The sequence below is a fragment of the Labeo rohita genome, chromosome 18 (genome assembly GCF_022985175.1).
Source record: "Labeo rohita strain BAU-BD-2019 chromosome 18, IGBB_LRoh.1.0, whole genome shotgun sequence".
Taxonomy (NCBI): domain Eukaryota; kingdom Metazoa; phylum Chordata; class Actinopteri; order Cypriniformes; family Cyprinidae; genus Labeo; species Labeo rohita.
In genome coordinates, this window is record NC_066886.1 from 26,520,051 (window position 1) to 26,652,127 (window position 132,077).

Consider the following 132,077-nt stretch of genomic DNA (forward strand, 5'->3'; position numbering starts at 1 on the left):
TCACGCAGAGCTAGACAAGAGGTGCATTTGAGTTTAAAAAGTATATTGTCAGTTTTTTAGAAAATAACCAATCGTTTCGCTAGATAAGACCCTTCTTCCTCGGCTGAGATCATTTAGAGCCCTCTAAAGATGCATTCAACCTGCATTTTGGAAGTTCAAACTCACAGGCACCATAGAAGTCCACTATATGGAGAAAAATCCTGAAATGTACTTCTTAAAAAACAGTTTCTTTATGACTGAAGAAAGAAAGACATGAACATCTTGGATGACAAGGGGGTGAGTAAATTATCTGTGAATTTTTGTTCTGTCCTAAATGCAATTAGGAAAGTCGTTTTATAAAAACCACACATGCTATTTTTGTCATTACATGCATTTATTTGAGAGGGAAAAGCCATACACATCTCTTTGTACTCATGTTTACCAGTACAGTTCGATTAATTTAACAGGTAATTTTAAAAATTACTAAAAATAAAGCATTACAAACATCAGGTTGGGGGCAGCACAGAAGTGTTGATTTTAAGGTCAAAGACAATCTGGATGTAGAGGCAAAGCTTCTCTGAAGCCTGGCAGACAGACGTCCGCCTTCAAAGTCAGAGTCGACATCAACCAGATGTTAAAGTGAGAAAGAGAGAGAAACTGAAAAGCACCAACCACAGAGCTTGGAATGGTGGCAAGTACTACATTTATCAGGTCAAGCCTCGCTTCGATGTCACAAGCTTCGCATTTGTCCCAAAATCACACGTTCTTCTGACGATGGTGACTTCTCTCGAGGTAAAGTGTAGTCTCTAGTGTCTCCAGCGGCAGTAGCTTCACACAAGCGTAGTGTTTTCTTCATGAAGTCTTGTGTCTGGCACTCCAACTGCCTCATAGCGGCCTTCACACCCCAAAACACGCTCGATTTACATAATATACTCTCCCAGAGCTCCAGCCCTATTTATATAAATCAATCAGCAAGCCCCGCCCCTTTCCCAAACCCCCACCAATCAAAATAGGAAAACTTTAAACTTAATATTTGCTCTTTATAGAATCTGAAAATATACACCAAAGAGGGGAAATCCCACAACAACAGCTTAAAAAAAAGATGGGGAACACGAGGAGGAGAAGAAAATAAAAAAAAAAAATAAATCACACAACAGACTCGGGTTGTTTAAAATAAATACAAACTGATTCAGCCAAGCAGCCAGAACAAAGAGCTGAAAAAAGGTTTAAAGGCAAATGTGTCTTGTCCTGTCTTCAAACGGGTACGTATGGTGACACAGAGGGTTTAACCAGTGGAAGACAGAATGAGCTAATGTGTGTTTGAGACAGTGAGAGAGAGTGAACATTGTACTCATTCATTCGCCGAGAACGGAGATGTCCGAATCATTCAAATGACTCGCTAAACGATCCAGCCGATTGCTTCACATATCACGCATGTTTAAAATGCTTTCAGAAGTGCTGGTTGATGAAGGGAACCTGGTGAGATCAGAGATCAGAAGTGGGTGTTTTGACCTATTCCTGAGCAGCAGGAATGAACAGAAAGCAGATCTCAGTCTTTTTTTGCGTTAATGAGACACTAATAATGACAAACGCACACGTAGACTCGCACTTGCGAAACAACGTCCGTCTTCTGATCGAGATCTGAAAGCCAAAACCTATGAAATGTCTGTGCATGTTCCAGCTGGTCAGTCTTTGTACTGCATTATGACCTCTAGTCCACCAGTGGGCGGCGGTGAGCAGCGATGCACCACGGTCAACAGTGTAACGGCTAGGAACAGAGGAAGGTCGCTGGTTTTAGCGAGATTCTGTGTGTGTTTCTCTGCATGTGCGTCTTTGGTAACTGTGCCAAACATACTGAATAACTTTACGGCAACTGTGTTTGAATCACAAATGAGATTTTGCTAATTTCAGTAAAGGCTGAAGATTTGAGGGAAGGTGAGTTCTCTGTATTGTTGATGCAACGTTTGGAAAATTTGTGGAAGAGAGACAAGAAAGACGGAAGAGGAGTAAGGGCGAATGCCATGTGGCGAGAACAAACCGGCCCCTTCTGATTCTCTCTGCATGTGTGGATCCTGAGAAGAGTAAAAAAAAGATGAGTTAACTTAACAGACTAGACGTATTTTAAAAGCACATCGGTAAGTTTTTATTCCAGGAATTCCTTCATAAACATGGGAATTTCCTTGCATTACCTTGGTTACAGCATTACGGTGCATCTCTGCTGGTGTCCAGACTGGCATCGAGGAGAAGCTCCTCTAAATCCTGCCCGCAGCTCAGCTCTGCTGTCACGCTCACTAGCACACACAGAAACATCAAATCATTCTCTGCATGCTCAAAATCACTATTAAAGGAACACTCCACTTTTTTTTTGAAAATAGGCTCATTTTCCAACTCCCCTAGAATTCAACAGTTGAGTTTTACCATTTTCGAATCCATTCAGACAATCTCCGGGTCTGGCGGTAGCACTTTTAGCATAGCTAAGCATTGATCATTGAATCCGATTAGACCGTTAAAGGGGTCATCGGATGCTAAGTTTACTTTTACATGTTGTTTGAACATTAATGTGTGTTGGTAGATGTACAAATCTACCCTATAATGATACAAATCCATGCAGTGGTTTTTAATTAATCAGTAAAAATAACATCCCCTTTTTCAAATCGAGCCATTCCAGATGCCTGTCGTTGTGCCGTTTTGTGTTGCTGGATGTAATAATGAACATAGTGGTCGTCATTTACTCCCGACATCTGAGCCGCTGAAGATGCAGTGGATTACGTTTGTTTGTGAAGGGAATGCGCCTCCCGATCTACATATATATTCGTCTATGTTCGCACAAATCCTTTATGATCCAGCATCACTTACAGCAGAAGTGAGTATAAGGGTTTTTTTATGAATATTTGTGATCGCCTTTCCTAATAATGTGCTAGTTAGCAAGTTTAGTGGCTAAACGTGGCTAAAGTAAACAGACTTGTCTCTCCACAGAGAGAAGAGAGGGGCGGGGCAAGCAGAGCTCATTTGCATTTAAAGCAGCCTCGACCAGAATGAGATGATTTTTGCAGAGCTGATTTTGGCAAGGTAAAAAGGGTGTTGTTTTACACAACCATTACGAATTTTTAACCAAAGTATATTACAGACTTTTCATTAAGACCCTTAAGAATCATATCAACTTGTGGAAAATGGCCATCGGATGACGCCTTTAATGTCTTGCTCAAAAATGACCAAAGAGTTTCGATATTTTTCCTATATAAAACTTGACTCTTCTGTAATGTTGACGGAAGTTAGCCTATTTTCAGGCGCTGCGTAATATCATTGTGCCTGCTGCACCCATGGTACGGCAACAAAGTTCCTTGATTATTATGCCGGAATGAGAGTATAGTTCCTAGCCATATCAGCCTAGAAAATTGCAAATTTTCATTTTCCGTCAGTCTTAGTACACGATGTAACTACAGAAGAGTCAAGTTTTAAATAGGAAAAACACTGAAACTCTTTGATCATTTTTGAGTGAGATGCTAATTGTCTAATCAGATTCAATGATCTATGCTAAGCTATGCTAAAAGTGCTACCGCCAGACCCGGAGATCAGCTGAATGGATTCGAAAACAATAAAACTCAATTGTTTAACTCTAGGGGAGTTGAAAAATGAGCCTATTTTCAAAAAAAGTGGAGTGTTCCTTTAAGAGGACATATTATCTTTGTACTTTCACTAAATTCATAAAGACCTATTCACAGCTCAGACCAATATGACTAAATGATGCAAAAACATTAATATTTTACCACAGGTGTGAGCTTAGAGTACGAGTTGGATGTAATGAATGAAACAAACAGAAGATGAAACAAACAAATACTACAAATGCCTGTTCAAACCAACATAAAAATGTAAAAGAGACCTATTATGCCCCCTTTTATAAGATGTAATATACGTTTCAGGAGTCCCCTGTATGTCTGTAAAGTTTCAGCTTAAAATACCCCACAAATTATTTATTGTACAGGGCTCGAAATTAACTTTTTTACTTGGTAGCACTGGTGCTCCCACATTCAAAAAGTTAGGAGCACCCAATGAATATTAAGAAGCACCACAACTGGCAATTGAGAGGAACGCCCAGCAGCATCCTGATGATTAATAGCTTCACCAGTCGAACCTGATCCTGAATTCTTTACCACACACTTATTTTTAGTAATGCACTTATCTTGATTTTTCATGGCCGATTCTTTACAAACAAATGGGCTATTTTAATAATTAATTATTGCCTTAAGAAAGGGACAAGAAAGAATGAAAATATGAGTACATGAACAAAATGTTTATTTTCTCTATTACAGGTCAAACTGTCTGTAGCCATTTAAATTAGAGGCAACCACTGCATTTTTAAACTTAATCCACACAAAGATGCTGCATGCATGAGCCATTTCTGATTTAAATTAGATTACATTTCAATATCTGAAGCAAAAACAGAATGGTCTGACAGACTTTAACTGTGTGAAATTATGCTACATAAAACACCTGGGCCAAACCACACATGAAAGATAACTTACTCCAGTAATCAGGCGCTGTTTGACGGGCTTTTTATTTATTTTTTTTTTTTTGAGTGCGCACGCTTCAAATGTAAGCACATGTCAGAACAGCACGCGAATGAAATGTTTAAGTTGCAAGGTTTAAAGCACACGCAAATAATGTACTTGTGTGATTGCAAATAAGTGCAGTGTTTAGTGAGTGGAATTCTGCTGCTGAGTAAACATTTGGTGTGAATGTATGTTGTGTGAGACGGAGGCGCCAGAACTGCACTGATAGAATGTACACTGAAGCACGATAGGATTACTTTATTTCTTCAATAATAGCAGATCGTAGGGATATTTTAATCGTCAAGAATCAACAATGTTCATATCGCACACCCCAAATTGCAATGCAGTGCAAATATATATTGGTTGAAAGAAAACATTTGGAGCAAAAACCGGCCGGTTCCGAGTTCCAACGGAGCACAATCTGAGTGATTGACGGCTAATATCTAAAATCTGAATTAAATCTTAGAATGTAAAGATGAAGTTTAAATGGTTATGTAAGCTAATGGTGGATAGAACGGCACACTGTATCAGCTCACAGCAGTCATATACTGTGTAGTACTTAGCAAAAGTTATGTAAAGAAATGAAAAGTTGCACCACAACAACTACTGGCAAATGATCCCAAATATATTTTGAGGTTGTGCAGATTAAATTCCAGGAGCATATGTGACCAAAACAGTTGCAGTTTCAAGCCCTGTTGTATCATTTTAAAAATGCTTATTCTGAGCAGAAGCAGAAACACACCGTTTTCGTGCATGTCTCTTTAAATGCAAATGAGCTGCTGCTCCCCACCCCTTTTCCAGAATAGGGCTGTGCCTTTACAACTCATTCCTCATATATTCTGTCAAAAAACATCTGTTTGGTTTTGATCATCATGTCGATTGTGCTGAAATCATGTGTTTTAAAGCCATATTAGCTTAAACGTCTGATATGGGGTTTTCTCTGAGCGCACACATCTGAAGCACGTGCACTATGGTGACCTTTATAGGGTTTTTTGGTTTTTTTTTTGGAAATTATAACCTCTCACCCCCTCATTTGTTTCTCCACTAGAAGTTAGTAATGTATGCAAAATTTCATCCAGATAATTTGTCATTTAGGGTGTGCTCAAAGTATGTGTCTTTTTATCAACAGGTACTTTAAGAGCTGATTGGTGATATTAGCAAAGTTTTTGTTCACTAATACAATTTTGACTGTTTGCTGCATTAGGGTGCCCCTTTTAGTTTGCTACGTTAGTGTGCGCCTTTATTTGATAGCATCACGTCATTGTTCTGTATAATTTATTGTTATGTTCGCCGAATAATTTCGGTTGCCAAACATTAGTGCATCACTAGTAAGGCATTCATGTCACAACATGGCACAACATGTTTTGTGTGTGTAATATTGTCTGGGAATATTTTATTATTTCATCTAGTCACTTCAGAATTTGTATGAATCACATAAATATCATTTACGTGCTTTAATATAATGGAATTATGCAGTGGAATATGAGTTGATCCAGTGTAACTCACCATGCTCCATAATGCAGCTGGCTGGTTTGGGTCCCTCAGGCTCGAGCAGGTGAAAGGCAAATTCTGGCTTCAGCCCATTGGGTAGCACTGCTCCCGTACACAAAGCAGGATGACCTTCGGCTTCTTCAGTGCAGCTCTCGTCAGGCGATCCCGCTTGAGCACTGCAGACTTTCTCATCGAGAGGTTCGTGACCTCTTGTGACCTCCGGTGAGGGCTGCATCTGCGCAGCCTGTTGCTGATCACTGGACTGCTCTTGTTGCTCTCCATTACTACCTGGCTGAACGTCCTGCAGTTGTTCTGGACTTAGTTCAGCTTCTGGGTTTAGTGTCTCATCCTGGGATTGTACTGAAACAGATGGCTCTGTTTGGATGGGATTCGATTCTTGTTTCTGCTCAGAGTCCTTCTCGTCCTTCTTGCTTACATTTTGTGTCTCTTGCAACATTTCTGTCTTTGTATTTACAGTCAACTGCTGCTCTATGTGAGTCTGATGGACAGAGTCCTTTTGGCTTTCAAATGGCGTAGCAGGATCCTGTGTGCTTTCTGATCGCGATGTTTGAGACTCCTTCACGTTCTCCTGCTTATCCGCAAGTGAAGGCGTTGATGTGTTGAGCGGTTCAGGCGCTGGTGTTTTTCCTGCATGTGATGTTGACGTGCTGAGCTCAGGCGCTGTTGATTTCTGCTCAGGCAGTTTTGAAAATGCATCTAAAGGTGCTCTTATATCAGTTTGTGTAGGTGCTGCAGATGTTTGGCTCTTTGTTGCCCTCTCGCTGAAGACTTTTGCAAATGCAGTCGTTTGTTGCTGCTCCGGAGGGCTTTCCACACGCGTTACCATAAAGATTTTGTGTCCTCTGCCGGGACTAGAGACCGAAAAGCAGCGGCCAGGAGATGGCGGGGCTCCGGGGACAGCACTGGCTTCGGTCACTTTGATTCCCGCTGGAGATTCTGGTGGAGGAGGCGTCGAGGGCACGGCCTTAGAGGTGTTTATTGCAGGAATCGGTATGGGAGATGTGGTTTTCGCAGAAGCATTCGACTCCTCCGCTACATCCTCATCCTCAGTATCTGAATCAGAATCGTCTTGTAGTGTCGGTTTTTGATCGTTGACCTCTTTGGTCTCAGACACACTGCCCTCATCGGTTACATCTCCCTGACTGGTGGTCTTTTCTTCCTCGCTTTTTTCAACAGACACATCTTCATCCTCCTGCGTTTGATCCTCCGTGGCGATTTCGGCCATTGAAGCCGACTGCCTCATCTTCTGTTCCGTCTCTTCCTTCTCTTTGGCCAGGATGAAGTTCCTCTTGCAGCCATTCTGAATGTCTGCCAACAGGGCGCGCTGTGTCTCAATGAAACTCTTCACCTGTGAGACAAAACAGATGCAGTGCAGTTATGCAATGAAAAGGTCAATGACACAGATGCATTTGCTGAACACTGTGGCTTATAATTAAGTGTAGTTAATGAAAAAATACATTTGTACATCTATACACAGTACCGGTTAAAAATCTGGGGTCTGTAAGATTTTTAAATGCTTTTGAAAGAAGTCTCTTCTGCTCACCAAGTCTGCATTTATTTGATTTAGTATTCGGTAAAAACAGCATAAAATAATATTACAATTACATTTTTTTTTTTATGTGAATATATTTTAAAATGTAATTTTATTTCAGTAATCCAAGCTGAATTTTCAGCAGCCATTACTCAAGTCGCATGATTCTTCAGAAATCATTCTAATATGCTGATCTGCTTCTCAAGAAACATTTCTATTTTACTTTCTATAAAAAAATTCTACTGACCCCAAACTTTCGAATGGAAGTATATGTATAACTTCCACAGTTTTTTCACCAGAACAAAAATTTTCTTGGATGACAAGTAGGTAAGTACATTATCTGTAAATTTTTGTTCTGGAAGTGAGCTGAACTACTCCTGTAAGATAAATCTTTGTCCCTTCCCATTTAACCAACACTCACCGTCTCTTTCTTGGGCTCTCGGTCCAGGTCGAGTCGAAGCAGAGATGTGTTGACTTTAAAGGCGAGGGAAAGAGCCATGAGGCCTCCGGTCTTGATTTCATTCTCCCGCATATCCAGCCGTAGGAGCCTTGGACTCTCTGCAATGAATTCTGCAATAGCGACCGCTCCTACCATATGAAAAAAACACACCAATCATATACACACTCACACGCTCAAAAAGCCACGCTCCAAAATTCAACATTCTGCATTTGAAGAAAAAAAATCATTGTTTATATATATATATATATATATATATATATATATATTAGTAACAGATCTCACCTTCACAGGAGAGTTTGGTGGAGGCCAGACCCAGTCTGAGGATGGACCGGTTTGCTATGAGTCCGTCTTTGAGTTTGTGCACTCCTTCGTTCCCCACTGCGTTATGTCCAAGGTTCAGTGTTTCCAAGCTTTGAGTGAATGGCTACAGCAAGAGAGAGCAAAAGAGATGGATTAGTACAAGTAGAGGAGGAAAAAAATAAAAGAGGATTAACTATGCAGTGTAAACACCTTCAAAAGGCAAGAACTTCACCATGAATGTTATTCTGCAAAAGGATCTAATAGTCTTTTGCTGTGAAGTGTGTGAATACACACTCAGATAGTGCTGTAAAACCACATAGCCTGTTCTGAAGACCTGCACAGACTGCAGTGTATTACACACAAGGCTGTGCAAATGTGTGTGTGTGTCTGTGTTTTGTCCTTAATTAACAAAAAGACGACAGGATACACGTAAACACGAGCGGTGCATGGTCAGCAGCTGGCAGACACACGCAGCAATCTTTCAATCTCCATAATGACCATCTGACTGAATGGGAACATGCTCTCATCTTCATCTCATTCTAGTGTGCTTGGGGTGGATGTGCAGTATTATGGGTCATTTAAAAAGGAAGAATAATGGGCTTTTGTTTTGTATGTACACCATCATTCACTACGGTCATTTGAAAGACGTCTCAAGGCTGCATTTATTTAATCATAAATACAGTAAAAATAGTAATATCATTTAAAATAGCTGTTGTTATGAGTATATTGCTAAAAGTAATTCATTTCTGTGATGGTAAAGCTAAATTTTCAGCATCATTACTCCTGTTACTTCTATATCATTACTTCAGTATCACATGATCCTTCAGAAATCATTGCTAAATCAACATGCTGATTTGCTGCTCAAGAAACATTTCTGATTATTATCAATCTTCAAAACAGTTGTGATGGGTTTTATAAATATATACATCTATATATATAAAAATATAAGAAACTAAGACTATTCCGTTTCATTTTGAGTTTAAACACCTATCCAAGTGTGAATTTTCACAAAAAAGATATCAAGTCAAAATAATGGTTAATATGGACCAAACATTACATTTTGTTCTGTCCTTGGAATGCTGATATTGTAGGTATATAACTTGCAGCACCATTTACTACAGTTCTAATAAAACAGTAAAAACATTGCAATTGCAAGAAACCATTACTAAACTAGGACTGAAAGGATTAATCAACATTATCCAAAAAAAAGAAAAAAACTTTTTGAGTTTATCTGCAAAAACAGATAACTGTTCATTTTCAAAAATCATGTTTTGTTTTATGTTATCATGTTTTTATTATGTTAGTTAGCTGTATTTATTAGTTATTTTTACTTTATATCAAAATAACCCAACTGCAGTTTAATTGAGATTAATTGGAATGCTTCATGAAAAAACATGATTTTTGAAAGTTATTAAAAAAATGGACTTATCGGTTTTTGCAAATGAACTTTTCATTTTCTGTGTCAACATTTTTTTGTAAATGGACAATTTGGAAAAATAACCAGAATAGCTGGTTAATCGTCCAAATAATCATCAGATTAGCCTTTTCTTAAAAACGTTTGTTAGAAACTGCCCTGTTATGAATTAGATTTCTAAATAGTTAATTCATCATCAATTAACTGATTACAACATCAATACAACATACAGTTAACACAACATTACTATTTTTGTCTTACTAAATGATCAGTTTATTTTCTAGCATTTAAGCAATTCTACATATGTAGTACACAATAGTGTTTTTGTAATATTTTATTTTACATTTCCCTTGTAACATGTACTTATTTTGGTAATACCAGTACATTATGCGTAATTCTGTGTAACTAACCCTAAAACAAACCCTAATCCTAACCCTAATACAGTTAATTAATATTATATAGTGCTTAATCATATAATTGCACTAACAAAAACACCTTAAAATGCAGTGTAACCCCTATTTATTTGAGGTTTACACACTTGTTAACAAAATTGTGTTTAATTGTTGGTGTGAATAGTTTAGGGACAAAATCCGTTGGATATTCACTTATTTTTAGTTTGTTGCTCTTGGTTTAATTTAGCTCTAAAAATGGGAATTTGCTCATGGAAACTTTTGTGACATCATTGTGAGTGTGCATTTACCAAAGCGGCGGCCAGGTATCCCATGCCATTGTGTGTGAGCTGGTTGTTCCAGAGCACAAGTGTGACCAAACCCTTCCTCTGTTCTTTCAGACCCTCACATATATACGCCAACCCTGAGGAAATGAGCAAAAGCAAATACAACTGGTTGAACGACAAGTTCAAACATTACTAAAGTAGCAGAACAATAAAGCAAGACACGGCGATAGGGAGAGGGGAAGATGTTAGACCTGAGTCCAGTATGTGATTGTTTCTGAGGTCCAGAATCTGGATGTTGTAGTTGAACTTCAGCAGATTCCCCAACTGAGCCGAATCCTGCAGGCCGTTCAATTTGTTTTCAGCCAAATACAGCTCTCTGAGGTTCATATTCATCTTCAGTGCTGTAGCTGAACACACATATGACACAAGTTGCCTTTTAATTGCTTCATTCACATTTCATTTTGTGAAAATGTTTACCAAAGTCTACACTGTAATTGATAAATGCATTTTTAAGGTCTCTAAATGATCATTATTGTATTGCATTGCATTGTTTTGGTCATAAAACTAAGCATTAAAATATCATCTTACTAAGACATTATTGGGAGACAACCAATATTTACATAATTTATATAATTAGTCATAAACAGTTACACTGTTATAAAGATCTTATTGATTTACTTAAGCATCAGAGTTTCATCACTTCTTGTCCATTTAAATATTAGCACCTGCACAAAATTCTATATACACTGACCAAAATTCTAAACGCAACACTTTTGTTTTTGCCCCCATTTTTCATGAGCTGAACTCAAAGATCTAAGACTTCTTCTATGTACACAAAAGGCCTATTTCTCTCAAATATTGTTCACAAATCTGTTTAAATCTGTGTTAATGAGCACTTCCCTTTTGATAATCCATCCACCTCACAGGTGTGGCATATCAAGATGCTGATTAGACAGCATGATTATTGCACAGGTGTGCCTTAGGCTGGCCACAATAAAAGGCCACTCTAAAATGTGCAGTTTTACTGTATTTTCAGTATCTGGTGTGACCACCATTTGCCTCATGGAGTGCAACACATCTCCTTTGCATAGAGTTGATCAGGATGTTGATTGTGGCTTGTGGAATGTTGGTCCACTGCTCTTCAATGGCTGTGCGAAGTTGCTGGATATTGGCAGGAACTGGAACATGCCGATCCAGAGCATCCCAAACATGCTCAATGGGTGACATGTCCAGTGAGTATGCTGGCCATGCAAGAACTGGGATGTTTTCAGCTTCCAGGAATTGTGTATAGATCCTTGCAACATGGGGCCGTGCATTATCATGCTGCAACATGAGGTGATGGTCGTGGATGAATGGCACAACAATGGGCCTCAGGATCTTGTCACAGTATCTCTGTGCATTCAAAATGGCATCCATAAAATGAACCTGTGTTCCTTGTCCATAACATATGCCTGCCCATACCATAACCCCACCGCCACCATGGGCCACTCCATCCACAACGCTGACATCGGCAAACCGCTCACCCACACAACGCTATACACGATGTTTGCCATCTGCCCTGTACAGTGAAAACAGGGATTCATCCGCGAAGAGAACACCAAAGTGCCAGACGCCATCGAATGTGAGCATCTGCCCACTTAAGTCGGTTACGACGACGACCTGCAGTCAGGTCAAGACCCCAATGAGGATGACGAGCATGCAAATGAGCTTCCCTGAGATGGTTTCTGACAGTTTGTGCAGAAATTCTTTGGTTATGCAAACTGATTGTTGCAGCAGCTGTCCGGGTGGCTGGTCTCAGACGATCTTGGAGGTGAAGATGCTGGATGTGGAGGTCCTGGGCTGGTGCGGTTACACGTGGTCTGTGAGACTGGCTGGATGTACTGCCAAATTCTCTGAAATGCCTTTGGAGACGGCTTATGGTAGAGAAATGAACATTCAATTCAAGGGCAACAGCTGTGGTGGACATTCCTGCAGTCAGCATGCCAACTGCATGCTCCCTTGCAACATCTGTGGCATTGTGCTGTGTGATAAAACTGCACATTTTAGAGTGGCCTTTTATTGTGGCCAGCCTAAGGCACACCTGTGCAATAATCATGCTGTCTAATCAGCATCTTGATATGCAACACCTGTGAGGTGGATGGATTATCTTGGCAAAGAAGAAGGGCTCACTAACACAGATTTAGACAGATTTGTGAACAATATTTGAGAGAAATAGGCCTTTTATGTACATAGAAAAAGTCTTAGATCTTTGAGTTCAGCTCATGAAAAATGGGGGCAAAAAGTGTTGCATTTATAATTTTGGTCAGTGTATTTGCATCTCTGAATCAAATTCATACTTCCATACTCTCATACTCTGAACCTCCATACTCTCAATACATCAGACAACATGAGCCATCAAAGCTGGATGCATGCAAATACGATTTTCAAACAAATACACCAAATTAATATGGTTTTCAAAAAAAAAACAAAAAAACGCATGGATAAACAAAGTTGCTTCAGTACAGTGTTCATATTGAATTACTACAAACAACATGAACAATATAAGTTACTCTTACTTTAAAAGTATAAAAATCATAGCAAAAAATAAAAAAAAATAAACACAAAGCACAAGTTGAAGATGGACGTTTGTACAATTATACTAAAGGCATGTGTTTTACCAAAAGTTTTTACCAGAGTTTTGATTATGTTGATCATTTAAAGCACTTAGAAATCTGCATAACAAATATGATACAGTAGGTTTATTGAGTTTAATGTCCACCATGTTTCTGATTTCCACTGTTTTTTCCATTCATTACCCAGCAGCATCAGCGGTCGTCCTGAGATGCCAGCGTTCTCCAGGTGCAGGACGGTCAGGCTCCCGCTGATCCGCAGAGCTCTGGCCACGAATGGAGCCGAATGGTCCAGCAGCGGGGTGTTACGCGCATCCAGGTACTGCAGAGAGCTTGTCTGGATGAACACAGGCAATTGAGGAGTGTTAAGATGAGGAAATCAACACTTCATAAATGCATGAAATGAGTGTAACTAAAGCCTCACCTTCCTCATCATGTGAGCGGCGGCCTGCCAGCCGCGTGTGCCGATGTGCTTGTTGCTGGAGATGTTGAGATGAGTGGCAGATTCATAGTACTCAATCATATCGAACAAAGCTGATGCTCCCTGAGAGGCAGAAAGAGACACGCTCTTTATTCTCTACAGCATTTTAGTGAACAGCAGTCTGTTTTGTGTTTATTCTGGAGAAGGAGATTACGAAAGAGATGCAAACACAAACATGTGACAACCTGAGTTACTATGACAACAACTTCCTGCACCTGTTCAGAAACTGATAAGGAAAACACACACACACGCGCATTCGCATACATATATATATATATATATATATATATATATATATATATATATATATATATATATATATATATATATATATATATAATTCATTATAATATAAATAAAAAATTTTTCAAGGTAACATGTCCAATTGTAGTTTTACTATATGGTAATATTTCTATATGTGACCCTGGACCACAAAACCAGTCATAAGGGTCAATTTTTCAAAATTGAGATTAATACATCATCTGAAAGCTGAATTAATATGCTTTCCATTGACGTATGGTTTGTTATGATAGGAAAATATTCGGCCAAGATACAACTATTTGAATATATGGAATCTGATTGTGCAAAAAAATCTAAATATTGAGAAAATCACCTTTAAAGTTGTCCAAATGAAGTTTTAGCAAAGCATATTACTAATCAAAAATGAAGTTTTGATAGATTTACAGTAGGAAATTTACAAAATATCTTAATGGAACATGATCTTTACTTAATTTCCTAATGATTCTTGGCATAAAACAAAAATCAATAATTTTGATCCATATAATGTATTTTGGCTATTGCTACAAATATACCCCAGCGACTTAAGACTGGTTTTGTGGTCCAGGGTCACATATAAATGTGTGTGGATGATTAGTTGTGGGTTTTTAATTTCAACCTGGACAAAGCCTTTTGACTGTGCCATATGATGTTGCAAGTGCTGAGAATTACATTGCATGCCTATACATGTGCACACATGTGCACATGCCTATGTATATATACGTCTCTCAAGAGAAAACATGGTTTTGTTTCTAGCATCTAGAGATTTACACTATCCTCTAAGCAGCATGAGTCACATAGTGACCCCAGACAAGCCAAGACAAAACATCCTAAAGAGAGAAAGAGAGCGAGAGAGAGGGAGAGAGAACATGCACATCCAATGCCAGTGGTGGGACAGAAAAAGGACTGCAAAAAAGGTAAAAAAGGTGAGAACACTCCGGGACATGCTCTGCACAGCATGTTTTTAAAATATATTTGCTTTACATGCAGGGCTGGATTGAGACAAAAAAAACAGCAATCAGAACTAGCGGCCCACTACTACAATCAGAATCAGTCCAGTTGGACTGGTCAAAGTTATGACTGTTTGAGGAAACCCGTATAGACTAAGTACAAAAACTAGAGATGCACAGATCATTATTAATCTTGGCAAATTCAGATTTTTTTTTTTTAAACAAATGGACCAATTCTGATGCTGAATGTTTTTTTTTTTGTTTTTTTTTTTAAAGCAAGAGACAAGAAAGAATGAAAGACCACAGGAACAAGATGTTTAGGCTGAAATGGCCTTAAAATATTTATAGGCATTTGAAATGAGAGGCATCCACTTTTTAAAAAAAAAACATTCCAAAAAAAAATGCTACATACATGTAGCATGAGGTTTTTTATTTAACTGCATAATTCAGGATTTAAGGAAAACAAAATGGTCTGACTTTAGCTTTGTGAAAGTATTCTAAAAACGCAAATCCACTCTCGGACAGCAGGTGGCGCTTATGGAACAGCCGCAATATTAAGTAAACAGTAAACACAGTACACAGCAAAATATTACTCTTTATTGAGAGTTTTAAAGAGTAAAGAAAATGTTGTACACAACCATTCTTTATTTACTCTTGTAAGATCACCGATTATGTTTAGCAATAAAACCCCACTAAAATATTTTATATTTTACATGAAAAACAGCAACTCCTAACAATAATCAATTACAAATTAACAAACTTCAGTAACATACAGTGCATACGTTTGTGAACCCTTTAGAATTTCTATATTTCTGTATAAATACAACGCAAAACATCATCAGATTTTCACACAAGTCCTTAAAGTTCACAAAGAGAATCCAATCAAACAAGACAAAAATATATGTCATTTAGTTATTGAGAAAAATGATCCAGTGTTATATATTTGCGAAGTGCAAAAGTATGTGAATCTTTGCTTTCAGCATCTGTTGTGACCCTTTTTGAAGCAATAACTGCAGGTAACGTTTAGGGCTGTGCAAATAATTGCATGCGATTATGATGCGCATCTCTTCAGTAATGCCGGTTCCCTGATTAGTCGTAAATTTCCATCACGTGCAGTCAGACGCATTCATTATGGAGCGGCACAAAGAGCCGAAAGAGCCGAAATTCACTGACAAGCCGCGCAATATCGCATTCATTATCGCAGGCGATAATGAACGCGATATTGCGCAGCTTGTCAGTGAATTTCGGCTCTTTGTAGTGAGTGCCGCTCCATAATGAATGCGTCTGACTGCACGTGATGGAAATTTACGACTAATCACGGAACCGGCATTACTGAAGAGATGCGCATCATAATCGCATGCGATTATTTGCACAGCCCTAGTAACGTTTTTTGTAACTGCTGATCAGTCCTGCACAATGATTTGTATGAATTGTAGCCCATTCTTTAGTACAGAAACACTTGAACCCTGTGATGTTGGTGAGTTTCCTCCTAAGAATTGTTTGCTTCAAATCCTTCCACAACATTTTAATTGGATTAAGGTCCAGACTTTGACTCGGTCATTCCAAAACATTACCTTTGTTCTTGTTTAACCATTTTTTTGGTAGAATGACTTGTGCGCTTGGGGTTGTTGTCTTGCTCCACTTTCTCTTTAGATTTTAGTTCATGGACAGATGTCCTGACATTTCCATTTAGAATTTGCTTGTATAATTAAGGATTTATTGTTCCATCAATGATGGCAAGTCATCCTGGCCCAGATGCAGCAAAACAGGCCCAAACCATGATACTACCACCACCACGTTTCACAGATGGGATAAGGTTCTTCTTATGCTGGAATGCAGTGTTTTTCTTTCCCCAAACATAACACTTTTTATTTAAACCAAAAATTATATTTTGGTCTCATCCGTCCACAAAACATTTCTCCAATAGCCTTCTGAGTTGTCCACATGATCTTTATCAAACTACAGACAGGCAGCAGTGTTTTTTGGAGAGTTGTGGCTTTCTCCTTGCAACCCTGCCATGCACACCATGGTTGTTCTTAGTTCTCCTGATGATGGACTCATGAACTTCAACATTAACCAGTGTGAGAAAGGCCTTTAGCTGCTTAGAAGTTATCCTAAGGTTCTTTGCAACCTCGGAAACTATTATACACCTTGCTTTGGAGCGATCTTTGTTGGTCGACCACTTCTGGGGAGGGTGGCTGTGGTCTAGAATTTCCTCCATTTGTACACAATCTGTCTGACTGTGGATTTGTGAAGTCCAAACTCTTTAGAGATGGCTTTGTAACCTTTTCCAGCCTGATGAGCAACAACAACTCTTTTTCTGAGGTCCTCAGAGATCTACTTTGTGCCATGATTCACTTTTACAAACATGATCAGACTTAGTAGACTTAATAGATCTCTGTTCTTTAAATAAAACAGGGCATAAACTGACACCTAATTGTCATCCTATTGACCGAAAACACTTCTGAACAGACAGACTCTAATTTCACCTTCAAATTAACTGCTAATCCTAGAGATTCACATACTTCTACAACTCACAAATATTTAACGCTGGATAATTTTTCATAATAAATGACAAAGTATATATTATCTATCTGTCAATTTTCAAAACTTGTGTGAAAATCTGATGAACTTTTTGGTCATATTTTTGCATAAATATAGAAAATTCTAAAGGATTCACAAACTTTCAAGCAGCATTGTAAATGTTTTTTTATTATTATTATTATTATTTTTTTACCAAAAAAATATTATTCTTCATTATTTTATAATTAAAAAATATATAGCACAGAAGCTATATGTTGGCGTGCTACCCACAAGGCACCAACCAAAAAAAAATCAAAAATAAATTCTGAAGAATGTGGGTAACTGAATGGTTTCTGGTTCCCACTGATGTCCACAGTATGTAGATAGAAGAAAGAACTAAAAAAAAAGTTTATCACTCATATTTCTTGCTGCACATTTGCACTGTTCTGTGCGGACAGAAGTGAAACACAGTGGTGTTAAATTGGTCTGAGCTCTGCTGACGAGCAGTGCATGGTGTTGAGCTCCACCCTGAACACTCACTCACTCACAAACACACACACACACACCACCTATAAACACAATGTCTGCATGTGAGAGTTCTCACTAAGGAGGTGTGACAGCCTCAACATTTCTGGAAGAGCCAACAAAACAACAAGTAGAGAGCAGCTCATAAACAGAGTTTAAAGGTAAAGAAGATTAGGAGCAGCCGGGGGACAGCAAATAGTACAAAGACACATAAAAACAACAAACATGCTAATTAAAGCACAGAGTTTAAAGAAGTGCAGTGGGGGACAAAAACTTACCACGACCAGACAAACATCCAACAACACTTAAAAAAACAGATGGAATTGGGCAGGAGAAACCAATTATAGACCAGCAGTTATGGGCAATACAATATAATTAAATAAAAAAAAAAAAAAAAAAAAAAAAAAGAATTTACATTAAAATAAATTTAAGTAAGTGAAAAAAAATTCCTAAATAAATACACAAAATAAGTGATGGCTAGAATGTGTACATAGTACATCTTTTATTTCAAAAAAAAAAGAAAAAATCCAGTTTTCCATGACACTCCCTTAAGTTGTGGGGTTAAGGAGTGAGTGTGTTTGTGTTTAAAAGAAAGATGCTGAGATCCACCCAACTTACGACTTGATGATGGCAAAATTATTGCGTTAAGTCAAGCTCAGTAAGCAGAGGCCAGGAGCGACCTTAAGTTACCTATTAGAAACAGGCTGAATTAATGTCTCCAGAGCTCCTGATATCTGTGTTTACGTTGGGCAAACACAAACCGTATCAGAACAGCAAACTTGTATTTCACACACAGAAACACACGCCTCAAATAAATTTAGCCACTGATCAGATACTAATATAGGGCTGACGAGCGTTTTCATTGAACGGCACTAAATGAAATCAGAGCGCGACACTTGCCGTAACAGAAGATCAGACAGTTTTACAGGCGGAAAGAGAAAGAATAAGAATGACCCTGCGGTTATAAAGCTGCTCAGGAAATGAGAAACTCAATGGGGTAAAAAAAGAGCATCACTCACATCCTCGTCTAAGTTTGTCTGTTCCAGATCCACCACTTTAAACTGCACCCTCTTAAAGATCTCCTCCAGAGATTCACATGATTTATAGTCCAGCTTCTCTCCTATGAGGAAAACACATAGGAAGAAAAAGACAAAGAAAGAGATATTACAAAAAAAAAAACAGGAGAGAGGAAAAGAGATACTACATTCAACTTTTGCACTGATACGGCTCTTTATATTCTTTTATGTGGTAAAAACACAGATCAAAGTCAAACACAGCGATGATTTTTCTGTTACTTTGTTATTTACAGCAAACTTGAATCATCTGATGGTGAGATCAGCTTGTCTACAGACACACACCCATTAACTACACAAACGGAACAAGGACACAAACCAGTCTCAACAGGTTGAACTCAATGGAGAACCTGCGTGTGGGTGTGTGTGCATAAGAGTGAATGAAATGGTTCTCAATGCATTTCCATGACATATCCACAACTTAACTGTTCAAAATTTTGTGGTTGGTAAAAAAAAAAAAAAAAAAGTAAAATATTATTACAAATGTTTTGTAAAATTTAATGTATTCCTGTGATCAAAGCTGAATTTTCAGCATCATTACTCCAGTCTTCAGTGTTGCATGATCCTTCAGAAATCATTCTAATATGATGTTTTGCTGCTCAAAAGTAGGGCATTTGCTGCTCAAAAGTTCAAAAGTAGGGCATTTGCTAGAAATCTTTTGTAACATTATTAATAGCTTTCTTGTTGCTTTTGATTAATGTGTTCTTAATAAATAAGTATTAATTTTAAAAATGGAGTTTAGGACTTTTTTTGAAAGCTGGCTGAAATATTTAAAACAATTTATGGAACATTTTAAAAAGGAGTCTAGCAAGAAAAACTCACATTCGCTATACATACTTCCAAGACTTCTCATTATTTGATTACATTTCCATACAATTTCTATACAAAAATATGCAATTTCCTGAACTTTCAATGATCGTGCAAACACTGAACATTGTTATAAGGAGGATTTTCAGCTTACCTTTGAGTTCTAGGCACTCGTTTCGCTGTGTCAGGTCTTTTAAGTCCTATGGAAAAAAAAAATAAAAAATCAAGACAGAGCGAGTTTACTATCAAGAGATGAATATTACTAGACAGATAGATTAGAAATATAACTCTAGCTTTAAAAATGTGTGTGCAATGACAAGTGGTTTAAAAAATGCCAAACTCACAAAATTGTAAATCTACACCCACAGACACAAGAATCAATAAATGCACTAATACAGTGTGTGTGATAAAACATGTCTCAGGGTAACTCTACACGCTGAAACGAATGGAATAAGAGCTGAAAGTACACCATTACAAATGCTGAATTCATATGTTCGAAGACTGTGTAAACACTATGATGTCTGTGCTGTGAAACACCAGGGGGCAGCTGCCCTAAACCTGTTCTCTGATCAGCAAATAGTCCAAAGCATTCAGAGTCAGCACCTGACATTTAACGCTGCCATGCAGACAGCATCTGACCCTTAGCGTTTTAATGTGACTTCAATGAGCCTTGTGTTTCTGCTGTTACACAAGCCAAATGTGGTCATCTTTATTCACGAATCAGAGACTTACATCCACAGTGGGTGGTGTCCACTCATACTGGGGAGGAGGGAAGCTGTATTAAATTTACTTTTATTATTTATCCCTCATGTTGTGTTCCTCTCATCTGACGCAGAGAGGATCTTCTTTCCCTTTTTTTTGTTTGAAATACTAGTTAGTGTTATCATATTGAACTAAAACCCACTGACCTTACTCACACAGGGTGTAACTTCCCTAAAATGTTGTACTGCTATCTTTTTTAGTTGTGTTTATTTTTGGAACTGACTGGTCGCAGGCCTCGTTAATCTGAATTTAGGGACCTCTTATGCAGTTGTTTTGGCAATCATCGACAAAAACCTCCACAAATAATGCTTTTTTTTTTTTCCCCACACTCAAGAACTGAAGTGCATACGCTCAGATCATTAAAGTCTAAATATATATATATATATATATATATATATATATATATATATATATATATGTTTTTTTTGGAACTGATTGGTCATAGGCTTTAATGATCTGAGCGTATGCACTTCAGTTGTACTGCAACTGATATATATATATTTAATGGGAAGTTTTGCTCAGCTCAAGAGCGTTAAGACTAAGCGTGAAATACATGTCCATTGAAGAATTTTCACCTTGGGAGAATGAATATCTTTATTGTCATGTTGAAAAAAAGCCCAACAATGCAGGGAATGAGGGGAGGGTAGCATCTTCTGTTTCAAGTTTTTGTATTACATCACAGAGTGGTGTGTGAATTCATGACAGCTTTGATAAAGTACAACTCACTCACACCTTTAGTACTCATAAATCCCTATATAAGAGCTTTACTACCACTGAACATAACGGTGGGTACCAGGCATATCTCACTGTACTCCTCCTCTAGCAACACCAGAACATTTTGGATGCTTTATGGATTCCCGGAAGTCTATATTTTGTAAATATGGGCCTTGGAATGGGTTAGATGAGTTTATTGTGCTTTGGCTACAGTAGGTAATTCTAGTGGTGACAACAACCATACATGTCACTTCTGCAGGCTGCGTCGTACTCTGTGAGATAAAGTGTCACTATTTTCATAGATTTTGCTGGCTCTGAGACACTTGCATAGTATTTCTCCCGCTCTTTTTCTCATCACATAATCAGCGTTTGCTCGAACTGATTTGCTAAAATCAAAACGTGGACGATGATAGGCGAGCGTTAGCCAATGAGATCTGCGCATTAGTTCTGCTTGTTCTTAAAAACAGAAGAATTCCAAATGAGCTACATTATTTTCACAGAAAAATACAAGCGTTTCAATTCTGCATGGTATGCAAGACTCTCGCTCTCTCTTTCTTTGCATGTGTGTGAGAAACTGTGCTCTCAGCAAAGCAACGCAAGTCGTGCGCCTTCACACTAGTGTTTATGGTACGTCAAATACAGGTACGCTGCACTGAAGCGCTCAGTCAGAGAGAAAATATATCTGTGCTAAACTTATCCTCCAACTCCAACTCACACACCAGCGAGTAAAATCAAAGAATTTATTAGCCAACAGCTAATCATTTAGTCACCCAGAGTGAAGTTTTAGTCATATAGTCATATATGCGAGTGATTTACTTGCACTGCAGAGGGTTGACTCACATTACATCCATTGCATATTCATAATATATAACATTATCATATATAAAAGCTTTGCAGAGTAAATAGATATACAAGGAAAATTAATCTTCTTAGTAGCTCTCGCTCTCTCTCTCTCTCTCTCTCTCTCTCTCTCTCTCTCGCGGCGCATTTCTTTTATAGGCCTGTTTGAGAAGTCATTTTTCCAAGGGTGACTAAGCAATTAGGAGAGAGGAACACAAGCGCAGATTGAGGTGGTGGAAAAACACATACGTACACACACACACACACACACACACACACACACACACACACACACGGTAATGACTGGCTATTTTCTGCCCTGGGGACTCCCAGTGGAAATTTACCATCATGACCTTGGCAGGATTTAACAGATGTATGCCTTTCTGTACAACTTTAGGTTAAGTATATATCACGCAAAAACACATTACATGAGCAGAGCACAAAAAACTACACTTGTGAAAAATTAAACATGGATTCAAACTCATACTGGGTAAAAAAAAGGTGACAAAGATGCACCCCACCCCTGTAAATTATGAAGTATAGCAAATGCAGAAAGTCACAAAGCCTTTTGTCAATAAATAAACAGATGTTAATAATTTAAACACTTTACTAGTGAACTACAAATTAAGTTAATTATTAATGGTATAATAAATAGAAATGCATTAAATAGTGCTGTAGTTTTGTTACTATGAATTTATGGTACTCTGCATCTCTTAAAAGCTCCGTTTTGACATTGGCATATCAGATGTTTGTTCCGTCTATTGCTACAGTTCATTGTTAATCATAGCGGTTGTGATTCCTGAAACAGTAGAAGATCGGTGAGCGTGTAGAATGCCATAAACGTGAAAACAAAAATTAGTTCAGAGCAGATTCTGACTAACCCACAGTAAACAACTCTGATTGGCCATTGCTTTCAACAGAAATGTATGTGATTGGCTATAATACTCAATGCTGCAAAAACACGTTGTAAACAGAAACTTGGTTTTGTTATTTTGTTTTGTAATTGCATCTATGATTGCACAGAAGTGGAAAAGTAACAGATGGGAAACACAGAAGAGCAGGACTTGTGAACGGAGGAAAAGAGGGGAGGAGAGCGGCAGCATGTGCTGGTTGGTGAGTGATTGTGGGTGTTAGCTGGCATCTCTGTGCAAACATCAGGCCGCGATAACATGATCTCTCTCTGTCTGTTTTCAGTGACTCAGCAAGGAGCAGACGGGAGAAAATTCTCTCTCCGTCGATCTGCTAAAGCAGGCATGTGAGTGTCCTCCTGTCTCATTATAACACCTGCCGAGTCTCACCAAAAAACTCTTTGGCATGAAATGAAAATTCATCTTGTCTATTATCTAACCCTCATAATGCATTTAGGTCCATTTGACCTGGACGGATAAGCAAAATAACTGCAACAAAAAGTGAAGATAGGTTAGAAAGCATCCAGCCAGATTGCCAGTCTGTCAATCAAGTCTGAATCGAGAAGCAACCCATAACAACACGTTATAACAATGACGTCTGAGATTGATTGTTACAAAAGTGTGCATCAAATACGTTAAACGCAGAAGCTGAAATGAGTGTGAGGTGCCAGTACAGACCCTTACTGTTTCTCGCGTCACACACATTTTTATTTTTTAGTTATTTTTTGAGGGCTTTTTATGCCTTTTTTTATTGCGATAGGACAGTAGAGAGATGACAGGAAAGAACTGGGAGGAGAGAGGGGAGTGGGATCGCAAAGGACCTCGAGACGGGAATCGAACTCGGGTCGCTGTGTGCGCTATATGTTGACTAACCATGAGGCTATTGGCGCCAACTTGTCACACATTTGAGCTGCTTCTTTTCCTTTTATTAGCGGGTGCAAACCCATTTAAAGGCCCAAACTGTCACCTACCACTGTTGTTATTTTTTTTGTTTTCTATGCACATAAAACATATTTTCTAAGCTTTATAAAATTACAGTTGAACCACCGATGTCACATGGACTATTTTAACAATGTCCTTATAATGTTTCTGGACCTTTTGCTGTCTATAGAGGGTCAGAAAGCTCTTGGATTCCATCAAAAATATCTTAATTTGTGTTTGGAAGATGAACGAAGGTCTTTCTACAGATTTCTGAGGCATTACAATGATCTTTCACTCCACATTAATCAGTGCCAAAATGGCATTTATTGTTTGAATACTGTAATAAAAGACTTTGAATTTGAAATATGAGACTTTGTTTTATACCAAAAGTAACAAAGCCCAAAGCCTAAAGCCTATTGCAATTTATTGGATGAGATGCTACAATGCTCCATTCGTTGGGCCTCATTCATGAAACTTGAGGAAAATTATGAGTAAATTTGGAGCAATTTGCATGTAAAGCAGACCTTCCCGTAAACTCTCCTCCAGATTTACAAGCACTTCGTAGACGTCCGATTTGATAGTTAAACATGTTTGTTAATGAATTCCAATCATTCGTAAATAGAGTTCCTATAAAAGTATTCGAAAATGGAAGTGCATTTAACTGCAGCCACAATCGATCTTCAGGACAATAAACACAAAGCGCACGTCAAAGTCCGTCAGTGCACGAGTTTCATGCATCTAACGGCATTAATGAAAGCATAACTAAAGTAAAACACGGCGGGTGGAAGCACACACTGTCAAGCAATGCGCATGTGTTTTGCGGATTTCACACCGAACGTGGAAAGCGCCATGCGAGGACGGCTTGTTTCTGCGTTGACCAAAGTGCACGTGCCACAGAGCACACCACTGGCGTGCAAGCCGCTTCTCACAGTGCAAATTCTGTGCAATAAAGCCCGACACTTCTCTAGAACTCATGCGGGGGAAAAAAAAAAAAAAAAAAAAAAAAGAAAAAAAAAACAAGCTCAGAATCGTTGAAGAGAGAATCGCGATGCATCTAGGAATCGTTTTTTCTCCCACCCCTAGTAAGCAAGCAGCGTAATGCAATCTTCGACCTTTCTCTCCCTCTGTGTTGTGTGTGCGCGTTTGTGCGAATTAATTAAAGCAGCGCATTAATATACAATGGTGATTGAACTGACTTGGAACTACCTGTGCATACCTGCCAGCCAATCAGAATTCAATTCTGACAGACCATGGAATAATCAAACATAATAAATCAATAATCTGGTTCAATTAGATCAGGGGTAGGCAAGTTTGGTCCTAGAGAGTCGCTGTCCTGTAGAGTTTAGCTCCAACCCTGAAAACAAAAACCTCAAGTAAGCCTATGGGCATCACTTCCGGTTCAAGAATAACAGCATATGGTAAATGGTAGGGGTGGGAGAAAAAAAAAAAAAAAAATTCTATGATGACGATTCTCTCTTCAATGATTCTGAATCGATTCTGAATACTTTGGAATTGATTCTGAGCTTGTTTTTTTCCCACATATGGCAAGTGTGCTAGCTAAAGATGTGGCGGGCTTCATTGCACAGAATTTGCGCTGTGAGATATGTGCGCATTGCTTGAAAGTGTGTGCTTCCACCTACCATTTTACTTTAGATATGCTTTCATTAATTTTGTTTGGAATGCTGTAGGCTACTATTAGATGCACGAAACTCGCGCACCGACAGACTTTTATGTGCGCTTTGTGTTTGTTGTCCTGAAGATTGATTGCGGCTGAAGTTAATGCACTTGCATTTGCAGACAAAAAATCTGATATATCGAAACTGTGCAAGGCCAAAGTATACTTCACTTTTTACACGTACACGAGGCACAGTGTACAGTGCGCGTGACGCAAATTTCGTCATCAGAACAGTACGTGCACCACTCGTTTTTTGTATGTGCAGGTCACACATGCGCATTTAAGTTATTTTGCAGTAATCAGTCGTTCCACCAAGAGGCAACACTGTCCGGGCCAATTGTTTCACAACTGGAAGTAAAGAGACGCAACAGCAACAACAAAATAGAGAGGACTGCAACAAAAACAAACACTCACACTGACAAGCACTTGTGAGCGAGAGGATATGAGACAGCCCAGCTTTGGTTTAAAAGAGTTCAAAAATATCAGATATCAGTCATAATGTGGAAAAATATTGGATGAAGTTTACTATAGCGCATGTGTCGACCGTCCGCGTTCGTGCACAACATCAAATGGAGTTTACTTTGAAAGGCTACGCGTTCGACTGTGCGCGTACACGTACAAAAAATGAATGCAGTCTGTTAACTGCCACTGTCTATGATCTTATAAGTAATAATCAAACGGCAATAATGCTGAGAAAAAAAGAAAAACCCATAACTATTGTCTGTAAACTTTAGGATACTTAAAAAAGACATATATTAAATAGGTAATGGTGAGACACACCAATATGCAATATCAAGTAGCAAAATTAGCTGTTTTGTAGCTGGACACAAATGAGACAGAAGCCAGACCCATAAAATGTACAAATGGGCGTGCAAAAATAAGGTGCATAGCCTAAGTAATCCTGAAGACATTGATTAGCTTGTTCAGGTGTGTTTGATTAGGGTTGGAGCTAAGCTCTGCAGGACAGTGGCTCTCTAGGACTGAACTTGCCATTCCCTTACTTAGATATATGTCACAATACAGAGTAAAAGCTGTCAATACTTTTGTTTTATTGCAACTTTAAAGCATTTTAAAGTTATATCATAGATATTCACCATTTAGGTTTTTGCCTATTGTTCATTAAAAATACTAGTTTAAAGGTTTTTTTTTCAGTTGTAATTCAGTTATTCATGACCATTTTTCTCCCTCATTCTGATACTTTGCAAGCAGATTTTTGGTGCTGAGCCATTAAGACTCTTATGTAACCGTGCTTTGTGCTGTTGTGTGTGTGTGTGACAAATTTCGTCCTTTCAAAATCATAACATCATTAATTAGAACACATAATTGCTTTGTTATAGTAAGTCTTGTAGTTAAATATTAACTCACAGAAAACAGGCACGTTCTTGAGGAGCTTTACCCAAAACAATAAAATGCTATATGCAAATCCCTGATGTTTGGGAATTTGACTCTGGATGTGTGTGTGTGTGTGTGTGTGTGTGTGTGTTATCAGGACAGGAAGCCGTGACCATTTGTTGACTCATTATGGTATGTTTACAGCGCTGTGTCTATAAGAGGCTTTCAGTAAGCGTGCTGTAGCTAGAGCGAGCCAGGAGGCATGTGACTGTATGGAAAGGTTGATGAGGTTATACATTTGTGATCAGAGTACAGATGTAATCCAACTCAACAGGCCAAGTGAGGATACAACAGAGGTTACTAATGTGCACGATCAAGCTTTGCTTTTCTTTTGTGAGTGTGAATTTAACATCTTATGACTAAACATCTTGAATATGATGCATTGATTTTTTAATTTTTTTGACTGAAACACCAAAATGGTAATTAAATGAAAACTGGGTTGTATATAAACATTTAAATTGCACGTTTATTTCTCATATTTAATAACATAATTATATTTCCACTCCAATTTGTTGTTGAAATATAAACATTGAAACAGTGGCTGAAATAAAGACTAGTTTTTGTGAGAGATTTATTCTATCAAACAAGTAAAAAAAAAAAAAAAAAAAAAAAGAACGAAATATAGTGCATATATTTATCAAAATGCTCCTCTAAAGTTAATTTCTTCTAGCTGACTAATGAGTTTATGGTCACTGAATGGCCTTCCTGAAGTAAATGTGTTTTACTCAAAGTGATGCGGCTTCACTTCACATTGATTGTAAAAAATTACATCTATTTCATTATAATACTGGCAGCGATTTGCCGACGTCATCGATTACGTTGATTATGAAAAACCCCGCCCCTCCAACGGCACCCCCCGCCCCCCCCTTGAAGGTCAAGTTAATTTTATTTTCAATATAGTGCCAGATTACAACAGAAGTCATTTAAGGTTACCTTTCCTATAGAACAGGTCTATACAGGTCCATAATCTTTTATTAAACAAACTAAATAACCCTATGGTATTTTTCTTATTTACATGACGGCATGTCATCTCTGTCTCTACATGGATGCCCGTCTATAATTTCTACTCTGCAAAAACACAGACATTCATAAAAACGGAATTTTCTCTATAGCGCGGAATGCCAAGGAATTTGTCGGTTTTTGGATAAATAAATCAAAAGTTGGTCTGTCACTTAATTCGGACTGCAATATGCACTAGTGTCTGTGAGTGTTAAAACACAAAAAGACTGTTTAAATATGAATCCTCCATGTTCCGTTTGCCTCTGTATTTATGAATGGCAGAGACACGGTTTTGTTTACTACATAAAAACTGAAGCAAGCTTGACCCTCGCAGTGATTTTCGGCCTCACTATAACGTAACATAAATATGTAAGTCTTGTATAACTTCTGTACAGTAAAATGTAGGTCTTTATATATTCCTATTTCTGCCAAATTTAAATGAAACAATTAAATGATAAAAAGAAATATTACTACAAGATTAACCACTTAATTGTAGAAAAAATACAATTATTATTAACACTTTTTAAAATGAATATTCACACAATTTTTCTTCCATGTTTTAACAGAGTTTTAACACTCTGTTTGTTTGGCAAAAAAAAAGGGTTTAATTTTCATTTGATTAAAAAAAAAAATGTTTAATGCCCTCACTTGATTCATTGAAATTGAGAATTTTGGGACTTCTTTTTTTCACTGAAAAAAATGTTTTCGTTATTATACAGACAGTACAGTACAGAATAAAAAGAACAGTGGGGTCCCCCCCTACAAAAGCTGTAAACCTAGGGGAAACACTGTTAAGACTGCCATGTTTAACACAAAACAAGACTCAGAGCAGAAGGTAAAAGCTAGTATGGCAACATCACATCGAGTTGCTTATATAATCATGACGGGTTTAATTTACCCACATAGATGGAGGAGGAGAAATGATTTGCGCTGATCTTAAGATCCGCGGAGCTGCCTTCAGTGTTGTGGACGTGATCATGCAAGCTCGAAGTGCGCTCCAAACACTAACAAAGCATTTAAAGTCATTTTTAGTTGTTTAACTGTGTGACGGACTGGACAAACCTTGACTGGGCTCATTTATTTAAAAACGGGCTGTCAACTGTGATAAATCTTCCGTGTTATGACGCCATTTTTGATTCTGTCGCTCTAGCGTCCTCAATGCAGTTGTGACTGCAGCTGTTCATTCGAGCCCAGTCTCATGAAAATGCGTATAAATAGTATGCTAAATAAAAACAAAAACTCCCTAATCCTACCCATCGTGTAGCATATACACACCAGTCAATTATTGCATATTAGTACCATGCTTTTTTTGTTTTTATTTGGCGTACAATTTATACGCACTTTCATGAGATTGGGTTGGTTCATTCATACAGATATGCATTCAAGCAGATGTTTTAATTCTTTCTTTTTTATTAATTATTTATTGTTATTATTTTTCTTTTTCTCTCTTCTTATTTTTTATTGTTATTTTATTTCTTTAATTTTTTAATTTTTTTATTAATTCATTATTGTTATTATTATTCTTTCTTTTTCTCTTATCTTATTATTTTTCTTTATTTATTATTATTATTTTCTTTGTTATTTTTTGTAAAGTATTAATTATGAGAAAACATTTGAATAAATATTACAAGATTAATATTATTTTTCTTTATTTATTATTATTATTTTCTTTCTTTGTTGTTGTGATTTTTTGTAAAGTATTAATTATGAGAAAACATTTGAATAAACATTACAAGATTAACAGCAGAGATTACTGTTATTATTTACTGATAGTTCAACTAAAGAATTCATCAGCTAAGAAAATAATAAGTAGATTAATTGAAAAATAATCAATAGATTAGTCGACAATAAAAATAATCATTATAGCTACAGCTCTAGAACAAAGTGCAAAGCCTAATGTGGTAATTGGATGGCAGGTAAACAACAAATAATGCTTAAAGTTTTGTTGAAGATCCTCAGACAAAGATCTCAGTTTATCAAAATGAAGATCAATTGAAACTCAATGTCAACCCAGTCCAAGCATTCACACACCCGACATGTTTACCTGTTGCAACATATTCACACTGTGTGCACAAAACAGCCGCTAACACAGTCAAAACGTCATCGGAGAAACGCTTATTAAACATCGCCATTTTAGTCAGGAATTTTGCTCCAAATACTTTTCATACTTTCATGCTGTGAGAGAATGTGAGTGAATAAATGTGTCCATTACCTGTATCTGTTTGAGCACTTTAGGGATTGGTTTGCAGTTGAGCTTCTGGCATGCTTGTCTGTAGGCATTCAGAATCTCCTCCACGGTCACATTCTGGGCTGCAGAGACAAAACCACACAAAGACAAGGTCAAAGGTCATGCAGAGATGTACTATACAGTGTACTGGATGGAACCAGTTCTTTATTGCATTAAATTAAAGCCTGAATCATTTCATTTAAAGCTTGCATCATTTTCTAAGTTTGAAAAAGCAACTGCTACTACGATGCCTTGAAATAATGTCTTTGTAGGCAGATTTTGCAACAGAGCACATGTGCAGTATCTTGACAAAGAAGAGTTTGAACAATGTAAGCATGTGAAGCGGATCTGCCCTCAACTGAGTGTTTGGGGAGACTAGGAGAAGTGTGTGTACACTGTGATTCTTGAGTGCTCTCAGTAGGTCCTTTGTCCTGAATATAAACACACACACACACATTGAAAAAAGCAAGCGGTCTAGACCATCTAAGCACTTCCCACAGTCATATGACTACACACATTCAGACTTATTGTTTTGACACACACACACACACACACACACACACACACACACACAGAGTTTGCGATGGTTTAAGGCTAAACTAAAACACCAGGGTTTACAGTATGAGCATTCATTTGCATCTGTATTACAGTGATACTACAGTATTATTTGGTATGCAAACAAATTAACCACAACATAGCCGACTACATGATGGCTGTTTAAAGGAGAACTCCACTTCCAGAACAACAATTTACAAATAATTTACTCACCCCCTTGTCATCCAAGATGTTCATGTCTTTCTGTCTTCAGTCGTAAAGAAATTATGGTTTTTGAGGAAAACATTTTAGGATTTTTCTTCATATAATGGACTTTATTTGTGCCCCCCAATTTTGAACTTCCACAATGTAGTTTAAATGCAGCTTCAAAAAGCTCTAAACGATCCAAGCCGAGGAAGAAGGGTCTAGTGAAACGGTTGCTCTTTTTTTTTTGAAAAATAATTTTTGTTTATACTTTTTAAGCACAAAAGCTTGTGTAGCACAAGCTGTGGAATACGCGCTTTTGAATGATTCATTCAATTTTGAACTGATCTTTAATGTGACTCGGGAAGAACAAGTCGTCTCGGGGAGTGATTCGTTCAGTCGCGCATGTGCAACATCTTATTAGATTCTGTACTGGAATTAGTTCACCTGTCTCGAGTCTTCATCTTATGGGGCTGTCACGTTTCTTATAGCATTATAGTTTTGTCTTGTTTGTAGTGTGATCAACGTTTGTGTAAGCAGTAGATGAGGTAACACATAACATTTTAATTATATTTTGCTAAAATGAATGAAATGACTCAGGGGGGAAAAAAGATTCGTTCATTTTGCTGAAAGAGACTCAAAGGTCCGAGTCGGTAAAATTATCTGAACTTCCCATCACTACTACGAATCATGTCTAAAGTTCATCGTCTGTTTACTCCGGCTCAAAAAGGTAGAGAAAGGCGAAAAATTCCATCTCATTTTCTCCTACAACTTCAGAATCATTGTAGCTTTTTGTTTGCAAACAGCGTTTGACTTACTTGCACTTCATTAGTCTTTGCACGTTCCCTTTGTAAACACTGGGTCTAGAGTTCCCCGTGACCTTTTGACGTGATTCGATAGTACGTAGTTTCGTAAACGCGCATCTCAGAGCCTGTGCTACATGAGCTTTTGTGCTTAAAAAGTATAAACAAAAATTATTTTTCGAAAAAAAATGACCGACCCTTCTTCCTTGGCTGGGATCGTTTAGAGCCTTTTGAAGCTGCATTTAAACTACATTGTGGAAGTTCAAAATTGGGGGCACAATTGAAGTTCATTATATGAAGAAAAATCCTGAAATGTTTTCCTCAAAAACCATAATTTCTTTACCACTGAATACAGAAAGACATGAACATCTTGGATGACAAGGAGGTGAGTAAATTATTTGTAAGTTGTTGTTCTAGAAGTGGACTTCTCCTTTAAGCGCCAAAAAAGGTGTTAATAACCAGGGATGCACATAAGTGGGCCGCAGGTCAGCATGCGCGACCAAAATAAAAAACGTGCTGTGAAAATATGTTCAGAGTGCGCATTTGCGTACCAACATCATTGACAGCTCTTAATGCACAATTACCATTTTTAATGGACAAACTGTAATATTGTATAAGATTTCTATTCGAACTGAAAGGATAATTCTAGGCTATTCGCTGCCGTTTTCAAATCGAAATGCAAAAATGTGACATTTCATTCACTGATGCTCTTCACTACACTCTTCAATTGGAAGCGCTAAACCGATAGCGCATATACTTACTTGCCAGCAACCCGCCAAAATAAAAGCTTGCTAATTTTACGTTTTAAAATGGTGAAAATTCATATTAAAAAATGTAATATTATTATTTTATTTTTAAGTTTACTATACAATAATTGTATTTTTATTTAATACTTCCCCTTTATTTTAAAATCTAACAGTATTACCACACTTTATTATTTTGTTTATTATTTTATTAAATAACAATAATAAAAAACTAAATAAATAAAGTTATATTATTCATTATTTTTTTAGAGTTATATTTAATAGGTCACACTGAGGACCAAACCAAATCTCCAGGGTAAAAAACTGCACCCCTGTTAATAACATAAGATAAAATTCTACAATTAAAATATTTTGATATGCTTAATATTAAATATCATTTAAAGTAATTCTGCACAATAACACTGGACACTGGATCCAAAAACAGTATGTGGAACCAATGTTTAATAGTTTATTCATTTCTTTTATTATAAATGTAACTACATATGCATCATAAAAATTATTCCTAGTAGTAATAGTAGTAGTAGTAATAATTATGACTACCTCTTACTACTCATATCACTACTTAAATACATATATAGTTAACTGAAAATACTTTATTATAATACAATAATAATGATATAATATATTTTTTTTTAATATCTGTGAAAAATATTTTTCAAGGTAATTATCTGTCCATTTCTTTTCAATGGACCAATTTCACATTGTAAGTAACAAACATAACAGACAATTACATCTTTAAAGAAAAATTCTGGCTCACCCTAAAGTTCATGTAAACCAATATGACAATAATCTTGACTCGTCCCTCTGTGTGTATAAACAAACAGGAAGCATGTTTACGGTAAACACAATAACAATGCAAGCTTTGCAGGCCTGAGGTTTCACAAGGAAATGTCCAGCTTGTGCTTTGATCAAGCATTATTTCAGTATTTCTAGTGAATATCTCCCCTGAAAATAAGCCCCAAGTCATCATTTTGAAGTGTGACTATTATGTATGTATGAACAACATAATTTCTGTAAATGGAGCTGCAATGATTTATGGAGAGTTGCATCACATCTTCCATGTCTCCTCTGGTTATCTTTGCAGATATAAATCAAAAGTAGTATTTTCCTATCTTTTAATTCATTTAAACTATTTACCATTCTTATTTAAAGACTGAATATAACTTTTTGTTTATCAAGTAAATAGGTTGAAATTTGATCTCATGCTAAATTTAGGAATACAGCTTAATGTGTTATGTTTATACCAATATGGTTATCCTGACTGTTCGGCTACAAGACAGCATATTTTAAAATGCTTAATTATTGTATGTGTGCAAATGTGGATTCTGCTTGTTTATACACTCTAACAGATGAGACGAAAAACATTAGCTGTGGTTACTGACAGCATCCCACATGTGGTATGTGTTCACTAGGTTAAAGATAACCTGAAAGACTCCTCATTTACTGTTTCTGTTCATGTTCTGCACATATAAATATATAAACACAGTAGTGGACTGCTGACCAGAGATGATGTGCCAGGTTGATGACTCTAATGATAATTACCTGATTAGATGCAGTCCTTCCACGCTTGCAACCATCTAATAAGCTGCAGACTAATCACGAGCAGCGTCACTAACATGGGCTATAAATATAAACCAATACATGAGCGAATGAGACGATTCAGCATAGGGTGCATCATGAGTCTTTCGTCTTCTCCTCAGGCAGTCTAATTAAACTAAAGTCTGCTCTAAAAGATTTCCAATGGTTCATTCTCCATGAGCGGAGCTCTGGAACGCTTCCTGGTGCTTCAGCAAAACTTCTTTAACCCAGTGCACAACTGCAGTTTCCAATATGTAAGCAATACCAAAGCAAAGCTCAATAATTACAACACAAACTATAACACTATGCAAAGCGGCTAGTTACATTCCAAAGGTTTTTGGTTATTTTAAAGTTTGCAAACTATGACGATCATCCATCATTCAGTCCTCACAAATCTGCTGTAATAGTAACAGCAGACATCTGACAAAGTTCAGGTCTGAGTTTACTTTCGCCAAGCTTCTGACAACAAAAGAAAAAAAGCATTCTAAGGGGCTGTTCACACAGAACTTGTTTTTCCATTCCAATGCGCTACTTTTATTTATTTATTTTTTTTTATATGTAAACATGCTAGACGGATGAGTATGACCATTGCGCTTATATCCTGCATATTTTGCAGAGATGGGAAGTAACGAAGTACAAATACTTTGTTATTGTACTTAAGTAGATTTTTCTGGTATCAGTACTTCACTATGTATTTTTCTGACTATTTTTTACTTTTACTCCTTAGTAGGGATGCAACAATACAGTTAGTCCACGGTTCAATACGTACATCGGGTTTTAACCACGGTTTTCGCTTCGGTTCAGTTCTGATATCAGTGTGTTTTTTTTTTTGCAACAAATTAACAAAATACTCACGTAAACCTCTGTACACTGGAAAAAGTGTGGTTTAGTATATGTCTGCTTAATTTTTCTTTCGTGAGAGGTATTATTTTTTCTATTTTTATGCAAAATAGAATGGGTTTCATTCATACTGGATGCCAGAGGGTGCCCTCATGCAAAAAAATACATATGCGTCAAAGAAGTTCCAGCTTCTCTAATATGGATAAAAGCATTGCTGTTGCTATAACTGATTAAAAACAAGATATAACGTTAAACGTTTTGCATGACGAAATGTAAGGACAATAAACACTCGTCTGCACTAATATATGGTTTATCTGTGTTCTTCAAGCCATCTCGTGTATTTTCATAAGCCATTGCTAATCGACATACATTGAATATGAGTATAGAACTTATTGTCTGCCTCATTCTGTGATAAGAATCCACATCAGATCACATAAGGAAGTTATTTCAAATACTCGACTAATGTTGTGAATTAAAAACAAGTTATAATGTTTTTATAACTCTTTTGTTGGACAACAGGTTTAGAAAGGCTTATCATTACATGTCATTAGAATGGAAGATGCTTTGCGTGTGCTGCTTTTTCAAATATAAGCAGGGAAGCATTTCCTAATTTCAGCACGTGAAATCGCGGGTGCACATATAGCAAATTCTGAGAGAAATAAAACAAGAAAGTTATTTAAATGTAAAACCGAAAAAACTAAATTCACAAGCGCGTATTGAACCGTGGATGTCGTACCGAATGGTTAGATATTATATAGAGTATTGTGACATCCCTACTCTTTAAATTTTTACACAAATATCTGTACTTTACTTTTATTCAGCATTTGGTGGATCACCATTCAATTACAAAAATCTTTCCTGCCAACGCGATTCGGCTCTGGTGGTCACACCATATACTGACTGGTTTTCGGACCCCCCCCAATACAGTAAAACTGCACATTTTAGAGTGGCCTTTTATTGTGCTTTTATTGTACAAAGGCACACCTGTGCATGCTAGTGTCATGCTGTCTAATCAGCATCTTGATATGCCACACCTGTGAGGTGGATGGATTATCTCGGCAAAGGAGAAGTGCTCGCTAACACAGCTTTAGACAGATTTGTGAACAATATTTGAGAGAAATAGGCCTTTTGTGTACATAGAAAAAGTCTTAGATCTTTGAGTTCAGCTCATGAAAAATGGGAGCAAAAACAAAAGTGTTGCTTTTATAATTTTGGTCAGTGTAGAATATAATGAGGTGGTTGTTTTGCAACGAGGTGGAGACAGTTCTGCTCGGCTGATAGGAAAAGTGACAGCTACAAGATAATTAGTGAAAAACGCAAACACACACAAAGTGAGATGCAGAGAGATATCATGGAAAATGGACTGAAAAGGAAAATGGAAGTGAAGGTGCAGTTCAAGAGAGCCTTTTTCTTATTTTGCATGGCCCCAGCCTAAGGTTTTAAACATTTATTTAAACGTGATGGCCATACAAAAAAACAGGGTTGTCCATGGTTTAAGAATTTGTTGTGGGTGTATGGGTTGGCCTGGATGAGTGTGAGATTTCCCAGCCTGAAATTTTGTCCCAGTCCGGCCCTGTTCTACATGGTGGTTGTTAAGCCTTGATACATTCATTAGCTAACAAATTTCAAATGCAAGTCATTTTGTATTAATGTGTCAATATGACGTGAGGTCCAGTTACCAGCATGACACTAAAACAGGTAGTAGTAATGGCTACCTTTTACTTAAGTACATGTCAGAGCTCATACTTTTTTACTTTAACTTATGTAAAAAAAAATGTAGTCAGTACTTCTACTTTTACCAGAGTATTTTTAAACATAAGTATCTGTACTTCTACCTGAGTGAAGGATGTGTGTACTTTTGCCATCTCTGATATTTTGCAGTGTCTCACACATAAGCATTGCATTTTTATATAATGTGTTAAGTTAAAACTAATTTCAAGATTTACATGCAGTCCTACTCAATGTCAGTACCAAAACAGTGGACCAATCAGAAAACCCCAGAAGTGAAGCAAGCATTGCAAGCATTTGTTTACAGTAGCAAGTTAGCATGGCAATTGCTTTATCTGACAGCAATATAGCGGAAGAGGCACCCATATTAACTGTGTCAAGCTTTCCTGAATTATATAAAGTGCCCCTATTATGGATTATGGGAGGTTCATATTTTATTTTAGGAGTCCCCAAAAACAGGTTGACATGCATGCAGGGTCAAAAAAATATTTTCATTGTCTTATAATATGCATTTATTTTTACCTTATTTGTTCAACAACTCCCAAACGATTCACTCAATGATACTTTTTTCCAAACCCCTGCCTTGCGTGATGCTAATCTGAAGTGACTGGTCCGATGACCTAGTCTGTTGTGATTGGTCTACTGCGTGCAGCGCATGTCGGAAACAGAGCGCCCATCACCATTGCATTAAACACCCAAACAGCCATGGTATATGTGTTGGCCCGCAGAAATGTATTGATAAAGAACTACACTTTGTGCACCAACATATTGCTCTATTCTTTATCATAACTCCAGAAAATAACAACGACAAAAATTTAATACTCATCAACACATTTCTAGACAATTGTGAGTGAACAGATATTCCTGTTAGCCGGTTAGCCAGAGACCTACAGGCTGAGCGGAGCAACCACAACACACACAACTAAATACGTATTTTACATTTAATCACAAATGCTCATCTTGTCTAGCTCTGCGATGCGCATGTGTACTCTGTGCACTCCGGTTCAATACAGTTAGGGTATGTCGAAAAACTCCCCATCTCATTTTCTCCTCCAACTTCAAAATCATTCTACATCACTGCTTTACCTTTTTTTGCAAAGGGTGTTTGACCCTCCTTGTGCGTTCACTTTGTAAACACTGGGTCGGTACTTCTGCAGTGATGTAGGATGATTTTGAAGTTGGAGGAGAAAATGAAACGATAGTTTTTTGACATACCCTAAATGTACCGGATAACGGATTTACCCTAAAATATTTTTCCTGATAATTAAGGATTTTACCATAATTGGTTATCGGTATACAGCATCTCGTGATTTTAGGCACGAAGACGCATTTTGTGTGAACGGCCCCTTACTATGATTTCTCACAGTCCTATCAGATTGAACTCTGTCATCTAGTCACAGCAGCTGATAAAACTGCACACTTAAAATAAAAAATCTGCAGGAAATTCAGACCTTTTGAGTGCACTTAATGCAACTAATCTCATAGATTACCACAGAAAATAATCATTATTTGGTGAACATTGCTCTTAGTGAAAGTGGTCAATATTTAACAGTTCAGTTATGTGGTTTTATCAACAATGTAATGAACGTGTTAGTACAGAGGTACTTAACTTCAGAAGACATTGTCCTGTGTGCTAAATGGCTAGAAATGAATAAATAAGTTAAAGAATTTGGATTAATTTAATTATGTGAGAAAAGAGAGTATGTGGAGTGCTATGAGTAGGGCTGTCACAATTACTCGATTCAATTTGAGCAGTTGAATTAAAAACAACCCTTGACTGCATGTCAAGTAACCCGCAAAATACAGTAAGTGCCAAATTCCATGGAATGGAATCCATGAGAAACGTTATTAGACTGTTTTCCAAAGCTGAATGATATATTAAACCCATTTAAAAATCATAATAAAGCATAATGCTATTGTAAATTCACAAATGCTACAATTTAATTAAAGAAAAATATGTGATGCTGGTTTATTATATGCACTTTAATTATGTACATGCATGTAGGTTATGTACGTGCATCTCAGAGCTGCTCAGTTCACCATAAATGCTGCTCCACATGAACTAATTATTTACATGTGTGGAGCATCTAAAACTCGATCTCTGCATATTGCTCTTCCTCTGGGTTTATTAAAACATTAATCTGGGAATGCAACGTGCGCCATTTCATCAGATTTGTAAGGTAAATAATTTATAAACCTACTTAAACACAGGAGAATACATCAATATCTTTCTCAATATGCTAACTGTTCAATGCAAAATAAACATTTAAACCCTTGCTCTGAGTTAACATATTATAATATCCACATATTCAAGAAATTACAGTGGCTGCAGAATTTGAAATGGCCATATATTAAAAATTAAGTGGATATTTGAATTAAATTTTGTTTGGTCAATATTAAACACGGATTAGATCGCGCAGTGAAGTGTAAAAACAACTGTCATGCCACTGGTGCCATCTGCAGGCATGTGTAGTATGTCAGCTATATTGTTTATAATACAATTATGTATTTTCACAGTTTTGTTCAATGAAACCATATCATTACTTGTATTTGAAACTTTATTAGAACTAATTTGTTTTACCGCATTGCTATTATACATGTACTAGAAGTAATTTTAAAGGCTATTGCTCACTTGACCTGAAATCTTGATGCAGTGGAGCCACTAAGCATGGCCTCACCCCTAATGCCCCGTTCACACAACAAGCAACAGGCAGCAAGAAAGCAACACAATCCCATTCATTTCAATGGAGAGCTGGCGATTTCTGGCGACAAGAGCAACACCGAGCTACAGCGACCGCTGGTGACTGGATGGGGTGTGTCCAGCGATGCGACAAAGTTCAGAATCCCTCAACTTTATGCAAATGAAGAGCAACTTTCGGGAGCGACAGCCAATAGGAAAGAAGATGGTAGAGCTCATGTGATCATTCTCCTCTCAGCCTTAGACAAACATACGCAATGGAAAAATATAGGCTCTGCTTCTCATTTGTTTTTGTCTGTATGTATAAATTGATATTTATATTATATTTAGTCTTTTGCCTCCAAAATGTTTGAATTTAGCGGCAAGAAACCTGATTCGCAGTCAAGGCAACCAGTAGTGAGAACGCCCACTAGCAACCTCGTCGCCAGCCCCGTCGCCGTAAACGTACCTGGGGGAACTTTTTTGTGTACATGTCACTGCAGTTTCCAACAGAAATGTCCACTGAGTGGCACTAAAAGAGTGTTCTTTTTTTCCCCCGGAACAGATGAACGTACATATGGTACGTTTTAAGGCTGCAACGATTGCTCGATTCTGTTTGAGTATTCAAATGTAAAAAATCCTCGACTGCATTTTGCCTGTGTCGAATAATTGGCAAAATACCAGAAGTGGAGCATTTACAAAAATCATAATAAAGCATAATACTATGAAAATTCACAAACGCTACTATTCAATTAAATAAATATATGCGATGCAGGTTTAATATCATTCTCAGTCTTAATATCAGACATGTTACTCGATTACCAAAATAATCGTTAGTGACAGCCCTAGCACGTTTTATGGTAAAGGCTAGATGGTATGTAACTGTTTTTGCATTATTGTAAGGGGTAGGTTTAGGGTTGGGGTAGGTGTAGGTGTAGGTGTAGATGTTAAAATTTAAAGGAACAGTTCACCCAAAAATGAAAATTTGATATTTATCTGCTTAACCCCAGAGCATCCAAGATGTAGGTGACTGTTTCTTCAGTACAAACAAACAAAGAAACAGTCATATAATGGCAGTCACTGGCATCCACGGCTTTGAAAGTCAAAAACACACACACAGACAAACCCAAATTAAACCCCGCGGCTTGTGACGATACACCGAGATGTTAAGACACAAAACAGTCAGTCTGTGCAAGAAACTGAACAGTATTTATATAATTTTTTTTTTTTTTTTAACCTCTGATCCACCGCAATGTCCAACTGTCCTGAGCGTGTTCACAAAAGCCAGTGCGTGACACAACAATGTGCTCTGACATAGGTGATCAGGCACAAAAGTTGGGAGTCGGTGAAAAGTCGACACTCCCAAGTGAGTTAATGCAAGCAAACGTAATCTTTTAGTTTTTAATCGGTTGCAACAATCAGGATAAGCACAAGTACTTACCATTTTGAGTAGCCGTTCTACCCACAATCTCACTGTATAAACCAGGGGTGCCCAACTTGGTCCTGGAATGCCGGTGTCCTGCAGAATTTAGCTCCAACCCCAATTAGACACACCTGAACCAGCTAATCAAGGTCTTATTAGGCATTCTAGAAACTTCCAGGCAGGTGTGTTGAGGCAAGTTAGAACTAAACCCTGTAGGACACTGGCCCTCAAGGACCAAGCTTGGGCATCCCTGGTATAAACAATGAGTGACGTATACGCACTTCCACGCATGCGTCTACAGAGCAAGAAAAAAAAGATATAAATACTGTTCAGTTTCTTGCATAGAATGATTGTTTTGTGTTTTAACACCTCAATGTTTTGTCATGAGCCGCAGGGTTTATTTTTGGATCCGACTGACATTACATGACTGACAGAGTGCAATGGTTTGAGTTTAAAATCTTTGTTTGTTTTCCACTGAAGAAACAAAGTCACCTACATCTTGGATGCCCTGGGGGTAAGCAGATAAATATCAAATTTTCATTTTTAAACTATCCCTTTAATTTAACTATCCCAACTCTGTGCCGCCTGAGCTACCAATTAAGCTTGTTACGTCCGGTGTTGTGTCCACTTGTGCAATCCTGTTGTGCAAACCTACTCCAACCCTAAACCTACCCATACTGTATTAACAAATACAGTGTTGGTAGCATAATCTGATAGGTAGCCCTACGGATGTGACAAGATATTCTGGTAAGAGAACATGACAATATCCTCACAAAACATTTTGCAGCGTTTACATTAGAGCTGCACGATTAATTGTTAAAGTTCGCAATCTCGATTCAAACCCCTGCGCGATCTTATTCCTAAATGACAACGATTCAGCTATGTCTATTACGAATGTTTCACGTCGCGAGTGTCAGTGGAGCGCGAGAAGCATGTTTTGTTGCTTCCCATATTAATGAATCAGTGGATCGGCCAAAATCATGCTTCCAATGTGAACGCTGTTATTCACTGATATGGGCGGCGACACACATGCGCTGCTAGTGCTCCACTGAAACGTATGATGTGAAACAGGCATTAAAGACAATGAAATCTGCATTCATACTGCTACTGATCCAGAAACAGCAACACAGTCTTCCCACACTCCTCTATCACACACACTCATTATTTCTGTGTTACAGACATTTAAATAACAGAAGTACAGGGTTAAAAGTTTAGTTTTTGTATAAACACTTGTCTACAGTAGCGATCAAAACGAAAGTATCCGAACATTTATGTATTACGCATGTATTGTAATGCTTATCCTCTTCTGCTAGGAGGCGGCTTAAAAAAACTGCCGGTTTAAAAAAAGTAAGAAACAAAGTATTTGTCATTGAATTATTCATTCAGGAGTAGAGGTCGACTGATGTATCGGTTTTGCCGATTAATCGGCACCGATAGTTGATTGGCGGAACTATCGGTTATCGGCAAAAATCCATGCCGATAGTTTTTTCCAGGTTGGGTTCGTTGCTGGAGCGGCTGAGAATGTCGTCATTATACAGCAAAGTCCCTATAGTCTTTGTTATACAGCACAAGAGCGGCCTCTAGTGGCGGAAATCACTGACAGCACGTGCTGTTTGTTTAGACGCGTGACACTGCACGCTGCACAGAGCGGGACACTTCAAAGGCGGATTTAAAACATCGACAACGAAACGGTGTGTACTGTAGTGCATGTTTTCATGTCATTACTAAGCGATGAATTTGTTGACTAGATGCTGCATTAGTAGAGAAATGACAGCAGTATACTTTTGCCCATTTGATAATCAAATAAAGTCTTGTAGACCGCCGCTTGAATTGAATGCGACGTGTCCAGTGTGTGTGATACCGGATAGCTGCGAGTTCTTCTAGACGCGGTGCTGTACTTTTGCCCGTTGTGTGACTAACGTATTTTATATTTTGATTAGATAACCACAAATGTTCTAGAATAGAAGCAGTTAAATTGTGAAAGTACACAATATCCATATGTATGCAATTTCAGTACTGTGGCCTTTGTGTAGATATTTAAAGATGGCCATCTTTAGCTTGATTGTTGATGTAATGGTAGCACTTTACAATGAGTCCATTTGTAACATTAAGATTGATAAAAGCTGTGGAATAGAAGTATTGTTCCTTGTTAGAGTGTGTTAATTTCAGCATTCACTGATGTATTTTAAAAAATTTTGTTGCTTTTGTTAACATTAATGAACAATGAACTAACTGTAATGATCAATGTATAATTAATATTAATATTTGTATTCATTTACAAAGTATGGTTCAGTAGGCTACTTTTTTTTTTTTTTTAGTGGAGCACTATTTATTTTCCATTCAGTATCCTTTTTTTAAAAACTATCGGTCAATTAATCAGTATCGGCCAGTGTGGTCCAACCTAGTTATCGATATCGGTAAAATCCAATATCGGTCGACCTCTATTCAGGAGATTCCAATAGTGAAAGTTTTTATAAATTGAGACACTGACTTCTTCATTGAATTGTATTTTTTAAATTACATTATTAAACTAGTAAATCAGTTATTTTAATTTTTTTTTTTTTTTTATTTATTCTCCAATTTATTACAAAAAAATTGTAATTCTCAATTTATCCAGAATCATGAAGCACTAGTTTACATGTTGTTTATTACAGCATATAATTTATTAAAATAGAAGTTTAAAATGCACCTACATTTTTTGCATTTTGTGTTTTTCAGTTGAATAAAAGACTATTTTTCCCTGTATTTTTCATCAGATTTATTTTTAAAAAAAATTCTAAAAATCTCGTCTCATTCTCATGAACCCAGTCTCGTATCTCATCTCGTCTCGTGGGATAAGGGTCTTGTCCCACCCCTAGGTAACACCGGAAAGTGAAACATATGGGCTATAATCATAACTGTGTACGTTAAAAGTCCTCGCTGTTTTACTGCCTCTAGTGTTCATTTCTGTTGGAAACTGCAGTGATATGCATTTCACATCTCGCGCAAAAAGTTCCCCCAAGTATGTTTTTGTCATGAGACCAGGTTGGTTGAGAAAGATGGCAGCTTTCCTGTGAGTCGGCATGATTTCAGCTCCACAGCGGACATGCCCAAGCGTTTGAAGGCGAAGCATGCTTTTTTTCGTATTCATGAAATTTGGCTGGGTGGTTAATATATTTTTCTGTGGTGTGACTAACTCAGAACACATATTAATATGCTTTACATGGACTTTAATATTCATAATTTACAGGTACAGTCCTACTTTTGATTCATTCATCAAAAATGTGCCAATTCTTAGACAAATTACACTGTAAATTCCATTCTCATGAATGGATTCTGTGATTCTGTCCTGCATCATGGAAATCGTAGAGCCTTGATTTCCATGATGACAGCTAAGACTAAATCATGTAATATAATCACTTAAAAAAAAGGTGTAAAAGATGCCAGCCATACATTTCCAGTCTACATGCTTGTGTTTTATGGACATGGGGGCCGTGTCAGACTGGGCAGAGTCTGTGCAGGGCACTGAACGTGCTCCATGTACTCTGTGTACAGCGTGTCCTTGGAAAAGTATTAGCTTTTTTAATCTCAGCGTAGGTAAATGTTTCCTGAGAGTGAAAAAGACTTCCCAACATGCAAAAACAGCATCAAAAACTCTTTCATATTTCCAAGCGCACACAGATAAATGCCATCTCTTTTCACATGTTGACAGATGACTCTTTCAGCAGTGTCACAGAAGGCAGAGCAGCCCTAGCATTGAGCATTAGATGAAATCATTCAGTTCAAGTCAAGTCATGAAGTGTCTTCTAATAACAGAAAAGCAGGCATGCTTTTAAAGTTCAACCTTCGTCTTTTTACCAAATTTGCACAGCTATTTGGACACGCCATCTGGGTAGGTTTCATAACCTGAAAAAAACATCCAAAAGCGCGTGCATTTGTTTACCACTTCCAGGTTCCAGATCTACTAAGATAAACAGACTAGCACAGTGGTGAGATTTCAGCATGGTACATTTAAAAATGTTACCTTGATAAAGATTAACCACAACACTAAAACATCAGTATCTCCTTCCCTAATGCTACATCCACTATGTACTAGTGTTGTCACGATACCAAAATTTTGACCTGATTTTGATACCATCTTTCTTGATTAAATTATCGCAATACTACTACTGAACCGATACTACGAAAAATTATGATCCAAATGGAGATCATAATTCTTTATCTATTAAAACAAAGCATTTCATCCCTCCTTTAAAAAAATAAAAAATAATAATAATCACATGCCAGTGCCACTACACAGGATTATGGTGAACAACTACCAAGCCAACAGGTATGTAGAGATCTTTGTTTTATTGGTAAGTCAGCTTAAAGGATAAAGCCAAATCTTATTTCATGATACAGTAATTTTATTTCACAACAACAATTTATATAATGACATAATCATTTTTTGTTATTGTATCTTTGTTATTAATAATAAAAACCTAGATGCAAGTAACAAACTAAAGGACAACTACAATAAAACAAAGACACATACAAAAGAGGGCCCTATGAAAGAGGGCCCTATGTTTTATTTTTTCCTAAATTTAATTTAAATTTTTTTTTATTTTAATGGTTACATAAAAAGCACGTCTAATTAATTGAAATCATGAAACAGCAATTTATTAAAAGTTGAACAAAAATGTACATGTTTTGTGTACAATGTACATTTTTCTCAAATTCAGTTTTGTTCTCTGTTTTCAATTAATTTTCTGGATTTTAATTGTTTCATTACATTTTAATAATCAAAAGCATGTCTAATGAATTTATAAAGGATAATTAGATTTGAAGAATTAATTTATTATAGGCCATTTATTTATTTATTTATTATTTATTTATTTCAGAAATACTGTGTTGTGTATTTACAATTTCTGGTAAATAAATTCTGGTAAATATTTTTTGTGCTAAATATTCCTTAAACATTGTTTTAATAATATTTACATTCCAATAATATTTAATATTTAATAATATTTACATTATACACTTTAAATTAAGTAATATATTAATACATTTCTGACTGCCAAGTTAATCCCGACCTTTTATTTTGACGGGTTGCTGTGAAGACGTTCAGGCATTTTCTTTATTATATGACGATAGTTTTCTGCAAAAGAAAAGGTCAAATGCTCGTGAAGTGACTCTCAGAGCAGTTCTAAAGATTATGTTCATGTACTCATATATTGAGGCGGCAGAGGCTGAAAACAGCGAGCATCATGTGTATGTGTGTCGTAAACAAAACTGCGCATCTGCGCCATTCACTAACGCAGACACGCTGAAATACGGCTCTTATTAAAATGCATTCTCAAAGCACTGGTACTAGTACAATGCGGAATCGTACCGTTTTTAAAAGCAGGGTATGGTGATACTTTTTAAGTACGGGTATACTGTGCAACACTACTATGTACACAGAGCATGTCATCACGAGAATGGGGTGAATCAATGAGGAACTGTCCATCAACAATCATGTTTATTCATCCAGCACTTTTTTTTAACAAAACAGGTTGTGTCAAAGCAACTTTACAGTATTAAATAGGACAATAGTGTGTCAATAATGCAAAAGTTCCATGTTGCAGCAAACAGCTGTTGGGGAAACCTGCGGTCTGCATTCCTCTGAATGGTTTCTTTCCAAAAGCACCACTGGAGAACACTTACTGAAGTGTGCTGCTGAGCTGGCCAGACGTCTAAATTAAAGACTGCTCCTTCAGATTAAAACTCATTACACTTAGATCAATATACAGAGAGCGGTACTGCGGTACACAATCCTAGAAACACAAACGTGAGTTATACAGTTCACACAAATTGAAAATTCTGTAATTTACTTAAACTTGTATCATTCCAAACCTGTATAAATTTCTTTCTTCTCCAAAACACAAAAGTATTTTTGGATGGATCATATTTTTTATGCACTTTGGTGTTATGTTCTCAGTCCTGTAAAAATAAAATTGTGCTTTCAACTAAACAGCTAAACAAAAAACTAACAGCTACAGACGATAATTAAAAAAAAAAAAAAAAAAAAAAAAAAAAAAGAAGTCAAAGACTGGCTGGTATACCGGCCAACTACTAGTTTTAGTTAACATTAACACTGACTTTCACTGGATGCTTTTCTAGTCACTTTTCAAAATCTCTTTATTTATTTTCCGTAAAAGAAATAAGTCATACTGAATTGCAAACATATTAGTGTAAGTAAATTATGACAATTCTGATTTTAAGATTAACTATTCCTTTAAAAGTTATAAGTCTTTTGAGAAATAAATCAAATCACACACTCTATAAACACAAAATCACAGAGAAAATAAAAAAGGACTACTCAAAGTAAGAAAGCAGCAGGCAGACGCATAACATCTGAATCGATATTATCTCCTGTAAACTAATTGCAAAACATTACATAAATTTCATCAGCTAAAACAATACATTAAGTCAATGAACTTCATTAACTAAAGTAGTTTTCAGCACTGTTCAAAAAGCTCAATTCTTTGCACATCTCTTTATTTAACCGCTGCTGCACTATCTGATTCATTTAAATGCAGACAGCTGATGTCAGAGCAGCAAACATCAGTGAAACAGAAGAGCTTGTAAACTGTAAAGACTGAATATACTGCACCCATTTATTTCATTCTGAGCAGGTATGTTGATCACTTATGAACGACCAATACCGTACAACAAAATCAGGTTATGAAGGTCATTCTCAGGTATACATCTTGATAATTCAGAACACAAAAAAGCATGTTCTGGAGTCAGCGGTTAAAGCAAACCACAGAATATCAATTGCCAGTGTAAATGAACTGTGCCACTTTACTGTGAAATGCATCCCTGAAATTCTCAGGAACAGTCTACTTGGCTGCCCTGAAGCCTCTGAATATTAACTGCACAATATAATTATGTTTGTAGAAGATTAATAAGTGAGGTAAGAAAGCCAGAGGGCATTTCAATCCAGATCAAACCACATGCAACTAACAAAAAACTATCAACAACAAGTTATGTAACTAAAACAATCACAATTTTTTACACCTAAATTACTGAAAATAACAAACAGAATAAAAACCAATTTCAAAATATATTCGTATTGTTTTAAGTTTAGAGTAACAATATGCTGTGAACACCTTTATTACATTACATTTACAATTACAACAACAATTACATTTTCTCAATTAAAGGGGTCATATGATGTCGCGAAAAAGAACATTATTTTGTGTATTTGGTGTAATGCAATGATTTACGTGGTGTGAGGTTCAAAATTTTTTTCACATACTATACATTATTGTTGCTCCTTTCTGCCCTGCCTTTTGGAAATGTGTCGATTTTTACAAAGCCCATCGTTCTGAAAAGCGCAGTGTGCTCTGACTAGCCAGCTATTCAGTGCGTTGTGATTTGCTGAATACCTCGTGTGGAAATGTTATGCCCCTTACCATGTTATGATGCTGTGCCCCAGCGCAACAAGACAAAAACAATAAAACCCATTATAAATGAGGCATTTGTTGCATCCAGCGAGGACATAATTACAGATTATAATGACTCATACTGTCTTTTTATGTGTTGTGTTGCGCAGCAAAAACATAACACAATGTCTACATTTGTGATTTTTAAAAGCAACAAACAAGCACTACTCTACACTGCTCAAAACTTGCGTTTTCTTTAAATATGAAAACGTACTTACAGGCTGTGAGTCAGAAATGCCAGACTGTCCTTGCAAAGTTGGAACTGCCCTACTTTATAGTGTGCACAGCCGGCACTGTAGGCTAGGTTTAGGAAACAGTCCTCCAAAAAAAATGCGCTGCACACACTTGAATATTTGCATTGTACTGTTCTGGAACAGTGTTGCAAATATAACTTGACCACCGATTTCTAGTTGTGTACTCATTTGGAAGGAACAAAGTGCTTTCGCTTTCGCAACAAAATACACCAGGGCTGCAGACTGCGACTAAAACGCTGAGAATAAAAGTCACGTCTTCTTTCTTTGCGTATACATTTGGGCGGTGTTATGCAAATATTCCCAAGTAGACATGTGGGGGCGTGTTTGAATGAGCCGTTTCACTAAGGCATGACTGAGTCTTAACTTTTATAAAGAATATCTTATACATGCACAAACAGCTTGTAACACTCCACAGACAAAGGAAAACATGAAATTGCATCATATGACCCCTTTAAACGTATTTTTTGATAGTCCAGTGGTTCAATTTCTGAAGACACATTTTGAGATCCATTCCATTCCAGGTTCCCACTTAAGAAACATGTCTGATCACGGTCAAAATTATACATTTGAGAGATTAAGACATCACATTCTGCAAGTTTATAAAAATGAATCCTTCAGGCAGAACATTAATTAGGTCTCAGTTTAAACAGATTCGTGGAGTGCGATTACTCAAACTTCAAACTGTAAAGTACAGCAAGTCCTGGTCTTCCTCAGAGCAAAGATAATGGCAGCTCCTTTAAACTGTGCACTGCTGTTTGATAAGGATGATATGTAAACAAAATTGAAATGTTGGCAATTAACATGAGGTGCTGTCAGCAGACAGAATTGAGCCCCTCAGGGTACAAACACAACACTCACACACTTGAGCAAGACTGCATGCTGTCCTTCTTCTCCATCAGACAAGCCCAGACATCGCTACGTTCATTTCCTCTCAGCTCAATGCATGAGGCAAATCTACCACACAAGCCAGTTTTCATAATGAGCATTTCTGGCACTACTAACACACGAATTTACCCACTAACAATGTCCAACAGTGGTTTGAATTCTTTACACATCACATGTCTCATACATACATCTCAAACAAGTGTACACCTATGTCCATCCAACTTTAAATTGCAAATTAAGACATGTAAATTAATAGTCTTATAATTCCATGGACATTTTTTAAATTCATTTTTATTTTATTTTATTTTATTTTTTCAGGTTATGCCAAGCACTAAAATATTGGTAGAAACTAAATCACAAACAACTATAAAATTAAAATAGATTGATAATACATTAAAATAGATAAGAAAACTCAATGATAAAAGCATGGTAAAAAGTTCCCACGATCATTATAACGTGACCGCAACACAACAAAAAGAAAAAGCTGAAATCTGTAGGGCCCTATGATTTCTGCGATGCGGAAAATGTGGACGGAATAGCAGAATCCAGTCATAAAATTGGAATTTACTGAATAACGCGGAATGTCAATTGTCAAAGTTTGAATTAATTAATCAAAAGTAGGTCATTACACTTATATCAAACGGCAATATGGACTAGTATCTGTAAATTTTACTCTGCAAAAATACCATTTAAATGTGAATCCTGCATGTTCTGTGTGTCTGTTATAATGAATGAAGCAGACAAGCGGTTTTGTTTACTACACACACTGAAGCACGCGTGACACTCGCGGTGATTTCAGCATTTGATCATTCCATTTTAGGAAAACTAGCGTCATGTCAAATACACACAGAAATGTAAAGGTAGACACAGCAACCCGTCAAAATAAAAGTCCGGTTTAACTTGAAAACACTGTGCCAGAAATATATTTTATATATACTACGAAATATATACTAATATTACTACTACTACTAAAATGAAACAAACATTAGTTTTTAGGGTATGATCACACAACACTGTTTTAATTTTAATTTGTAAATTCCCCTTTGTTTGCTTAATTTTCAATAATTAAAAGATAAATTAAATGAATGTTTTAGGCCTTCATTTGATAACCAGAACATTTTAAATATACAACACAAATTTCTGAGGGTAAAAAAAAAACCTTTCATAAGGCTATTTTAAAAATTGATTTATTTGAATAAATTAAGTATGCAAATAATTAGACATGCTAAAAAACAGAATTTGACAACAATAAAACATTTTAATTAATTAGACATGCTCTTTGATTAATAAAATTTAATTCACCATTAAAAAAGAGCTGCGAAAAATTAAAACAGAAAAAAAAAACAGAATCCAGAAAAATTAAAACAGAAAAAAACGGAATTTGGAAAAAAAGTAAATAAAATGGAATTTGGGAAAAAATAAAACAGATTTCATAGGCCTCTAAATCTGTTTAACCCCTTGACATACAAGCGGCTAAAGTTGAACCAACCACTCAGATGTTTCTTGAAAAGTGCTGGAACTGTAATAAAGCTCCAATGTTTCAGATTCAGCAAAAATTGCTCCCAAAGCCAAAGTACCACAAACCAAATGAGATTGTGTCATGAAATACAATCTCCTCTGTAAGCCTCCCAATAACTCCCAGACTAACAAAGCATGAAAAAGAAAAGCAATCTTCTATTTCTTTTACCTCTCTGAAATCATTTCTATTGCTTGTTGCAGGTTGCAGTGACAGCAAAGGTCAGGCTTTTACAATGAGAAAGGCCAATCGTTTGGGCTGGTAAAAGGATGTGATTTGTTCGTATTCATGATGAGGAAACGCTCATGCTTTTTGTTTGAAAAGAGCAAACCAACCAGTCTGATTAGCCTATTAGCTGGCTTAAGTGTAATAGAAATAACAAAATTACACAACTAAGGCACATTTGATAGTAGCTTGAGGATGCAGAGGTAAATTTTTGTTCATTATCAATCAGTAACATCTGCAAAAATTGTGGCAACCTCAGTTTTAAATGGTTAAATTTATTCTGACCCAGTTTTTTTTTTTTTTTTAATTAAGCATTGGTCTCCCATAATAGCAAGCATACATTTTAAAGGGGTCATCAGATGCCTATTTTCCACAAGTTGATATGATTCTTTAGGGTCTTAATGAAAAGTCTCTAATATACTTTGATTAAAAATGGTTTTGTAAAACAACACCCTTTTTATCTTGCAAAAATCAGCTCTGCAAAAATCATCTCATTCTAAGGGGTTGTTCCTTTAAATGCAAATGAGCTCTGCTCACCCTGCCTCTCTCTTCTCTCTGTGGAAAGACAGTCTTGTTTACATTAGCCGCATTTAGCCGCTAAACTACCATGTTATAAGGAAAGGCGATAGCAAAGATTCATAAAAAAAACGCTTATACTCACTTCTGCTGTAAGTGAAGCTGGATCACGAATGATTCGCGCGAACACAGACGGATACATGTAGATCGGGAGGTGCATTCCCTTCACAAACAAATGTAATCTACTGCATCTTCAGCGGCTCAGATGTCGGGAGTAAATGACGACCACTATGTTCATTATTACATCCAGCAACACAAGACCTCAATCGCAGATATTCTTGTCTAACTTACATCCCTGCTCCAGCATCAAAAGAAGAAAGTTACTGGACTGTTACAGCTGGTCTGAGGTAAGAGCTCATGTCAATCAACTATTGTGGGAGCGGCCTCTGTCGGTGTGACATCTGAGAAAGGCTCGATTTGAAAAAGGGGATATTATTTTTACAGATTAATTAAAAACCACTGCATGGATTTTTATCATTATAGGGTAGATGTGTACATACACTGCCAACACACATTAATGTTCAAACAACAAGAAAAAGTGAACTTGCTAAAGCTTAAATCACAAATACATACTATAATTATATACCATTACTCCTGCAATAATTCAGTGCAAAACGGTCCATGTGGCGCGATTCAAATGAGTCGCGCTGTTTCGTTCTGCATTTGGCACATAAAATTAAATCGAACATTTACCGAACTCTTCATATTGTTTTATCGACAAAAAGTATATCGCGATAATTATCGTTATCGAAATATCGCCCAGCCCTACTTGAACTTAAATAAAAGGTATAGGTATATCCCTAGCCTACTGTCAGTACTTTGCATGAGGGCCCTCGGAGGCCGCTGGCAAACATGAGTGGAGCTCTTAGGGACACCACGGGTAAGTAACATCTGAGCGATACGTTCCAAAATAGATCTTCACACCACCTCATGCCAGTGGACCTCAAAGTCATTCACACAGCAGTGCCACGGTCATGGGGGCCGGTCTGTGTATTAAGAGAGAGAAAAACACACCCATGCCAGCCATGCCCTTTCCCTAGCAAAGACACATCAAAAAGGACCTAAATGAAAACATCATCAGTGTGAATATCTAGGATATAAAAACAGAGCAAAGCAGCATATAAAATTTATTTAACATTAAAATAAAGTCTTTAAAAACACTGGATTACAGGGTTACTCCACCCCAAAATGAAAATTTTGTCTTTAATCACTAACCCCTATGTCATTCCAAACCCGTAAAAGCTTAGTTCGTCTTCGGAACACAATTTAAAATATTTTGGATGAAAACCGGGAGGCTTGTAACTGTCCCATTGACTGCCAGGGAAATACTGCTTTCAAGAACCAGAAAAGTATGAAAGACATCATCTGGTAGTCAATGGGACAGTCATAAACCTCCCGGATTTCATCCAAAATATCTTAAATTGTGTTCCGAAGACAAACAAAGCTTTTACGGTTTGGAACGACATGGGGGTAAGTCATTAACTCTTTCCCCATCAGCGTTTTTTGAAAAAGTTGCCAGCCACCGCCAGCATTTTTCGTGATTTACACCTCAATTTGACGGCCCTCAGAATATTTTTTGCTATGAATATATGAACATATTATGCACTATTTTATTCTGTCTTCATGTGTTCATGTTTTATCATCACTTGAATGCAGATAGAAATGTTGTGTTTCATCAAAAATACATCATTTTGGACAAAAAACTGAGAAAAATGCATTTCTATCAAAGCAGTGCATTTTCAAGCAAAATACATTCAGATATTCTTTCACTTGTAAATAATTATATGAATAACTGAAATTGCATTCAACAAACAGACAGACAGACAGACACACACACAAATAAAATATGTATACACAAACACAGATATACGTTTATGTATGTACATATAAATATACATATAACGCGTGTGCACGCGAGCATATACATATATAGATGACGCACACACTTATAAACTAACATTGACACATATACATATCCAAATCGACAGGTTATCGGTCTATCTACGATACAACTATAAGTTTCACTGTCTATAAATCTCCCTCACTGACTACTTCATCCTGATCAGATTCAAAATGGTTAAAACATGAGTGATCGGAGTTCGAGTTCATCAACGCCTCCAGTGTCTGTTTAGATGTATACCTCTTTATTATTATATGTGATATGATCTACATTTTCTCTGATGCCACTGATTTTCTCTGCCATTTTCTCTGCCACTTCCACTGATACCGATCATCTTGTATTCACACCTGGAAGACCCGGAAGTCCCATAACTCATTCGTGGAATGCACCAGGGCTTTCTGTAATACACATAAAATGTGGATTGCCATAAAAACTCGTCAATGGCGAGGAAGCGCTGTCTCTTAAAGGGATAGTTCACTCGTGACGATACACTGATGTCCTAAGACACGAAAAGATCAGTTTGTGCAAGAAACTGAACAGTATTTATATCATTTTTTTACCTCTGATTCACCACCATATCCTACTGCCCTGAGCGCTTGCACAGCATCTGGAACGCGACACGTGTACGCGCTCCAGAGTGGTATACGCAAAAACTAGGCCAGAGCGCGTACATATGTCACGCGCCAGATGCTGTGTTTGCGCTCAGGACAGTAGGACAGCGATCTGCGCTTATACATCACTCATTGTTTACATTTTGCACAGAGATCGCTTACGGCGCTTGCGTATACTACGGCAGGGTGCGTACACTGTCACGCGTCAGATGCTGTGCATGCACTCGGGACAGTAGGACATAGCAGTGAATCAGAGGTAAAAAATATTATAAATACTGTTCAGTTTCTCGCACAAACCGATCGTTTCATGTCTTAGGACATCAGTGTATCGTCGCGAGTCGCAGGGTTTAATTTGGTTTTGTTTGTGTATGTTTTTTTTTTTACTCTTAAAGATTTGGTAGCCACTGACTGCCATTATATGACGGACAGACTGCAATGGTTTGAGTTAAAAATCTTTGTTTGTGTTCTAATGAAGAAACAAAGTCACCTACATTTTTGATGCCCTGGGGGTAAGCAGATAAACATCAAATTTTCATTTTTGGGTGAACTATCCCTTTAATTGACAAGCTATCTTGTCAATGGCGGGGAAAGAGTTAATGACAAAATTTTTATTTTGGGGTGGAGTAACCCTTTAAGGGGAACAAAATAAAATGGTAAAATTGCAAAATTGGTACATTTGCAGTCTTGGATAACGATCAATTAGAATGTCAGACTTGAGTGATATCTGTCCTAAAGAAGTCTCAGGAGTGTCCAGAAACAAATTCAAAACGTAAATTGGTGGTAAATTGGATTGAAAAAAATGATCAGCCCTATATTTTACCCAAGAAATGTTATTTTGTCACAAATGTATGCAATGAAATCTTGTCAAAAATAAATCTGCAACGAGCTATAAATTATACAGCTACAACATAACTCCATAAATTAATAAACATACACCCATAGAAATGGCATACAATGCAAAACCATGATATACAAAAAGGAAACAATAAATTCTAAATAACATTATAGTAATATTTCACAACATTGCTGTTTTACTGTAAGTTTAATTAAGTAAATGTAGGCTTGGTGAGCATAAGAGACAAAAACAAAACACCTTACAAGTCATCACCAAATAAAAAAGAACAAGCAGCTTAGTTTCTAATCAGAGCCACTGGCTCTTTCATGGCTCTCTCTCGAGTCATTAATAGGAGACACACAAACACAGTGGTATGTCCCTGAGACCAAAACTTTGGATCAGAGGAAACGGTGTAGGAAACCAAGCTACAAAAGTGGGAAGTTCAGCCTCAGAATATAAGGAAATTATAGAGCGTACAGTACAGGCAGGTGACTTAAACAACTTCCTCATACCTAAATAACAACAGAACAATGTGTGACTGTGAAACGAGACGAACCAACACCTGTGATACAAAAGCTTCACCCAATCATTGTTAACGACAAAAGACTATTAAAAAAGCAAGTTAAAGAAATAAAAAACTGAGAAAAAAAAAAAATGCAAGTGCAAATATGTGAAAGCTTTCAACTGAGTATGGAATCAATGTTAAAGTCACATTCAAAATCAGATCAGCGTTTACTCAGATAAATAATTCAACTATTACAATTCACCCCTAGCTACTCGAAATACAGTATTTGCAAGGACAGTCCTGCAGAAGCGTCCCAGCACACTGTGCCCTGCTCAAAGGCACAATGGTGGCAGAACAGGATTGGGATCACTGGAACTCTAGGGACAACATTACTTGGAAATGAACCAGCAACCTTTGTGCTTGCTAATCAGATACTTAAACATTAGGCTATTACTACAAATAGCCTGGGATAGCTGGATCCTTTAAAATGTACATAAACTGAACACCTGTGCAATTCCAAGCTCTTTTCCATAAAGAAGATTATGTAAGGAATAAACTGCTGATACCAAATTAGACAATATTTTGAATTAATAAACATTACTAATGATAATGTGTTACACCAAATCCATCCACACACACACATACATAATCAAGACCAAACAGAGGACTATATAAATATTACCCAATACCAGTTAGTTTAAGGTTACGCTCAAGTCAATTTCATTTGACAAACTTTTAAAGGTGACTAAATTGTTTGAAGTAGATTGGAAACAACAACTGTATCATTTTTTATATATATATATATAAAACTAGGCTAAACTGTGTACAATAACAAATATTTTTAACATGTCGAATTTTCCAAGTGCCTTTATAATGTGCCACTACTAAGTAAACAAGCAGCAGCTGTCAGACAAAACACTGTTCATTGTGTCTCAACAGCATCATTGTTTCACTTTTTCAGGTTCCACAGACACAAGCAACACACAACACCTTGACCAGTGCGATATACGCAAAGGAGATTCACTGCAGGGTAAATGGAGACACACCTCGAAAACCTTTGGCCTAGAAAGCAAAGAACATGCTGTTATATTTTTGCTGGCTCAGAAACATCTGACACATCACAGCAGAACAACGTGTGGTACTGGATCTCTGTGTTTTCCAAAGAGATGAACCAGTATTCGATCTACAAGATGCTGATATCTCAGGATGTGCTTTGCGCAACACCGTCTGGAAGAGTTCGAGAGGTTTCTTCATATCTGTGAGACAACCGCCCGAGGCTCAGACGAATCGCAACAGATCTCTGCAGTTGTTATGGAGTCGCTGATTGACCCTTGAGGACTTACAGATCAAATGTCACTCGGATCACAGGAGGCTTTCAGGAAAAGGCCTGAATCGCTCAGAGCGTAACAGGTAACAGAAGCCACATTCAAAGCCTTGGCTTCAACTCAGCAGGGACCGAATAGTTGGAGCACAATTACGCAAAGCTTTTAGAGTGGAGCAATAATGCAAGCCGCAGGAGATGATCTCTTAACTCAATATTAGATGGTTCAAAAGTGATGCAAGAACTGTAAAGGTCCTACCGTGTCTCCAAGGGTCCTTCGGCTCAACCGCACCCGAGACGATGTCTTCATCTGACGGAAAGGTCACCCTTTTGGACCTATGCTTAACCCCAGTTCCATTGCCTGGCGTTGTAGCCGTCGACACAGTCTCTGAGGGCACATCCTCACTACGTTCTTCCAAAGGTTGCTGTGCATACAGTTCTATGACAGTTTCTGATGTTAGAGAGTTATCACAACTAGAGGCACTTTCCTCATTTTGAGTCTGGGCCGCTGGCTCGAACTCCAAAACGCCATTTTCATCCAGACTTAAATCCACACCGATATCCATCTCACCATCATCATCTTCATCACCACCCCCATCTCCAACAGAGCATTTGCTCACTGGTGGTTCCTCAAACTTGTTTATATTCTGTTGCAAATCACCGACAGAACCATTAACAGGGTCGGCTGACACCGCAATGGAGCCGTTGTTTTTACTATGCAGTGCTTTGAGCTCAGTGGAATCATCGTCCTTTGAATGGACGTCTTTTAACCTGGTCAGGACGGAAGCGTCCCCCTGCTCTCTATCCACCTGCAAGAGGCCATCATGGGGAAGGATTTTGTCTCCGGGGTGTGATATAGTGTTGTCAGACACATTGCACAAATCTATAGCATTGCACAAATCTACAGCTTGTTCCTCGCAATTCATTTTCTCATTTCCAAGGAGCTGGAGCACACACCACTGCCTGTCATGCACTAAAAACCAACAGAAGTTCTCTCAATCCGCTACGATGTAGTTCAATTCTCTCAAACCCAGGGAGAAACAGTTTAATATCTCCTTTGTAAGTGCATCACGAATTAAAAGTTCACATCATAGCTTTAAATGGTGGTCCTTACCTTATTTATGCACCTAAATACACCTCGCTTCATTCATACGGTCGCTGTAGTATTGATTTAAAGGGTTGCATAAGGCAATTCACTCTGTCCTATATCTAAAGTCTTTTCTTTGGCAATCCTGCGCTCCTAACAAAACTGTAAACACCTACAACATCTTTCAAAGTCGGTCTGAATCAGCTTTGTCTACATTAAAAGCGAGTATCGCACATGCACATCATGTAGACAACATTGTGTCATTAAGGTCCCTGTTCACCATTAATACTGTAACTTTTCTCTCATCGTGTTGAAGAATAAGTTAAGCACTAACAGATGTATTTAAATGTGAAATATTAGACTATAAAAACCAGGCGTGGGTTGATGAAGATGACGATGATGATTAGGCTTTCTCCACTGGCCTGCTCTCCTACAGCAAGACGACTAAAGTACTAAAACTGACTCTTTAAGCCAATGGTCTAAAGTGCAATAACATGTGTAATGCTCCAGTCGTGTCTTTAAGCTGTCAAGGCGAGGAATCCTGCACTGTCACTTTCCGTGTCGCAGTGAACACAAATAAAAACAGGCGTCACACTCCGGAGCGCGCTCTCGTCCACAAAAACCGCTACCAACCGTCTCTTTGCTTCGTGTAAACAATCTATTCCGGCCGCCTCGTATGTATGATGTTTATAAGATCGCCAAAACGCACAGACAGCAGAAAAAAGGGAAAAATATTGGCCCCGGCGTAGCTCCAGTCCGGACCGACCGTGTGTGTGTCTGTTGACTGTTCGGAGATACGTCATCAACCCGGGATGGAAACGCGGCGGAGATTTCAGCTGCCGCACTTTCAGCACTTCAACTCCAGCGTTTGTTACAAGGAAGTGTACGCAATAACATCCCGAAATTGCTTTTGTGCTGTCTCTTTGACAGATTTTCTTTCGCAATAATTGCGTTTGTAATGTAGAATAGCTTTTATAGTAAATCACTATAAAAAAATTTCAACGAATCAGTGTACATTCGAACTTTGCCAAACAGCTGTCACGTCGTATGGTTTGACGCGTGTTATAGAGAAAAATACATATATATTTATAAATATATTTCACCCTCAGTCTATTAGGTAAATAACATATTTTTTGTAAAATAGACACCTTGCAAACCAAATATCTCATATTTTATAAATAACGTCGAATTATAGTATTAGATTTTTTATTTTATATTTTTTTTTACATTTTCTGCCAATGTTATCGGTGTTAATAATAGGACTGTGCGCTTATTACAAAACGTATATAAAAAATAAAAATCATTAGTATGTATTGTCTGTTTTCCAAAAAGTACTGTGACCCTGGACCACAAAACCAGTCTTAAGTCGCTGGGATATATTTGTAGCAATAGCCAAAAATACACAGTATGGGTCAAAATTATTGATTTTTCTTTTATGCCAAAAATCATTAGGAAATTATGTAAAAATCATGTTTCATTAAGATATTTTGTAAAATTCCTATTGTAAATATATCAAAACTTAATTTTTGATTCGTAATATCCATTATTAGGAACTTCATGTGGACAATTTTAATGGCGATTTTCTCAATATTTGAGTTTTTTGCACCCTCAGATTCCAGATATTCAAATATTTGTATCTCGACCAAATATTGTCCTACCCCAACAAACTATACATCAATGGAAAACTTATTTATTTATTTATTTATTCAGCTTTCAGATGATGTATAAATCTCAATTTTGAAAAATTAACCCTTATGACTGGTTTTGTGGTCCAGGGTCACTGTGTGTATATAAACACACACATTTGCAGTACTCCTTGGAAAGCAGACAATACATAAAATGACTCACTACACATGCTTTCTAAAATAAGTTTGCCTTCCCTGAATACCACCAGCAAGCAACAACTGAAAATCATCTATGCATCTGAAAGATGTAAAATGTGTGCTTCACAAATAGCACGTGTAGGTAGGGAAGCATCCATGGGACTTAAGTTCACTCTCATTAAGTAATTTTGCAGCATGCTGTGAGAACGCCACCTGAATTTTAGGTAAGTCAGCATGGACATTAGCATGGACTTTCTTGATAAAATGCTGTTAGATGACGTTATATTTATGTTGAAAATGTATGAATTGCATTTTTTTTTTTCACACAAAAGGTGTAGCTCGAATTATACATAACCTGAACTGAACTTTTTCTCTCTCTCTCTCTCTCTACAAAATACTGTATGATGTTTGAAGCAATTGGCCATGGTACTGGGATGGTAATACCATAGTACTTTAAAATACACAATGAATGGTTACTATTTTCATATACTTTGATATTTATAGGAATACCATGCTACATGCTACATGTCCATTATGGGCCTGGTTGGCTAGTGTATCTTTTTAACATTTCAGTAGTTTTTAAATCTTTATTAAATAGTTTTATTTATTTATTTTAAAAAATCCTTGCTCTCTTCAATATGAAAAAAATCTATTTTTAAATTTATTTGATTGATTTTGTACAGTGTTTTTAATCTTTAAAGTAGACTTGAACACAAGTTCAAGTGTGTTCACTGCAAGATCTACACACTCAGTTCATTCACCTCACCACTAGAGGTCAGCGACACCACAATTCTAATCTGATTCCTAATCCAATTCTGATCCTACATGCCCATAAAAATAACAATACAAATACTGATGCCAAATAAACACTATTTCAAATATGTGAATGCTTTTCTAAGCCAAACTATATTAAATTCTATTAACTTTATCTTTATAGAATTAAAAGTGAATTCTTTGAACATTTACAGGTATGCTTGAGTATGGCCTCAAAGTTAAAACACTTATATTTTTAATAATACACACACAGACAGACAGATAGATAGATAGATAGATAGATAGATAGATAGATAGATAGATAGATAGATAGATAGATAGATAGTAATTATGAAAAAATGACTGCTTGAATTCTCAGGGTCCTGCCTCCCTCAAGTCAGATGAGTAAGTCATACCACACTTGCCTTGTAAACCGTCCCAGGGCCTGTTCCTTTTGAACAATTAACAAGCTTCGACACTGAAAAATCTTTTTACACTTTTGTATTCCTCCATTACAATTCTGAAATTACTAACCAAACCATTTGCACATTCAGTTCTTTATTAAATGGCTGTAAGTATTCAGGTCTGTCTAATGTGCGATTTGACCCTTCTGATTTGTGCAGAAGACAGAAACAATTACCAGAACGCTTCTGCATCCTGGGATTGCAGCTGTAATGCAGTTAACAGCAGTATAATTTAGAGAAGACAAGAAACAGAGACCTCCCACAGGTGGCTGAAAGTAAATATTTTAACATCAAATTGGAGACACTCGCTTAGCTTGTTTCTCATAGCGATTTTTCTGGGCTTCCTCTGCAGTTATTAATGGCCGCTTGTGCCACTGCCAGTGGTCCGGTTTGAGGAAAACCAACTGCATCCTCTGCACCTTTTCTTTACCCGACCACGAAAAGAAACTGAGAGCATACGTGGGAAAAAGCAAAGACCGAAGCTTTGCGATGTGGCATAACAGCTCTTCGGTTCATTTATGACAGACCCTTGAAAAGGCTCTTCCACTGTCAGGTGTGGACATGCCTTATTTGACACCACAGGAAGCAGCAGATCTGTTTGAACTTCCTGTAAGGTTGCCATGACTGCTCTTTTTAAGTATCCCTCAGCATTTGATTTATTTTGCACATTGCGCAAATTGAAAACGGATCCAACAATGATCCTTGTCATAGGGGAGGCTGCCGTCTTTGTCAGGACATTACTCATATGTTCTTCTCCAGAGATCCATTCACCTGACATCAGTTTTAGGATTTCTGCAATTTATCTGCTGCGGCCATAAGAAAGCCATAGGTCTTGTTGAGGTTTTAGACTTAAAGAGTCAAAGTTCACATAATGTGTTCGAATATCAAAGGCGCTGGGAGTATTGGGAAAAATTTGAAGTGTGTTTATCCCATCCATCTCTCTGTGAACTAAAAACAGGACATCACAGGAGACGATTCAGTCTTAATGTTTGTGTTGGCTTTCTTCGAAGAGCGCGGTGGGTTTCGGGGTGTGTCTTGAAATGATTTTCGACAGAATGTCTCTTTCCACCTGCTTCTGTACACCATCTATCAGGTGTGTGTGTGTGTGGGAGGCAGGTGCATGGGAGCAGTTTTACTGTTGGGCTGTCAGGGAGGCCCGCATCTCCCCCAGCCAGCTGTAAATCCACAAATGTGGCGAGTCGGAGGATTTTACTGTTACTCTATTTCAGGTCGGTCTTTTCCCCCCGTGCTTTGCTTTATGGAGATGTCAGGCAGAAGCTGGGGGAGAAGGCATTGGCTCCCAGGGAAAGAATTCATCTTCTAAATAAACCAAATCCAAGAGTTAATCACTAATGCTTTTCACACACTTAGGGAGTGAGAATGAGGCTTCGGTCAATGAAGTGCTAAGAAACAACGTCCTTCTGACAGAACGGCTGAGCTAAGCCATACTACAAGGACTTTCAGTGTTCATGTTTGTTTAATGTATGTGGCTGCTATGGCAGTCTGAGTAATTCTTGGCGTATTTCTATGCAATAGCAAAATGGTTGCTTGGTGGTTCCTTACTGGACCAAGTCAGAACAAGCCATTCAGTCATGTGAAAGTTGTAGATGTTGTTTATAAAATACATGTTATAAAATTAATCAGTTCAACTTATCAACCTGCATATACAACGTACAGTACCTTTGAAAAGTCTGCGGTCAGATCTGTTCATCTGAACAGATTTGGAGAAATTTAGCATTACATTACTTGCTCACTGATGGATCCTCTGCAGTAAATGGGTGCCATCAAACAGTCCAAACAGTTGACAAAAACATCACATTAATACACAAGTAATCCACACCACTCCAGTCCATCAATTAACATCTGGTGAAGCCAAAATCTATGTGTTTATAAGAAAAAAAAAAAACTTATTAAAGTGCTCCTATTATGCCTTTTCAAATATGACCTTTCATGCAGTGTGTCATGTGGCTGTATGTGAAGATAAACTATCTGCAAAGTTGTGACACCGACAGTGCACAATAAATAAAGTTATTGTCTATCAAAAAAAAAGAGTTGGCTCACAATCACCTGAACGAGGAATTTGAATCTTATTCTGTTATGGCTATATGTCACAAAGTAACATATTTGCATAATCTCCGCCCACATTCTATGTCACAAACAACTTGCCCGCCCACAAACACAGTAAAATTTTCATCAATTTTCAGTTTACATCATGCCTAGAAGACACTGTATCCTACGCTGTGAGAGTAAATTTGTTTTATATTCACTTCCAAAAGTTGAATCTACAAAGATTGTATTTTCTAGGGATCGCTCAAAATACGTAGTTGTGTATGTTATGCTGTGTAACAACCCTGCACATGTCTTGCTAACCGGCTAACTCACGCTTCTGTAGTTCTGTTGTTCAGCTGTGGGCCCACTGTAGTCTAAAAATTTGTGATTGATGCAGCTTGACTGTCTGTCTGTCTCACTAGTTGGAGTAATGATAAAGGATTGCGCACAAAGCGGCTTTCACACCGAATGCGTGAAAGCGCTGCGCTATGAAACCCATTCATTTCAGTTGCTTGCGAGGGCGGATTGTTTCTGCGTCGACCAAAGTAGAGCAAATTACGAGCACTTTCCACGGTAGTCCATGCTAACTTGTTGATCAGCCACTTTAACCGTTTCACGTCAGACTCCGGCTTGAATTGGTAAGGTAAAATCGATGCCATCTTTTCTATGTATTGACAAGTTTCCAGGGCTGTCATTCAGTTATGGCAATAGGCATTTCGTTTTCCGACACGCACTGTACGTGGTAGACCAATCATCGGACTGCGCCATCTGACCCATCACAGCAGTGAGGGCTCACGGAAAGGAGGGGTTTAGAGAGACTGATTCTTCTAACTGCTTCGCACGAGTCGTTTACGAATCATTTAGAAATGAGATAAAATTAAATCTATTTTTGGAGAAAACTAAAGTGTTTTTTGACCTTGCATACATGTAAACCTGTTTTAAGAGACTCATAAAACAATATTAGCAACCTTTAAAATGGCATAGTAGGAGCACTTTAAAGGGGGTCATCGGATGCAAAGTTCACTTTTACATGTTGTTTGAACATTAATGTGTGTTGGCAGTGTATGTACAAATCTACCCTATAATGATAAAAATCCATGCAGTGGTTTTTAATTAATCTGTAAAAATAATATCCCCTTTTTCAAATCGAGCCATTCTCAGATGTCACACCGACAGAGGCCGCTCCCACAATAGTTGATTGACATGAGCCTCTTACCTCAGATCAGCTGTAACAGTCCAACCTCCACTGTTTCGATGCCAGAGTAGGGATGTAAGTTAGACATATCTCCGATTGAGCGATTGATGTGTTGTGGTCGTCATTTACTCCCATCATTACATTTGTGTGTGAATGGAATGCACCTCCCGAACTACATATGTCTGTCTATGTTCGCGCAAATCATTCGTGATCCAGCTTCACTTACAGCAGAACGGAGTATAAGGGTTTCTTTTATCTTTGCGATCGACTTTCCTAATAACGTGCTAGTTAGCAAGTTTAGCAACCAAACACAGCTAAATGCGGTTAAAGTAAACAGGCTCATCACTCCACAGAGAGAATAGAGGGGCGGGGTGAGCAGAGCTCATTAACATTTAAAGCAACCTTGACCAGAACAGGATGATTTTTGCAGAGCTGATTTTGGCAAGGAAAAAAGGGTGTTGTTTTACACTATCATCGAGAATTTTTAGCTTTAACCTTAACCTATACTTAGCTTAATAAGTATATTATAGACTTTTCATTAAGACTCTAAAGAATCATATCAACTTGTGGAAAATGGGCATCCGATGACCCCTTTAAGATGTTTCAAACCATCATTTCCCACTAAAATAAGAGTTCTCTATCCACAAAAGGAAAGGAGATGGACTTTTTCACTAGAGAAAGAATTGTTATGGATTATGGAATTGTTTTTTTTTTGTTTTTTTTTTGGCCAGAAGTGACAGTTTAAAGTTAAGATATTAAGATATCTTAAGATATTAATTGATAGACTGTAGTACTCTGGATTAATGTTAGATTATTGTGATGATGTTATCAACTGTTTGGACTCTCATTTTGACGGCACCCATTCACTGCAGAGGATCCATTTGTGAGCAAGTAATGCAATGCCACATTTTTTCAAATCTCTCCAAGAACAAACTCATCTACATCTTGGATTGTGAAATTTCCTACTTTTATTATGCTAGAAAGCCATAAATTATTCAAAAGTAACACTGAAGACATTTTTATTTTGTTACAAAAGGTTTCTATTTTAAATAGGTGCTATTCTTTTGAATTTTCTATTTATCAAGTTTGTTAAATAATTGATTTAATTAGTTTCATTTAATTCCAATAATTCTTTCTTAAAGAACTGCTTATCTAAATCTGCCTCCATCCAGCGGTACTGCATGGACTTTATTGAAAGTGTTTATGTTTGTTTACTTCAGATTGAATGTATGTGGTTGCTAAGGCGTTCTGAGTAACTGTTGTCATGTTTCTGCTATTGCAAGATGGTTGCTTGGCGGTTTCTTACTGGATCAAGTCAAAACAAATCATTCCCAAGTCGCACGGATCCCTCCTTAAATGTAAATCTGTGGGTTTCTTCTTTTTTTCCGTTCAAACACAGAGAAAAGCAATCTTGTCAACAAGGTACATGATTTAAGGTATAAACCATACATTTTCCTTGACTAAATAATTGGTTATTTCCTCAATAATAACCAAAATTGGTTATTTTCCTTCTTACATATTGGTTAAGACCTCAGTTCCAACTGTGAATTTGGGAGATAACTTGAAAACTGCGTATACAGTTTAAAGCCAAAGTCTTTGATTTTATAACCGTTTATTAGCAGTAACATTCAGTATGATTCATTGCAGTATAAACCAAATGAATGCTCATCCTTATTGGAAAATGTCATGAAATCACCCCACTCATAGTATATAAATGAGGCACAAAGAGCCCGAATGGCTCTCATGTCTTTTCAATCTGCTTTTTTTGGGGAGATGAATGTCCACATTTATTTCTGTTACTATGCAGTTGAGTACAGTGTGTATTAGACTGCACATTTGGTCAGAGAAGGTTAAGTTTCATGTTTTCCAGTCCCTAAGGACACTCTTTATAAACAGGCAAACATTTTGGCCTTGTGTGTAATGAATGCATATACACGTGTATTTACACAGATGGTACATATTTAGAGAACCTCACATGAACACATGGGCTAAATGCAAAGTGTCAGTCTATAAATAAATTCTAGATTGAATTCCTGTGATTTGTTTTAGCATAAGGAGAAATATTCGTAAACACCTTTTATTAGGGGTCAATCATGGGACACTCGTTGCTGTTGTTGAGGGGTCAATATGATTTGATATGAAACTTATATTTAGCCAGGGTGCATTACATTTATCAAAAATTATCACAGTAAAAACTTTTATAAGGTTACAGAAGATTTCTATTTCAAGGAATGCTGTACAATTCAACTTTCTATTCATCAAAGAATCCTTTAAAAGAAACTGTAATTCAGTTTTCCACAAAAATATGAAGCAGCACAGCTGTTTTCAACATTGATAATAATAAGAAATGTTTCTTTAGCAGCAAATCAGCATATTAGAATGATTTGTGACTGGAGTAATGATGCTGAATATTCAGCTTTGCATCACATATAAATTACAATTTTACATTATATTCACATAGAAATTAGCAGAAAAGAGAAAAGATTCATTATATATATATATATATATATATATATATTTATATATAATTTATATATATATACATACATATAAAATCTTACCACCCCCAATTTTTTGAACGGTACTTTACATAAATTATTATTATTATCATCATCATCATTTAATTCCATAAAGTTGAACGTTTAGCAAAAATTATATTTAAAATACATACACCAAAGGTGTATTCATGGTGTAAAGAAAACATTTGATGACTTTTAACTTGGTTACACCACCTAACATTTTCAAAACTGCTGAAACAAAGGCAGCATTTACATTGCAAGTCTTAATGCACAGATCCGATCTTTTCACCATATCCGATTTTTTGGCCCACCTGTTTACATTCACTTTATACACGCCTTGTATAGACCAATTATCTGTTTGTAAACATTCGGGATGCGTGCGCAGCATGGTTGCAGAAAACCCACGAGAGATAGCCTTTACGGCTAGAGAATTACATGGATACAGTACAAAATACTTAGATTTAAAAAAAGTATAGATTGTATTGATTAGATGTGAAGAGCTTGTCACCCAGCGATAAGCACATTCAGCAAAACTGACGTTAGATAGTGGGATAGTCTTACAGATTCAAAACATGGATGATGTTTTTTTTTTTTTTTTTTTTTGTGGGCGGTTCAAGTGGCAGTCTATGGAGCCATGGAATAAAAGAATTAAAAAAGGTAAATTTGATTTTATATTTCAAAATTCTGACTTTATTTTTGCAATTCCGAGATTATATCCCACAACTCTAGAGGAAAAACAACTCGTCATTCTGTCTTTCCCCCTCAGCTCAGAGTTTATATCCCACATTTCTGGCCTTTTTCCCCTCAGAATTAACAAACTCATTAGTTTTGATAAATAATGGTAATAATAAAGTCAGAATTAGTATACAGGTGCATCTCAATAAATTAGAATGTCATTGAAAAGTTCATTTCAGTAGTTCAACTCAAATTGTGAAACTCGTGTATTAAATAAATTCAGTGCACACAGACTGAAGTAGTTTAAGTCTTTGGTTCTTTTAATTGTAATGATTTTGGCTCACATTTAACAAAAACCCACATCTCAACAAATTAGAATACTTCATAAGACCAATAAAATAATACAATTTTTAGTGAATTGTTGGCCTTCTGGAAAGTATGTTCATTTACTGTACATGTACTCAGTACTTGGTAGGGGCTCTCATCTCATCTCATCTCATCTCATCCCTCATGCTCTCATCTGAAAAGAGCACTTTGGACCACTGGGCAACAGTCCATTTCTTTTTCTCCTTAGCCCAGGTAAGACACCTCTGATGTTGTCTGTGGTTCAGGAGTGGCTTAACAAGAGGAATACGACAGCTGTAGCCAAATTCCTTGACATATCTGTGTGTGGTGGCTCTTGATGCCTTGACCCCAGCCTCAGTCCATTCCTTGTGAAGTTCACCCAAATTCTTGAATTGAATTTGCTTAACAAGCCTCTCAAGGCTGCGGTTCTCTCGGTTGGTTGTGCATCTTTTTCTTCCACACTTTTTCCATCCACTCAGCTTTCTGTTAACATGCTTGGATACAGCACTCTGTGAACAGCCAGCTTCTTTGGCAATGAATGTTTGTGGCTTACCCTCCTTATGAAGGTGTCAGTGATTGTCTTCTGGACAACTGTCAGATCAGCAATCTTCCCCATGATTGTGTAACCTAGTGAACCAAACTGAGAGACCATTTTGAAGGCTCAGGAAACCTTTGCAGGTGTTTTGAGTTGATTAGCTGATTGGCATGTCACCATATTCTAATTTGTTGAGATAGTGAATTGGGTTTTTGTTAAATGTGAGCTAAAATAATCACAATTAAAAGAACCAAAGACTTAAAATACTTTAGTCTGTGTGCAGATGCACCTGTATATAAACTTGTATTTGTGAGAAAAACAGTCAGAATTTTGAGATAAAATGATTAAAAAAAGCTGTTATGTAAAAATGTTAATAATAGTAATAGGTTTAAATAATATTTCATGCTGTAACTGTAGGCCTAATACAATACGTCCCCTATGAACAGCATATGTGAATATTATGTAGACATATTGTTTAAATCAAATGTATGCTTTAAAAGTAAAATAATTATAGTGGTTTTAATCCATAGTATGTCCATTTAAACGTCTGCGTTTAGCTTCAAATGGCTTCTTTGACAACCGTATTCTATACAAATTATTTGCATTCCGATTTTGACATCAAAAGGCACATTTTTTTTCTCTTATTCCATGGATTTTACCAGTTTACCTCCACTTGTTACCAGTGTTTTTCTGCACAACACTATGTGCACGCAGCTGTAAGTAATGTCACTGTGACGTCTACTCAAAATTGATCTATTCAGTATCTGTGTTTACACTAATCTACCGCCTAAAATCATTCCACTGGCTTTCACACCTCTTTTCCAAAGTTGGCAAAAGTATATCAACAAAGTATACCGTTCTCACAACTACTGTGGGAAAGACCAAGGAGGCAGGAGTGGTGAAACCACTTTGACAAGGAGGAATAGGTACAAAATTTTCTTGTAAACAAGGCTAGATTTGGGTTTCTATGCGAGCGCTTACAGGCGTGTCTCTGTCATAAAGACACCCATAGTGCAAATGTGTCGCCCTTGCCTTATGGTGGACTGGTTATCGCACATTGACGCACCTGTTTGGAATGAGCTGCTTGTCGTTGTGTCACATAGTTCGCGATTTTTGCCTCGCAGTAAAATGCGAGTTGCTTCACGAGTATGTGAAGTTACCACAGGAAGAGCATCTTCAGAATGTGATCAGGGGGTTCTACACTACCTGGGGTTTCCCTCAATGTTGTGGAACAATGATGTAATTGACACGGCCCTGGTGAAAAAACCAGCATATGCTGGTAGTTATGTTTTAATGCTGGAATGCTGGTTAGGTAGGTTTTGATGCTGGTTTAAGCTGGTCCTTTGCTGGTTTATGCTGGTCCTTAACTGGTCCTTTGCTGGTTTTTGCTGGTCATGTTGCTGGTCAAGGACCAGCATGAACCAGCAAAGGACCAGCATAAACCAGCTAAGGACCAGCATAAACCAGCAAACCAGGGGGAAAACCGTATATGCGTGTTTAGACATAGGTCGGATGTCCAGATATCGGATATGTATCGGATTTAAAACCGTATTTGGAAACGGCTTAGATCGGATGCGAAAAAATCAGATCTTTTGCCGATTTTTGTGTTTACATGCATGCATCAAATTTTGATCTGTGTGGGCAAAAAATCTGATTTTTTTCTGCCAGTGTAAAGGCAGCCAAAATGTGGGAGAAAATGCTGAAGCGCATTTTTCAATACCGTATGAAACCTACATGAAGATTAAATTTCAAGAACTTGGCGCTTGCCTTTAAACCAGGTTTTTAAAAGATTTCTCCTTCCCATCAACTCAAGACATCCTTATTTGTCATTGACCCATATATAAACACATGAGGCTATTTGTAAAGTGATACCCACGCTGCAGTTTGAAGACGTGTTTATACGTAAGTGTAAATTCAAAGTTCAGTCAACACAGACATTAATCAAATCAATCTTTCGACACACACGCACGGAAATACAAACACAAGCCCTACATGCTTCCTGTCACTTATCCCATCAGTTGCGCATTTTGGACACACGCCTGCTGCCGTTTATTAATGAGCTAAAGGACTCGGATGGCAGGCAGGCGTTAAACCGCAATTTGCTCTCACCTTTCTTTCTCTGTTTACTTCTCTGTCTCTCTTTCCCTTCCTCGCAGTTTCCCTTAAGCATTTCTTGGGCCGCGGGACAAAACGGGGGTGAAGGAAGAAGGGATAGGCCAGTCTGTCGGCTGATAACTTCCACATGTCTGTAAGGTTTTTGAATCACAATAGCACCTCTTCTCCGTAAACCCTGACGAAAGCAACAGAGGAGATATAAAAGCCATGGATCTATTTGATCTGCGACCGAGCACCTGCGAGTGGGGACCGTTGACCAGTCATTGCAATTTCTCTTCCTTTTTCATGTCATTAGAGAACAGACGGCCTGATTTCCCACTTCTTCCTTTTATATGGCCATCTGCGTGTCCATTTATTGAACTCTACCTGTGTTGCGTGACCCTCTTTCCTCTCCAACATGTGATTAAATGCTCTTTATCTCTTCCTACGCCCCAAGTCTCTAAACTTAAAAGACACTCAAGTATGAACAACGTGAATGCAAACACTTCTGGATATGGAAGCTTGATTTTGCGCATTACTAGCTATGTTTACATGCTCAGTCTGTCTGAAAAGTCAGAATGAAATTACAATGAAATAGATCTGAAATAATCTGATCAACAGAATTAAGCATGACTTGAAACTTTCTCGGTCTGATTCAAAAGTACCTAGCGCACATCTGCAGTGTGTATGTTTATGTTTTGCATCATAGGAGTATGTGTATGTTTTACATCTCACGTCTTATGTAATAGTTAGTCAGTGAGACTGAGGATTTACTAAATATTTGCTAACAAAAGCTCTTCTGACATAAATGTCAGCTTTCTTTTTAGATGTGTTGTCAAGGCAATAGCTCAGGTGGCAAAATATTGTGTTAGTTATCTGCCATTTTGAAAGAAGTGACCTCGCTAAGCACGCATTGACATTTGATTCAGAATACGTGTAATGTGCATGTAAAATAAAATGTTAAAGGAGAGCTCCGCTTCCAGAACAACAGTTCACAAATAATTTACTCACCCCCTTGTCATCCAAGATGTTCATGTCTTTCTGTCTTAAGTCATGAAGAAATTATAGTTTTTAGGGAAAGCATTTCAGGATTTTTCTCCATATTATTGACTTCATTGGTGCCCCGATTTTGAACTTCCAAAATGTAGTTTAAATGCAGCTTTAAAGGGCTCTAAACGATCCCAGCCGAGGAAGAAGGGTCTTATCTAGCGAAACGATTGGTCATTTTTTTTTGGAAAATAAAAATGTGTATACTTTTTAAGCACAAAAGCTTGTGTAGCACAGGCTCTGGGATGCGCGTCCACGACTCTACATACTATTGAATCATGTCGAAAGGTCACACAGAACTACAGACCCAGTGTTTACAAAGCGAACGCGCAAAGACTAAGAAAGTGCAAGTAAGTCAAACGCTGTTTACAAACAAAGAGGTACAACGATGTCGGATGATTCTGAAGTTGTAGGAGAAAATAAGATGGAGTTTTTCGACATTTTCTACCTTTTTGAGCCAGAGTACACAGATGATAAACTTAGACGTGATTCGTAGTAGTGATGGGGAGTTTGGATCATTTTACTGACTCTGACCTTTAAGTCTCGTTCAGCAAAATGAACAAATATTCCAGTAATTTCGTTCATTTCGTTCATTTTAGCAAAATATAATTAAAATGTTACATGTTACTTCCCTAACACATCTACATGTAAACTACATTTTGGAAGTTCAAAATCGGGGCACCATTGAAGTCCATTATACGGAGAAAAATCCTGAAATGCTTTCCTCAAAAACCATAATTTCTTTACCACTGAAGACAGAAAGACATGAACATGTTGGATGACAAGGGGGTGAGTAAATTATTTGTGAATTGTTGTTCTGGAAGTGGACTTCTTCTTTAATCAGATCGCAAGTTTAGGGTTCATAAACAGAACTTTGAATCAGATTGGATTCATTCTGACAAAAACTAGTGCATGTACTGTAAACATAATGTGTTCTGAAATATCAGATTGCAGTTCATAACACTAATTTTTTCTTCTGTTTTCTGGTTCTCTTTCATGTTAGCTGCTGTCACAGTGGAGCAAGTTAAGGAGAATCTTCCTGAGCACATAAATTAAATTTTTCATATCAGAATTTATGTAAATATGGGTTTCCTTGTTAAAAATGGATTGACATGAAAGGCCTCTGAAGTTGTGTTTACAACTGGGAAACTTGGAAAAAGTTTTACTACCGGAGTTTCCAAGTTGGGCGCGGCATAATATTTAAACCTGTCAAAAGAGAGAACTATTTCTGTAGTGACTGATAAGTTTTGTTTGTTTCCCCCACAAAATCTACACTACTTTCTCTTGCTGTTACAGTCGTTTATATTTATGTAGAATCACCAACAAGCTGACTATGTAGATCTATCTATATCATACACTATCTGAACATATACAAGTGAAGTAAATGTTGTAAATGGAGTGGATTACTACTTTTTCTCAAAATATCATTTGGCTTTAATAAGATTTCCCTAAGAAACAGACAGGAATGTATGGAAGCTTGTTTCCACCACTGAATAAGTAATTCTGACTTTTTTCTCCAAATTGCATATATAAACTCATATTTCTGACATTTTTTCAGCAGTTGCGAGTTATAAATTCAGAATGGCATGATATGAAGTCACATTTAACTCCCAGTAGTGAGAAATACAGTTGTAATTGTGAGATAATTGTCTTTTTTATTTTTATACAGTGGCAGAAATTGGCTTCAGTAGGAATGAACCTGTTGTCCTCAATTATTTCAACACCTGAACATAAAAAACTTGTATAGGACATTTTGGATAGAATTAGTCAAGTATTGTGTGCACGTAAATAATATTTCTTTTCTCTTTCATCTAGACACCCCATAGTGCTCTTTGTGACTTCGAGAGGTCCAGAGGTTTCACCTTTGACTGCATTTTTACCCCGCCACGCCACTTGCGTCCTCTCCCCACTTCTTTTAAATATTAATTTCCGTCCTGGACGTGTTTGGGAGAGCTTCCTGCACCAGTCTCACTGGTTTCCCTGGGAAAAATCTGTAGGAAGCGAAGTCGATGGAGTTGCTGTGTGTCCTGGCGCCTGATTGCATCCAGAGAGTCGTTTAAATACCGACGGAGGGGCGGGTGTCTGCATCACTCTTTTAGTTTGCCCCTCTCCATCAGATCGCTCTCATTACTACCATTACTGCTACTCTTGACTCAAGTAGTTGTGCTTGTTCAGGACCTCGTCCATGGGATCTGTTGTTTGCTTTGACATCGGGGGAGATTGTGGGGTCCTGGAGGGAGGCTCAGTTTTGCCGTTTAAACCTCTTTCTCTCACTGGTAATATGTCAGATTTGTCATCTAATAACACCTGTAATAAGTCTGAATTACTACTTGCATATGCTTTTCTAGTAAAGAACCTATAGGCCTACTCATGAAACATTAAGGCATTGTAATTCTTTAGTCTGTCTGCACACTCCGCCTTTTTCTTCACATATCTATGCCTGGGATGAAAATTTGTCCAGGTCACATTTCACCACAAAATCAAAAGGAGAAAATGAGCAATTATTTTTACATTTCTATAGTCCATCATGAAACCATTAAGTTTTTTTCTTTACTTTCATTATAACTAAGCAAAATTTCCCCTCAAACATTAATTACTTTAAAGCCAGAGTAGGTGATTTGGTTCCAAAGCTTTTTTTTTGTTATGCTAGTTATAAAGTCTCTTCACATTCCAATAGTAAACACGAAGTTAAATGGTCTAAATGTATTTATATGTATTTACATCATCTGTAGAAGTTGTAGGACCGTAAAATGTTCGACCAATTAGATCAAGGGTGCCCAAACTTGCTCCTGGAGTGCAGGTGTCCTGCAGATTTTAGATCCAACTTGCCTCAACACACCGGCCGGGAAGTTTCTAGTATGCTTTGTAAGAGCTTGATTAGTTGGTTCAAGTGTGTCTAAATGAGGCTGGAGCTAAACTCTGCAGGATACCGGCCCTCTAGGACTTTGTGTGGGCACCCCTGAATTAGATTATTCTGTCCAGTCATTTCACTGGGCTGTCCAACCTGCCTGTCAAAGTATGTATTTGTATACCTCTGTCCACTCTGTTTGCCATCAATATGTCGCTGATGTGATGATACATCGCTGGTTAGCCTCTGGTCTGCCTATGTGCATTCATGTGTTTTTGAGGAGGCATGGCTTTGCAGAATGATTATGCAGGGAGGATGGACTCTTGCTATCAAAGCTAGCTTGCTATAGCCTCTCCAAAATCGTCTACCCTATCTTTAAGTGGTCTAAATGTGTTAGACCAGAGATCAGAGGGTGAGCTGGAGCAACAGAAGAAAGAGTTGGAGCCTGAGGGAGTCTCTGGAAGTCCGCAGAAGAGGTGTGATAAAGTTCAACCTAGGTGGAGCCGAATGACCACAGGAACCCAATGAGGCAGAATGGCTATTGGTCCATGCAAGAATCCATGGTTGGAGGAGCACAGGCGTAGGAGACAGGACGGTGGGATGAGATGGAATGGAGCCATCCAAGGTCAGAGGCAGAGCCACGGGAGTCAAAAAGCAGCTACAGAAAACAAGCAAAGAACATTAACTGATTAACCTAGCCTAGTGCAAGTTTATGCATTTTAAAAAAACACTCAGGTTATAAGTGAAGCTATTTACACTGTATGATGAGTAAATCTCTTACCACACTGCATGTCTGCAGTGCATTACAGCTCTGACACAGCCACCGGAGCTGATCGCCACTTTTTTCAATGCTTGTGTTTAGTTAGGCTAAACACCCACCTCGTCCCTACCCCCACCCCCCAACCATTCGAATTTCCGTAGGTGGAATTTATTTTAATGATATTGTAATGGACCCCGTTGTGACATCATTACACCTGGAAAACAACGCTGTACTCCAGGGGTGGCGAACTTCGGTCCTGGAGAGCCGCAGAGTTCAGCTCCAACCCTAATTAAAACTCACCTGCCTATTGCTTTCTAGTAATGCTTCAGACTTGATTAGCTTGTTCAGGTGCGTTTGATTAGGGTTGAAGCAAAACTATGCAGGGCTGCGGCTCTCAAGGTCCGACGTTCGCCACCCCTGCTGTAGTCCAAATGAGCCGTTTGTTGTAGTTCTTGAAAAGGGATTGTTTAATTTCTCCCTTTGGAGTGAACTTTAAGATTTGTAACTTTGTAGATCTTTTTTATGCCCAAACTTACACACCACACACCCCTTTAAAGATCTAAAAAGGTAAATTCCAACAATCCCACAACACATAAACACTGAGGACACCAGACACTGAACTGACACAGAACTGAACTTAAATACACATGATAATGAGACACGCACACCTGAACATAATCAAATGAATAACAATGACAACAAATGAACAAAGGCAAAGGGGGAGGAAACAAAAGAGTCCAAACAGAGTCCAAATTAAAGCCAAGTTCATAGTACTTGGCTTTAAACATTGGTAGATCGCATGGCTGTTCAGCCTACATGACTTGCTGTCTGTCTTGATGTTGTTGTGGTGTTCACACTATGTGACACTACGTAAATCTTCCGCAACAGGAGGTCACACACTACACAAGCTGGCAACAGCTGTCACCCAACGATCCGATCCCCAAATCACATTTTGTCACAAAAACACACGTGAGAACTGGAACGGGAGTGACACCAAACAACACATGAAACAGGAGTTGTTTATTTGAAAATGGGGTTACACTTTATTTTGATAGTCCACTTCAGACATTCTACTAACTATAAGTAACTTTGCAACGACATGTCAACTAATTCTCATTAATTTGCAACTACATGTCTACTAACTCTCAGAGTAGACTGTTAGGTTAGGTTTAGGGTTAGTAGAATAATTTGACATATACTTGGAAAGGTTCTTATACTCGGTATGTTGTATGTTGTGGACCCATCAAAATAAAGTGTTAGAAGACATTAAGCACACTGTCTACTAATACTTTAATGACTGCTAGTCAGAGATGTAATTTATGGGTGGGACGGGTGGGACGGGTGGGACGGGTGGGACGGGTGGGACGGGTGGGACGGGTGGGACAAGTCCCCACCACTTTTTGCCAGGGTCGGCGTACGTAATGCTGATGAAACTGGCTCTGGAATTTGTTGTTTTTGAAATCATGCTGAATGTTCGCTGCATTTATTAGTGTTATTAGTGACGAAATGTTCTCGATGCAGCTCATACTCAGGCTTCTTCAAACAGGAGCGCTTCAATCTGTCAATTGCTTAATGATGTTGTGGAGACTATCTATTCATCCGGTTAAATCACAAAACAAAATACACAAAAATGTGTCCCTCCTTTTGATATACAATCACTGATTAACATCTTTGTTTTTACTAAGGGGGAAAAAATTATGTGAGGACAGATTAGAACCCAAAACTTCTAACACGCCGGATGAAAATTCCACCAGCAGACCATTTGGGAATACAAATAATTAATTTGTATCTCTGTATTTATTCACTGACATGAATTATCTTGGGGATTGACATGTAGTTGCAAAGTTACTTACTGTTAGTAGAATGTGGTCTAAAGTGGACTATTAAAATAAAGTGTTACCAAAAATGGACGTTGGGAAAAAGTTAGCACTGCAAGCTGTTTGCATGGTGATCTGTTCTGAAAAAAAAAGTGATTTCTTTTGTCTACAGTTTTCTTAAAGCCATGTTGCTGCTGCTGCTTTTCATCCAGTAATCTTAGCCCATGCCCTACTCTCTCATTGGCTGTAGCTGGTGTAGATACGAGTCAGCTGACTTGTCTGAATGTTTAGCATACTAGATATTTATTAGGCACCAGTGAGGTGTCAACGAGGCGTCAGCGAGCCTCTTTCATGAGTCGTTGAGTAGTACTGATCACCCGCTGATTTTCCCCCGATAACAGCCCGACCTGTCAGTGAGCTCGTTAACTTGATAACTCGATCGGGCTTAAAATCCTGTAGTGTGAACTAGGGATAACAGAAAGCCTGACAATATATGCAAAAAAAATTGAATCAAATTGTCTTCTGCTAAAATAGACTCGCTCGTTAGAATTTTGAACTCTACATATAAGAGAAAGTGCCGTTTAGGACGACTTGGTTCATTAATTAATCAAACATTCCAATGCTGCTTGAAAGATACTAATTATGTTTGGAGAGCGTGTTTTTGATTATTATTCACTCAACACACTCGACGGTAGGATTGCACGCTGATTATGTATAATTAAAACAGCAATTTAGTGTTTTATCATGCTATGTCGCTACTGTTTTGGAAAAAGTAGTTTGTTGCTGGAAAAGCTACGCAAAATTGTAAACAGTTTAACCACTGTCAAACTTGTTGTAAGTAGCATCGCATTTTTAAGGTTAGCCTCATACTGTGTTTCTGTAGCCATAGCAGCAACAACTACGGTGATTTAAGACGATGACAGATTTTAGACATTGTCTGAGCCCTGAACCCAGAGCAGCTTTTTCTCATTTTGTCCCAGGTTTGCACATGTGCTGCTTAACAAAAGTCAGACTTGGACAACTTGACTGCAATTATAATGCTACAGTTTATGAATCTGAGGGCAGTCCAGTCCAAATAAAGCACAAAATTGACTTCGGCTCTACCAATGGGATAGTCAGAATATAACTCAGGCCATGACAGGGGACAAAAGCAGTGTTTCTGTTTATTCGCATTTTGGACACAATGTGCACGGCAGCATAATTGCTGAGGTTCCTCTCAGAGGTGGTCCGGCACGATTTGAGATTAAGGTAGGGTGGTTTTTGTGGTTTGGTGATATTTGCTAAACCTCTGCTGTTTACCATGGTAATTAAGCCATTTCTGAGCAGTGGGTCTCAAAGTACAGGCCTCGTGTCCCTGCGTGTCAGTTTCACAATAACATTCAGCATGACCCGAGTCTGCTGATAGCGTGAGAACTTAAGATATAAGTGCGGGTGTGTGAGCAATACAGAGGATATGTGATGTTGTGAGTGTGTTTGTGTGTGGGATGGTGAGCTGGGCTGGGCCAGTACAGGAAGTATTATAACTTAGCACGTTTGGTTTTCTCATTCTGGCAATGAACGGTGTGTCATTTATCTTATTGTACCATAGCCATAGCCAAAAACAGAAGAAGACTCTTGACTTTGTCAGACTTAAAGGAGAAGTCCACTTCCAAAACAACAATTTACAAATAATTTACCCACCCCCTTGTCATCCAAGATGTTCATGTCTTTCTGTCTTCAGTCATAAAGAAATTGTGGTTTTTGAGGAAAGCATTTCAGGATTTTTCTTCATATAATGGACTTCAGTTGTGCCCCCCGATTTTGAACTGTGAAATGTAGTTTAAATGCACCTTCAAAGAGCTCTAAACGATCCCAGCCGAGGAAGAAGCGTCTTATCTAGCGAAATGATCGCTCATTTTTTTTCGAAAAATAAAAATGTGTGTACTTTTTAAGCCCAAAAGCTCATATAGCACAGGTTCTGGCATGCGCGTTTATGACGTACTATTGAATCATGTTGAAAGGTGAAAGGTCACATGGAACGTAGGCGGATCTACAGACCCAGTGTTTACAGAGCGAACGCGCAAAGACTAAGAAAGTGCAAGTAAGTCAAACGCTGTTTACAAACAAAAAGGTACAACGATGTCGGACGTTTCTGAAGTTGTAGGAGAAAATAAGATGGAGTTTTTCGCCGTACTCTACCTTTTTTGAGCCGGAGTACACAGATGATGAACTTAGACGTGATTTGTAGTAGTGATGGGAAGTTCAGATCATTTTACAGACTCGGACCTTTGAGTCTCATTCAGCAAAATGAATTAATCTTTTTTCGAGTCATTTAGTTAATTTTAGCAAAATCAGCGTCACGTGACAGCCCCATAAGATGAACGAACAACTCGAAAAACCCGACGACTCGAAACAGGTGAACTACTTCCAGTACAGAACCTAATAGGATGTTGCACATTCGTGACTGAATGAATCACTCCCCGAGATGACTCGTTCTTCGCGAGTCTCATTAAAGATTAATTCAAAATAAACAAATCATTCAAGAACGACCCATGGACGCGCATCCGAGAGCCTGTGCTACACAAGCTTTTGTGCTTAAAAAGATGAACACTTCTACAAAGACAACAAGACACTGTGCAGTGCCAAGTTGTGCGTTGCCTTCCTTCTGATCCCAACATTAGGAAAGAGTGGATGTACTTTATTTTTAATGAAGTTCCAGACTGCATCAGTAACGCTTTGTTATTCAAACAAAGCGTTCCAATGAGGGCGGTCAAAACAGGACAGAAATTTGCCTCTTACTTCTAAATTATGATGTTTTTTAATGTAAAAATCTTGATAACGTTATAGTGTTACAGTTACAGTGTTATTACAGTACAAGATAATAAAAAAGGGGAAGTTCATGACCTCTTTAAGTAAAATCCACTTAACTAATTTAAATGCAACTACCAAGTACATACTTTTGATTTTGCTCATTTTAGGGCAGGTTTTTACACCAAAGTAAACATTAGCATAGCTATTTTCATTGAGTGCTGCAAAAAACACTATAGTCATCATATAATCATCCTTCAGCCCAGCCACAAACTGTACTCTTCAGCACAATGATAACCACAAAAACATCAACAACCAAAAGTCTTTTAAATGTCCAACATAACTCAACTGTAAACACTAACAGGCCTTTGCCTTTACTCAAAAATGTATGAAATAACACAATTTTAACATTTACTTGAATTTACATTTTTGTGTGAGTTGTCCCTGTAAGATGGCAGCGTTTGCATTGGATTTGACATCAGTTTTTCTTTACCACTTGCCATTAAATCATTATGCAGGAATTCAAGGTGATGTAATTTCCTTTCTGATAGAGCAAGGCAGGTCTATTTTATTCTTTTAGGTGTTTTGTTTTTATGCAGCTGTTAAACTCGATACATTGGCACCAGATCCCTCTCCTGTGACACAAAACACATCCACCTAGTAAAATTAAAACTCCATAATAACCTTTTATGACGGACACCGCTGACCTGCTCCAATGTCAGCACAGTTAAACCATGTGATACTTATTGCTTTTTATTTTGAACCAGTGCCACATCACAACCTGGGGAGTCTCTTTATAAAATTCATTTGATGCATGGCTGGCCCGTTATAGTACTAGAGTTCCACCGAGTGCCTTTTTTACAGCTGTGAATTGAGAAATATCCAGAGAACGCTCCCTCAGTCTTAAACTCCATTCTTGCTGTTATAAAAGTGACCTGTTGTGGCGATAGACTGTGTAGGTAATACATCTTGATCAACCTGTGGTGTATTGATAGAAGTGTAATTCATATGATGTTGCTATTTAACTGTATCAATTAATGCTCATCCTTTGGGTTATGATTTCTTAATCATTTTGCATTTGTAAACAAATGCATTGTTTACAAATGTAAACATCTGTTTATTTCTGTCGCACTGAATACACAGTTATTATCCCATGCTGATTTCAATCCCAGAAAGTATTGTTTTATTGAGCTCGACTCTCATTACTATCATTAAACAGTGATGTTTGATAAAGGTTGAAACCACGCTGGGAGGTCTGTGTTTTTGTGACCTGTTTTTGTTTCTTTCCTCTCACAAGTTGAGTTGTTCTGTGCCGAGCACAACTCTACTGTATGTTTTCAAAGAAATCAAGTGGGAAAAGAAAAGATGCATCCTACATATGTTTTCCACTGACAATGTGATTTTTGCTGACTTTGGCTGACTTTGCATATGTTCACTATCATGTTTTGCTACACAAACATTTTTGACTATTATTCTGTACTAGAATTCTTTGAATGTAGCCTCATTTTTGGAAATAATTAACCTGAGCTGCTCTCATCTGTAAAGTGCTGCTGTGCAAACTAGAATAGGGTGTGAAAATAATACGTTTGAAAACATATTGATGTTGGACATCAGGACTGGCAATAACTGTGGAAGGAAGTAAGTAAAGGATATTACTGTACTTCCAGAAAAATTCTGAATATTCTTTCCATTATGCTTTAATACAGTATGTATTAATAAAAAGAACAATGTTAAATCAAATCATTGCCCTAGATAACACCTTTTAAAGGAAATACAGTCATGGCCAAAAATATCGGCACCCTTGCAATTCTTCTCAGCAAATGCAGCCCTTCTCTCAGAATACCGTTGCAGTTGCAAATGTTTTGGTACTCACATGTTTATTTATTTATTTATTTATTTTGCATTGGAACATAAAAAAAAAAAAAAAAAAAAAAAAAAAAAAAAAACTGAAATCAATCTACCATGAATGAGTTTCTTACACCTCTCTACTGGAATTTTGGACCACTTTTCTTTTGCAAACTGCTCCAGGTCATTCAGATTTGAAGGATGCCTTCTCCCAACTGCTATTTTGAGATCTCTCCACAGGTGTTCTGTGGGATTCAGATCTGGACTCGTTGCTGGTCATTTCAGAACTCTCCAGCGCTTTGTTTGTAACCATTTCTGAGTGCTTTTTGAAGTGTGTTTCGGGTCATTGTCCTGCTGGAAGACCCATGACCTCTGGTGGAGACACAGCTCTCTTACACTGGCCACTATGTTGCACCCCACAATTCTTTGGTGATCATCAGATTTCATGATACCGTTCACACAGTCAAGGCATCCAGTGCCAGAAGCAGCAAAGCAACCCCAAAACATCTTTGAACCTCCACCATGTTTGACTGCAGGGACTGTTTTCTTTTCTTTGAAGGCTTCATTTCTTTTTCTGTAAACAGTGCAATGATGTCCTTTACCAAAAATCTCTACTTTTGTCTCATCTGTCCACAGTACGGTCTCCCAGAAGGATTGTGGTTTTGTCACATAAGTTTTGGCAAACTCCAGTCTTGCTTTTTTATGCCTTTGTGTCAGCAGTGGTGTCCTCCTGGGTCTCCTACCATAGCCTCCCTTTTCATGGATAGTGTGAGCTGACACTGTTGTACCCTTTGTCAGCTTCAATTTGTTTGGATGTTAATCAGAGTTCTTTATCCACCGTTTGAACAATCTTTCGTTGTAATTTTTCATTAATTTTGCTCTTCCGTCCACATCCAGGGAGGTTATCTACAGTGCCATGGGCTGTAAACCTCTTGATGATATTGCGCACAGTGGACACAGGAATATTAAGATCGCTGGAGATGAACTTGTAGCCTTGAGATTGTCCATGTTTTCCCACAATTTTTTCTCTCAAATCCACAGACAACTCTTTACACTTCTTTCTTTTCTCCATGCTCAGTGTGACACACAACACAAAGGTTGAGTCAACTTTTCTATTTCTTTTCTATTATTTTTGAGTTCTGTGTGAAATTTTTTGACTTTTCTTGTCTGTTTTGTGTGTGTGTGTGTGTTGTCGCAGTGCAAACAAAAACAATAAGCATATGAATACCAAAACATTTGCAATTGGATCAGTTTTCTGAGAGAATTGCAAGGGTGCCGATATTTTTGGCCATCACTGTACATTTTCCTGTTAAGTAAAAACAATGCATTTTGTTAAGTTTTAAGTCACTTACCTTGTTTATTTTGTAGTTTTTGGATTACTCCTGTTTGGTTGCAACTTGTCATGGTCAATATTTAGTACAACAAGCCCTAAGGTTGTTTATAGAGAAATCCATCTATTAAAGTTCTTATTCATTTCAATGACAGTTGTTCACTGCGTTCTGAAGCAGGAACTTTAGATCCTATAAATAAACTTGACATTATTCGAGAGCCACACCATGGTGAAAAAACAGCATATGCTGGTAGGTATGTTTTGATACTGGTTAAAGCTGGTCATTAGCTGGTTTATGCTGGTCCTTTGCTGGTTTACATGACCAGCTAAGGACCAGCATAAACCACCGAAGGACCAGCTTAAACCAGTATCAAAACATACCTACCGCATATGCTGTTTTTTCACCAGGGCAGGTAAACACCACGAGAACATGAAGACTTGATTATCTAGATCTAAGTCCACACTTTTAAGAGGCTTCTGAAAAAATCATGTACAATAAGTATTTGCAATGCAAAATCTTTCATGATTTTATTTAAATGGTTATCAATGGAGAAAGACACTTTTAACTGCACAATAGTGTAGTTACGCTATCCACCAGCAGGGGATAAATCACACGCAATACGCCCACGTAGCAATTCACAGGTCTTAATGTTCCAAATCACTGAATTTTAAATTGTTGGTCTCCGAAGGCAAAACAAGGAAGAAATATTCAGTGGCGAAAGAGGCTCTGAAATGAGATGTTAAGAGGAATTTGCTAGTGTCAGATTCTATAAACAGAGGAGCTAATTTGGTTTCGCGTGGGCTTTACAGATCAGCGCCTCTCTTTGGGAAGAATAATGGAGCCTACTGGGTGTTGTGAGGATGTATATCATCCCTGTGCTGCTTTTTGTTTTTTTTTTTGTTTTTAAACTTGCTTCTTAGTCAATGGTCTGTTTCATCCAAGAAAGGTAGGCTTAATAGTGATTATGAGAATGGACTCTCAAACCCCTATTCCAGCTGATGTCTCCCTCTGGACTGGGTGTGCGTACGTTGTAGTGTATATGTGTGTGGGGTGCGGGATAATGTTGTCTTTCACACTGCAGGAAGAGTTTTGAGCTGTGGGAGGAAAAGGCATTTACAGACTAACACACATTTCCATGTCCCTTTGCTGATTTTCCTGGATGAGCATCATAGGACTGCACATTATCACTTCTTTAAAATCCCTCTTGGACTTGCCAGCGACTCTTGGGATGAAAATGAAAATTTCGACAAAAACAACTCACTGGACGTGCAGTTTGAAAGTATCTGAGGCTAAATGTACTGCTTCAAAGGCTTAAATGTGTTTGTCCTTTTGATTTAATGTGTCATGATATTACACCTTTTGGGCCTCAGAGTCATTTGACATCCAAAACTCAAGATTCAAAAGCCACTGTGGTCCTCTTTCTGGTGAATCAGCGTAGACATGAGTAGAGCAGTGTGAATAAAAGGGTTTTATGTGTAAATAAAGTTTATATTCTTTGTCATATTTCGAAAATGGTGCCAAACCATCTTCTTCCTTTGTAAGCGATTCGGCCACAGACGTTAGAAACTTCTTAATGTGTTTTACGATTCAGAGCGGCCGACGACGGATGGAGAGACTGGGGAAATAAACAGGCGCAATGAGAGGAAAACAGATCAGAGCCGGGAAAGGGGCTGAAGAATTGTGAGATGGAGGGGTAATCTGTCGGGAAGCGGGAGTTTGGGCTGGACGAATTCGCAGATGTTTTAAAGTGCTAATCTAATCTCTCTGCCAGGCCTCTTCTTCTTAACTCCTTCCTCCTCCTGTCTTTCTCGTGGCTTTTCTGGAAAGGATGGAATACACTTTAATGCTTCTCAGGAGCATCATGTACTGTGCAAGGTAATCGGTCGCAGTCATTCATTTGCCTGTTAGCGGCCATGTTTTTGAGGAGAGGGACATGTGCAAATGCAATGAGGGCTTTTTCTCTTGGAAAGGATGGAAAATAAGGAAAAAAAGCTTGTAGAAAACCCAGAGCTGACTAAAAACAAGTGGAGAACAAAAAGGAGGTGAGGGGGAAAGGGGAAGGATGAGGTTTTTTAGGTAATGTCACCCTTGGCGACCATCTATCATATTCAATGAACTCTCATTTTTTCAGGTAGTCATTTTATTCATTGAACAGCTCTCATTTACTCACTCAGTGTTTTGTTTTCTTTCAGGGCCATAATTCCATTTATGGATGTGATAAAATACCAAAGAGGATCACGTTGCGTACCTGCTGTAAAAAATAAAAACCACACATATATCCGAAATTATACTCTACTTCAGTGGAAAAACTGACTCTTGTCTTGCCCTGGCCTACTGCTCTTCCTCTTCCCGTTTTCACCCCCTCTTTTTCACTGGCAGGGAATGAGGAGTCTTTGTAATACAGTAGCCACAATGAAATATTGTGACAGCTCCCCCCCAGATACATTGGAAGTACATGTTCAGGGAACAATTCTTATTGCACTGAACGTTTTAGTGAAACCAAAAATTGCTTGATGTTTAACCTTAACCTGAGACCACCCAGTCAGAAGGGGCTAGGATATTACTCTCATCAATTGTTAATTTGGGATCAACAGTTACTAGGAAAACAATGCAATAATTGTTCTGGTTTAATTAAAAGAATTACATTTGAAATGCTTAAAATGGCTATAAATCATGATCTGCATGTGACTGGTCTGTGCATGCTGATTTCCACACCTGTCCACTCCCACAAAGCGGTACACACAGTCCTTGTTTTTTTTTTTTAGCCCTCGTAGTGCAGTCCTGCATTTTTTTTTTTTTTCTCACTGAGCATAAATCAATCCTACATTTTTTTTCCTATTGAGCATGAACCAAACAAATTGTCAAGTGTACACTAAGCTGTTTATTTGTTTCAATATAATGTCAGAAAGATCAGTGACATATGTAGTAATCCTTATTTTGGGTTGTGTATTTTTCTTTAAGAACCATAAATTAAATCTCAAATTATATGGGTGGCTGCACTGCGCGTTTAAATTTAATGCTCAAAGTCATCATTATCATCAAAGAGCAGGGAGAGGTAGTGCTTTGAATATTGTCTTGGAGAGCCTTGAAGTTGAAAAGCTTGAGAACCACTGGTCTGTTGGATGATTTGTCTGCCACAATGATGTAATGCCTTTGAATTATCGTTATTTATTTATTTTTCTCTGAAAATTAATTGCATGGAATTCTTTTAATTAATCAAAATATTACATAATTAATTTGATAGTCCTAGATATTATTTAGGACCGAACTACTTTTTGTGAACATGTCACCTTGTAGTTTTGTTGAAGTTGTCACAACAGCATAAACTCATTTGTCACTTTATATTTGGCATGTCATGAAAACTGGCTTTAGATATAGATATACTCTCATGCTGTTGACAGATAGTGCTATAATGAGAAGACCTGCTGTGCCGAGGACTCTCTGTTTCTGTTTACCGGGCTGATGTACTGGGCACTGTTGCTATTGACCCTCACTCCTGTCTAGTCTATGTAGCACTTTGTATGTGAAAGCCATAAAACACGTTCTATGATGATTCCATCCTGGCAACCAGCCTCCCACCTTTCCTGCCTGCCGCTCCTCTGTGGGCTTCATCTGAGGAGTAAACAGCTGAACAGCTGTCTTAACTTCTCTTCCGTCCGTTTTTTCATCTCCCAACTCTCTCCCTTCCCTTTATTCATTACTTACTTTTCTTGTCTCCTCACGTTGGCCAACAGACTCTCAGTCATGCTGGTTTTCAGTATTCCAGCATGCTATTTTAAAGGGGTCCTATTATGCTCTTTTACAAAGTCTTGATTTTGTTTTGGGGGTGGACTAGAACATGCTTTCATGCTTGGTGGTTTGAAAAACACATTATTTTAAACATAATTTATATTATTACAATACATTTCTCCCAGCCTGGCACATATGGCTCGATTAGTTTCGGGTTTAATGAAGGCCCGCCTTCTGAAAAACTAAATGTGTTGTGATTGGTTAGCTCTTCCACTGCTTTGCGATTGGGGAACAACTTAGACGGTGTTTCAGTACTGCCATGCCCCTTGTCAAAGAAGCAAGTTCCGTGTACAACTGTTAGCGCAAGCTAGCTTAAAGTGATTCTTACAGTTTTAAAATATGGATATTTTTCTTACAAAAACACATTGATTTGCTACAGGAGGCCTTTATTAGCCCCCCGGAGCGATGGGAGGCACTTTTTATTATGGATGGATGCATATTATTGGACTTGTTTTGGACTGATGAGGAGAAACACCCGTCTATGCCATTCTAAAGCTTGGGAGTGCCAGGATAAATCTTAATATAACTCCGATTGCATTCGTCTAAAAGAAGGAAGTCATATACACCTAGGATGCATGGGGGGTGAGTAAATAATATGCTACAGTAGTGTCAGGTCCTATCGTCAGCCTGCGAGATTGTGAATACATGATATTGTCATGCTAATGTATTTAATTATTTACTTAGTTTCATTGCCCGAAACCAGCTCCAGCATAAGGCTAAAAGCAGCCTAACATTATCAAAGAACATCATCACTTATTAGCCTAGCCTATTCTAGTGCAAGTTTATGCATTTTAAAAAACACTTGCGTTATAAGTGAAGTTGTCTACACTGTATGATGAATAAATCTCTTACCACACACTGCACACGTCTGCGGCGCGTTGCGGCTCCGACACAGCAACCAGAGTAGTTTGCGGCTTTGGCATGTGTTTCGACCCCCCCGTACTGTACACATCTGCGACTCTGAAGCGGGCACTCTAGTCAATGCTTGTGTTAATACCTGCCGCGCTGCGGCTCATTGAAACGGTTCTCTGCGCTGCATCGCTTCCACACATAGTCTAACATGATCATCAGACATAAAACAGCATCAGAACCATGTAATGTTATGGAATAAAATGTCGGTAATAATGACTGTCAAGCTTTGGTGTTGATCAACTTGATTATCATTCTGAATCCAATTCAGTCTTTTTTTTAGCTTTTTGTTCAAAATGTTGTTTCTTTCTTTCTTTCTTTTTTATGAAACCCACATGCATGAAGCTAGAATAAAGTGTTTTTGTTTACAAGCAGATACCCTGTTCTTTCTTTTGATGTTTTTATGTTCAGATATTCATATAACAAAATATACACAAGTGATTACCTAAATAGGGACATAGTAGTATACTTGTATAAGTATGATGTAAGTAGTAGTATACTTGCAGTATAAAACTACTACTTTAGTAGTTTACTGAGATTATACTTTAAAGTGTACTAAATTGCTACAAGTGTTTAATTAATAAACTATCAGTATACCCATAAGTTCACTTTTAGTCTAGTTGCAGTTCAAACTAAAAGCATAGATGTAAACTAGTTGTGTACTCAAAGTGTACTACTGTTGTACTTAAATGTATATTTTTATATACTAGAAAGTGGGCCAATTTAGTCCCAAGGACTATTGAAATAGTACACTTACAAGTATACTACTAGTACACTGTTATATGTATACTTATCACATAAAGTATACTTTAAATATACTTGAACCTTACTTAAGTATACTTAATAAAATACATTTGAAGCATACTTCTTTTTGGCAAGGGAATTGCTGTTGTGCGAATGTAACCTGTGCAAATGGCCTCTATTATGATTGGCTAACCTCCAGAGTAGTTGGCCTATAGGGTGCACCATGCTCCTGAATACTAAATAGCTAACGTGGCCAGTCTTATGATGACATGGTTGTAGCATCATACCCATGTCGATTTCTAACTAAACAGTGTATGCATTCCATAAATAGTCTTGATTAACTGTAGAGGAAGTGTTGTTTTAGCATGTCTGAATAAACCTAAGAGCACATAAAATCTTGTTTTGCACACTTCAGCCTCACAGTTTACACAAAAACAGGTGAGTAGGTACGTTGTGAACCCCGGTCCAGTAGGAAGCACATTGAGTTACTGTAATTTATCTTGGTTTCTTTTTTTACTGCTTCTCCACAGAGAGTTTCTTAGAAGCTGAACATTGAGGGCTTATACATAATTCGTAGACATGCAGACACAACAACTGAGTCAACACAGGCTGAGCCCAGGGTTGAGCTCCCATCTACCTGAGCCAACCTCCTGCTCTAATGTTTTGGTGATATATGTCCTGTAGCATCCACTTAAAGAAGGGCACTGGCTGAGCTACACATAGTCTGGCAGACGGACCTTAGAGAGAGGGAGAGGGAAGGCAAAAGGGAGGAGGAGCAATGAATGTGAATTCCAGCCGAGCGGGGATAGCATCCGCATCGCGAGACACCTGTAAAAACATCATTTTTCATCTTGGGCTGTGGGGGAAGGAGCAGACTGAAAATGGAAGAGAGAAAGAGAGGAAGGACTTTCGGTTGGTCCATGTGTGTATGTGTGTGATTACCTCTTCTACCACTAAGTCCTTGTCCAGGTTTCTACTATCCACAAAGCCATACTCTGCCCAGGAAGCAAAAATAGAGACCCAACCTGCTTGTTTGGTTCTGGGCTAGCAGGTTCAACAGATTACCGAGCTGGCTGAGACATGATCAGATACCTGGTGAGGACACCAGTGTCCCATGACGGGGATCAGTGACCAGCACATGTTTGCCCAGGGGTGCTCTTGGAAGACCAACTTCCTGCAGAGTTTAGTTTCAACCTGGAAGTTTCTAGTAATCATGAAGACCCTGATTAGCTGGTTCAGGTGTGTTTAATTAGGATTGTAGCCAAACTCTTCATGTGCACTTGTGGTCTTGTGGACTTACAATGACCACCATGTGCACGTGTCCATTAAAGGAATAGTTCACGGATAGTTCACCCAAAAATGAAAATCAGCTCATTGTTTATTCACCCTCAATCCATCCTAGGCGTATATGACTTCCTTGTTTTAGACGAATCCAGTTATATTAAAAAAATGTTCTGCCTCTTTCAAGTTTTATCATGGCAATAGGCAGGTGTTTCTCTTCAACAGGTCAAAACAAGTCCAATTAAGTGGGGGTGAATAAAGGCCTCCTGTAGTGAATCGATGCATTTTTGTAAGAAAAATATCCATATTCAAAACATAATAATCACTTTAATCTAGCTTGCACTCACTATTGTACACGGAAGCCGTTCTGGGTAGATGACATAGGTATGCACTGCGAATGTGCCAGTGAGTCTCATAAAAACCAATGTTTGTTTACAGGAGCAAAGGAAGCAAAGTTTCCATACTTAGCAAAGGTAACCCAGTCATATATTGAAAATCCTCCTACATTCTTCTTTACAAATTCTCATTTTGCATTTTGTAATTCTGACCGATGTTTTGGTTTGCTCTCTCCCTCTGCGCGTCTACGTTCGTCATTTCTGAGCAACGCATGCACAATGCCAACATCCCACGTCATCTGCCCGGAGCTGCTTCTGTGTACAACAGTTAGCACAAGCTAGACTAAAGTAATTAATACGGTTAAATATGGATTTTTCTTATAAAATGCATTAATTTGCTACAGGAGGACTTGTTACACTCCCTGGAGCCGTGTGAGGCTCCATGGAGTGAATAGGAAGTCATAAACACCTAGGATGGCTTGAGTGTGAGTAAATAATGGGCTAATTTTCATTTTTGGGTGAACTAACCCTTTAAGTCCTTGAAACCCACCATTTTAGTGTTCAGAATAGTGCTCGCAAGCACTCCACTTTGTGGCCACTATGCGCCCCATCATGCACTGAGGTGAGCTCCATGGCAGACTTCTATCCGACAGTTAAATCAGCATTACATCACGAAAGTGCGGACTCAGAGGAAGACCGAGGGTTTAAGGTGTGATTTGGGATGGGGCTGCAGTGTTTCCCAACTCTGCTCCTGCAGGCACACAACAGTGCACATTTTCAGACTCTTCCTAATTATACACACCTGATTCAACTCATCATCTTATTTATAGAGACTCCAGGACCAAAAATAGATGGGTCAAATGAAGGAGACATTTAAACTGTTGCTGTGCCTCAAGGAACAGGGTTGGGAAACAATGGTTTAAGGTAAAACAGCCCACCCCACCCCATCTTAACGCCCCACCTATACTCTAATCTAGGTTTTGATTCTCCTCACAGTTTGATTCGGTCAATTATAATACAGATCAAAGCCTTAAGATCTGTCTTTCTTGTGGGTTTTGAACCATTTAACCAGCATTCTTGACTGATCTGAGAGATTCTCACCTTTCCAGCTAAGAATATCTCTGGTTCATACAAGTTTAGTGCAGTTGAGGGTATATGTGACTACAACTGTGATATTGAAAATAGTTTTGACTAATCCTCAGGGATTAATCTTTAAGGTCTTGATTTGGCCTGTGGTAATGGAGAACACTGCTGAACGTTTGCAAGAAACTCTTTTAAGTATAAATTCAGGGTAGATAGCCACTACTTCTGCTTGATGCATTGCTTTCAGTTAGAAGTGTCCGATCCTGCTCTAGGGGGGCTAACTTACTGCAGAATTTAGCTCCAACCAGCTCTAACACACTTTTCTGATAGTTTCTAGTGTTTAAAGACCTTGATTAGCTGGTACAGGTATGTTTAATTATGGTTGGAGCTAAAGTCTACAGGTCATTGGCCCTCTAAGAACAGAATTGGACACCCCTGTTTTAAATAAACGCACAAAAGAATGCAACAGTCCTCACAAATCTTCTTACGATAAAGGAAAAATAAGAAATCAGTATGAACCAGATGTTAGAAAGAGTAACATTACATAATGTACTTGGAGTTACATAGACCTTTGGTGTAATTTAAAATGTGGTATTTAACTAAATTGAATTGCCAAATGACAGAGCTATGAATCCTGTCAGCTAAAATGGTTGGCAGTAAATGTTGTCTGACCTATACTTGGAAAGTAAAGAGGATGGCCTTTGATGAAATAAATGGGAACATCGCCTCTGCAAAAGATTAAAAATGAGCACTTCAAACCTATTAATTCTGTTCATAACCTTTAAAAGTGTACCCAGGCCAGTTGTGGTTTTGACACATTTCAGACTATGAGTGGAAAGGTGGGACTAAATGGAAGAAAAGATGTCTGGGTTGTTTTTTCAATGTGTCTGTCAGGAGGGGACCCAATGGACACCTTTAAAGTTGTTTTACCATAGATCTCACACAGAATGTCTAGAGACTTTTTGACACCATTGCAAGCTTTTAAATTAGGAAATTGCCTTTAAAACTCTGTGTAGTGGAAAAACTCACCCACAACATCCAGAACAGTCAGTTTTCTTTTCTTTTGGTTGCTCGGTTGAGAAAACAAAACCTTAAAGACCAGTGAGATTTTGGATGCTTCTCAAACATAAGGCTGCAACCTACTGAGGCAGATTGTAGGCTAGAGTACTCCTTGGCATTAAACGCTAGAATGAGACGGTGGCTACGTTACATATGTTCCCACCCTCACGGTCACAGCACAAAATAATAATAAATGATAATAATAATAATAATTCATTACACTTCTATAGTGCTTTTCTGCTTTTCTAAGCACTCAAAGTGCTCTACATTGTGAGGGGGGTATCTCCTCGTCCACCACCAGTGTGTAGCTTCCACCTGGATGATGCGACGGCAGCCATATTGCGCCAGAAAGCCCACCACACACCAGATTACTGGTGGAGAGGAGAAAGTGAAGAGTGTGATGAAGCCAGTCAGTAGATGTGGGGATGGTTAAGAAGCCATGATGGTCAGAGGGCAATGGCCAAATTTGGCCAGTATACCGAGGTCAAACCTCTACTCTTTTCGAAAGACATCCTGGGATTTTTAATTACCACAGAGAGTCAGGACATCTAATCTGAAGGATGGTGCTTTTTGACAGTATAGTGTCCCCATCACTATACTGGGGTGTTAGGACCCACATAGACCACTGGGTGAGCACCCCCTGCTGGCCTCACTAACACCTTTTCCAGCAGCAACCTAGTTTTCCCAGGAGGTCTTCCATCCAGGTACTAACCAGGCTCAAACCTGTTTAGCTTCGGTGGGTGACCAGTGTTGAGCTACAGGGCGATATGGCTGCAGAAATACTAATAAAACTGAATTAAAAAAAAAATACTTTGTATTAATGCAATGTAATGAATCAGAACCATCTACAGTCTCCCAGTGGCTTACATTTAGTGTTAAGTGAGTAATTTACACCAAAACAAAAGTTAATGTATGCTTTCATGTCTGAAAACATTATTTTTGTCTTGCATTTCATAATAAATTCAGACAAGCTCAGTACTGACTTGTTTTTTGTCAGTTTATATTTGTGAATTGGAAGGTGTACAAAGAATTATGGGTGACTGAAGGTTGCGAGGGATACATCACATGCATCCTTCAAAATCACCTGAATGAAGGATGCAAAAAGGCTGCCTTCCAAGGATCCTGTCAGCTGAGACAGCCTTCATTGACAATTGATGACGTGGCAGCTGAAATTTGCAGGATGCAGTCTTCCGTTTTGAGAAGCACCCGAAGGCTCTGTGTCTGGAATTTCTTGATGGAAATTTGCGTCATTTTAGGGTAGAAGTTTTCTGAGGCATTCCGTGTTGCATTCTCCGTTGTTGTTGGTGTGAATACATTTTCCCATCACTTTTGGTGGTTCTTTAGCAAATTTTGTTCATTGCTGTTTTTTGTGTACTTTAGGTACCAGGTCCACAGTGGTTTTTGACTTTTGACTCTGCACTGCCATCTATCGATGTGGATCAACAACTTGGGTATTACTACTCAGGATCAAATGATTGAATGATGAAATGATTCCCGTAACAATATTTGTGCTCATTTTTATCTTTAGCCGTCTGCTCTCTGCTGTCTTCTTGTTTTAAAGCTTCTCTGGTTTTTGGTCCATATGTGTGCTAATCCTCTCATTGTTTCCGCTGGTAAAGCACATCGGTAAGTATGATCTAATTTTCTCTTTTTGAGGATTCTCTTTGACATTTAGTGAAACAACACAGAAATTAGAAATTTGTTTATTCACGTGTAATTGTATCACCTTATATCCAATGCTGTTCTTTTCCAACCATATTACTTTGGGAAACTGGAGTGTTGCTCAACAACATTATGTCTAGACAAGTGAAGTATTCAGACAACTGTTTGAATACTCACAGCTTCATTCTCTTTGTCTTGGCTTATGCTGAGGCCTTGTCACTGCCAATTTATGTTTCTGCCTATGGGTTTCTGAGTAATCAGCAGCTGTTGTTTACAGTAAACATGAAAAGAAAGATCACATAATCATAGAGGGCTAATTTTTAAGGGGACTAATTAGGTCATTATAAATTGGGTGTTGACAGCTGAGTTTATCAAAGACTTTCAGGATGGTTGAGATGAAAGACAAACAGGGTGTAGTTAGCAAGCATTAAGTGCAGATAAATTGATGCATGCCGTAGAAATGTATTTGCTTTTATGAACATAACCTGTGCCTTCCCATGGGTGCTTTATGCGCCTCACTGTTGATTTATGGTTGTGAGAATGTGCTACATGTAAATATGTAAAGGCTACTGCAGTTCAGTACATAGGTCAACCCGACCCTCACACCTGGCAAGATAAGCTCTGTGATGGCAAACGGAGATACGGGGGTGAGAAAGAAGACATCACAGGTCAAAGGTCATTTTCATGTAAGTATGTGGCTTCTTGTTGATGACGTGGAACTTTAAACATCTGTTGAAGAATGAAGTATAGGTTTGGACCTCTTTCTCTCCCTCTCACTCTCACACACACACTATAGCAGTTAGATGTAACACTAATGAGCTATCTGCACTGTAATTTTCAATCTTTTTGACTTAAGAAACTGTGAATGCTAAGGCTTTTCCCGTTTACTATGAGGTGAATGAACATAGAGACTGCTGCAGACTGTGTCCAAGATCCTCTGAAGGATGAAAAACAGATGTTGAGAAAGAATCTATAATGAGAGCTGATAAACTTGCGCAGACATTTTACAGTGTGTGAGAGGTCTCTTCCTCTCACTTCAGAGCTGTTACACCAGATACTTTTTCTCTACATGTTTACTTCCATCCTGAAACCAAAGTACATGGTACGTACTGGTCTTAACTGGTTAAAGTTGGTCTAGCAGGTTTCGCAGTACACAAAACCCTCTAAAACCAGGCTAATGGCTTTATGCATTTTGTGTTTTATTTCTTTATTTATTTACGGGCATGTTAACCACTCTGTATTCTTCTTCCAGTTAAAGTTTTAGGAAAGCAATTCTGAAAAAGAGAAAACTGCCTGATTAGTTTGCTGTTTATTATTACACATTTCACAATGGCTCCAGACAATGTCAGACATTCTCAAGGCTTTTGTTTAAACTGCACGTAAAGCATCACACTAAAATATAATCAGTTATTCATGACAGAACATCGGAATAAGCTTGGACGATTGTATTTCTTTAAATACAGACAGTTTGGTCAACACGGGTGATAACTACATGATGACAAAAGACACACAGTTATGTATAATACCACTTAGCAAGCTTGCACACCTATGGCACATAACATAACATTTGGCACCATACCGTGGAATGTTTTGGCGATTTTCTTTGTTTCACAAAGCTTCTATTGTAATGAAAGAGCCCTCATAGTTCAGTCAATGCCAATATAAAGCTGCCATGATTCAGTGCTGTGGTTTTACAAATAATAGATGAGTAACACCAGTTTTAACTGGCTTTAAATGGATCTATAAGGCGTTCTGGTACTTATATATCTGCGGTATTTGTCAAGATTAAATATTCCATATTCTTTGCTATTTAAATAGATATATTGATGCATTCTTAAATTAGATTTACTTTACTACCACAGAAGTATTTGTATAGCAAACTTTTCTTTGGACTGCACCGTACATAAAAATAACAGGTCACCATAAATAATAGCACTAACACATTCAGACAATAACATCATAATTTCTTGGTGTCGTGATTTTTAAATAGCTCATACGGAGAAGTGCCCTGTAATCAGTTATAGTCTCTGTCACAGTGCATACTTTGAAGTTATTTTTTTGCAACCAGAGATGAAGAGTTTAGTTTTCTTGTTGTCTCCCCTCAGGTTTAAGTCTGTCCAGCACCAAATGCTCAATGAGAGTCCATGGTCACTTCTTGGTCCCTTTGAGTTGTCAATGACGTAATGTTTACGAGGAAAAGATGCACAAAACAGGAGCTGGAAGGACACAACAACAAGAACATATTGTAGCTACTCGACACCTACAAGACAGAAAGCTGGAGTGTACTACATAAGACGGACACATCACGTTGGGACTGAGTGCTTCTAATGGTCACAGTTCACACAAATACAATGCTTCATTGGACACAAGAAGTCAAAGCTGGGTTCCAGAGGACTATGGGAAGGTGCTCATGTTTTTAGTATGACAGTTTTACCTCGCTTTCTTTGACTCTTTCAGTTTTCTTTCTGACTCACTTCTCACTTACTGCTTAGTCTTTTTTTTCCAGTCCACCCTTCTTATTTATTCCATGAGTATTATGCTATCGACAGCCGCAGCCCTCCACCACCATGTCTTGATAGTTTTTCAACACCACACGTTCCTCCTGGTCCAGGTATAGGAGGGCGATGGGGCTAAGGGCCGTCGGTACGCAGCAGGCCCGCGGCACAGCCCCATTTACGGAGTTGACCAGCGTCTGCACCATAGCATGGCTAGAAGAATTCATATGGTCAGCCAGTGGGAAGCGGCACTCTCCGAGGCAAAAGAAAGCATCATAACCAGACGGGGCCACGATCCATTTATTCCAGCCTACATCTTTGAAGTCCACATACAGGGGGTGTCGACGGCAGCGAGCGCGGGAGAGCCGTTTGAGCTTGGCAGCCCTCCCACCATGTCGTTTCACTCGCCTTTCATTCCATCCCACCCGCCAATCTGCGTCAGAGCTCTGACCCCTATCACCCTTGAACCTGCCCCCGGTCCATCTGCCCCTGCCTCGTCTGCCAGCAGGGGGCTGCTTTTTACGGGGCACAAAGGGCTCGCTGCGCCCATCGTGACTATAAGTCACTAACAAGGGCCTCTGCCTCGCCCAGCTGGGCTCATCCTGCCCGGTGGACCTGCGCACCCGCAGATGTCTCTCCTTGGAAAGGCTGCTGTTATTATCAGCAGTAATGTCCAGAATGAAAGACAGGCTCCCTGACCTCTCAGATAGATTCTGAAACACTTCTCCATCCAGGGGAAAGGTTTCCCAGAGTTCTTTGGTCTTTCTATCTCTAGTCAGCTGACGTGAATGGAGCAGTGTGGGCTTTGATGCAGGGTCACTGTTGGAAAGATAAAGGCTGACCGCGTGAGAACCTTCACTTGACTCTTCATGCAGGAAGCGCAGCTCTGCGGACACCACGCTCTCTTCTGACGGAATGGAAGACAGATTAAAGCCAATGTGAATGCTGTCCACTGACGTTTTCTGCTCTTCTGGAACACTCAGAACTGTAGAATCTAGACGAGGGAAAAGAGAGAAAGTTCTTAAGCTGTAAAATACTTTTTTCCATTATGTTCAAACGCTTGCTCTTTGGGTAATGGCATAATTGTCTAACTGAATAATAATTGCACATCATTTGCTAGGAGCACTTATGAAAATAAGCCTTGTCCTTCTTAACTTGTTCCAAGGTGTCTACGTTCACGCCAAGACTCGAGTGAAAAATATCAGAACATTGAATCCACAGGTAGCTTTTTCAGTGGGCATGCTGGCACCTAAGGCAGGTTAATTGACTTCCACACGTCTCTGTGCTGTATTTGTGGTAAATTTAGCTTTTTATGACTGCCAAGGGAATTTGTGTTCTCTATGACCTAGTGCAATAGCTGCTCATACCTGTGTGGTGAAAGCATCGGACTGTGTTGGCTCCTTGCACATGTTGGGAGGGGTAGCTAAATTCTGGGTCTTCAATGAGATGGTACTGTTTAGTGTGGAATCGATACAGGTCTAGAAGATACTGGGGCACCCGTGCTTCTGTATTGGGGTTGGGGTGTGACTGTAGGCCCAGGCGGGTCAACAGGAGGTTTTGAATGGTATGGGCCAAACTAGGCTCCAGAGGACTACCCAGGTTTCCATGAGTCTGACTGGGACCCTCCTGATGACCTGATGAGGCTTGAGGTAGCAGCAGGATCATCAGAACCAGTAGGCTAGCAGGGAACATGTTGGACCTGCAGAGAAAGAAATAAGAAGACACTTTGAGATATTTAAAAAATATATGGTGTTTTGGACACTACTGACTCCTTCCTCCTTCCAAAACTGTCATATAGGTTTGGAATGGCACAATGACCTAAAAATGTTTTTGGGTAAGCTATCTCTTAAATTGATATTTTCATTCTAGTCAGGGAATGAATATCTAAATGAATACCTGACTGAAATAATGGTCAAGTTGTCCCAGTTAGTGTTGTAATTTATCTTATTTTTAGCTTTAGCACTCTTGTCATATGTTTTGTCTTATATGTCAGGTGTTTTAGCGCTAACAGTCTGGTTTGTTGAACAGAGCAGTACAAAACTATCACTCTGTGTTTTTGTTGTTGATTTACTGGTATTTGTTGTTTTGGAGACCGTAATCACAGAAACAGTGTCATAAGGGAACTGAAGTAGTTTTACAGAGATTATGGTGTGTGGTGTTTGATTTAGAGGTCTACAACAGACCTGTTAGACCAATTCATTAAGCCTGTGTCTCTTGAGTTGATTTAACTGACAAATGAAAACAACCCAGGACATCGAGCATTGAGAAGCACATGTCTAACTTACATACAAATTTTTATAGCGTTATATTAGGCTACGTTATGCTACATTACATTATGTAATTTACAGATTATCGAAGTTGGTAATTCTAGGACGGCCATGAGGCACATGATAATTCTGAAGTGATTATAACGTTAAGTGCATGATGAAAGCAGATTTGAATTTTGCAGTTTGTTGACTTTGTGTTGCTGCCAGTGGCCTAGAGAAAGGGACTGGTTGTCATTTGTGTCTAAAACATCTGCTTGAAAATAATCACTAGGTTAAAGGTTTACAGATTATATCAGCACACTTGTGTTTATGGTAGCGTGCAATCTAAAGTAAATCACCTAACAAAGTAATTTGAGAGAGAGGTTAAAAGTTGCCTTTTTTATCATATGTGTATCCCAGTTTGTACATATTTGTGAATGACTTTAGGAACAACAAACTGACTTATATCTGTTCTTTGATATCTTATGTAGAATAAAGAAATCAGATCAGTCAGAAATTACAACTTGGATTTGAAAAGTTCAGTGTGATGTGGAGCCTGAATTTGGGCCCTGTCTACATCACTGCTATGCAAAATAAATTCTACCTGAAAACTACCTAAAACGACACTAGCTATGTTCACATCACTCTGTTTTTATGCGCATTTTGAAGTGTCGCATCAGAAACGAGTGATGGAAATGCCATATTTCAAATAAAAATCCCATAATTCGCAGTTTTAAGTTTTTACGCTCACTTGAGGTGGTTTTTGACTTGTGCGAAAAGGGTTAATGCAAATAATGGGAGATGGAAACGCATTTGCCGAATACGTTCCTCCATATGCATCAAAAAAGTCATGTGACTTTGCACAATGGAATGGCAAAACCCGTCCAGTGGACCGTCCTCATTTCACAGCATCTGAAATGTTGTGCAAGTCTGTCATAGTCAAAGTATTTCTGTATAATTGCCTTCCAGAACTGTCTAACACGATTGCGTTCCCAAACAGCAGGCATCCACCTCAAAAATTAGCACATTTATTGTGTTTCGTCTGCTTGCTCTAATAAAAATGACTATATTCAGTGGTTTCTCCTACTTTTTTAAAATAATATATAGTGTCAGTTTATCAGGAAGTGCCGATTTTGTTCTCTTTGACTTGTTGGATGGAAACGATGCTTATTCGCAAATGATTCATGAGATATTCCAATTTTTGTGCTTAAGTTAATTAATAAATTCGCAACTTTGGAAGGAAACCCGGCTATCAACATTTAGACACTCTAGCAAAGATCTCTTTTCTTTCAGTAACAGCTAATTGTTTCAAGCTGTCATCCATTACTAACAAAATCTTCTCAAAGCTTACAGTAGTGAACCATCCTTCCCCTCTGTCCCATCTGTAAGCCAACATAATCCTTCAAAGGTTCCTTTAATTCAAATTCAATTCAATTCAATTCAAATCAAATTTATTTGTATAGCGCTTTTCACGATACATATCGTTGCAAAGTAGCTTTACACCAAATTGACATTTTTACAATATAAGTTCCTTTACAAATACATCTTTTGGTGGAGTTTGAGAGAACTGTCGGAGGGGTAATTTAAGAGCTTTGAATGAAACACTGTTAAATGAATATTCCGAGTTAAATGAAGATGAACTCTATCAACTGCTTCAATTGGATTGGAATTATAGTGTAAATCTATTTGGCATCTATTGCACGCTTATCCTTAAAGTCTTCCTTTATAACCATAAAAACAAACATTTTGACTGTCCTTAAAAACTGAAGAACAGTCTAAATGATTTTGGTGGTTTTTATATACAGCTTATCTTAGAATATTGCTCTAAAAGGTGCTGGGTGGTCTCACACAGGCCACAACACTTACATCTGAGTCAAACTAAATGGTCTTTTGATGTAGAATCAGCTCAAGTCAGGACTTGCTGAGAAGTGACTCCACTGGGAGTTTTGGATTACCCTCAACTACAGGTGTTAAAAGCACTGGAAAAGAGGATGTACACCGTCCTCCTGCCGTCCTCTACGTCCCCTCCCTCTCGCTCACACTCATTCACCAAACTCCAGCCGAATCCTCAGAGGACACACAGGATAAGACAATCCCTCACGCCCCCAGCATCCGGCAGTAAAGTAGATTAAGTGGCTTTTACCCATCCACTCGATTGTTCCGCCCCATGGGACCTCACAGAGGTGTAGCTTCCAGACAGAGCTGTTCTCATGAATGCCGCCTCCCCACTAAACCTTCATTAGACTCCTTCGCTTCTGACTTCCCTGCAGTCCCTCCCCCCCATCAGCATGCGTTTGGGCCACATATGTGTTACGGTTTCTGTTGTGATTGGATTCGACACGTAATCACTTCCTCTACAGGGAGAGCGGTAATCAGACAGAGGGGGCGGAAAGAGGCGTTTATTAGACCCCAGAACAGACGGCGAGAGGTGACCCCAGCAGAGGAAAGGTCGGCCAGACTCGTGCCATTACCAGAGCGACGTGACCTGTCGACCCCAAGAGCGGAGGGCAGGGTTTCTTTGCATCCACTTATCTCTTTCAGCTTTCTTTCCACATTTTTTCCCTATTTTTATTCTTCTTATCAGTCCTCTTCCTGTAAAGCATGACTTCCAGAACTGATATATTGTTACACAGTTCTAGGAAAAGCCAGCTCTCTCTCTCTCTCTCATGTTTCTCACTTTCAGATTTACCCAGAAGTCAGCAGTGTAGGGCCGTAGGGGTCATGGTGCCTCTGCTTGTTGCTGATTTATCCTCCACCGCTGTCTTCATGTTTCACATTTCACTCCGTACCCCGATCCCTCCGCTCTCCTTTCCTGTTGTTCTTCCTTTCGCTCATTCCCTAGACTGCTTCTCCCCAGCTCGCTCCCCCCTCCCCATTTCGTCATTTTGTTCTTGAAGGAACATTCTTAAACATGAATAGCTTTACATTTTCGGATACAAAAGGTACCTGCGCTTATTCCCCCCGAGTTTTGAGTGCCCAAGGCACGTGAGAAGTCTCAAATGCCTCTGTTATGCTGCATTAAAGAGATGAAATCTTTAGAATAATACTGCAGGTAGCCTGCAGGGTGGTTTTATTGGAGTATATTAGCACAAAACTTTAATTTATCCCAGCTGGACAGATTAAGAGATAATGACAGCAACCCAAACCTCAGATTGTGCCCCGTAACATTCAGTGGAACAATCCTCTCTGACCGTACACGCATACATATTCATACATGCACCCCACTGTTACAGACTGAAAAACACACTCCGCAACTGATACCGTTATAGGAACATACGCACACTTTCTATGCAGCTTGCCAAAGGTTCAGCTAAGAACAGACCAAAGTGGTCTCCAAGGATGAGTAGAGTAGACCAGACAAGACATTTCCTCCCAGAACCCTCCCCTAACCCCCACATAACATTCTGTTATCAATTTGACCGATTTGGCGGTCCTGAAACCCTCAAAAAAGTGTTGCATTATCATCTGGCAGATGCTGAAGGGTCTAAATGTGTGATCTATTTTAGTTAAGCAACATTGTATCATCCTAAAAACTTTAGGCTCTGAAAAGACGCATCACAAATCAAACTTCCTTTTTTGCCAGATTGTGTCTTTATGATTTATCCAGTTAGCAAAGGGCTTGTCTGTTTGTTTGCCATACATTTTATCTCCCAAGTCAAAAGCATATATTCAGTTTTCCGCCAGCCCTGGACAGCAAGCATCTACTCGCCACACATATTTCTTCTACAAGGCAATATTGTAAGCCTTTTACAGAACACTGACTGCTTTTTGCCTTTGGTGGAAACACTGACCTGCCTGTTTCACATGTTCTGAGGATGCATCTCCACTATGAATCTGTCATCGGGTTTGGTGAGTAATATGTGTGAATTTTTAGCATGGAGCAGACATTTTGGTAAGAAATGGGAGGATGTTTGACGTCTGAATGAGTTTAATCAGATTTGAGTCACACTGCAGAATATATATATACATACATATATATATATATATATATATATGAAGAGTTCAGATGCAAAACGATACTGAGTAAATGCTCCTGACACATAGTATACGTCCACCAAATACTTTTACTTCAAACTTGCTAAATTCCAGCCTCAGCCCAATTAGAAGTACCAGTTCTTACATAGAAACCTATACAAAGTTGCCAGAAAGAAATGCTAATTTTAAAGAAATACATTAGATGGATTTAGAGGCTTTTGCATCTGAGCTCTTCATATATATATATTTCAATTATCCTTAACAAGATCAGTCGACTTGATGAGCAAAATTGTGTAAGCTAAAACTTGTTTACAGCAAAAAAAGCAAAAACCTTAATGTAAATTTATATGATTTGTGTGTTTTTTTTTATAAGGGTTAAGAAAATGAACTTAATTTAGGATTTACATTCTGATTTCCTCATGAAATCATGTTTAGATATTGTACTAGGAAATAAGAACAGCACTTGTCTTCTCAGAGTTAAAGTTTTGCCCGTGGCACAGGATACTGATGTTGCGAGCATCAAGGTGTTCTGCTGCGGAGGTTGGTACTCACGTCCAGGTGAAGTGGGAGGTGTGCAGAGTCCATGGTTTGTCCTTGAGCTCCAGCGTTACAGACCCTCTCCTCTCATTCGTTCCTGAGGACGGAGTGGACGCCGTCTGCCTCTCCTGGGTTAATGAATGTACCTCTGGAATAACGTGAGCCTCTCCAGCTTGTCCTCAAGCACTCATCCCCTTGTGAGTGCCGGAGAAGTGGACTCTTGAAAACATCCACCAGCTTCCCTGTGGCTGACACGGGGCGCCGCTGTAATGCCAGGACCGGGACGCAAAATAGCAGCTGCGAATGAAATGGAAGAGAGAGGAAGAATTGGAAGTTTGTGCCGGCTAAATTCCCTCTTGTCCCTCTGGCTTTGTAGCTGACTTTCTCCCTTCCTCTCTCAATCTGTCTGTACTTCTCCTTTGCGCTCTCCTCCCCTTTTTCCTCCCTCGCTCTCGCGCTCTCTCTCTCTCTCTCTCTTACCAGCTGGTAAACTCAGTTAAACTCTAATTGACTTTCCTGTCCATTCGGATCCTCCCTGATAGTGATGTCACCAATGCCCCCTCCTTCCACCCACCCTCTCCAAACGTACAACACACACACAAACAAAGATAAGGTCAGGGCTACTTTGAGTACACAGAACAGGTCAGATTGCCATTTGCAACTTTACATTTAGTTCTAAATGTTTCTTTTGCAGGAAACAGGAAAAAACGTGAAAGATAAAGTCGAGAACACAATGGGCGGCACGACCAGTTGATCTGATACTATCTGAGCGAGTGTTTATTCTGGGGGGAGTCATGAAGGTGAAAGAGAACTAATGATGATACAAGATTAATTCACTGTCATTGGTGCAAATGAATAGCCAGAGGGTGCCAGGAAAACACATCTATCACCAGCAAGAGAGAGAGACAGAGGAAGGGGCACAAAGATAATGAGTGCAAAAGGAGCGCAAAATGCAAGAGCGACGAGAGAGGGAGCGAGGTGTGCTCGTCCTTCCGGTGGGGTGGACTGCATTGGTATGCATCTGGCAGGGCAATGAGAAAATGTCTGTAACCTCACAAGCATCGTCTGACAGATTGGATTGCATCTGTTGAATCAGTTGAAACACCCCCTTCTTAACACACACACGCATTCTCAAATACAGAGAAACCGGTTCACCCATGCAAGGACACTGCTTTCCAGAATCTTCTGTGGCACAGGACTTTACGATACAGATTTTACACTGAAAGTCAAGCGGTGACTCAGTATGCCAGACAAAAAAGTCAGACACTGAAATTCATAAACATTTAAAGATGTTACATTTTGTGGAGTTTCGGTGAAAACCTGTTCTAACCTGACTACTTGACAGATAAATTTGCTGGAAAATACTGTAAAGTTTGATTTGATGCACGGTCTAGATATAGGAAGAGCTTTCTCCAAGACTTGTTCCTAAATGCATTGTCCTTGCCCTGTCAGAACATTCATGCAAGCCATTTTTGGTCAGTGAGTTTGTTGCTGGAAACTGCTGGATGTGTGTCTAAATAAAAAGGAAGGAAAACGAGTGAGACTACTGTTGGATGATAAAATGAGGATCTTCCTGTAGACTTGCTCTCGGTTGATGTTCACAGTCACTGTTTGAAACGGTTTGCAGAGAGAGAAATGTCATCACCCTCACATTTCCTCCTCAGAGCTGGGAGAGTCTTCTGCATTCCGACGCGGGTGGGGCATCCTGAATTAATTAATTTATTTATTGGCCGTGGTGTCCTTGTGCAGATCTGTGAGAATTCATTCACAAACTATTCCTCTCTGTTGTGGCGTGCTGTTTCTGGCTTGTGGCCGGCAGGAAAATTACACATAACCAAAGGCAACCCTCAAATGTCACTGGAAATATTTCTTCTTAATCCTTCGGGATGCTCTGTTGTTTGACTGTCACCATCTGCTCGCTCAATAAACTTCATATCATTTTTTACATGTATTTTCAGTTCTAGCATACACTGGCATGCTTTTCCCATTCCACGAATTGCTCACCATTGCAATATAGAGAAACCAGATGAGATTTACTGTTAAACTAATCGAAAACGTGACACCCACCCCAATGATGACCGTGATGTTATTTCATATTTCCTTCTCTTCATTACCTTCTTTTTTCTTCCCCTTTCCCCTCTATCTCATTTTGTTTTGCAGTTCAGCTCTGTCCGTACTCACCCAGCAAAGGCAGGAGGAGTTCCCGTCCACTTTAACCTCTGATGTCTGAGGAAAGGAAATGTGGCCCCACTGGTAATGACATACTAAGAGGCGTTACGGCTTTACATTGATGTAAACTGGCAGCATTTTAAAATCAAGTTAATTTGTTCAGGGACTGAACGTGATATTCAAGGTTATTTTATTTGCCACATACATATGACATACATGTGATGTAATGTAGTAAAATGCTTCTCCCTAGTTTCCCTAGTGCCTCATTCCTCAGCGCAAAAAATAATAATAGACTATAATAAAAAAAAAAAAAATATGCAAATGGAATATTGTAAAGAATGAAACAATGTAGAAATAATATAAAGTAGTAAAGAATAAAATTTCAAAATATACAAGAAGTTCATTATGTACAGTATTACTACCCAATACCATGGTACTGCCAGGTCTTCTGAAAATAATTTTATTTAGAATGGCCTGCCTTTTGTTAAAATTATTTTGTACTGTTTTCTAAGGTCCCCTTTCAATGTTATCAGGATTTTTTTTTACATCAAAAATATAATTTAGAAGTAATAGGCTATTTTCAATCCTGTTTTTACCCCCCTCGTCAGAATGCCCAGTTTGAATAATCGTGGTGGATTGTAGACTTTGTAGTAAATGCCCACTGCTATGATTGGCTAATAGTTGTGTATGTTTGACAGCTTACATCCTTCATAGATAAATGCATAAATACTCAGTACATATCAAACAATCTGTAATAATGACAAAGCAATAGTGACCATGTAGGTAAAACAGTTACTCACAAAGCATTGCATTTTAGTTTCAATCTTTCTGAAAATCCTGCTTCAATTTTTTTTTTTTTTTTTTTTTTTTTTTTTGTAAACAAATCCACGGTAAAATGAAGTTAACAAAGAACCAAACTTTTTCTAACGCAGTCTGGATCTAAAGAAATAAAAACACTAAAGAAAGTCTCATTACTTTTTTATTGTGATTCTGAGCATTTTGAACCTTAAAACATTCTGAGTTTAAATGCAAGAAGAGAACTCTCTATATTAAAATATATTCTTTTGTGTTCTGAATATTAACAAAAGTTATTGTGTGTAAAGGGTGAATTTGTGCAATATATTTATATACAAAATCATGACCAAAAATACTGACACCCTTTCTGTCAGAAAACGCAACCCTTCTCTCAGGAAATTGTTGCGGTTGCAAATGTTTTGGTACTAACATGTTTATTACATGTTTTTTTATTTATTTATGTTTTGTTTACATTGGAACAACACAAAAAAAACAGGAGAAAAGTCAAATCTGATACAATTGCACAGAGAACCCAAAAAAATGCACTGGACAAAATTATTGGCACCCTAAACTTAATATTTAGTAGCACCCCCTTTGGAAAAAATAACTGAAATGAATAACTTCTACAGTGGACACAGGAACATTAAGGTGTCTAGAGATGAACTTGTACCCTTGAGATTGTCCATGTTTTCCCACAATTTTTTCTCTCAAATCCACAGACAACTCTTTACACTTCTTTCTTTTCTCCATGCTCAGTGTGACACACAACACAAAGGTTGAGTCAACTTTTCTCCATTTTAACTGGTTGCAAGTGTGATTACTATATACAAAGTACAGGAGCATCACATGCTTGAAAAGCAATTATTTCTTACAACATTGACAAGGTGCAAATAGTTTTGTCCAGTCCATTTTTGTGTTCTGTGTGAAATTTTATCAAGTTTGATTTTTCTTCTCTGTTTTTTGTGTTGTTGCAGTGCAAACAATAACAATAAGCATGTGAATACCAAAACATTTGCAAATGGAACAGTTTTCTGAGAGAAGTTTTGCATTTTCTGACAGAATTGCAAGGGTGCCAATATTTTTGGCCATGACTGTATGTATATATATATATATATATATGCAAATAATACAAATTTATTATTGTACAATCAATTCTAGTATTCTTCTAGTTTATTCTTAGTGTTTTTATTTTTATTTATTCCCTTAAATCCCTTCAGTCTAATTCCTTTAAATAAAAAAAGGACATTTGTTTCCATTACAACATCAGTGTTCAACACATGGTTACAACCTTGCATTGTAAAGACATGAACTGGAACTAAGACATCCGACTCATTCTATTACTAGAATTTGAATACCTTGGTCTAAATACTCAGTCATTTCAAAATACAAAAAGAAACATAACAAGGATCACTCTCTCTCTCTCTCTCTCTCTCTCTCTCTCTCTCTCTCTCGCTCTCGAACACAAATGGACAAACATGGGTTGCTTTGCATTCGATATAAATTCCAAAGTGCGTTCTGAGATAAGATTCCTTTCTCTTTAGGTCATTGTTTGTTGAAAGACAGAATGAGGAGAGAGCAGAAGCTAAGGACAGAGAGAGAGTGATGAGATTAGGATGGGGGTGTCCCATGCCTCATTCCCGTAGCTGCTCTTTGAATGAGATGGTGAGAGACCAGCGACTTCCTCTGAGTGTTAATCGCTGTGCTGCCAGCATATGCTTGGCAAGCATTGCTTTTCTACATTACATGATAAAAAACGGCTGGCCATCACAGATATATAAAGGCACACACACTCTCATTGTATTGTCTTGATACTCCACTTCTCCCTCCTCCACAACACATTCCAATGATATCATCCGTGTAATGTTTAAGAAAAGGTCATCACATGGGTAAATGTTCACTAGGCTGTGTGTGTCTATGTAAATATATGAGGCTTTTTGTTGTCCCGTTTTGTTATCAACGCAATGAGTTTGTCAGTGATCTAACACACAGAAGCTTGAGAGTATAGTGTAGGTAGACTGTGTTTGTGGCCCCTGAACCTTCACCTTGGCCCTTAGGGGCCCAAGTGGCAGTTTGTAGTTTGGCCACTTGTGATTTGATCATCCAAGGGAAGGTGTCGACAAAACAAAGAATCCTTTGATAAACTAATGTTCTGTATATAGTGTGTAAATGATTGGGGTAAGATGAGCCATTTTTTACTTATGTGGTCCTCAAGATAAGGAACAATGAGGCAGAAGTACATTGAAAGTATCTGAAGTAATTTCAGAATGTATCATTTTAAATCATCAGAATGTATCTATGGCAAAGGGTTCTAAAAATATGGCTTTTTATAAAAAAGTGTTCCTGTCGCACAATTTGCCCCAGGTTAGGGGTAAGTTGACCCAAGTCAGTGGGTAAGGTGCACTGTCTGGGTGAGAACTGACCATTTTACTAAATCAGATTTAAACCCATGTGAAATTTTAAAGATGTTTTACCTCTTTTAAAAACTAACTTAATCAAATTTCATTTTACAGTCATGTTTCTTTTCTTAAATCTAACTTAATCAACATAAAACCAACCAAATTAAGTTTAATTTTCAATCTTTGTTTGCATTTCTGAAACAATGTGTTGAACACCAAAGTTTTAACCTTTTTTAAACAGACTTAACAGAGAGTTTGTTGAGTAAAATTAAATAAAAATTGAATTAGAATGAAGAAGTAAATGTCACTGAAACTAATAAACATTTTAGTCTTCTTGGCATGGTACCTTTTCTGCAATTTTGAGCAGGCCATTAGGGAATATAGGTGGAAAGATATATTTGATGATAGTGTGATGAAAAGCATCTCATCTTCTGGCTCTCAGAGAAGGATTTGGTGCACTTGTACACTGTAAAAAACAATTTGTTGAGACAACTTAAAATAATCTGTAACCTGGCTGCCTAAAAATTTTAAATTCAGTCAAAAGTTTATTCAACTTGAAATGTTAAATTATACACTTATACTAAGTGACAACTTAGATATCTGAGTTGAATCAACTTAAAATTTTAAGGCAGATGGGTTACTTACCCATCTGTTAAGTTTAGCAAACACAAATATCTAAGTTGTTACTTAGTACAACTTAACATTTTAAGTTGACTAAACTTATTTTAGTTGACTGAACTTAAAATTTTAAGGCAGCAGGGTAACAAATAATTTTAAGATGACTCAACAAATTGTGTCTTTTATTTTTTACAGTGTACACTGTCCCTATCAAATAAACTACAAATAATGTGTGTGTGTGTGTGTATATATATATGATCAGCTAAACTAGCTGTGTAATATCACATTAAAATACTAGTTTATACTTCAAAAATTTAACTTAACTTCAGTGCCTTATTGTTTAGTAAGTTAAAGTGCTGGCTCAACTTACCCCACAACATTTGGCTCACTTTGCCCCATATCTGGCATTCTGGAAAAATTGCTAGCTTATTCATTCAGGCTGATATTAAGTGACATGACTTGCATGGTTTTACATTTTGGTAAATCACCTATATGCATCATAAATAATTTTAGACCTGAATAAATTTGTTTTGATGTAACAGCCATTACATCATAACCATGACCATACACCATAACAGTTTTACTTAAAAAAATTTAAAAGTAAATGGGTGCCTTCCACTCCTCCCATTTCTCCTTTTCACAGTCTAACAGAAATGATGTGTGATTCCAAAACACACATTACAGTAAAAGTGTACAGTTGGAAAGATACAGGGGGTGGGTCAACTTGCCCACTGCCTCAACTTAACCCATTCTCCCCTAATCACTTTTGAGCCGGCGGTGGTAGTAACTGCAACTTATATATATTATTTCTTGTAATTTTGATTTTGCATCTAATTGCTTCCATATATAAACAAAAAGAAGTGCTCCGTTAAAAATGCTGATCTGTATAGTTTTTATTGAATGAAGCCAAGATCAACTTAGCGTTATGCAGAAAAGCCCAGAAATATGTGCATCAAGAACGAATTAAATTAAAAATGGCTTGTACACTATAAATAAATAAATGAAATAGCTAGCGTTAATTGGTAACATGAAGAAGAACTTTAATATACTGCAGAAGTGTCCATACTTGGTCTTAGAGGGTCATTGTCCTGCTGAGTTTAGCTCCAAACCCAAATAAACCTAAACCAGCTAATCTAGGTCTAAGTAGGCATACTAGAAGCTTCCAGGCAGGTTTTTCGGGGATGGTTGGAACTAAACTGCAGGACAGCGGCCCTCCGGGACAGAGTTTGGTCACTATACTGCATGGATTTAAAAAAAATGTAGACTGAAAAAAAAAAGTATTTTATTTCACATAAACAAGAAATTAAATCAGAGAATAGAAAATTCATATTGGTTGCCATTTTGGAAATAATTACAAAATAAAAATTACAAAATAGTCAAGTCAAGTCAAGTCATCTTTATTTATATACCGCCTTTAACAATACAGAATTGTGACAAAGCAGCTGTACAGTATTAAATAGGAAATAGTACATCAACAATGCAAAAGGGCAACCATAAACACTCAATTTTTCAGGTAAAGGCAGTTAATCAAATACAATAAAATAAAATACAATATCGTGTGAAGAGAAAGTGTCCCCAACTAAGCAAGCCAGAGGCGACAGCGGCAAGAACCAAAACTCCATCGGTGACAAATGGAGAAAAAAACCTTGGGAGAAACCAGGCTCAGTCGGGGGGCCAGCTCTTCTCTGGCCAGACGCAGAGGACTCATCTGGTTCCCGTGGTCTTGTGCCGACGGCCGTCTAGGTGACGAGGTCTTCACTGGGGATCCGTCTCTGGGGCTCATCTAGTCGATGTGGTCTCCGCTGACATTCAGGGCTGTAGAGGTCATCTCTAGGTGCTGATCCATCGTCTGGGCTGGGTACGGACTGGATCCGGGGGGACTGCAGTGACCATCCGATCTGGATACGGACTGGATCTGGTGGTTAAGGTGACCTCGGAATAAGAAAGAAACAGAGTAATATTAGCGTAGATGCCATTCTTCTGACGTTGCACTGAGTACATCGGGTGTCATGGTAAGTGCTCCCGGTTCCGGTTGACCTAATTAATGCAGCTTTATTTATTTATTGAATTTGCTGTTTATTTGTTTATGTTAAATATAGATTTTAAATGCATTTTAATGCAAAGTAGAGTTTTCTGGCTGGAAACATTTGTTAATATTTATGTAATTTTTATTTGTACATAAATATTTAAATTATTCCTCTATTCTTCACATGACGTGACAGATCTAGAACAAAGTTAAAGACACGCACATACATGCTCGCACTGTTTAATCCCATATTCTTATCTCAACAGCTTCTACTAATGTGATCAGCATTCTCACCACTCAGGTAATGTTTACCACATATAAACTTGCTCATCATGCAACATCGCAAGAAAACGGTTTAACTACTGTTAAACTGTTTGCCTGCTTATCATTCTGATAAGAACGAAGTCTTTTCTTGTAAGTACCTGCTGTTAAAGAGATACGAGCTGTCGTTTAAACACTCAACATTACGATATAATCTAAAACCGTGTGCTTGCGCTGATACGCAGCCGTTTAGTGTGATGTCGATGATTGTACGACCTCTACTTTATGTTGCTCTGTGTTTGTACGCGTGGCATGAGTCTCAGCCGTCAGTTTGCACCCATAAACGATGCTAAGCGACGCTCTTGTCCTGCAATTAGCTCTAATCTACCCTCTGTTTATCGCCGGTGGAGGCAGGAGGCGCGTAAAACATCGGCCAGCCCCAGGGGTGAGGGGGGTCGGAAAACGAGACGGAGGGGCTTTCAGAAGAAGAGGAAGATTAGAACTAACAGGAAGTGCGCTCTCCTCTGCTCATGTAAACGTGTCTGGGTGACTGGACGTCTGAAATAAATAAATCGGCCTTGTGGGAGACGTCCGTATAGCAGCGGTGGAATTTTTTTTTTCCGAAAAAGAAAAAGCAGCGCGACACACGCATACGCACACAAACCCCGGGGAATCCAAACAGGAACACCTGTGATTCCCTCCACCACATCCATGATCCGTCTCCATGCCGACCATCCATATTGTGTGTAAACAGTTTACAGTAGACAACATGAGTGAAGGAGGCTCAGTGAAGAGCAAGAGCAATGGGGAAAAACGCTTTGGGATGTAAGAAAGAAAGTTCACCATAATGAACCTGGCAAAGCCAGCATAATATTGTTATACAAATCTGAGGTAATTTTATTTTTTTTGGTTCTATCTATCTATCTATTTATCTATCTGTCTGTTTGTCCATCCATTTGTTTATCCATCCATCTATCCATCTGTAGGGCCTAGGGCTGCACGATTATGACAAAAATCATAATTGTCGATTATTCCCTTGAAATTGTAATTGTGATTATTAATTACGATTATCACAATTTACATTTAATGATGTTTTGAATAGCTTTACTATTGTTTGAAGCTCCGCATGCCACCTTTTTATATATAGTTTCTTCTTTAAATATAAAAACAGTAAAAATTAAAACAATGAAAAAAAAAAAACCTTAAGATAACCTGTAGGAAAAAACACCCACCCCCACATCTTAAGCAAGCAGAATAATGTAAGTGGATTTTTTTTTTGTGCCTTTGAACGATTACATAATTGTGGCATCTGTAATTGTAATCACGATTATAAATGTGATTATTGTGCAGCCCTAAGAGGCCCTGTAAAGTATAACCTCTTTTACCATGCGCATTTTTTATAAAATGGTGGCGAAAACAATATGAGTAAAGCACACTAACATTACGTAATATGTTATTAATAATAATCAGACTAAACAATTATTCTGCCAAGTAACAGCTAAATAGCGTATTTACATTTTTAGACATCTTATGCTGGAAAATAGAAACTAAATTTAACATTAGCATTAATCTACTGAATGTGCAGGTATGAATGTGTGTTTATGAGCTGCATGGCTCATTCAGTCAGAATTTGGCATTGTACTAATTATAATTTTACTAACAGCTATGCTGTTAGTGAGCAGTAAGCTGCGCGGTATGTTATGGATAACTCTATAGAGACTTCAGACTCTTGCTGAAAAGTCCAAATCATCAGTCTCTCTTTTGTCCTCATGGGTGGCCTCTGGATTTAATGCACATGGCCAAAAGCTGCCATTTGATATCAGAGAGATATACATCGCTCTCTAAACACATGGAAACTCAGCACAGTTTAGGCTTCAGACGTACTTTCCAATGAAAGTCTGCATGTGACTCGTTGTAGAAATAAAAAATACTAAAAAATCTACTAGTCACTGAAAGTGAAACTTTTCGTAGAAACTGCATCCATGCAGGCACGCCAGAGAGCTGATGGAATATGAAACACCGTTCCAGTCTCAGATCTCTGATCAGAAATCCCACTGAAAGGATAACCGTCTAATCCAATATCACTAGGACCGGGCAGCTTGTGAAAACGTCCTTCAAAACATCTAAATTCAGGAAGATAATGTTTCACCCACAGATGGGGGGAATAAAACATGAACAAGTAAGATAAAAATGACAAAAGGCAGATCGAGAGAAATGACAGAGAGAGAAAAACAGCAGGTCGTAATTCATAATGGGTAAGACGGAGCAGGACAGACAGTTCCACATTGCTGGATGTGTTATTTATGTCTGGTGCAGAGGCAAGGCCGTGATCCCAGCCAGATGTGGACGGGTTCCAGAGGAAAGAGGCCTGCAGGTGCTCAGATGCACATTCACGCCACCTGTGCTCCGTTCCTGTTGCTGCCTTCCACCGTACCTCCACAGGTCACTCACAGGGCCTCTGAAGGTCGCCTTGAGACCCCATACCATATGGTACACAGAAACCACAGTCCAAAAACAGGTGCCTGTATGTGTGGATGGTAGTTCTTAGTTGTTCTCTGAAGCACAAATTCAGAAAAGCAGTAGTTTTCTTTCAACAGTGTTAAGTATTGAATCACAGCTGGCTGTGGTAAACAACAGGACAAATTCATTATGTGTTGAAAGACGACAAAGGGTGTTGAGTAAGTTCATTACTTTGCCTTCCATTCAGCTTGGAAAGGCTCTTGCATCATTTAGGGTTTATTGACTGTATATTATCCCACTTAAAATTACTTTTATTATCTCACTTGTAAATTAGTTTAAAGCTTCCGCTAAGAAAAATAGAACATTGCAACATAAAAAAGTCCAGCAACAAGAAAAACAATATTATAGTTTTTCTTTTTCACTTTCAAAAGAAATCATAACTTCATTGTGTTCTTAACACAATGTAACCCATTAAAATGTTCATAATATAATATTATATAAATGTAAATGTTTATATAATGTAATGTAAACGTTTTTTTTTTTTTTTTTTTCTGTTTTTTTGTTGACACTGACTGTGTGTTTTGTCTAGCTGAATGATATTGTGTATCACACAGACCATTTTAGATATAGAATTGTAGGTCAGAGTTTACTGGGAAAAGTCAGTGCAGTAAAAAAATGCACATTTGTATGTATGCAGAACATTTGTTTTAGTATTTAGTATAACTAGTATTGTGTTACATGTTATCAGAAAACATTCCATATCAGATGATTATGGAATATATGTGTGTGTCTCACAGATTTTCATAACTGAATGGATCATTTTGCATATGATGCTCACATGATGAAAGAATGTTCTGATTATGATTATGACAGTTTCACTAAGAGTTAGCTCATCGTTTTGATCAGCAGACTGTGTGCATTAAGTTATTGTGCAAACTGTAGACAATTACACTCATTCGTTTGCACACACAAGCTTAAATTCATCCAATTTTCTTAAATCAATAAGAACTTCAAATCTGGTGTGAATAAGAAACTAACTGTGCAGAAATCTTATGAAAAACTGTTATTCATATATTATTATTATTAGTCTGCAATCAGTGTTTTTTCTTTTTCTATGGATTATATGGTTTTCTAGCAAATTTTGTTGCAATCTAACATGTTTATTCTCTTATACAGCTCTTTTATAGCTTCCTTGTATCAAAGATTTTGTATTCTTTTTCAGCATTATTATTTTTTTTCTTGGATAACTAAAATGGGGAGACACTGCGGGCAACAATAGTTTTTTTCTTGCACCTGTCAAGTTTAAGATTTGGGGCTTTTTAGCTTTTCATCAAGTGTTTTTCCAGACTAGTGGAAAGAAAACATCAAAAAGACACTGTTAAGTGTTTCGTTTATAGCACTTTATCTATTTGTGTTAATAGATTTCAATTACAATACATATTTTAAAGGCCATTTTCTCAAAATAGGTTTTTTCTCTTACACTGAGCCACAGATCTCCACTTAAGTAGGACTTACACAAACCAAACTTTACATTTTTGTTCATGTCTATATTCTGAAGATTTTTACAGAGGGATTTGTTCATATATAATTTGCTTGATTTTATACAATGTTCCCCCCCCCCCCCCAATAAACAGTAAAAAATAGGTTGTTTTCTGTCTGTTCTAAGTTTTTTTTCTGAATTATGGAGTGACAAAATGAGATACCCAAAATTCCCTCTGTAAAAACGTTTGACTTTTATCTGTCAGAAAAATGAAACAAGAATTTTGAAACTGACTTAATCCAGTGTTTAGATTTTTGTCCTAGAAATGTACGCAAATTAGCGCATATTTCATTAAATAATGCCTCATTTGCATATTTAAACCTAACATTTTAGAAAACTTGTAATACAAAAAATGTTTGCAATTATCAATGCAATCAATCAAATGGTCAAGTAAGGTGATAACTATTAGTAAATTTTTTTTACCCTATTTACCTGCAGTGTCTTGCCTTTAATGTTTACTGAATGAATATATATACATATATATACAACAGTTTTTTCTGGTCCTCAATTCTTATTGGCTGAGAGGATGTGATAAAGAGTGATATCAGAGATATCAGAACTCCAATCATTTCACCATTCGTATTGTCCAATCAGACTCAAATATTTCAGAGAGCACAGAATTCCAAAAACTAGGTGCCCAAATAAACACAGACAGTGTATGCAAATGAATGTGCAAATTATTCCTCCATCCAAGTCTAGGGTTTGGGATGGCCTGATTTGACTGGTAGGAGACTGAGTGTAGTTACGTGTGTATGCATATCTGTATATGTCTTCTGTTCCTTATCTAGAGCCAGTGTTTATTCAGATCCAGACTCACTGATAGGATCAGTAAATACGCTGGCCGAGAGCGACGTGCCCTGGGACCCTGCCAGTCCATTCCTCCACCACTCCATCTATTCCCTTTCCTCTCTGCCCCTTTATTTTGTCTTCTTCCCATCTCCCCCCTTAATCATCCCTTCCACCCGGAGCGCCTCCAGCCCCTAATCATGAATCCTGCTGCTCTTCCTCTTCTCCCCACCCGAGAGCCATTTGACAGTACAGAACAGACAATGTCAGGTCGGCCCTACTTAATTTGGGCAAGAGACGGAAGCGACGACGTCCCACAGTGACTCTGGCCTGATGATGACTCACCCGCTTTGGCTGATGAAGGTTGGTGACCCCAATTTGTGAGAGGGAGGAGAGATGGGCGGTCACATCGACGTCAGCGGCTCGACGAACGGCTGGATGTCCTTGTCCTGACTGATGTAAATCAAGCACTGGAGAAAAAGATGTCAGGGGAAGTGAAAAGGAGAGAGAAGGAACATGTCGGGAATGAATGTGCATGTTTGAGGCGAATTATTACAAAGGGAAACATATGAGAGCTAGATCTCAGCTATAAGCTATTGAATCAATTGTCCTTAAGTCGCTTTGGATAAAAGTGTCTGTTAAAAGACTAAATGTAAATGTAAAAGTCCAGTTACACAAATGCTCATATGGTAGTTTCTTATTCAAAACCTTCTTAACCCTTGTGCTGTGCTGAAAATTTCTTGTTATGTGTCAAAAATACCCATTCTTTTTAATTTTTCTTGTAAATCTCTAATTTTGCTGTATCATCACCAAATGGATTGAATATTTGGTGATTCAGCTAAATTAAATTCAATTGGGATTCCACTGGCTTGTTTTCTTTCAATTAGCACAGGTTTTTATTCTTTTTGGAGTTTATTTTTGTAGTTCTCATTGATCTGAGCTAATGCATCAGTTTTCGGGTGAAAAAAAAATCATTATTTGTGGGTTATTTTGGCAAAGTTCACGCAAAAACTGAGGTGTAAGTACGTTCAGATCAATGAGGCCTACAATCAATCAGTTCCAAAAACAAATACAAAACCTGTGCTAATTGAAAAAAAAAAAAAGTTGACAAAAAGATTGAATCCAAGATTTGGTGATAATACAGCATAATGATTTTCAAGCGCTTTTTTGTAGGTTGGTCAGTTTTAAATGTAACAAGTTGGGGGGAAAATCCCAAAAAAAGTACAAAAATGACCAAAAGTTATAATCAATGTCAGTAAAGCAGTCTTACGCAATAACATGAACTAGCATTTTTGGGGAAATGAAAATTATCTATGGGTCAAAATGACCAAAACACAGCATGGGGGTCAGTGTATTTTTGTGAATTTGATCCAAAGTAATGTTTCATCATAGTTTTGTTATACAGCTGTTGAGTAACACAAGGAAAACCACACTAGAACACATTCATATACAGGTGCGTCCCAGAAAATTAGAATATCATGAAAAAGTTGAAAAACTGATCATGAAAAACTGAAACTGTCATATATTCACTCATGTAAAGTAAAACATTTCAGAAGTTTTTTGTTTTAATTTTAATTATTAGAGCATACAGCTCATAAAAGAAAAAAATCCAGTATCTCAAAATATTTACATTTGAGTTTCATTAAATGTCCATCACTACAGTTTAAATTTCGGGTATGTCTTATTCTTTGAAACCACAATGATGGGGAAGACTGCTGACTTGGCAATGGCCTAGGAGACAATCATTGACACCCTCCACAAAAAGAGTCAGAGAAGGTCATTACTGAATAAGGTGGCTGTTTACAGAGTGCTGTATCAAAACATATTAAACGCAAAGTTGACTGGAAGGAAGAAACTGGGTAGGCAAAGGTGCACAAGCAAAAGGGATGACTGCAAGCTTGAGAATACGGTCAAGCAAAGCTGATTCAAACACTTGGGAGAGCTTCACAAGTAGTGGACTGAAGCTGGAGTTAGTGCATCAAGAGTCACCACACTCAGACGTCTTCAGGAAAAGGGCTACCAAGCCACTTCTGAAACAAAAAACAACGTCAGAAGCATCTTACCTGGGCTAAAGAGAAAATGAACTGGACTGTTGCTCAGTGGTCCAAAGACCTCTTTTCAGATTTCAGATTTAAATTTTGCATGTTATGTTGAATTTTATGTTGAATGGTCCCAGAGTCTGGAGGAAGACTGGCGAGGCACAGAAGCTGCTTGAAGTCCAGTGTGAAGTTTCTGAAGTCAGTAATGATTTAGGGTGCCGTGACATCTGCTGGTGTTGGTCCACTATGTTTTATCAAGTGCAAAGTCAGTGCAGCCATCTACCAGGAGATTTTGGAGCATTTTATGCTTCCATCTGCTGACAAGCTTTATGTTGATGCTGATTTCCTTTTCCAGCAGGACTTCAGCACCTGCCCACAGTGCAAAAAACACTTACAAGTGGTTTGCTGACCATGATATTACTGTGCTTTATTGGCCAGCCAACATGCCTGACCTGAACCCCACTGAGAATCTATGGGATGTTTTCAAGAGAAAGATAAGAAACAGACGATCCAACAATATACAGACGATCTGAAGGCTCAGTAGTGCCTCAGCAGTGCCACAGGCTGATCACTTCCATGCCACACTTTACTGATGCTGTAATTTGTGCTAGGAGTAAGACATTTGCTGTAATATGTGCTGCCGACCAAGTAGTGAGTGCATAAATAAACATACTTTAAAAACTTGAACTTTTCTTTTTTGCAAATCCATTTTTTGATTGCTCTTATGAAATATTCTAATATTTCCAGTATTTATACTGGATTTTTGACTGTCATTGGCTGTAAGCTCTAATCATCAAAATTGAAACAAAAAAACTTTAGAAATATTTTACTTTACATGTAATGAATCTAGAATATATGAAAATTTCAGTTTTTGAAATAAGTTACAAATCAAAAATGAACTTTTTCAGAATATTCTAATTTTCTGAAATGCACCTGTAGAGAGTTACAGTCATCCAGCCAAGATTATGTATAATTATTTTTTTTAAAAGAAAGGATTTAGCAATGAGTTTGAGTTGGAAGAATCCTAATGTCACAGTTACGTCACTTGCAGCTGCGTGCGCACAGTGGTTGCAGAAAAACCCTGGTAACAAGTGGAGGTAAACAGGTAAAATCCATGGAATAGAAGAGAAAAAATATATATTTTTCTGTCACCAGACACACTCTTAAAAATAAAGGTGCTTTAAAAGGTTGTTCACAGCAATGCCATAGAGGAACCATTTTTGGTTCCACAAAGAACTATTCAGTCAAAGGTTCACTTTTACATGTTTTTGAACAATAATGTGTGTTGGCAGTGTATGTACACATCTACTCTATAATGATAAAAATCAATGCAGTGTTTTTTAATTAATCTGTAAAAATTATATCCCCTTTTTCAAATCGAGCCATTCTCGCATGCCTATTGGTGTGGCGTCACACTGACAGAAGCCGCTCCCACAATAGTTGATTGACATGAGCATCTTGCCTCAGACCTGCCTTAAATCAGCTGTAACAGTCCGACCTCCACTGTTTCAATGCCGGAGCAAGTATGCATACTCGATCCACAACGTTGACATCAGCAAACCGCTCACCCACACGACGCCATACACGCTGTCTGCCATCTGCTCTGTACAGTCAAAACCGGGATTCATCCGTGAAGAGAACACCTCTCCAAAGTGCCAGATGTCATTGAATGTGAGCATTTGCCCACTCAAGTCAGTTACGACGATGAACTGCAGTCAGGTCGAGACCCCGATGAGGACGACGAGCATGCAGATGAGCTTCCTTGAGATGGTTTCTGACAGTTTGTGCAGAAATTCTTTGGTTATGCAAACCGATTGTTGCAGCAGCTGTCCGGGTGGCTGGTCTCAGATGATCTTGGAGGTGAAGATGCTGGATGTGGAGGTCCTGGGCTGGTGTGGTTACATGTGGTCTGCGGTTGTGAGGCTGGTCGTATGTATTGCCAAATTCTCTGAAACGCCTTTGGAGACACATTGTGCTGTGTGATAAAACTGCACATTTTAGAGTGGCCTTTTATTGTGGCCAGCCTACGGCACACCTATGCAATAATCATGCTGTCTAATCAGCATCTTGATATGCCACACCTGTGAGGCAGATGGATTATCTCGGCAAAGGAGAAGTGCTCACTAACACAGATTTAGATAGATTTGTGAACAATATTTGGAGAAATAGGCCTTTGTGTACATAGAAAAAGTCTTACATCTTTGAGTTCAGCTCATGAAAAATGAGGGCAAAAACAAAAGTGTTGAAATTATTTTGGTCAGTGTATTAGTATTTACCTCAACTTGTGGAAAGACCGTGTTTGATGATCTCTAAAAATTGTTGTTGATGTTGTAAATTACAACAGTTTCGAACGGTAAAATTTACAGGTTGTCCTGTAAAGTTGTTTACACTTTTACTGCATTTTTTAAAGAATTATTTTGGCAACCACAGCTACAAGTTTTGGTTTTGTAAAAGCAACAGAAATTGTGTGTGTGTGTGTGTGTGTGTAAAACATTCCTCAGAATGTTTTCATGTTACCCAGAGAGAGAAAGAAATGTGTCTTTAATTTGACTTAAAACACAAATCCATCCACAATTCTCTCTGGAATATAATAAGTGATAAAGAGCCTCTCCTAATTACATCTGCCTGCCGCTCCACCAATCAACACGACTGACGTCATGAAACAGATGAGAGGATGAATGCAGGAGAGAGAAAGAGGGGAGGATGAAAGCAATGTAACAGTTTAGAGGACATGGGGATGGGATGATGGGAATCAGTCTGTTGTACTCTTTTTCAGTCTTATAAATGTGAAAATATGCAGAGAAATGGACAAAATGTGTCAGAGAGAGTCCAGCAATATTTTATAAAAAGAAATCACCCAAAAATGATAATACTGTTGTTATAGATTATACTATGCTCATGTCCTTCACAACATATATTTCTTTCTCCAACAACATGAGGGTGAGTGAATAACTTTTGCACAAACTGTTCGTTTAAAATCTACATTTCTTCTGAAAAATATATGATTGACCTTAGTAGTGACTAAACTGGTTTTCATAGAGAAAAAACATACACACTCTAGTGTTCTTTGTGTAGCCTGTCCACAACATTCCTAGAGTGATTCAGTGTAACTACTTGAATAAATTGAGGGCGATTCATAATGTGTTTTGACAGAAAGCCCTTAATCTGCTTCTCACCAGAGAAGAATGCCGTTCAGCATGAAAATGAAAATAACTCTGGCATGGCAGGGCCCCAGTTTTAGGACTTGGACCAACAACAAATGTACTGGCTTCCAACAGGAAACCACTCAATAGATATTGCTTGTCTACTTCCTGTTTTTGTCTAATTAGAGAATTATTATAGCAAATTCTTAACAGCTTTCATTGTCTGCCTGTCAGACTTAATGCTCCGAACATGAAACTCCGAACATAAAAACCTGTTCAGTGAGCAAGTGTGTTTACACCTTAATGGTAGGAGCTTCCAGTGTTAACGTAAAAAAATCAGTTAACGTTTACTGTATATACATTTCAGTTTTTGTTTTAACTATAATCACCCTGCTTTGATTTTAGGGGCAGGTTAACTGTCAGAGTTAGCGTTATAAAAATAGAGTTGGGTTTACACAAGATGTTGATCCAGACTCTTCCTTCTTCTGCCACATCTTTAGTCTGTAACGTTGTACCCCTTCCCAGAACCCTGAACATCTCAGTTTTTGCAGACTGAAGATACTGGCTTTCGGAAAACATGTCTATAGCTGGTTATCATGTTCCCATCGGATAATGCGTGGGAGAATGGTCAAGTGAACTTCCCCATAAGAGAGAGTTTAATGTCATCTAAAGCAGCGCGGTCTCTCATTAGTGCAATCTTCCTGTGTTTAATCCCAGAGGGGTGTGGGGAGAGACCCTCCACTTTGATTTAGATAAAAGCAGCTATCTCTCATCTCTTTATAATTAGGATCTCCCCTTGTGTCCAGTCCTTCCTGGCTAGACAGGCCGTGTGTCCCACCCAATCTCCACCTGTTTGCCCAGCCAGCCCAGGCACAACAACCAGCATGGGAAATGAATCTCCTCAAGACTTTTAGAGGAGTTTGCTTTAAGTCAAGCATCACTATTACAGTTGCTGAGATTTAGGTTTAGGGTTTACAATAAACCTATTTTAAGCGTTCATCTTAAGAATATAACTGATCTTATTACTGTTTAATTCAAAAGTGAAATCTAATTTTATTGTGAGCAGCCTATACGCTAATTGGAAAAAATGTCCCTCTATATACCTACATTTTAGCAAAAGTCCTCAAAACTTACCTATATATACAACTGACTGCAGTTTCCAGCTAAAATGAATGCTAGTGACAGTAAAACACCAACTCCCTTTTTACCTTTCACACAAATTAGGATTACGGGGCAGATTGTCAGAATAAGATCTTAGACACATTTCAGGTTTTAATGATCTTTGTTTAATCAGAGATTCAGGTAATTCTGCAGCTCTGATTGTACTGGACTTGAGTGCAGCCTTTGATACAATTGACCATATGATTTTCTTAAAGCATTAATCACATCTATTTGGGATATGTGGGATGGCTTTAAAGTGGTTAAATTCTTTTTTTTTTTTTTTTTTTTTTTTTTCACAGCATTCTCTGTGAAGTGTGGTGACATTGTTTCAGCAACAGCTCCTACCTGTGGGGTTCCTCAGGGTTCTGTTATTGGCCCTGTATTATTTTCTTTGTACATGGTGCCTCTGGGCTCATAAAAAAAAAAAAGTCTTACCATTTGAATGCTGATGATACACAAATTTATCTCCCTTTGAAATCTGGAGAGAATTATAGTTCTAATTTACTTTTAACATGTGAAGAGTTTGATTTGGGTTTGGTTCCATTAAACCAAAGTAAAACAGAGATTATGATTTTTGGCCCCACCAGAGGATGCTCAGACATTACCACTTATTTAGATCCTTGGTCAGCCTACTATCATGATCATATAAGGAATCTAGGAGTTGTGTTAACCCAGAAATGAAATTTGGCAACTCATGTGCTCAAGTTGGCCTAGTTTTTTGTCTATGTCTGATTAGGTGTGTCTTGTTAATTATCTTCACTTGCCTGTGTATTTAGTTCTAGTCAGTCCTGTTTTCCCTCGTCCGGTCTGCTATTGTAGATTTACCCGCATGTGGATTAATTAAAGACTACTTGATCTTCTTCTTCATGCACCATAGTGTGACAGAAGAACCAAAAAAAGAAAGGAGTGGGTGGCGAAGTGTTCAATCTGGTATCATTCACCTTGGGATTTACTCGTCTTGCCATCATGTCCTCATTTAATTTGACGATGAGACGCTGAAATCCCTGTTCCAGATCGGGGCAAATTACAATTGCCCCGTGGACCTCCCAGACACCACGGGTCTGAAATGGAGGGAGGCCATGTTCCGGTGTGTGGATCCGATTCTGAGCACCTCAAGATCTAGAGCCCAGCCCACCATCAACCTGCTGTGCGGAGCAAGAGCCTGAGCCCACTGGTGATGGAGAGCCAGAGCTATAGGAGTGACAGAGCTGAGGATCACCCCGAAGCCAGAGCCTCACGTGAAGTCAAATCAGGTGCGAGAGCCAGCTACAGAGCTCAACACGGGAGAGAGTGCTATGGACAGCAAGCGCGCGGAAGAAAGCTCCACCCACTGCACTGTAGGGTGAGCTGAACGCATCATGATCTGCCTGTCCTGAACCTTCTATCTGCCCTGAACCATCGATCTGCTTCAAACTGTCTGTCTACCTAGAAATATCTGCCCTGAACTGTCTGCCTGTCCTGAAGCGTCCATGGAGGTCGTTCCCCTGTCGCTGGCACTCGTGGTACTGGAAGTAGCCTCATGGTGTGTGTGGGCAGCACACACTGTTTCTAACCCCCCTGATCATTCTGAACTCCCACCCAGTCCCCCTCTTTCATCACCTCCACTGTCTCCTGGCAGCCCCTCTGCTCACCCTCAGTCCACCATCTGTGTGGGATTGCAGCGGGTCTGCCAGTTTCCATCGTTGTTGTGGCTGGAGGATCCCTTGTCTCCTCTGAGGCTCGAACTCCACCTCAGCCCGCGGACTCAGCAGCTCCACAATGGCTCCTAGCTCCCATCAGTCCATCAGTTCCGCCGGGCTCCCTCATCCCTCCGGCTCCACCTTGGTTAGTTGTTGACCATCCGCCTCGGGACTCCACTCTTGTCTCTGGCTCTGTCAAGCTCCTCCTTCCCTCCGGCTCCACCTTGGTCCTTTGGTGATCTGGCTCCACCATGGCCTTTTTGATGGAGCCATCTGCTCTGCCTTGGCCCTCTGGATCCACGGCATTACCTTGGCTCGTCGGCTCTCCATCTTGGCTTTGGGCTCCTCTCCCACTTGGTCCGCTGGCGTTGGTCCCCTGGAGTCATCAGCTCTTCCTCCACCATGGCTCCTCCTTCTGGTCGGCTTCACTGTGGGTCGCCTTCGTGGCTGCAGCCTGGGTCCCTCCTGCTCCAAGTCCCTCCTGTCTTCTCCCTGGCTCCTGAACTGCCTTGGCTCCTCCTGTCTTCTCCTTGACTCCTCCCTCCATCTATGTCTGATTATGCAATTTGGTTCAGATGTGTCCTGTTAATTATCTTCATGTGCCTGTGTGTTTAGTTCTAGTCTGTCCTGTTTTCCCTTGTCCAGTCTACTACATCCCTGCGTGTGTATCCTGCCTGTCTTTTTGTAGATTTACCCTCTTGTGGATTAATTAAAGAATATTTGACTTGATCTTCTTTGTACGTTTATTTCACCGCACCATGACAATGATGTCGATTTTTAAAATAATGTAAATCTTTTCTAGGTTTTCTAGTACATATTTCAGTAAAAAAAAATCATTTACGTTATACTGAGCCATACAAGTCTTAAAACCCAAGGTTCCCTTTAAGATCAACTAATAAATTGTTTCAAACTCAGGCCTTTGCTGTTGTGGACTCGCAGCTTTGGAATAGTCTCCTATCTGTGATTACGTCTAGAAACATCTTTAAAGCTGGGATGAAAAATTACTTCTTGTCATTAGCCATTAGAGTTGGGCTAGTATGTGTTGTTTTTAGTTTGATAGTTTGTTTTATTTGTTTATTTGCTTTATACAGCACTTTGGTCTGCAGGTGCAGTTGTAAAGTGCTATATAAATAAAAGGAACAAATAAATGAATGTACCACAGTGCATGATTTGTAAACTAATATATTTTGATGTTTACATCACATAAGCAGCTCCAAATGTTGCCTTGATGCCTTCCTACCTTAAAATGTGTTTTTTGAATGCAACCTGCGTGCAGCGGCGGCGCATGACACAGCGTGAAACCAGACCAGACACATTTACACTGTCTGAATCGTTTAATGTTCCTTATGTAGTGCACTATGTGCCATTACTCGTACAGAAAATACAAATTCTGTGAGCAAGTGACCGATTTCAGCTGCAGCTACAGTGTGTATTTATACTGTAGGGGGCGGGACACTTTGGATTGTAGAGAGAATTTGATTGGACAGAAAGTTTGATGAGAAGCTGAAGTGCAGGTTGATGTCATCAAAATCATTGATTCATATTAGCGAAAGTTAGACACTGTAAGTTTTAAATGCTTAAATCTTCTAAATGCGAATTTTGTCATTGTTTTGAAGCACACTAGCTTATAAATAAGGCTAACCTATTCATACTAATAAACAAAAAACTAAATAAATTTTGATTTCATGGGGACTTGAAATGCAGTAAAGCATTACGCTATTAACGCCACCTGATGTTTTAATTCAGCAATCATTGTAATAAAACATGGCCAGATTCATCTTCATCCATTTCAGATAAAACTAAATGTGCTTTTAGCACCACTCACTGGACACTTCACTTTGAAAGTGTCAAGAAACACGCAAAAAGCAATTTAATATCAGTTTTTCTGTGTGTGAATGTGTATTTATTCCAAACATTAGCACAAAAATGTTTACATTTTTAAACGTTTTTTTTTTTTTTGTCCTCATAAAATGTAATTTTAAACATAATGCATAATTTGAGATGTGCTGGAAATTTGTGGGAATTTTTAAAAATGCTAATCTCTCTGTTAAATGACAAATAATGTGTTTTTTTTTTTCTAAATGTCAACAGAGTCAAAGGTGTCAAAAGCTGAAGACACATTCAGCTGGATTTTCAAGTGTTTTATGGTGTTGTGGGTTTCTGCTAGTGTCGTCCGACATGTCCTTGACCTTCCTCTTTGCCGTTCTTCAGGAGTCGGAGCGGTTCATGGGCTGCATTAACTCCTGTGGAGTCACAATCACTGGAGCAGCTCCAAAATTCCTTGAAAGCAAGTTAAACAAAGCTTAGGATGGCCGGGTCGAGGGTGACTCAGACTGCCTCTGGCCTTCACAATGGGCACAGAGGAGTAAACATCCCAAAGAGATGGAGCCAACATCTCTGCCCCAAACCAAACATTACAGACAGTGCGCTGACCGAGATCCAAAGTCAAATACTGTACGATACCTTTGTATAGATCTCTTCTATTTATATTTATTCGTCTTTTGTAGACACTCAGGACTGCTGTCCTCTTCAGGTCCCATTATCTGTGATTCACGGTGATGTTCAGGTGAGCTAAACTCATGGAGGAAACACTGCTGAATTCTATTTTAACACAGAAATAGTTTGCCAACAATGCAGGTGATAACAGAAGGTCCCAGGATGATGGACGGCGGTAATCGATACCAGCTTTCACATCAATCATGTGACACCGCTGTGTCATCGCTGTAGAAAACAGTGAGTTGTTATGGACAAATATATGAGCAGAAAGCTTTTGGCCGTTCATTCAGCTGCGTAGTTTTGTAGAGATGGTTCAGAGAGGGGCCGCAGGGTCTGTGATGTATTTTTGTAAGTTATCACAGACATGTTCCTGCGCCTGGCAGGAAGAGAGAGAGGGCCGCAAACAGGACGGACTGGAATGTGCTTCCTGCTGGCCAATGGAGCTGGACAGGGCAGATTTCTTGTACCATCGCTGACTCACACACACACACACACACACAGATAGAGGGGTCTTTTTTTTTTTTTTTTTTTAACTGTAAATCAGGAGGCAGCAGACATAAAACATGTTTAAATTAAATAAATGTAAAAAAAAAAAGTTATACATATCTAAATGCTTTTATAGTGGATATGGAGGTTTTTAATAGCTCACTAAAACTAAACCCATTAAAAAATACTTCAAATAATATAAATATTAACTAAAATAAAATATATAAAAATATATATATAATAAAAATCTTAAACTCATTTCCCAAAACAAAAATTCTCATTTTCATTTTAGTTCGATGTAATGTAACTTGTAACTTAACAAAATAACTAAAACCAAGTAAATAAGAAAAACTAAAATAACTTTAGAAAACTAATAAAATGAATTTTTTTAAAATGTACCATTTTAGTTTAACTTACTGTTCTACAATAACTAAAATGAAAATGAATAAACACTATGTAGACATATTTAAACCAAAAACTAATAAAAAATTACTGAAACATTAATTAATATTAAAATGACCAATATAAAAGTAAAAGATTAGTAAAGCAGTAAAGTAAAATGATTAAAAACTATATAGACATTCAAAAAAATAACTCTTTATTGAGATTTTATTAATGCATATTTTATTGGTTGATGAATACAACTTGATATAAAATATATTACAACATTTTCTTTAAATATACTTACATTAGAATTATATCTAATAAAAATAATTCTAATAAAATGTTTAAATAATATAAAATGTAACTAATATTGGCCTATGCACATTAATAATGAGTCTTTACACATGAAAATACATATTTTCTTGCAAGCGAATCATCATAATTGGAATCTGTAGCATCAAGAAGTTGCTGTAACACATTTTCTAAGGTTGAAAATGACCCAGTGTTGATGCCTCAAATGTAGACGCTAATAGAGTCCATTCAGTAAGCATTACAAAAAGCATGTCTGCGAGTGAAAAACAATCGAAAGAAATGCAGATCAATTTGATGCACTTTATTTCATTGCATTAGTCCTTTATTCGTTCCTTTATGGATTCAATGAAACATTTAAAGTAAATGAAGGGGAGGAAGATGATTAAATGTGAGCGATGAACATCTTACGTAAGCGGTTGCAGACCTGCATCTCAAAACATGATTACCGCTGGCTATAGGTGAGTAAAATGACTCGCGCAGGTACGGTTCATGACTTGAAATATGAAATTAACATTGCATGTCCTTGTAAGCTTCCTGATTAAATTATGAGGAGCTCTGACAACACAACAGGATCTGTCTATCTGTGTGCTGGAGGATGAGTCATCAGGCCCAGCCGCTCTGCCAGGGTAACTTCACAAACAAAGGCACAGTCATTGAACAATGTCTAATGATATTCTAATAAAACTGGCTTTGGAAAACAACCTTGTACCTTTTAAGAAGATTGAATGCCATTGATTCTCCTCGTTCCATTAGAGGAACAACAATCTCCTTTGCCCTTAAAAAAACTTTTTGGACACAAATAGATGACTAATATGTCGGACGACTGTTGTGTGTGTGTGTGTCACACAGAAGCAGCAGCTGTGTTTTTGAGAGTTTTCAATGAAGAACTATAACAATTATTTGGAATTTGTGTGTTTGCTTCCATAACTTGTCTTCTATCAGATTAGTGGAACAGAAACATCTTAAAATGGTCATTTAAAGGAAAATTCTGTCATTATTTACTAACAATTGCTGATTCCTATTGATTATTTTTTTCTGTGGAAGTCAAAGGGGACGAACAACAGTTTGCTTACCAGCATTCTTTAAACTATTTTAACTTTAACTTTTTTGTGTGTTCAGGGGAAAAAAATAAAATAAAATAATAATAATATAGGCAAATAATAACAAATATTTCATTACTGGGTAAACTATCCCTTGAAGTGTTTTATTTAATTACTTTATTTTATTTTATTGCACTTTATCTATTTGCATCTGTAGATTTTTCTGCATCTGTAGACTTTCTAATTTTATTTTAATCTCTATTCTGGATGTTTTTACAGTGCAGTTTGTTTATACATTATTAATACATCATTACAAACAATGCATTTATATTTAGACATTTAGCAGATGCTTTTATCCAAAGCAACTTACAAAAGAGGACAATGCAATCAAATCAACAAAAGAGCAATAACATGCAAGTGATATTACAATAAATAAATAATAAATTATAATAAAAAAAAAAAAAAAAAAAAAAAACAGAAAAAGCAAGCTATAGAGGGTTTTTTTTTTGTTAATTGTATAATAAATAAATATATTTTTTTAAAAGGGTAGAATATTAAAAGAACAGAGAAACATTTTTTTATTTTATTTATTTTTTTTATTTTTTTGTAAATAACAGAATTAGAATAAAGAGTGCTAGAGTCAGAGGGTCAAATAAAGATGGAAGAGATGTGTTTTTAGCCGATTCTAGAAGATGGCTTAGGACTTTGGACTGAGTTGGGCAGGTTATTCCACCAGGAGGGTATATTTAATGAGAAAGTCTGTAAAAGTGATTTTGTGCCTCTTTGGGATGGCACAACAATGCGCCGTTCACTTGCAGAACGCAAGCTTCTAGAGGACACATAAGTCTGAAGTAATGAATTTAGGTAAAGGGCGCAGAGACAGTGGTAGATTTGTAGGCAAACATTAGCTCCTTGAATTTCATGGGAGCAGCTATTGGTAGCCAGTGCAAATTGATGAAGAGAGGTCTGACGCAATATATACTTCCAATAATTGTACATCAAAATTATATTCTTAAAATACAAATAATACAAATAAAATATTTAAATAAAAAATAAATTGTACACATTAACGATAAAAAAGGAATGGATAATGATAATTTTATAAATAATCACCACTTCAACAATACTTACATATAGAGACAGAATAAATACAACATTGTATTACTAAAAACATGGTGATTTTTTTTTTGTCTGTTGACAGATTTTCTGTATGGAGTGATAAAAAGAAAAATCCGAAATCCCATCTATAAAAACCTTTGATTCTAATTAGGGCTTTCGGTTTAACGCGTTAATTAATTAGTTATATAAAAAAAATAACGCAATTAAAATGTAATTTTAAAGTTAAAATGTAATTTTATACAACAGTTCAGTAAATAAGAAGTTAATATATGACCTTGGATCACAAAGCCAGTCGTAAGGGTCATTTTTTCAAAATTGAGATTTATACATCATATGAAAGCTTTTTATTGATGTATAGTTTGTTAGGATAGGACAATATTTGGCCGAGATACAACTATTTAAAAATCAGGAATCTGAGGGTGCAAAAAAAAATAAATATTGAGAAAATCACCATCAGTTCTTCAATGTTCTTGACGATGTATATTACTAATCAAAAATTAAGTTTTCATACATTTACAGCAGGAATTTTATGAAATATCTTAATGGAACATGATCGTTACTTAATTTCCTAATGATTTTTCGGTTTGAAACAACTTGAGGGTGAGTAAATTATGATTATTATTTTTATTATTTAATGAAATAGTGCTCTAAATAAGAAAATAAATCTGCTAGCAGGTGGCAGTAAATGTCTATATGAGCCATTATTTATTCATTCGATTCGTTCAAATGGCTGATTCGTTCAGGAATGAAGTAAATGGCTCTCTTTATGAATAGACTTTTGAATCATTGGTTTACACGATTCATTCAAAATGCGGATACATTCAGAAACTAAACACCGCTGTGTTGGTTGGAGACACACAACAATTTTGCTATGGCTTCAAAGGTAATATGTTCTCTGAAAAATTATATTAAAATTATAGTAATATTAAACACATAATATTGTGTTTAAAATACAATATGAATGTCTTATTTACTAAACTGTTACTAAAAAATTACAGTTAAGCTTGTGACAGATCAGGACAAAATCAACACTTGTGTCATATTGCTTTTGCTGCCTGTGTGATGTTGTGTGATCTGTGTATATAAATATGAGATAACACATGTAAAGGGTCAGTTTTTTGCACCAATATCTTGAATTTTAGGACATAACTGCATTTATGGAGTTGTTGCCCTTCATCATATTTGTGACCATGGACCACAAAACCAGTCATAAGGGTCAATTTTTCGAAATTGAGATTTATACATCATCTGAAAGCTGAATAAATAAGTTTTGCATTGATGTATGGTTTATTATGACAGAATAATATTTGGCTGAGATACAACTATTTGAAAATCTGGAATCTGAGGGTGCAAAAAAATCTAAATATTGAGAAAATCACCTTTAAAGTTGTTCAAATGAAATTCTTAACAATGCATATTACTAATCAAAAATTAAGTTTTGATATATTTACAGTAGGAAATGTACAAAATATCTTCATGAAACATGATTTTTGGCATAAAATAAAAATCTGTAATTTTGACCCATACAATGTATTTTTAACTGTTGCTACAAATATACCCAGGGTCACATTTGTCAACAGTCAACTGTATTAAATATAAGATGACGTACAGGTCTGGGGGCGGGGCCAGTGCCTTAACTGCGTAAAAATATTTTAATCGCTTATTTTTCATAACTAATTAAAAGTTTACGTGGTAAACTGACAGCCCTATTTTAAAAACAATATTATGGGTTTTTGCTCAATTTTGCAGTGAATATATTACCTTTGAAGCCATAGCAGAATTGTTGTGCATCTCTGACCAACACAGCGGTGTTTAGTTTCTAAATGAATCTGTATTTTGAATGAATTGTGTAAATCAATGATTCAAAAGCCCATTCATAAAGAGAGCCATTTACTTCATTCTTGAACGAATCCACCATTTAAACAAATCGAATGAATGAATGAATGACTCATAAAAACATTTACCGCCACCTGCTGGCAGATTTAGTTTCTTATTTAGAGTATAATTTCATTATAAAAAAAAAAAAAAAAAAATAAAATAAAATAATAATAATAATAAATAAGAATAAAAATAAAAACATTACAGGGATAGTTAACAAAAAATAAAATAAAATAAAATAAAATAAAATAAAATAAAATAAAATAAAATAAAATAAAATAAAATAAAATAAAATAAATAAATAAACCCTCATGTTGTTTCAAGGCTTTCTTTTGTGGAACATGAAAGAAGGTATTTTAAATCTGTTGGTAACAAAGCTGTTTTGGTTACCAGTGACTTTCATTGTATAAGCAAAAAATACAGAGATGTTTCTCTGATTATTTTCTTATATGTTCCATAGTTTACATAA

General features: G+C 37.9%; 2 protein-coding genes across 2 annotated transcripts; both read right to left on the reverse strand.

Moving 5' to 3' along the window:
• Positions 1-723: 723 nt before the first annotated feature.
• Positions 724-58,624, reverse strand: ppp1r37 (protein phosphatase 1, regulatory subunit 37). Its single transcript, XM_051134729.1, has 13 exons — positions 56,991-58,624; positions 30,090-30,187; positions 19,821-19,866; positions 18,806-18,906; positions 13,456-13,575; positions 13,218-13,368; positions 10,674-10,829; positions 10,447-10,559; positions 8,315-8,456; positions 7,994-8,160; positions 6,036-7,389; positions 2,169-2,270; positions 724-2,051 (listed from the first exon to the last, which is right to left on the reverse strand). The coding sequence occupies exons 1-12, from the start codon at positions 57,655-57,657 to the stop codon at positions 2,182-2,184; spliced, it is 3,204 nt and encodes a 1,067-aa protein (XP_050990686.1). The 5' UTR covers positions 57,658-58,624; the 3' UTR covers positions 724-2,051; positions 2,169-2,181.
• A 36,373-nt stretch (positions 58,625-94,997) lies between these two features.
• On the reverse strand, positions 94,998-103,264 carry bmp16 (bone morphogenetic protein 16). The gene is made up of 3 exons (XM_051134733.1): positions 102,836-103,264; positions 97,430-97,761; positions 94,998-97,056 (listed from the first exon to the last, which is right to left on the reverse strand). The coding sequence occupies exons 2-3, from the start codon at positions 97,752-97,754 to the stop codon at positions 96,107-96,109; spliced, it is 1,275 nt and encodes a 424-aa protein (XP_050990690.1). The 5' UTR covers positions 97,755-97,761; positions 102,836-103,264; the 3' UTR covers positions 94,998-96,106.
• Between the last annotated feature and the right edge of the window lie 28,813 nt (positions 103,265-132,077).

Bases quoted from the DNA above. Each gene is read 5' to 3' on its own strand.
- ppp1r37 (XM_051134729.1), bottom strand. From the start codon at position 57,657: ATGAATTGCGAGGAACAAGCTGTAGATTTGTGCAATGCTATAGATTTG. The intron at 30,188-56,990 runs GTAGGACCTTTA...TTGTCTCTGCAG, and splicing joins GAAGGACCCTTGGAGACACG to CCCAGAATGTGACCGTGGAG. The intron at 13,576-18,805 runs GTGAGTGATGCT...TCTGCCTCTCAG, and splicing joins AGACAAACTTAGACGAGGAT to GGAGCATCAGCTTTGTTCGA.
- bmp16 (XM_051134733.1), bottom strand. From the start codon at position 97,754: ATGTTCCCTGCTAGCCTACTGGTTCTGATGATCCTGCTGCTACCTCAA. The intron at 97,057-97,429 runs GTATGAGCAGCT...TCCCTCGTCTAG, and splicing joins CCGATGCTTTCACCACACAG to ATTCTACAGTTCTGAGTGTT.